Raw genomic sequence first — 137,516 nt, forward strand, 5'->3', positions numbered from 1 at the left:
CACGCGATGAGAGCGGCTGGCCAGCTGGGCAGCGAGGACGCTGCCGAGACCCGGGGCCGCGCAGGGCTTCAGGCAACTGTGGGCGATGGGCCTTCGCAAAGCTGCCCGAGGACGCCCTGCAGCACGGGGTCCTGGGAGCCGACCTCCAGGGAGAGAACCTTCCAATGCTGCCCCGGGTCTACGGTCGGTTGTCCCCGCCACACCCTCCTCCGACCTGCCCTCGCCCTCCCAGCCTTTGTCTGTCTGCCTGCCCGCCCCTACGCTCGCGTCGTTGAGAATGTACAGTAGCCACCTCTGAAGAGGTGACAGACGCAGGTGCAGTTAATCATGAAAATATATTTCATTTCAACCCAGCATATCTGACATATTACGTTTCACCGTGGAATCGTATGTCAGTTATTAGCACGTTTCCGCACATTCTTCTCTTCAGGCTGGGCCTTTGCACGCAGAGTACGGCTCCTGTCGGCCACGTTCCAGGAGCTCGGGGGGGGGGGGCCACGTGTGGCCGTGTGACCGTGTGTGGGGGGAGGGGCCTGGGAGCACAGGAAGCTCCTGCCACGTGCCCACTGGAGCCCGGGGTCATGCTCTGGGCCCTATCTGCCACGTCGAGGCCGCGGGCTCCAAGGACGCGCTCCTGACCGCCCCTCACATACCACATCAGGGTGCCGGGGGATGCCGAGAAGCAGGGCCCCCCGGAGGTCTGCTGCCCTCCCACCCTGGGCCCGGCCTTCTGCACCTCACCTGTGGGCCGACCTGGGCCCCGAGCCCTGGAAACACCCTCCATGGGCCTCAGTTACCCTGGTCTGAGAGCTGGTCTGAGAGCTGATGCCTCTGGCAGGCCCGGTGTCTTAGTCCGTTTGGGGTCTGCTGTGAGAAAACATCAACACCATAGATGGTGGCTATAAACAGCAGAAATTTTTCTCTCACAGCTCTGGAGGCTGGAAGTCTGAGATCAGGGTGGCAGCATGGTTGGGTTCTAGTGAGGGCCCACATCCAGGTTCTGTGTCCTCACACGGTGGGACACAGCTCTGTGCCGTCCCTTTTATGAGGGCACTGATCCCATTCACCAGGGCTGCATCCTGGTGACCCAATCACCTCCCAAAGGCCCCACCTCCCTAATTGGGGTTAGGCCTCAACATACAAATTTGGGGGCCACAAGCATTCAGGCCACAGCATCTGCGTGGCTCCCACGTGGTCCGTAGCCACGGCTCCCGGTGGGGGTAGGGCGCCCCCCGGTCCAGATGCTTTCATCACAGGCACCGTCTGGCGTGGGCCAGGAACAGGGGCCCCTGTGGATTCACTCACTGGCCTGTCTGCGGAAGATGGGTGATAGCTGATTTTCCTCCAGAGAAGCAAAGCAGGGAGAAAGAATTGGCGTGGGAGATCTCCTGTCGCAGAGACCCGGGTCCCCCTGCAGCCCTGCATGTCACAAGCAAACACACGCACTGGAGGGAAGCTCCTTACTCTGTCCAGGCTCCTTGCCAAGCCTGCAAGACGGGCCATGAATCCTAAAGCTCTGACAGAGACGCTGCTGTCCCGGCTGCTGTCAGGGCTGGGACTCTGATTCCCAAGAGGAAGTCCAAAATGAAACAGTTTCACTAGTGAAAGGAGAGCCGCGGAGCAGAGGGCAGTTACCAGAAGTGGGAAAGCTTCGCTCTGAGCTCTTCCACCAGATGGTGTGACTCGGTGAGGGTCCCCTCCCCCGGGCGAGGCGCCCCACTCCACCTGGTGCCAGGGTGCCCACCCAGCCAGCTTTGGTGGCCCGTCCTCTAGGGTGGGTGATACAGGGCCCCACCCCCCAAGGGCAGATGTTTTTGCCTGAGAGCAAATCAGGACAAACTACAAGGTCGGAGAGGGGTGCATTTTTCCCTGGGAAAATGCATGCTTGCGGAAAATAAATCATTTAACAACTTAGATTTGCTACATTCCAGAATAGAGGCGAGTCGGTGAAGGGTGGGTGCAGCTTCTCACCTGGCACCGTGGAGCCGAGCCCCAGGCTCAGGGGCTGCTGGCAGGGCCGGGTCCCAGTAGAGGAGGGTGGGCCCCACGTGGCATGGAGACCCGGGGTGACCTGTCCCCAAGGCAGGGGGAGCCGGGGCCTCTCCCCTTGGGCCTCTGGAGCGGGGCCCTCCCAAGGTCCGCTCAGCCTTCTTAGGTGTGGGCTGGGGACACCTGGAGCTGGGAGAGGCTGGCAGCCAGCAGAGGCTCCATGTTCCTGAATACCCTGGGGCGGCCGCTGCCCGGAAGTGGCCGCACTTCCCATGGAGGAGGGCACACTGGCTGGGGCCCTTCCCAGCTAGGCGCTGGGTGGGCAAGCCTGCGGGCACAGACCTCTGGGAGGGCCCTGGCCTGCCTGCTCTCTGCCCCGGCTTGCTCCTGCCCGGAGGGCTTTTCCATTCTTGTGCTGAAGACTCAGAGATGCAGGCAGGCCTTTCTGCTCACAACCTCGAGCTCTGTGTCTGTGTGTGTCTGTGTGTCTGTCTCTGTGTGTGTCTGTCTCTGTGTCTGTGTGTGTCTGTGTGTGTGTGTCTGTCTCTGTGTGCGTCTGTGTGTGTCTGTGTGTGTGTCTGTGTGTCTGTCTCTGTGTGTGTCTGTATGTGTCTGGGTCTCTGTGTGTGTGTGTGTGTGTGTGTCTGTCTCTGCTTGTGTCTGTGTGTGTATGGGTCTGTGTGTCTGTGTATCTGTCTCTGTATGTGTCTGTGTGTCTGTCTCTGTGTGTGTGTGTGTGTCTATCTCTGTGTGTGTCTGTGTCAGTGTGTGTGTGTCTGTGTGTCGGTCTCTGTGTCTGTGTGTGTCTGGGTCTCTGTGTCTGTGTGTGTCTGTGTGTCTGTCTCTGTGTGTGTCTGTGTGTCTGTCTCCGTGTGTGTGTGTCTGTGTGTGTCTGGGTCTCTGTGTGTCTGTGTGTCTGTCTCTGTGTGTGTCTGTCTCTGTGTGTGTCTATGTGTGTGTGTGTCTGTCTGTCTCCGTGTGTGTGTGTCTGTGTGTGTGTGTCTCTGTGTGTGTCTGTGTGTGTCTGGGTCTCTGTGTCTGTGTGTGTCTGTCTCTGTGTGTGTCTGTGTGTGTCTGGGTCTCTGTGTCTGTGTGTGTCTGTGTGTCTTTCTCTGTGTGTGTCTGTGTGTCTGTCTCTGTGTGTCTCTGTGTGTGTCTCTGTGTGTGTGTCTGTGTGTGTCTGTGTGTCTGTCTCCGTGTGTGTGTGTCTGTCTCCGTGTGTATCTGTCTCTGTGTGTGTCTGTGTCTCTGTGTCTGTGTGTGTCTGTGTGTCTGTCTCTGTGTGTGTCTGTGTGTCTGTCTCTGTGTGTCTCTGTGTGTGTGTCTGTGTGTGTCTGTGTGTGTGTCTCTGTGTGTGTGTGTCTGTCTCTGGGTCTCTGTGTGTCTGTGTGTGTGTCTCTGTGTGTGTCTGTGTGTGTCTGGGTCTCCGTGTGTGTGTGTCTGTCTCCGTGTGTGTGTATCTGTCTCTGTGTGTGTCTGTGTGTGTATGGATCTCTGTGTCTGTGTGTGTCTGTGTGTCTGTGTCTGTGTCTCTGTGTGTGTGTCTGTCTCCGTGTGTGTGTGCACACACGTCTTGTGTTCTCTGCCCCAGAGCTGAATCCTGAGGCTCCTCCTGACCGGGGTGTTTCCTGCCAGGAGGCCGAGGCTGGAGGGGCTGCCGGCTGTGCTGGGCGGTGCTGGGCCCCGTCCTTCGAGCTTCCCTGGGGTGCTGTCTCTCAGGCCCGCCTCCTGCCCTCCTTTCTTCCTCTCAACTTTGCCCTCCCTCCCTCCCCCTCTCCTTCCTGGCAAGCGGATCGAAATCCAAACTTGTTGTGAACTTCTCCCCTGCAGTTGTCCGCTGGCCCTTCCAAGTTAAATATTACTCACGGAGATGAGAGCCCGCTGGGCAGCGCTGGCCTGGAGGTGGACCGGTCTGGAGAAGGTGCTGGGCGGAGGCCAATGCCAGGCCTGCGGCGGCTGTGGGACTGGGGGTGGGGCTGGGGTGGCAGCCGGGAGCCCCACCCTTTGAAGTGGGCTGTTCCTTAACCCCTGCGCTGTGCCCAGAACAGCGGGCAGCGGGGCCCTGGGCGGGGTGGGGAGGGGCCGCCCAGGGGCTGAGAGGGGCTTGGCCTGGGCCTGGCAAGGGCCCTCCCATTGGCTGGTGGCTCCTGCCCTGTGCCAGGCTGGGGGCGGGACTGGGAACAAATGTTCCGAGAAGTAGCCTGTGTCTTTCGAATCGATTCCCCTTCTCTCGCTCTCAGTTTTCCCAGCAGCGAAGTGGAGGCACAGGGGTGCTGGGTACAGGACGTCCCTTCCTCCTCTGCTCACCCGGCAGCTGCTCCACCCCACCTGCCAGCGAGGGGCTGTGGCTCTGGGGGCCTCCCAGGCCGGCTCAGAGCAGGGTTCCCCAAACCCCCATCCCCCGGGGGCAGCAAAGCTGGGTTTGCCCACACTCCTCTCACTACCTTCTCCACCCCTCTGCGTGGACCCCAGTGGGACCCAAGCGTGCCCTTGCCTTAGGGCCTTTGCACCTACTGCGCACGCCCCTCTGCTTGGTATCCCACCCCCCTCACCCTAGTCTTTATTTATTTATTTATTTTTTGCTGCGCCAGGTCTTAGTTGCGGCACACGTGATCTCTTTAGTTGTGGCATGCGGACTCCTAGTTGCAGCACACGGACTCTTAGTTGCGGCACACGGACTCTTAGTTGCGGCACACGGACTCTTAGTTGCGGCACACGGACTCTTAGTTGCGGCGTGCATGCGGAATCTTGTTCCCCGACCAGGAATCAAACCTGGCCCCCCTGCATTGGGAGCACAAAGCCTTACCCACTGGACCACACCCTGGTCTATTCTTAAGAGCATATACTCCCGACTAACATAGAACATATGGAAATTTAATTTTTCATTGTCTCCCATGAAACTGTAAGCACTTGAGAACAGGAATTCTTTTCTGCTTGTCACAGTTTGGCCCTTGATAAACCTGGTGGAAGAAATCAATTTCACAGTCACGCCTGGCATGGGATCTCACCCATAAGCACTCACTGCCCCTCAGGGCCTGAGCCCCCGGCCTGCACTTGGGTCCTAGCCTGGGCAGGATGCGTCTGGCTGACCAGAGCTCAGACCAGGGCCCCCTGTGCGGGGGTCCAAAGGGTGCAAAGGCAAGGGCGGGGCAGTGGCTGTCTCAGGAGTCTGAGCCTTACATAAAAGCCCCGAGGGAGGAGTTCCCTGGTGGCCTCGTGGTTAGGATTGCGGCTCTCACCACTGTGGCCCGGGTTCAATCCCTGATCTGGGATCTGAGATCCCAGAAACCATGCAGCGCGGCCAAAAAAAGTTAAAATAAAATAAAATATTAAAAAAAAAAATCCAAGGGAGAAGGGGGGAAGGACAGAGGCACACAGAGTCCCGCGCGGTACCTGCGGTAACGGCGGGGCGGCCACCTGACCTCTTCTGGGGCCACAGGTCTTCCATCCTTCACCTTCACGCCCCTCAGTGTGAAGCCTGCCCCCTACCCCTCACTGTCCCACAGCTCCCAGACCCTGTGTCTCTGGTCCAGATGGAGCTTGTTGGGGTAGGTGCTTAACTGGACAGGCCACATGTGCATCCCTGCATCCCTGCCCTCCGCTCAGGGCCCGGGTCTGCTCCAGCCTGGGCCCTCTCTCTCAGGGCCTCCTCCAGGCCTGAGGACACAGCCTCAGGGTGGAGAGGCTCCTGGGGGAGCAGTGGAAAGGCCCACCTGTGGGCCCCAGGAAAGTGCTCTGCACAGCTTTTCGTGAACATGTCTGTGTGGGGCTCTGGAGACGGGGCCGCCCACCGGCCTGCCTCCTGTCCAGACCTGTGAGTGTGCCTGCCTGTGTCAGACGGAGGCGAGTTGGGACTTCGTACCTGAAATGCAGCCAGGAGGGCAGGAATGTGAGCCTTGAAACCACCTTCCTGCGATGTTGTTTCTGGGAGCAGGGATGGCAGCTAATGAGCTATCGAAGTGTCTTCTTTGCCCTTCTGGGTGCTGGCGGTGCAGAGTGTGGCCCCAACTCTCGGCCTGGCCCGTGCCAGTGGCTCTGACCCCCCACGACGCCCCCGCAGCCCTGCCTGCTCCCCTTCTCCTCGGCCCCAGACCCAGTGTCTGCTTTCTGGCTGGGGCTGGGGTTCATACCATCCGTCCCAGGCCCTGTGGGGCAATGGGGAGGCAGAGGCCCTGCTTAGGGGAGGGGACCCCGGCATCCCACCAGGCAAGGTAGCCTCTGCAGGCCCAGGGGCTGGGGGGCCTGGCTCTTTGGGACTCCTCCGCCGGAGGAAGAACTCCTTCTTCTGACCGTGGCAGGGACGCGGGGCTCTCCATGCCGAACTCGCCCGTCCTGCGAGGCCCGGCCAAGACTTCTCAGCCGTTTCGGCAAGCGTCTGGGTCCACGACAGGGCAAGTGCCCAGGAGTGGTGTGGACCTGCAGTCCTGAGTGTCCCTACCCTCGGTCTGGGCTGAGGGCAGCCCTCAGGCTGGGCATCGAAGGGACAGCTGGGTAAAGTGTAGCCCAGATAGAGACACAGCCTGGTCACCAACTGCAGGACACCCCAGCCCAGGAGGAGGGACCAAGGCCCCCCAGTCCTGCAGCCAGACCAGGACCAAGGTGTGGAGCCTGAGGCCCGTGGACCACACAGCCGGGAGGGCAGTAGCCCCGGGGCCGGGCAGTGTGACAGCCTCACCCAGGGGACCAACACCCACGGGCAGTTAGCACTTAAGAGACCAGGCCACAGGGCCTCCAGCGCTCCTGCTGCCGGCACGGCCCCAGCACGGTCACCACAGGGGCCACACAGGGGCCACCGGGGCCGAGGCAGCTCCCACAGGGCAGCGGCGTGGCAGGGAGCCCGGGGCGGAGGGGCCCGGGGAAGGGCCTGGCCAGCGGGCAGCGGGCACGGGGAGGCGGCGGGGCCCACGGGGTCTCAGCCGGGCGGCCCCGCGTGGCGGCAGCGGCGGGAGGCCTGGGCGGCAGGAAAGGGAAAGGTGACGTCATTGCCGCCTGGAATCTGCTGTTTGGAGGCGTCGCCATGGAGACCGGAAGGCTCAGGGTGGGTAAAAATAGCAAACCCAAGAGGGTGTAAGTTCCAAGAACGCGAGTCTCTGAAAAGAAAGGAAAACACGGTCTCGTTCGTTCTCCGTTTCTCGAGGAGGACAGAGGCCGGGGGCTGGGAGCCGGGGGAGGGGCCGCGGGGCTTCCGGCTTGGCCGCCACCCGCCGGCCCGCGGTCCCCAGGGTCCCTTCTGCCCGCCCGCCGGGAGCTTTGTCCCCAAGCAGGGCGTGGTGCACGCCGGACTCCCGGCGGGGGCGTCTGGAGTCCGCTTCCTCCGGGCGGGGCTGGCGGGAGGCGGCGCCGGGGCCACTTTCCCCCGAGGCGGGGCCCGAGCGCGGGCCACCGAGCGGCCTCGAGGGGCGGACAGCTCAGGGCCCCAAGCTTGGCCGCCGGGCCCAGAGGAGCAGGAAAGGGGCATCCCGTGGGAGAAGCTCGCGATGGGCCCGGCCCCGCCGGCTCCACGGCCGCCCCTCCCGGAGCTTCCTTCCAGGCAACGAGGGGGCCTGTCTTGCTCCTCTCCAGGCCAGGAGCCGGCTCGGCCCTCTGAAATGCCCAGCACACGCTGTCTGGACACCCCTTCAGCTGTGTCTTCTGGGGGCCCACTGCGTCCGCGTGGTACCCGGCCACAGAAATGAGGCAGGAGGTCTGAGGTCCCCGGGCCCTTCTGCCCCTGGGAGGACCCCTGCAGCCTCAAGGGGCTCCTGGGCCGGTGCCCCCTCTGGAAAGCAGGGCTGTCCTGCTGGGGCCTCCAGTGGCACTTAGCCAGGCATCCTCTGTCCTGACCTAAGGAAATGCTGCAGCTCCTCTGGAGACGCAAGTCCTGGCGGACATGTTGCTGGGATCGGGGCCCACGGATGACCCAGGTGCCCCAGACCCAGAGGGAGGCAAGCCCATCCCCATCCCTGGGACAGTGACTGGTGATGGCAGAGCCCTCGTGCCCTGGGGAAATCCCTTCCTTCCTCCCCCTCACGCCTGAGGCTGGGGGTGGGGCTGCGTCTCTGCCCACAGCCCTCCCAGGGAATCTGGAAGGAGCTGCCCTCTCTTCTCTCCCACCCTTGTTCTGCGGGGTGGGGGGAGCCCCCTCCCCGCGCAGGGTCGGGGGGGCGCCCTGGGAGCCTGGGGGTTTTGCCTCTCATGCCCAGATGCTCTTGGCTGGTGATGGCTGAGGGTTGGAGAGGGAAGGGGGGAATGGAGCCCCGCGTAGGGGGAGCTCAGTCCCCCAAGAAATAGCTCGGATGCCTTATGTAATGAGTGAGCTCACTGCAGCGCCTGCCAGGAGTGACGGCAGGAGGGCGGGAGGGGCCTGCTCTGGAACGGAGCACGGCTCCGACGTTTTACGAGGAGAGAGGGGCCCAGGGCCTGTGCAGCAGGAGGGGACTGCAGAGGCTGGGCCTGGGGTCTCCTGGGGCGGCAGGGGCCAGGGAGGGAGCAGGGCCCGGGTGCCGTGGACGGGCCTGGGGTCCGTAGGCCGAGACCCACCCTACTCCTCCTGAGCCCCCAAGTCTCTCTGGGAAGCCGCGTGGGGGGCCTTGGAGGGGTGGGCACCAGCTGCCCTCTGTCCTCCTTCCCTCTCCCCTTCCCGTGACGTTCACCCGGGGCGGACACTGCTCTGAGGACGGCCTCTCCATCCTTTCTTCCCTGCCGGAGGCCTGGGCCGCCGCCCCTTCGTGCCCCCTCCCCTCTGGGGTGTGCAGCGACCCCCGACCTCCTGTGCGACAGGCCGAAAGCCCAGAGCCAGCCCAGCTATCCTCTGTCTCCTGGAGACGCAGCCTCAGGCCCAGAGAGGGGAAGGGGCTCAGGGCGGCTGCAGCGGCCGTGTGTGGTGCCCCTCAGCCCGGGGATACGTGCCCCTGCGCCGGTGGCTAGGCCTGGCGTGAGGTGCCTCGTGTCAAGAGACCTCCCTCAGACCGTCCACCAAGATTTACTGAGAGTCTGCCCACCACTCACTGCCTGGGGTCCCTGATGGGGAAGCGACAGGTCCCAGGCAAAAGGAGGCAGACCCCAGGGCCTGGGCAGGGGCTCAGGGCGGGGCACACCCTGCTCCTAGAGAGTGTGTTTGGGGAGGCCGTGGGCCCAGGACAGGGGGATGGGGCCCGTCCTGGTGCTGTAGGGGCGAACATCCCCGGTGGGGCGGAGCAGGACGTGGGGGTCCCTCTGGATCTCAGAGTCACCGGGCTGCTGGGAGGTCGAGTGGGCGTGTTCCAAAGGCAGGCTCCCTTGTTGCTCCACCTCTCCACTGAGGTCTCTGGGGTCTGGCCCTCAGAGCCCTCACCTGTTCCCGGCCCCCCACCCCGACGGCTCATCACAGCCACCTGCCCACACCCTGCTGCAGGCAGCTGGGTCTCACCCGGGCTCCCACATCCTTACCGCACGGTGCGCTGGGCAGGTCCCGGGCCACCCCGGCCTTGGTGTGCCCTGCCGTGACACGGGATGGTGACCCCGTGCCCTCAGAGCCACCTGTGCACGTGAGTGTGTCTCATGGGCCCTGGGCCCCGAAGAGGTCCTACTGTCATTACCGGCAGCTTGGGCCCCTGGAGGACATCTTTGGAAGATGCTGGTGGGACCTTCCTGCAGGCGAGGACCTGCCTTTCCGCCCCCATCCTGTCCCTTGTGCCCAGCTGGTGCCTCTCAGCAGCGTCTGCTGGGCAAGGGCACGTTAGGGGGTCCCCGAAGGGGCCCAGCTCCCCCTCACACCCGGCTCGGCAGCCCTGCCCCTCATCCTGGGGCCCAGGGCCCAGCTCCCCCTCACACCCAGCTCGGCAGCCCCGCCCCTCGTCCCGGGGCCCAGGGCCACCCTATGATTGGCGGGTTGTGGCCAGCAAGGGGCACGTTCTGTCCGGAGCAGCACAGGACGCTTCGGGGCCAGGGTCCTGCGGGCAGGGGCGGGTCGCAGGGCAGGTGCCCACAGCACGCCCTCCAGGCTGAGGACGTGTCCCCAGAGGCAGGGGCTTGGAGCCCGTGGCGGGGGGGGGGGTGGGGGTGGGGGGGGGTGGGGGTGGGGGTGGGGGGGGGGTGGCTGGCGGTGGCGGCAGCCTACGAGTCCCTCCCTCATTCCTGCTCTTTCTTCCTGCTGCTTTTGGGCCTCCAGGGCTTGTGCTGAGTAGGGCCGGGTGGGGTCTCCCTCCCCCCAGGGGCAGGGGCTCCAGAGCCAGCCTTGTCTCCCCGGCCTGGGGTCAGGGCCTAGACGTGGGCCTGAGCAACCGCCTGGCTCCTGGGACTGCCCACTGCCCTGCTCGGGCCCCCAGAGGCCAGGCGGCCTCAGTGTTGCCCCACAGGGCTTCGTCCGCGGCTGAGGCTGGGCCTGCTGTGTCGGGGCGGGCGGGGTTCTGGCAGTGCCTCGGGGCCATGGGGTGGGCATCTGGGTGGCTCTGGTTGGCACAGGAAAGGGGCCCACTCTTCCCTTCCATCCAGGAAGACAAGGGCAGCTCCTGGACAGGGGCAGGACTTCGGGGCTGCTGCCCGCAGTGGGAGATGGGCAGGACTTGGGGGCCCTGGATGAGGCAGCCAGCCCACCCTCATGGCCAGTGGCGACTCCCACGCGCCATGGCCAGGTCCTCTGCTCAGCTCCCCAAGCACCAGCTCAGCTGACCCCCACGAGGCAGGTCTGGGCTGAGTGCTGGGTGCAGGAGCCACGTGTGACCCGGCCCAGGCCTGGGTCCCCAACCACCTCAGGGGAGGCACACACACACCCTTGGCCCCTGGATGAGTAGTCCTTATATGGGCCACGAGGCTGACCCCACAGAAGGTTCCATGAGGGAAGGGGGTCCCTCCCAGACAGAATGGTCCAGGGGAAACAACAGGGAAGGTCAACAAGACTGAAGCAGATTCTTTGGAAAACTAGAAAATGCAGGTCAGCACGAGGAAGAAACTAAAAATATTTGTAGTTCCCTCGCTTGGCAAAAACCACTTTCTTGTCTCTGATGTAGGAACTGAAGACCATAAATGTCTGAGCACCACGCTGGCTGTGCCGATGATTGACGGCGCTCCGTCATCATTCAGTTTAAAACTTTTTGGGGGCTTCCCTGGTGGCGCAGTGGTTGAGAGTCCGCCTGCCGATGCAGCGGACGCGGGTTCGTGCCCCGGTCCGGGAAGATCCCACATGCCGTGGAGCGGCTAGGTCCGTGAGCCATGGCCACTGAGCCTGTGCGTCCGGAGCCTGTGCTCTGCAACAGGAGAGGCCACAACGGTGAGAGGCCCATGTACCGGAAAAAAAACCCAACAACTTCTTGGGACTTCCCTGGCAGTCCAGCCGTTAAGACTCTGCACTTCCACTGCAGGGCCACGGGTTCGATCCCTGGTCCAGGAACTAAGATCCCACATGCCGTGCAGTGCGGCAAAATAAACTTTTTGTGATTCCCATTTTATTCCTTCTTTAACTAATGACTTATTCAAAGTGTGTTCTTTAATGTCCCAAACTGTGGCATTTGGGGGGGGCAGAATGTGAGTGCGTCTTTTTGTTGTTACTTATGTTTAGAGTTATGATTTGTTCGTTTTAATTCTTACCAAAGAAAGATACATAGATGAAAGGAACAAAAAGAACCCAAAGGGTTAAGACTCTTCGGACGAGTCTGGTGGTCACTAAGCCATCTCCGTCCGCCCCTGGGGCCGGTGGCCTGGCCTCAGCCTCTCCCAATTCTTTCAGCCGTTTCTTGTCTCATTTTTCTCCATTCTTCTAAATTGTGTTCTCTTGCTGCTTCTTTCTTCGTTTACGAGTTTTGGACATCGTGAGACGGAGCAGCGACGGCCCAGCACCTCTGCCCTCACCTGACTTTCTCTTTTCTCTTCCTAAATGACCTGAGTTGTTTACACTATTATAACCGTGTCAACACTGCTCACGGCTAGGCCAAGTGGTGAACTCTGCTGAGGTTTTCTCTTTGTCTTTCCTGGAGTTAATATTTGCTTTGCTTTCTTTTTCATCTGCTGAGTTTGTTCCTACAGCTAATATCTCCTACCTCATCCAGGAGGCTCTCCAGTTTTGAATCTAGTCAGATACATCCTATATTCCACCAGATCCTCGTTTCCCTGTCACCCTCTGCCCTCTTGTCCTATTCTGGGCTGGTTGCTTTCTGGGCTCCTCCTCCAGGCTGCTGGGCAGAGTCTCTATGTCCCCTTCATGGACCAGACAGCCCCTTCTCAGCCTGGATGGTCATGGCGGGAGCCTGGCTCCAGCTCCCATTTGAGAAATGGCCTGTGGCCTCAACTCCTTCCCACCGTGGCCTTAACTCCCTGACCTCAGTGGCGTGAGGCCAACTCCAAGCCCCGTGTAGGCTGCATGGTCTCCGCCCCGCTCACCCCGGGGCCTTGCCTTCCGCCTTGTCTCCAGCTCTGCGGAGCTCCCTCCCTTCTGAATTTTCTCATTTGTACATTTAAGGAGCGATCTATATTCCCTGGCTTGTGCCCGTGTTGGACCAGGAAGGGGGTCCAGCTCCTCCGCCATCTTGGCCGGAGTTGCAGCAGACACTCATGGGGTTCTGCTTGTACCCCCCAGGCCTGGCCTGCCTTGCCCAGCGGCAGGGCTTTCAGCGGCCCCAGGCCGGAGCCCGCTCCGCTGGCAGCTCAGGCTCAGGAGGCCGCACAAAGAATCCATGCCTCCTCCCCATGACATTCTTAAAGATAAACTTTGTGTTTTCTACAATCTCAAGCTTAGAGAGAAGGTAGAAGTTGCCAGAATGGTACAGGAACACCACCCCTCCCGCCCCACAAACCATTGGAGAGTGAATTGCTGACATGGGGCTCTATCCATCACACCCCACAGCACCAAGTCCCAGGTAGGGCTGCTGCCCTCTGAGCCTCGGGCCACATCCGAGGCTTTCTGGTCCCTCCAATAACATTGTTTCTAGTAACGAGATCCAGCCAGGGACCACATGTTGCCCTGAGCCGTCGTATCTTTCGTCTCCATCAGTCCGGAATATTCCTCAGCCTTTCCCTGACTGTCATGAGCCTGACACCTTTGAAGGTTCCAGGCCCATCTTTCTGTACAAAGTCCCTCTGTGTGGGTGTCGGAGGTTTCGTCACGGCCAGGTGCAGGTTATGCCTCTTTGGCAGGAGAGTCACAGACGTGAGCAAGCATCCCACCCTGTCAGGTGGTGCAGGGTTACGACTGATCTGATGACCGCTGGTGTCCACGGATGGCTCGGTTTGGGTGGTACTTCACAGGGTCCCCCGGGAACTCACTGTTCTTCCTTTCGCAGTTGACGGGAGCCTTGTGGGGAAGAGCTGTAAAACCATGCAAATAGCCCATTTCTCATCAAACTTTCCAGTTACGAATACATTTTATTTTAATAAATATTTAAATACGCATGGCCCTGTGGTCTAATACTTTACTTCACGGTTATAATCCACGGCCATCATGATGGTCTCCGACTTGCCGTTGGGGGCCCTTCGAGCCAGCTACGCGGCTTTCAGTGTGTCCCTGTTATGCTCTGGGCTCTCCTACTTCCCCACACAGTAAGATGTTCCGGCCTCGTCCTGTACTATTTCTGCCCAAGCCCTACGACTAGCCATTTCTCCAAAGGCCCCTGCTTCCTTTGAGTGGAAGATGGCATTTAGAAGCCAAGACACAGGTTCTCGGGGTGCCTGCTGCTGTTGGGGTGTCACTCCTCTAAGGGCCTCTCACTGCATTTATCTCTTTCCATTTTTTGTTTCTTTTTTTTTTAAACATCTTTATTGGAGTATAATTGCTTCACAATGGTGTGTTAGTTTCTGCATTACAACAGAGTGAATCAGCTATACATTCACTACATCAGCTACAGATATCCTCATACCTTTCCATTTTTTAATTCCCATCTCTAACAGCGAGAGACCTGAAGTGTCACCAGTAATTTGTTTCCTTATTTGCTCAATCCCATGTGTAATCAATCTCCCTGCTCCAGTGGATGTCCCCTCCCCTCCTTGGCCTCTGACCTCAATCAGGACGGCCCCCGGGGATGGCTCTGCACCCCAGGATCCAGTTCCAGGAGCCTGGGGTGACAGGCTGGTAACACACTCGGGTGTCCTGCCTTCCTTCCCTCCCTCCCTTCCTCCCACCCTGATTTGTATGTCCTGGAAACACCTCCCAAACACATATTTTCACTCAAATCTTTGTCTCAGGGTCTGCTTTTGGTGGAACTCAAAATAACATAAAAGTCTTTTCTAAATTTTTATCAAGCTCATGTTACTTGAGTAATTTTTTTTTTCAAACTTCAAGTTTTAAAACAGTATCTCAGCACTTTCCTGATGATGGTAGTTGGTGCTTGTCTGAGACCAGGTGTTTTCTTCCCATGGAGCAGGGAGGAGGGAACAGGTGGGACCAAGGAGGGCAGAGCTGTCTGTGGGGGTCGCTGTCAGGACCTGCTGATCTGAGCCTCCCGGTCCGCTTCCCCAGCTGGGCCTCTGAGCTGCCCCTGAGGCCAGGGGCAGCTCATCAGTGCCAGCACCCTCTTCTCTCAGGTCTCGGGGTGCTGCTGGCTGCAAAGCCCACCCCCAGGTCCTCAATAATCTTGATCCTTTACGAGCAGTTTGCCGATCCTTGGCCTCCTTGGCCCCAGGACACGGAAGCACACGGGGCAGAACTTGGTCTCCTTCGCCACTGGTCCCAGAGCCTGGCTTGTGCCCACGGGAAATGTGTATTTATCTCGCAGGTGAACACGCACACGACCAGCTGCCCATACCCGTCAGTGCGGCAAGGGCTGGAGAGTGAGCTGGGCGGGCCTGGCGCAGCAGGCTCCTGCCCCTGCCCTCCAACGTGCCTGTGCCCGTGGCCTGGACCCTCCACCTCACAGTGTGGTGCGTGGCCTGTGGCAGGGGTCAGTGGGGGGAGCAGGCCACTGGCCAGGGCAGCTGCTGCAATGAGTTGAAAGGAGGAAGGCCAGACACTGGGGGCCCCCACCTGGGCTCGTGGAGAAGACAGGGCCTGGCTGACTCTCTCTAGGTACAGCCGTCCTGGCCCTCGGTGGGTAGGACGGCCTCAGCTGCTCCAGAAACTCCAACATCTTTCGGGGAAGGAGACCTCAAGGTCCACCGAGGCAGAGAAGTTTTAGTGACCAGTCCAGGCCCTCCCTGAATCTCAGGGCCCTTCACCCCTCACCTGTCCCCCACCCTACACCCACCCACTTTGGCTTCAATCTGGGTTCTGAATCTCTGGGAGTGTTGGTCCTTCCACCTGGCCCCTTCCCAAGACCCCTTCCTGGAGCCCTGCAAAGCCAGAGGACAGGGGGTGGGCGGGGTGGGGGGACACTGGGAGGCAGGCACTACCTGTCCAGGGGGCCTCAGGCTCGGGGCTCTCCCGGGAGTGCCCACTTCGCCGAACGAGGAGGAATTGTGCGTTTGGCTGGAAACCCTCCCTGGCCAGCCCTCTGGTGCTCCAACATCTCCTGTCAACTACAGTTTGCCTGACTGTATGGGAGTCAAAGCCACGTGGAAGGAACGGACTCAGGTACAACAGAAATTTTTTTGGTCCAAATGGGACCAAGAAAACAGCCTCCGAAAGCAAAGAAGTCCCTTTTTTTTGTTTTGTAAGGACCCCTTTCCTAGTTTTCCTGTGCCAGCGTTGGGGGCACTGGAGTGAAGAGTGGAAGACACAGCCCCCAGGGCGCAGGCGAGGGTGGGAGAGGGTTCACGTCCCTGGCGGGGCGTGGTCAGGCCTTCAGACGTGCAGCACTGCACCCTGAATCTCAGGCCTCCCTTGAGACTCTGCAGCCATGCATGTGTGGGGTCACTGCGCATCCTAGCTGCATCTCCAGACACCTGCCCGTGCCTGAGGGGCGACAGAGGCCGGCAGAGACACCGGGTCGGCCCCCCCGGGGGCAGACACAACCCTGGGGAGTGCTGGTTTGGGGCCAGTTCCAGCTTCCACTGGGGAGGCAGGAGCAATAGGTAACAAGCTGAAGGTCACACAGGCTGAAGTGGGCATGGCCCTCTCGCCTCTGCCTAGCACTGTGCCCCCCCCAACGTGTCCCCCAGTGCCCAGAACAGCTTGGGTGCCCTTGTCCTGTGGAGGAAAAGATGCCACTGCCCAGCTTGGCTGGACTGTCCTTCTGCCCTTGGCTTGAGCACCACCAGAATCGTTCCCCTGATCTCAAGTCCCCACCCCCCAGGCCTCTGCCGGATGCTGATTCCTCTGGGGGCCGCCCGGCCAGCCTGTCCAACTTCAGGCCCCGTTCTTGTCCCACCCCGCACTTTCTGGTTTGTCTGGTTTGTCTCTCCCTCGTGATAGAGCCACGACAGACAGTGGGGTCTCCCACTGGCCATGCCCTGGGCGCCCTGCAGATGTATAAACGGCTCTCTGGGCCCGGGGGCTATAGGGTAAGGGTCGTGCCAGCTTGCCGGGGGCAGGAAGGAGCCAGGTTCCTGCAGACCCACCCTGGGCCTGGGCCTGGGCCTGGCGGCGACCTGGATGCAAGCCCTGCCCTGGAACTGGTGGGAGGCCCAGCCGCTGGCTGTGTGGGGGGACCACCTTGCAGGGTCATGGGGTGGCCGGCCCTGCGGCCAGTCATCCCTTGGGGGTGTTGTGTCGCGCCTGCATCGCTTGGGGGTCGCCAGAACAGGCTGCATGATGTCTGTGTCCCGTGTGGGGTCTCCAGGGCGCTGTAATCCCAACGTGTGTAGTAACCCACATCGTGCTGCTCGGTGTCCCTGTCCTATGTGGGACGTGGATCGTCTGGCCTGGCGTCCCCGTCGCCTATGTGGGGACCCCGGGGGCTGGGAGGTGGGCGGTGGAGGGTGTGCCGCCCCGTCCCGTCCGCCACTCAGCTGGTTTGCGGTTGTAGTGGGGACCTTGTGTGGGTTTCTGACGGCGATGCGGGGAGTGGTCATCGCTCTGGCGGCGATGCGGCGGCGGGCCGGGCGCCTTCGCAGCCTCGCAGGAAGCTGCCGCCACCGGATGGGGGACCCGGGGCGCAGCCGCCGCCACCGCCCCCGCCGAGTGGCCTTCCGGCGGGCGGGCCCGAACGGAGCCGAACGGGGCTGAGTCCCGGACGGGCGGGGCCGAGCGGAGCCGAGCGGAGCCGAGTAACGGCCGGGCGTGCCCGAGCACAGCCGAGCGGGCCCGAGTCCCGGGCCGGCGGGCGGGCCCAAGCACGGCCGAGTGCGGCGGAGCGCCGAGCGCGGGCGGGGGGAGCGCGCGTTCCTGGAAGAGCCGGACCGGGGGGCGGGCGCATTCCTGGCCGGCGCTCGGCTGAGGCGGGCGCGCGGCCCCAGACGACGCGCGGGGCGGGGCGGCGGCGCGGGGCGGGGCGGGGCGCGGGGCGGGGCGGCGGCGTGAGCTCAGCGCCCGGCGCTCAGTCCGAGCTGGAGCGAGCCGCCGGGAGGATGTACGCCGAGCCCCGCGCCGCCGCCGCCGCCGCGGTCTGAGGCCGCCCCACAGGCGCTCCGCCGTCCCGGAAGCCGCGCGCGCGCGCGCGGGCGGGCGGGCAGGCCGCGGAGCCGGGCGCGGGCGGCGGGGTGGGCGCGGGCCGGGCCGGGAGGCCGGCGGCGGGCGCGACGCGGCCGGCCAGCGCCGCCGGGACGAGCCGGGCGGGCGCCGCGCGGTGGGAGGAGCGGGGCGGCGGCGGCGGCGCGCCGCGCGAGGACGGCCCGGCGGGCCCCGCGCCCGCGCCCCCGCTCCTCCCGGGCCCCTCGGCCTCGGTCGCCGCGGAGATTCGCGCCTCGCGGCGCCGGCACCTGCCCGCGCGCCCCCCGCGAGCCCCGGGCCCGCGAGCGTTGGCGTTGGCGTTGGCGGCGCGCGCTGGGGCATGCCCCGCGCCTAGGGCCCGGGGGGCGCGCGGGGGGCGCGCGGGGGGCCCGGGCGGCGGCGGCGGCGGCGGCGGCGGCGGGCGCGGCGCGGGGCGCGTGGATGTGGCGCCGGGCCCGGGCGGCGGCGGGCTCCAGCGGCGGGACCCCTTCGCCCCGCCCGCCTTCCCCTTCGCTCCGCCGGGCGAGGCCGAGGCCGCGGCCGTGATCGGCCGGGAGCCGGCGGCGGGGGGAGGCCGGGGCCGGGGCCGGGGGCGCCGCCGGGGCGCGCGGGGCAGCGGCGGGGGCCGCGGGGGCCCGGGCGCGCGGGAGCGGGAGCGGCCTGGGGAGCCGGAGCGCACCATGGAGGCGGCGGCGGGCGGCCGCGGCGGCTTCCAGCCGCACCCGGGGCTGCAGAAGACGCTGGAGCAGTTCCACCTGAGCTCCATGAGCTCGCTGGGCGGCCCGGCCGCCTTCTCGGCGCGCTGGGCGCAGGAGGCCTACAAGAAGGAGAGCTCCAAGGAGGCGGGCGCGGCTGCGGTGCCGGCGCCGGTGCCTGCGGCTGCCGAGCCGCCGCCGGTGCTGCACCTGCCCGCCATCCAGCCGCCGCCGCCCGTCCTGCCCGGGCCCTTCTTCATGCCGTCCGACCGCTCCACAGAGCGCTGCGAGACCGTGCTGGAGGGCGAGACCATCTCGTGCTTCGTGGTGGGCGGCGAGAAGCGCCTCTGTCTGCCGCAGATCCTCAACTCGGTGCTGCGCGACTTCTCGCTGCAGCAGATCAACTCGGTGTGCGACGAGCTGCACATCTACTGTTCGCGCTGCACGGCCGACCAGCTGGAGATCCTCAAAGTCATGGGCATCCTGCCCTTCTCGGCGCCCTCGTGCGGGCTCATCACCAAGACGGACGCTGAGCGCCTGTGCAACGCGCTGCTGTACGGCGGCGCCTACCCGCCGCCCTGCAAGAAGGAGCTGGCGGCCAGCCTGGCGCTGGGCCTGGAGCTCAGCGAGCGCAGCGTGCGCGTGTACCACGAGTGCTTCGGCAAGTGCAAGGGGCTGCTGGTGCCCGAGCTCTACAACAGCCCGAGCGCCGCCTGCATCCAGTGCCTCGACTGCCGCCTCATGTACCCACCGCACAAGTTCGTGGTGCACTCGCACAAGGCCCTGGAGAACCGGACCTGCCACTGGGGCTTCGACTCGGCTAACTGGCGGGCCTACATCCTGCTCAGCCAGGACTACACGGGCAAGGAGGAGCAGGCGCGCCTCGGCCGCTGTCTGGACGACGTCAAGGAGAAGTTCGACTACGGCAACAAGTACAAGCGGCGGGTGCCCCGGGTGAGTGTCCCGCGCCACGGCCGGGCCCGGGGAGTGAGTAGGAGGGCGGGCTGCGGAGAGGGTGGGGGTTCCTCCTGGGTCAGGGGCTCTGCCTCCCCTACACGTCTCAGGGTTTGGTTTGGTTTTAAGGAAATTTGGGGTGGCGCTGGCGTCCCCGTAGATGGCCATGTATCTGGGAGGAAGGTCCTCCTGTCCGACTCCTAGGACAAGCCGCTTGCCTGGTTGGGGGCCTCGAGGGCTGGCCAGGGTGGGTGAAGCCTTCCTGAGGCCCATAGCCGGTGCCCAGCTGGGCCGGCAGGGGCAGGCTTCAGATCTCGGACTCTTCTGCCCTGAGTCCCGGGAAGTTTGATACCGGCCGCGTCCAGGCTGGAGCCGGGAGCCCAGGCCTTCCTGGGGCCCAAGGAGGTGTCCAGGTCGAGTTGGCGGAAGGGACCCGCCCTGGCCCTAACGCTCCCGGGCTGGCACACGGAGGGGCGCCTGCCCCTGTGTCCTAGCAGACAGAACTTGGCCGGGCAGGGCCTGTTTGTGCCTTGAAGGTTTGGGAGACACACTAAACCGAAGCCAGGTGTTCGGGCCGTGGTGGCAGGGGGCCGAGACTCGGCGACTCCAGCTCTGTGTGTCTGCCCTGGCCTGCCAGGGAGTGAATCCCAGAGTCCCCCGTGCGGGGGCGAGGGCCCCTTGGCACTGGGCTCGGGGACTGGTCAGTGGGCACCCGGGGCCCCGAGTGTCAGGGTAGACGCCGGCCTGCGATTTGTTTTGGATGTGCACGTTTCCTTCTCTCCTTCTCTCTGAAACGCCGAAGGGCGCCGCGGGGAAGGGCCGCTGGCCTAGTCCCTGTTGTTTGCCAGACGGAGGATCTGTGTGATCCAGCCTGGCAGCTCCCGGGCCACTCGACGCCGAAACCATTCAGTGGGGTCCACGCTAACTTTCTGTGACATCTCCCCCCTCTCCCCGAGTATTTGTAACTTTTCTTTTAAATATCCAGGCTCATTAAATTGCACACACAGAATGCTGCATTGGCTCAGCTATTCTTGGGAGGCCTAATTAATTCAGCTATTGCATCAAACTTTTTTTTTCCCAAATCTGTGAATAGATGCTCCCGCCCGGTTTTCTCTGGGCGCCCCTCCAGCGGAGTGTCAGAGTCTCAGGGAGCGGAGGAGGGGAGGGGAAGTGAGGGCCTGTCGCCTGCGCTCAGAGGGGCCACCGTGTGCGTTTGTGGATTTGTGGTGTTTCTGCCCTTGGCTAGGCTGGCGCCCAGGTGGCAGCTGTCTGCAGACTATGGGGCTGGGATTGGGCGGGAGGGACAGTCTGAGTGGGCAGCGCTGGTGGGGGAGTATGCTGTTGGGAACGGCCGGCTGGCCGGGCCCTTCGTTGTAGACTGGGAGCTGGCTCTGGGTGGCATGGTGGGCGCTCCCTGCACACTGGGGGCCTTTCTGTTTGGGGTGCCTGCCCCCTTGACAGCCATCGTGGCCCGAGGGAGCCCCGTGTGCAAGGTGGTGCTGGGTTCTGGCCGACAGGGGAAGCCCGTGGTGGGTTGCTTACCCCGGGGTGGAACGCAGAGGGGCTTGTCTCACAGGGTGTGTGTCTGTGTCTGTGTCCGAATCTGGGTCGTGTATGTTTGTGGCTGTCTTCCTGGGGTGGGCTCTTTGTTGCAGCTGCAGACCCGGGCCTCAGCCCTCTTGCAGCAGGCTCCGCTCTTCTGGACATGGGTGTCCGTAGGCTCAGCTTGTGGGCCCAGGGACTGCCAGGTGAGAAGGCAGGACCGTCCCCTGAGCCACAGTCCCAGAGAAGAGGTCAGAGGGGGCTTTCGTGCCTGGTGATTTCAACAGATGGTCAGCACCACCCTTTCTCTTTCTGTGCTCCCCCCAGCGCCGCTCAGAAAGCTCATTCACCCGTTAAAAAAATCTCCCCCGTGATGACGAAGATGTGGTCGCTGTAAGTGGTTGTTGGGGTCCCCAGGCCGAAGTGTCAGCGCGGCCTATCCTCGCAGTGGTGGTATGGGCCGGCGGTCCGGTGTCCCTCCTTCCGGGCCTCGGCCGTGTGGCTGGCTGGCCGCTCACACGCTCCTGTGCCTTCCTGCCACTCCTGTACCTCGGGGGGCACTCCTCCCGCCGGCCTCGCCGCCTATCCTGTTCCCGGGACTGTGCTCACTGCCTTCTCTCTGTGACTATGCGGTTGGGAATTCTGGGGTGCGTGGTCCTTTCCAGAAGTCACCAGCACAGCCTGTCTACATGCCAGGGACACCCCACCCGTGAGAAGGGGGGGTCTGAGCCTCAGGATCAGGGGGACCCATGGCTGCCCAGACCCTGCTTGTTCTGGAAGAAGCTGCCTGGGAAGACCCCCTCCCGGCGCCCTGCCCGCCTCTGTTCACCCCTCCCACTCCCTGCTCGACAAATTATTCACGGGTTGTGTTTTGATTTCTTCACTTTTCTCGTAGTTTAGTTTAATGTTTTTGGTCTCCCAAGGCTGAGGGCAGAGAGGAACAGAGTGTGCTGGCAGCGCTCTTTGTGGGGGCCTTGGGTGCCGGGGCCATGAAGTGAGCCGAAGTGTGTTCCAGGTGCCGGGGGCCTAGGGGTCGCCCGGGTCCTCTGCCGTCAGCAGTGGGCGGGGGCCAGGGACTCTCGTGGGGTCCTGGTGCCCAGTGGCCTTCTCTTGCCCTGCCGTGCCTGCGGCCTGACTGTGGTGGGGCGGCGATCCCAGCGTGGGACCGAGTGGGGGGGCGGGGCTCCAGCCTGAGCTGGAAACCCTTGAAGGTGGCGCGTCCATGTGTGCCAGCCGGGGCCCTTCTCAGTGATGCCCCCCACGCCACGGGGGCCCCAAGGATGTGCTCTCGGCCGTCCCACGGCTGTTGGGGCTGCCGGGGCCCCGGCTGCTGTCCTTGGTGTCCCGCGCTGGGCGGGTCTGAATGTGGAGCCCCACGGGGCTGCTCCCATGTCCTCGCCCTGTCCCTTGCTCCGTTCCTCACTAGCTGCCTGACCTTGAGCAAGTTTGCCTCAGTTTCCTCACTTGTGAAAGGGGGACTGTAGTAAGTAGCGGCCATTGGCAGTGTTTTTTGGGGGGTGTTTAAGTGATGAGGTCATAGGCGGGGCGAGGACGTGTCCTTTTGCTGCTGGGAACGTGTGGCGAGGAGATGGGGGCCTCAGAGCCTTCCCATGGCCCCCTCCCCTTTTCTTCTGCCCAGTCGGCTCTGTCCCTTATCTGATGGCGTTTGAACCAAACTGGACTGGTGTTTTAACGGTACGGCTGCTATCAGTCATGGCGGGACGTTGGTGCTGCCAGCCTGGCTGCTGCCTGGGACGCACCCCTCGTTCCGCGGGAGGGCTCCTCGCGGGCCGAGCAGGCGGCGGGGCGGGGGTGTGCTGTCTCCCCAGGGCTGGAGCCTGGCCGTTCCTTGTGTGGTTAAGAAACGGGCTCCTGGGAACTGCTGTGCCTTCGGAGGGTCCCGCTTCTCAGACCGGAGACCGGGGATGGTGTCGCTCGCTGGCCCCTGTCCTTCAGACGCTGAGTCCTCGCAGGAGTCGTCTTTGTAGAATTGCCTGCACACCAGGGGCTCGTGGGCCGATGGTCGCCGTGGTGTGTGGTGTGAGCGTCCACGGTGCGGTCTGTCTGAATTCCTAGCGCTGGAACGGTTTCCCTGCATCACCTGATGACGGCTCTCTAGTCAGAGAGCAGTGCTTCCTCAAGTAGAGACCCGGCCGGGCTGTTGGCGTGGAGGAGCGTTGAGTCTCTTGGTGTCTGTTGCGGATCGGCTGTGGCTGTGGTGGAGGGAGATCTGGGCCTCTAAGCGGGCTGCGTGTTGTGCGTTCAAGCCGAAATGGCCACGGGAGGGCATGGAGTCAGGAGCGTGCGACAGGCTGGAAGGGACTCTGGCCAGCATGCCTTTCCCGGCACTCCCCCTCTCATGGGGGGGTTGTGCTCACCGGATGCCGTCAGGTTTGGCCCTAGATGTGAGGTTTGGCTGTCCTGCTTTTTCTCTAAGATATTTATTTCTCTACCTGTGTATCTGTTTATCTATCTGTTTTTCTTGGCCGCGCCGGGTCTTAGTTGCGGCATGCGTGCGGGAGCTAGTTCCCCAACCAGGGATCGAACCTGGGCCACCTGCATTGGGAGCGGGTATCTTAGCCCCTGGGCTGCCGGGGAAGTCCCTCGGCTGTCCCTTTGTCCACTTGTTTTGCTCGAGGTTTTCATGGGGCTCCATGGTGATTCCCTGGCCTTGGACGCTCAGCTGAGAAGGCGGGGTGCCATCGGGCGATGATGCGAGGCCAGGCTCCTGGACGGGCCCCGCCCCTTGTGCAGGAGGACAGGGTCTGCGGGTCCGTCTGGTCCTCAGCGCGAAGGCCCCAGAGTGAGGCCGGGGCCTTGTCAGAAGGGAAACAGCAGCTTGAGGAGCTTCTGGTTGCTGCCCTGAGCCCTGTGGTCAGCCGTGTGTGAGGGAGGGAAGGCGTGGGGGGCTGGCCCTCAGTCTCTGTGCAGTGAGCGGGCCACGTCTGCCCGTCTTCAGCCATCCTGCCGATGTCCAGGACGTCTCCTTGGAGCTGGGCGGGGCCCTCGTCTCTCTGGGGGCAGCAGGGTCCTTGAGTGGCCCTCGCCTCCGACCCGCCTGCCCCCGGGACCCCTCAGTCGGCGCGGGGCTTCGAGAGTAGGGCCAGTGGCTCCCACGCTTCGTTGCAGCGCGTCTGGGTACCGTCTGTCTGAGATGCCAGGCGAGGCCCACGAGGAAGTCTGGGGAGGGTGACCGCCGGGCGCCGGGAGGGCCTGGGGGAGGCGGTGCTTCCGGGCCCTGCGCCCCGGCTGTCTGGCGGGAGGTGTCCGTGGCCGGCGGCCGGACTCTCTGTGGCCCGGAGACTGTTACACAAGCAGCAATAATGTGTCTCTTTCTAAGGATTGCGAAAGTTGGGGAGGATTTCTCCACTGGAAGAATTATGCAAGTTTCAACTGAAATGTTTTTTAGAAGTTTCTTTGTTTTGAGTTAAAATACAGAGGCTGAATTATTTCCTTAAGATCTGTGAGAGCTGCGGGAGAGGGAGAAGGCTCCATTCCTCCAAGGGCCCTTCCTTCCCTCCTGCCCACTGGTCATGGGGCGATGGGGCGAGTCCAGGGGGGCTGGGCCCTGAGATCGCGGGGCGGGGGCTCTGGGCCACACGCATCTCTGGGTTAATGAGGGCCGATCCGAGCCTCAGAGAAGGGACGGGAAGTCGTTTCCGGGAGTGTGGGGCCCACGCGGTGGGGTCTGAAGCTGGTTTTGGTCGGAGTTGGGTTAGCACTGCGAACGGTGTCCGTGTGTCCGTGTGAGTGGAGTGGGGCGGGCGGGGCCTTGGGCTGCATGTGTGTCCACGGTGTGACCTGTGCCAGCGTGGCCCGGGCCCCCATGCAGCCTCAGGGCAGGGGGGGAGCAGAGCACAGCTCTGATGCTGCCGTCTGTGAACGCAGGGCTGGCTTCCAGAAGCCCCTGCTTCAGTGCAGTGGGACGGCCGGGGGAGCAGACAGGACGCTGTCGGATATTTGGCGTTTGCGTCTCCTCTGATTTTACATTTTTGATTTAGAAAGACTCAAAGAACACTGCGACTTCTTGATTTTGCAGCTACAGATAATTCAGGAAGTTGGCGTGGCTCTGTGGGCCGCGCAGCCCGCAGCGGTCAGGCCTGCCCCGCGGTCTGGGCTCTCCGGGGAGCCCTTGTTGCGGCCGGCTCTGGGGTTGTGTGTTTGTGGTTGTGTTGTCGGCTTCATGGGGGGGGTGTTGGTCTCGGCTGGGTCCCCAGTTCCGGGCCTGGAATAAATACTCGTTGAATGACTCATAGAGGCATGAAATCACTAATCGTCAAGGTTTACTGGCAGCTTGGCTGTGGATGGCTAGAAAAGGAGAGAGCGGGGAGCTTTCCCGGGAGTGGACAGAGCTGTCCTGTAGGTGTCGGGCGTCCTCGCCCTGCTTCACATTTGCTTGGGTCTGCATGGGGGGTTCGAGGGACGCTCTCCCTGGACAGGTCTCGTGTGGCGTCGGCCCCGACGTGTCTTCCGCTGGGATGCTGGTGGGCTACTTCGAAAGGAACATCTCTTGTTGAAAGTAGGCTCCCCGCGACGTGGCCAGCAGTGTGGAACTGGGTTGAATGTCAGGACTGTAGGTGGGGGCGATGGATGCATTTTGGGGTCAGTCACTGGATGTCAGGTGGTCCTGTGTGCCCGCGCTGGCCTCCCTCAGCCCCCGAGGAGCTGTTGGCCACGTCGTCACAGGAGCCAGGTGGTTGTGATTGGTGCCTGGGGACCTGCCCAAAACCTGGGCCTGGCGGCACGGTCTTCTCCGCACCCCACTCTTCCCAGCTGGGCAGGGGCGCCCCCGTGCCTCTCTTGCGCCACGTAGCGTGTTCCGGGAGGGCCGAGGGTCTGTCCCGCTTCGTGTGCAGGAAACCACCCCAGCATGGGAGCCCACCTCCACATCATGGGCCGTCCCAGCCACACCCACTGCCAACAGCCCTGGGGAGGCCGGCAGCCCACCTGGCTCTGAGGCCGGGGGTATCTGGACAGCCTGTGGGGCTGTGACTGGGCCTGTGAGTGGCCTGCTTTCTGGGTCCACATCTGTTCTCTGACACCTCAGGGTTCTTTCATGTTGCCGTGGCCCTGGTTCGTGGCTCAGGCCTGGTGGGTGGGCGAGGCATCCACGTGGCAGCGGCAGTGACAGGCGAGCTGGCCAGTGGCCGCGTGTGCTGCCTTCACACCCGACCTCCTCGCTCTCCGGGGTCGCGGCCGTGCTCACGGTTCCTCTGGCCCGTCCTGGTGGACACGTTCCTGTTTGCCCGGCGTTCTCCTCTTGGATCAACTCACTGCTGCCCTTCCACCCTTGGAACAAGAGGGGCGGGCCGTTGGCCCTGCAGAGCCCCTCTCACCCTGCGTGCGGCTGGGGTGCCTCACATGGGGACCCACGGGTCCAGCCGTGGACGGCAAGGTGCACAGTCTTCATGTGGACCCGCTGGGCGCGGGCCGGGCCCTAGAGACGGTGGGGCCTTGGCACCCCGGTGCTTCGTGTTCCAGCCGCCGCGAGTGAGGCTGGGCTGGGAGGCGGGTGTGGGCGGGTGTGGTTGTCTGACTCCAAGACGTCGCCCCCTGTGGGGCGGGTGTGTCTCTGGAACCGTGGGCTGGTGCTCCGTGAGCCCCTGGCGGAGTTGGGGCAGATGGGGCGGGGGGCCGCTGTGCTGCCCCTGGAGGAGGGGCAGGTGCATGTGTCCCATGGGTAGTTCTGGAATCCCCTGGCCCCTCCCCGCCGGAGATCAAGGCAAGGTAGAGGTGCTGGGCTGCAAGGGGGAGCCTTGGGGGCGGGGGGTCTCTGCTGGCCTTGACTTCCTTCTGCACTTGGGGTGGGGACCCCAGGCCTGGCGTGAAGCCCCGGGGGTCCCAGCCCTGCCCTCCCTGGTCTCGCCTGGGGCTGCTGGCTCCCCTCACCTGCCGCCTCCCGCTTCCTGGCGTTCGAACCACGTTGCCCAAACCGTTAAAAAAATTATACTCCCAAGTTGAACGATATGCAAATGTAGTCAATTAAGCGAGGGGATTTTAATTAGCAGTTTAAGTTCATGTGTGAAGTGCCTAGCCTTAATTACTTGACAGTTTTGTTGTAAATTTGCTAAGTTTTTTTTTGCAGAACTATCAAAACTGTGATTTTTTTTTAACATCCTTGTATGTAATAAGTGTCGCCTAGCTTGCCTGACCCTAGTGGGTCTTTTCTGCATTTATAAAGCTCTTTAGGCTGTGAGACCAAGGTGGGCCCTGGGCTGGCCCCGCGTCACTCCAGGAGGTAAGCTGTGCTCCACGTGGCCTGAGCGGCCGTGCGGGGTCCTGGGCTCCCTGGTGGGGGACGCTCAGGACCCTCCTCCCAGCCGGGGTCCGGCCACCTGCAGTGGAGCTGGGGCTGGGCCATGTGCCGACGGGTGCGACTGCAGAGGACCGAGAACGCGGCGCCTGCCCTGCCCGGCGCTGGCACCCCTGCGGGCTGGATCCCCGGCATCCTTGTCTGCCGTGAGGGCCCGGGGATTCCGAATCACGCTCCTTCCCCACGGCGAGGAAGAAGGCCTCCACTCCTGCCGCCCCCCACCGAGCCGACAGTGCGGCCCGAGGCCGGCCCTGTGTCCAGTCTGCCGCGGGGCGGGTGTCCTGCAGGGGAGGTTGGAGTCTCCTGTTTGGGGAGAACTTGCTTTCATTTTCCTGTTGCTGCTGTTGAGGTGGTCTTGAGTCACTTGGGGGGGTCTCCCGTGGTTTTTAGTGCCCCTCGGGATTTACCTACCTGAGCTGGAGGCCTCTCACGCATCACGTACGTAATTAGGCTTTTAAACGTTCTGTTAAACACTTACATTTGTGTTGCGATTTCTCTCATGCGTCCCCGTGCCAGAGGCCCTGGGGTCCCCGGGACTGAGGAGTGTGGCCGGGATTCCACAAGGCAGCCCTGCAGCGTGGCCCCGCGGCGGCTGTAAGCGATTGGAGGGATGGGGGCGCAGGCCATGCCTGGGGCTCGCGAGAGTCGCAGACGCTCCGGAGCCGCCTGGGCCTGTGCCTTTGCTGCTACGGGGTGAGTGGAACAGAATCCTGCCCAGCAGAGCCCACCGCCTGAAGGGACCAGCGCTTGTCTCTCAGTGCCATGGTGACATGTCTGTGACTTATAAACTGGGAGATTCAAGAGTGCCCCGAAGTCGGGAGGTCAGTTCACGCAGCCACACACCGGTTCCACACGTGCCGTCGTGTTACTCGTTTCTTTTCATCTAGCTCCTTCCTCCTTTTTATTTGTTTTTGTTTTGTTTTTTTTTGGCGGTACGCCGGCCTCTCACTGTTGTGGCCTCTCCCGTTGCGGAGCACAGGCTCCGGACGCGCAGGCTCAGCGGCCATGGCTCATGGGCCCAGCCGCTCTGCGGCATGTGGGATCTTCCCGGACTGGGGCACGAACCCGCGTCCCCTGCATCGGCAGGCGGACCCTCAACCACTGCGCCACCAGGGAAGCCCTCCTTCCTCCTCTTTAAAAGCAGACCCCAGGCATTATCTCACTTCATGTTTAAGTGTTTCAAGATCCGTCTAACAGATACAGAATTGGAGAAAATCACCACCACTCTGCCATTAGCGCGTCTGACAAAATCGTCGAGAATGTCTTAGTGCCAGCCGGTCCCCGGCCTGTGTTTGGATCCCCGCCGTCTCAGACACAGTCCCCTGCGGGGGCCTTGTAGGATCCGCGGCCGCCGTTGCGAGTGGGTGACAGCCCTCCCTTGGGCACACGCCCCTGTGTGCACGTATCTCTGTGCACGTCTGTGCGTGTTTACAGCCACGTAGCATTTTTGCGAGTAATCTGTGGTATTGAGGGTCCTGGCGTTTATTCTGCATCCGAGGGTTGGGCCACGTTTTTGGTATTACAAGTGAGGCTTCAGGGAGCATCTTACCACGGATCCCTCGCAGAAACCTCAGCACAGCCGCGCGTGGTAGCACGGAAAGTCATGCACACCTGCCAGCTGCTTCCTGCCCCCCCCGGACACCATCCTGAACGTCCCCGTGTCTGGACCTGTGTCCAGCGAGGCTGCTGGCTCCCCCTGGGTCTTGTCGCGCGGTCTGCTGGCCTGGTTGCTGGGCGCACACCAGCCTGTCCCCACTCTTGTGTCGATGGACTTGGGAGTGCCTGCGAACAGGAGTGTGGAGCGTCCTTGGTGCAAGCGTGTGCACGTGTGTCTGGAGCATGGGCTGTGCTGGGTCAGAGGTCATGCTGAGCTGTTTTCTGAAATGGTTGTACTGGCTGACCGGCCCCTGCGGGGAGGGGAGGGGAGGGCCTGGGTCCTGAGGTGGCTCAGATCAGTGTCACCGCAAGTGCATCTCCTCAGACGCCTGGGACTTCCGGTGAGTTTCTCGTAGGAGATTTGGTGGCTCAGAGCGAGCTCCCTGGCCTGTTTCTTTCATTTAATTATTCACGCACACGATGTGTCTCTATACTTCTCTGGCATCTTTGGTCGCGTGGGGTGACTGTGTGCTTAAATCTGCGTGCACAGTCCTGGGCATCTCTCAGGAGGCTCTGACCCCCGCAGGGTGTAGGCCCTTTTTAAGGGCTCTAGATTTTGTTACCAGAATTCTTTCTCTAAACGGTGTGCCAGTTACACGCCCACGTTCCTACCTTCTCACAACGTTAGGTTACCGTCATTCAGAATAGCTTTGTTAATGTGAGAGCTGAATAGCTCTCGATTCCTTTTTTGCTAATGGAGTCGGCCATTTTGTTATTTTTAGTATTTTTTTCTGTAATTCTTCTTATACGTGGTTTTTTGGTGTGTGGGGTGAAATATATGTACCATAAAATTTCCCTTTTTTTTTTTAAGTGCACAGCTCAGTGGCATTAAAGCACGTTTACACTGTTGTGCAAACATCACCACCATCATCTCCAGAACTTTCTCATCTTCCCAAACCCACACACTGCCCCCATGAGACACTCACTGCCCACCCCTCCCCCAGCCCCGGGCCCCACCCTCCTACTTTCTGTCTCTGTGAGTGTGACTCCTCCAGGGACCTCACAGAAGCGGGATCACACAGAATTTGTCCTTTTATGTCTGGTTTATTTCACTCGACATCGTGTTCTCAGGGTCCATCCACGTTGAGCAGGTGTCAGAATCTCCTCCCTCTGTGAGGCAGAATAATACTCCGCTGGATGGACGGACCACATTTTGTTTATCTGTCATCAGACAGTGGACACCTGGGTTGCTTCCATGTTTTAGCCACGCTGAATCGTGCTGTTGTGAGTGGGTTTAGCCTTCCTTCAGTTCTGTCGGGCACGTTCTCACGTGTGGAATGGCTGGTCACACGGCAATTCTGTGTCTGCTTTTTGAGGGCCCTCCATACTGCCTTCCACAGCAGTGGTGCACCTGCGTCCCGGGTTCCCCATATCCTCGCCGACACTGGTTTCTGTTTTTTGATGGCGGCCACGGGTGTGAGGTGGTGTCTCGCTGTGCTGTGGCTCGCGCTCCCCGATGATCAGTGATGCTGAGCATCTTGTCGTGAGCCTGTTGGCCGTGCGTGTGTCTTCTTTGGAGAGAGGTCTGTTCGAGTCCTTTGCCCTTTTTGAACCGGGCTGTTTGTCTGGCCTTGTTCAGCTGTAGGAGCGCTCTGCCTTTTCTGGAGTCTGATGCTTTGTCGGCTGCTTCAGTCACCCCTCTGTTGTCACTGTGGCTGGACACCCATCTTTGTACAAGGAGACCCCACGTGCCTCAGAGACTCTGGTGCAGCCGGGCACAGTGGGAGGGGTAGTGACCTGCTGGAGGAGGGGCTGCCGGCAAGTCTCACGGTGGAGCGTGGCGGGCGGACCTGGATGCAGACGTCGTCCGTGATGGGGCGTCCGCGCTGTGCCCGGCTCGTGGGGGCTGGGAGGGAGCCTGCAGGGGCCGGGGGTGGCTCTGCCCACCACGCGCGGGCCGTCTTCTAGTCCTGGGGAGGCCTCTGCGAGGGCTGCTGCGCGTGTGCCCTGGTCGGGGCCAGGCTCTGGACAGATGGCCGGGCCTCGGCCCGGGGTGGGGAAGGGCAGGGCAGGAGCGTGTCAGGCTCCAAGGGGCGGCCCGGCGAGCCTGGCGTGAGGCTGTCTTCTCTCTGTGAAGTCTGCCTCCTGCCCCAGTTTCTGGAGAAAGTTCTGGTAAGAGGAAGTGATGGACTCTCTGAAACTGATGCTTCTCCCCACACAGAGAACCGCGTCTCCACCTTTTAAGCGTGTCACCAGATGTGGGTGGCGCGCCGGACCCAGAGCAGGCGGACACCCACCCCTGCCCTGGACAGCTTGGGGGCAGCTCGGGGCAGGAGTGCCCGCTGGCCGGACGCTGACTTTTCCCGGGAGACTGGGAGGAAGGTCAGAGCTGCTCCTGGGCAGCTGGGCGGCCGACGCCGAGCTCGGGGGCCAGCATGCGGACCTGCAGCCCCACCTGGCTCGGCTCCAGGACAGTTGGGAGGCCCAGGAGCCCGAGCCCAGGACCGCTGGCCCCTTGGTGTCCTCCCTCTACCTTCGGACACCGCTTTCCGCGTGGCTGGCGCTCGTGCCCCTCTCGTGGCCCTGGGCCCAGACCGGCCCCCAGCCGTGATTTCCACTAGTTTGGCATTGGTTTCAGGAGGCCACGGTAACAGGGGGCCCGGGAGACATGGGTCCTCCGGGTGGGCCACTCGCTGTTGTGCTCCGCCACCTTGTGGAGGTGTGGGTGGTGAGGGTGGGGGTGGGGGTGGCATCCCTTCCCTGGAGCCCCGAAGGGCCTTGAGGTCATGGGGTGGCTCCTGGGGCCTGGGTGGTGGCCTTGGCCGGGGCGGCCGTGCCCCGCTGCCCGCACCCCAGCCCCGGGGCTGCACTGCCTGAGCTGATGACCCGGACCATCCCCAATGTGTGCTTTCCAGACACCCGCATCTTGGCCTCCTGCAGGGGGCGGGCGCAGGCTTGGGCCTGGGGGGCCGAGGTCACCGTCTGCTCCTCCGTCCAGCTTTGTCTCAGCTGTTGACTGCGGATGAGAGGCAGGGTAGTGGGGCTGTGCGGCCGTTGCCTCTCCAAAGGGGGGTCCTTGATTGTTGTTTTGCAGATACCGCCCGGTCTGCCCACTGGGTGGGGTGACGCCACTGGCTGGACTCAAAGGGAAGACCCGGTGGTGGGAGCCTGGGCGTGGCCTGCAGTGACCGCAGCGAGGCTGGCTCTTTGTGCTTGGGTTAAAGAAAAGAAGGACTTGGAAATCTCTCAGCGGGCTCTCCCTGGCCTCTCCGCTGCCCACAGTGAAGCAGAAATCACTGTCTTTGGATCTGATTTTAACCTTTCCCCCCGCCCCCATCTTCTCTGTGCAAGTAGTAGTAAGTATAATTTTTTGGTATTTCTAGTCAAGTAGAAGTTTCTTGAAACTTAGAGAGGCAGTTTAGCTTAGTGGTTAGGGGCATGGATTCTTAAAACCTGACTCCTGGGACTTCCCTGGCGGTCCAGGGGTCAGGACTCTGCACTCTCACTGCCAAGGGCCCGGGTATCATCCCTGGGCGGGGAACTAAGGTCCCACAAGCTGTGTGCTGCGGCGAAAAATTAAAAAAATAAAACATTGGCTCTTTACCAAAAACAAAACCAGAAACAACAAAGAACCGAAAAACACTTGCTTCCCGGGCCCAGGTCCTGGCCTGGCCAGTCTCTCCCTCGGATCTGAGGCCCCGTTACTTCCTCGGGCCTCGGTGTCCCCACCTGCGAAGTGGGGTGGTGGGGTGCCCACCCCTGCGTCGGTCACGATGAAGGCCCAGCACCGTGTGTGAGCTTCCGGCTGCCCCAACCCTTCTCTGTTTCCGAAGCCGGGGCATCTGACAGGAGGCAGCGGGCCCGACAAGCCGTCCCGGGAGCCCAGCGGGGGCCGTGTGTGGGCTGGCACGGTGGCCTCCCTGCAGCTAGCCGGGCCAGTGGGGCGGGCGCCAGCAGGTGCTGTGGGCAGAGCACACGGTGAGCCAGGCGGCCACAGCTCTCTGTGCCAGCAGCGGGCTCATGGGTGGACCGGGGCCTGTGCAGTCTGTGGTCAGTGTGCCCCATGCTGGCCACCCCGGTGGACTTGCAAGTTCTCAGCCCACTGCCAGGGGGTGGGGTCCGAGGTGGGGCGGGTAGTGGTGCGTTTGGCCTGGGCCCCTGCGTGTGGTCCTGTTGGGAGGCTGGGAGCCACCCGTGTCCTGGGGGCCCCTGGGCTGTGTGCAGGCCGGGCGTGCGTGGGCCAGCTCAGCCGCCCACCTCAGCCATGCCAGCAGGTGGTGCCTGGTGACGGGCTGCGGGAGTCCCTTCTCTGCCGAGTTCAACCTTCACGTGGCCCCATGGCGGGAGGGAAGACCTGCATTCTGTTTCAGAGCAAGGCTCATGGGATGGGATTTCAAGTGGGACAACTTTGGGTGATTCTTCGAGTGGTGATTTGGGTAAACAAGCCAGCAGCGGTCCTCTCCGGTGGAAGCAAGGGAGTGTGTACCCGCTTAGGGAGGTTCCTTCCCTGTCCTGCTGCTGTTGGGCTGGGGGCTTGGGAGGGAGGAGCCCGTGGGGCGGGGTCACGGGCCAACATCTCCTGTCGGCAGGAGCCAGGGGCTTGGGTCTCGGAGGGGCCGGGGGTGTGGGGTGTGGGCGTCGCCATTCCCCTGCTCCTTGTTGGTCCAGGTCCTCATGTGCTGGATGCTGGATCATTGTACCAGAGAGTTGAACTGGAATTTGACATTTGTTTTTATAACCATGTTTGTTACTGTTCAGGAAATCTGGAATTTTGAGAGTTAGGTTTTTCATGCTGTTTGATTTCTGACGACGCCTTTGGGTCCGTCTTAGAAAAATCACTCAGCGCGGCCTAAATATCGCAGGCGGTCACTGCCCTGCGCGAGCTGGGCGTCCCCAGAGCGCCGGGCCCGTTCTTGGTGCGCGATCCCGTGTCCTCATTCAGTGGCGTGGCTGCTGCTGCCGTTGGTAAACCTGCTGCGTCTCCTTGGTTTGGGACTTTTTAAGAAATCTTCAAACCTGCAGTGAAGCTTTGAGAGCAGGTTCACCAAGGTTCACACCTGCTATGCTGGAGGGAGTGTCCGTCACTGTGGTCCTTGGGTGTGTGACCACCGGGGGGCCCAGCTGCTGCCCCGTCCTGAGCCCGTCATCTCTCTCGGCCCTTTCACAGTGGTTTGCTTCTGCCGGGGACCCGCCAGGATGCGCCCTGGGCCGTCTCTTCCGGGCCGTCTCCTGAGTTCCTCCCCACCTTTGGTCCTGCCTGACGCTGCATTTGGAGGGCGGGAGCCGTCCTGTGGATCTCCAGCCGGGGTGCCTTGGCGTGTCTCCTGGTCGGTGTCAGGTGGCGTTTGGGGCGGGATCGTGAAGCTGCAGGAGGCTCAGAGTCTGCCTCCCCTTGGGGACGGCAGCTTTTGATCACTGTCGTGAGTGGGGTCTGCCTTTTCCCTCCATGGTTAATAAGTAATCTGTGGGCAGACTTTAGACCCTGCCAGCATCCTGTCCCCGTGAACTTTCTCCTGGTGGGTTCATTGTCCCTCTGCGATGCTGCCTGACCCGCGACAGTGGCCGGCCGGTCTGCTTCTCACGGAGCTCTGCCCTCCCTCCCCCTCCTGCTGCTTGGTGTCACCAAATTCAGCCCATTTCAGTGTCCCAGTCGTCCTGCCATTATCTGATGCCTAAACTGTCCCTCTTTCGGCCACCTACTGGGACTCGGTCCCTCCTGATGGCTTTTCTCCCACCCCCCACCGCCATGCCCCACACCTCATGGCAGCGTGTGGCCCATCCTCTCCTGACGGCTCCCTTACAGGGAGCCGGGTCACCAGGTGGCTTAGTCTGAGATGCGGCCCCTTGCTGTGGACGCGCCTGCCCCCAGGCCAGAGCCCGGGGGGCGGGTACCAGTCTCGGTAGGGGTTGCCTCCCGTCGGGCAGCGGTAAGGTGACTGCTAACGGCAGATGATCTTTCTGCACGTGAACGTAGGGCCGTCTTCCATTTCTCATTGTTAGGGGTCATGGATGGAACCCAGCCGCTTCCTCCCCAGTGGCTCGTGTCTCGGGGGCCTCCCATGGGGCTGCGTCTGTTGACATTTCACTGTCCCTGAGCCCACAGGCCGTCTCTGTGCCTGTGTCCACTCCACCCTGGGCTGTGCCCAGGTGCGCCGTGCGCTGGGCTCGCTCACACTCTTCCCTGCCCAGAACGTCCTCTCGTTCCTGCGCCTGGATCTGTGTCCTTCTCTGGGCGAGTGGGGTCAGGAGGGCAGGGAGCCTGGTGCGCAGCGCGGCCTCCAGGTGCCTGTCACTTCGGTTTGAGGTGGAATGGAGAGAATTGAAAAACGTCCCTTTTTTCCCCATTTGGAAAGCAAACCTTTATCCTACCTCAAATCTCTGAAAGCCCTGTAAGATTAAAAAAAAAAAAGGGGTTGACTCATTTTAGCTACCCTAAGAAGGATGAGAGTGTTTTGAGAGCAGTAGTGGCTGATCGAGGATGAGCTCGCGCCCGTGGCGTGGCCCGATGTTCTGAAGCTCTTCTGGGCTCTGTAGGGGCGGCCAGGCTCCAGACAGGTGCCCCGTGGCTGTGTGGCTGGGGAGGCCCCCAGGTTCCAGGCCCTGTGCTGGGGATACAGCCTCCCAGGGAGCAGTTTGCAGGGTCCCTTAGGGCTACAGTGCTTTGTACCTGCCGAGGGCCTCCGTCCGTGTGAGCTCCTGACCACAGAGAGTTGCCAGAATGTTAATCCAAGGGCAGGCACGTCAGTGCTTTGTGCCCAAAAAGAAGACGGAGCTTAAAGACACGCCTGGCCCCTGGCCACGGGCACCTTGCCCCCGGCTTTCCGGCATGGTCCGCGTGCCTCCAGAGAGGACGAGGCCCGTGTTCCCACCGCCCCTCTGAGCTCGGGACGGGGTCCTTGGTTGAGGCCAGTGTCGGGCCGATGCCCAGCTCTGCCAGGAGAGCCTTCCAGTGGGTCCAGCCTATCAGCAGAAGGTTGTAAGTACTGAGCCTCACAGGAGAACAAGGAGGGCCTGACTGGAATGGATGTTCAGGGCCCGACTTGGTGCAAGTTGCTTTGGCTGTGCCGTGGGGCACCGTGCACCGTGGCGCACAGCCTCGCCCGTCCCGACCTACAACGCGTGGGTATGGGCCGAGCCCTGCCACCCTTTCCGGCCCCCGCAGTCAGCCAGCGTGGGCGTGCCGGGGCCGGGGCCCTCGCGTTCCCCCGTGAGGCCCCCGAGTCAGTGTGTGTGCTTGCTCTTGACGTATCCTTTGTGTATCCCTGGGGCCGGGCCTCCGGTGAGGGGAGAAGGACCCATCGCGGCTCTGTCCTCAGACGGCGATTTGAGGAGACAGCCTGTGAACCTCAATTCCCTCAAGCCCTCCTGCATTCACATCTTGTCCCGCCAGGGGTCTCGCTTTTATCCCTGGGGACGCGTTCCCACACGTGTGCGTTTCTCAGTAAACAAGCCACACGCTCCAAGCCCGACGGTGAGGCAGAGGCGGAGGCAGAAATGGGCCGCGTGAGAGCAGGAGCAGGTGGCCCTGCTGTGCGTCCCGCTGGCCGCCGGGCCCAGGGGGATGGCGTGTGCCTGAGCAGCGTGGTGCCGTTGGCCGGGCCGCACCAGTGCTTTCTGCTGCTCAAGGCCCTGGTGTCGTTAGTTGAGGCCCCTTCCGCGCCCCGCCTGGGTGTCGGATTCTGTGTGGCGCACAGGGAACCAAGGTGCCCTCATTTGGATGCTGGAGGGCATGTGGCCCCGGGGAGCCCAGCCAGAGTGGGAAGGAGCGCCACAGCTGCCAGGTGGCGTGAGGGGTGTGAGGGGCGGGGGCGACCCGTCGGCAAAGGCCTTGGCCGGGCTTAGCGCTGGTGGCGCCTGTCCGTCGTGGGCAGAGGTGGACCCTGCGGGCGGAGCGCTCGCTGCCGGGGCGGGAGGTGCTCCGTTCTCCTGGAAGCCTCACGCCCGCCCCGCTGATCCACGTCAGGGCTTGCTGTGACGGGGGGGAACCGTCCGGGCCCCGTGCATGCCCCGCCGCGACTGCCTGGCCGCGCAGCTTGCCCTTGCCACAGGAGGTGACTGCGCTCGCTGGTCCCCCCGCTCTGCAGTCAGGGAAGGGCCGCAGGTGCCACAAGTGGAGGCAGCCAGTCCTCTGTGGGCCGCGGTCCTGCAGTGTGTGTGCGCTGCCGGGCCTGGCGCCGTCCTGAGCTGTGCTGCGTTGTTTCAGGTGCCCCAGGTGCATTGCTAGGTGGTCTCTAGGTGGGTCCAGGGGGACCTCTCTCGAAAGTTCTTCCGAGACTTTCTGATCCACGTGGGAGCTTCTTGTCCATCTCGAGCTGTTGATTCTGAAGTGTCGGGAAGGTCCGCCGTATAGCCTGGGCCATCGACCAGCGTGATGCACCCGCTCGGAGTGCTGGCCGGCGGGCCTGTGTCCCTCCCCCCGGCCCCTTGCCGGCCCCTCTGCCCTTAGACGAGGCAGCATCAGGCTGTGGGCCCAGCGATGGATGGAGTTGTCTCCAGGATTGGTGCTGACGGAAGGAGCTAGCTGGCCCAGGCCCTCCAGCCCATCCTGGAGCACACAGGGGGCTGGGAAGCCCCACCCGCCGGGGGTCCTTCTCCTTGCTCCCTGTCCCTTGAGTAGCCCTGAAGCGGTGCTGCCTCCCCCAGGAGCCGCCACGTGGAAAGCTCGGGGTCTTTGTCTGCCTGTTGTCCATTTTGATTTCCTTGGTGCTCAGCGTAGACGTGCTGACGCGCACCCTCTGGCTGCCGGACAGTCCTGTGTGCACTTCTGGTTGTCACTGCCGCCCTGGGTGGGGCAGCTGAGTCGGGATCTTCTGTTTGCTTCCGACGTCCTCAAGGTCCAGGCCGGCTGACGCTGGCTGTGGCTCGGCCTTCGCAGGCAGGATCGGGATGTCGTGGGTGGACACGGCCGTGGGGGCTCTTTTTCCTCCAGATGCCCGTTCCCGCTGCGGGGCACAGGTGACCTTTAGCCACATGCTGCCCAGCAAGGCCCACTTTGTAATGTGGTGGAAGATGCGGGCTTGTGCCCCTGCTCCCCAGGTACGCGGACGTCACTTCTCCGTCTTTTTGGGGTTTGAGGGTTTGATGTTAGTTCTTATCACGATGTGGGCATCCTCTTACCTTTACTGCCACTTGGGGTCATGGCTAAAGAGCCGAAGGCACAAACCCAGTGACCCTGTCCTATACTCTCCTCTTGGCTTTGGGCAGGGGCTTCCTTTGGTTCACGGCTTATCCTCTGCTGACCCGTGTTTCTCAGTCACCTGTGCCTGCCCCCCGCCCAGGCCTGCCCGTGCCGTTGCGTCTCAGGGCTGGGTAAATCCACCCTTCGTGCTGACCGTTGTGACTGTGGGACGTGTTTACCCTGAGCCAGCGGATGTGTTCGGACCTCACTTCCTGTCTGCTCTGGGTCCCGCGTCCTGATCTCACTTCCTGTCTGCTCTGGGTCCCGCGTCCTGATCTCACTTCCTGTCTGCTCTGGGTCCCGCGTCCTGATCTCACTTCCTGTCTACTCTACGTCCTGCATCCTGATCTCACGTCCTGTTCTGCGTCCTGATCTCACTTCCTGTCTGCTCTACGTCCCGCGTCCTGATCTCATGTCCTGTCTGTTCTGCGTCCTGCATCCTGACCTCACTTCCTGTCTGCTCTGGGTTCTGCATCCTGACCTCACTTCCTGTCTGCTCTGGGTTCTGCATCCTGACCTCACTTCCTGTCTGCTCTGGGTCCTGAGTCCTGATCTCACTTCCTGTCTGCTCTGGGTCCCGCGTCCTGATCTCACTTCCTGTCTGCTCTACGTCCTGCGTCCTGATCTCATGTCCTGTCTGTTCTGCGTCCTGCATCCTGACCTCACTTCCTGTCTGCTCTGGGTTCTGCATCCTGACCTCACTTCCTGTCTGCTCTGGGTCCTGAGTCCTGATCTCACTTCCTGTCTGCTCTGGGTCCCGCGTCCTGATCTCACTTCCTGTCTGCTCTACGTCTTGCATCCTGATCTCACGTCCTGTTCTGCGTCCTGACCTCACTTCCTGTCTGCTCTGGGTTCTGCATCCTGACCTCACTTCCTGTCTGCTCTGGGTCCTGAGTCCTGATCTCACTTCCTGTCTGCTCTACGTCCTGCGTCGTGATCTCACGTCCTGTCTGTTCTGCGTCCTGCATCCTGATCTCACTTCCTGTCTGCTCTGGGTCCTGCGTCCTGATCTCACTTCCTGTCTGCTCTGGGTCTTGTATCCTGACCTCACTTCCTGTCTGCAGTAGCTCCTGCGTCCTGACCTCACTTCCTGTCCGTTCTGTGTCCTGGGCTTGGTCATTGTTTCCTGCTCCCCTGTGAGGTGCTGTCCCCCTCCTTGAGACTGAGGTGCCGGACCTGGCGTGTGCCCTACCTCTTCCCTCTGAGCCCGGCATCAGGCAGGTGACTGTGGCAGGCCTGGCGCGGGCCGTCTGCCCGGTTGCAGGTTCCTAGTGGCGAGTCCCGGCTGTTGGTCCGTTGCTCTCCTGTCCTCTGGAGCACCTTCCGGCTGGACGTCGGCCTCTCTCCGTGTCATTTCTGGGGATTTCTTCCACTTTCTCATCTAATACTTTTTTTTTTGCCTGTTGACTTTTGGGTTTTGTGATTTTAATTTTTAATATGTCTTTTTCTGTTCTTCGTTTCTTTTGTGAAAGCGCTCGCCTGTTCTCGTTTCATGGATGCAGTATCTTGTCTGTTATCCCCAGGAATGTTAACGGCGGTTTCCTTCGAAACCCTTTGGTTTTGGGGCCTCGGCTTTCCCCACGCTGGTGGTTCTTTGTCGTCTGCTCACGTCGTGGGGAAGCATGATGGGCAGCGGTGGGGTGGCATGGCTGGGCACTCAGGGTCCGCCGAACTGTCCCGCGGACACACTTGCAGATGAGCCCCTGATGTTGCTCCCGAGAAACGTCCTCTCTGCCCGCCGTGGTCGCTGGCGTCTTCGCACCCCGCGCTTGTCCACGTGGCCCGTGGCCCTTGGCCGCCGCTGCCGGCCCAGCCTCCTCCCGCCTGCGCAGGTGCTCCTTCGCTGGAGGGTGGGGGCTTTGGCGGGTTTTGAGAGGAGGGCGGAGTTGAAGCGTCTTTGTTCTTCCATCTTGAAACTGGTTTTCTTTCGTTCCGCATTTTAATTATTCCATCTTCTTGATGAGTTTCACTGAATTTGCAAAAGGTTTTGGCATTTTAAGCATTCGGGAAGGAAGAGCATAAAGAGCTGCTTTAAAAAGGACGGTGCGGTACTGCCAGTGATCTGTGACTTAACCAGAGCAACCCTCGGATAACCAGGGTTTGTTTTCTCGCAGTGTTTTGTTTCTTGCTAGTGTGTGTGCACACGTGTCTACACAGGGTTCACCGCCCTTGAAGGTCTTGCATTCAGCGTCTCCGGCTGAGTGTGGTCTTGACTGATGTTTGGAGGAATGACTCAGACCCCTCGTTCTGAGGTTTAATCATCCCCGAGTGTCGAGTGGAGGCAGTCAAGGGAGAATGTGAACCAAGACAATTTTGGAATTGCCTTTTAAAAGTGGGTTGAAAACTCCTTGTCAAGAAGTGAAAAGAACCAGCAGGAGCTGTTCAGTAATAGAGGTTTGTCAGGACACGTCTCGCTTTCCTTTCTCCTTTTTTGAGATCTTCTCCTGTGGCGAAGTCAGCAGACACGTTTCATCACCGGCCGCCCAAGGCCCAGGGCCTCCTGCGGAGTGTGGGCTGCAGCTTTCTGTTAGTGCTCACTCTTGCCTCTGGTTCAGTCCATCGTTCTTGCCGGTTTTCCAGACCAGTGGTTCTAGAGCTTGGGCTTCAGAATTCTTCAGTGACGAGCTTGTGAGTCCCACCCCCGGAGTTTCAGATTCCTAGATCTGAGGTGGGCCCTGAGAATTTGCATTTCTTACAAGTTCCCAGGTGACGCTGCCCCTGGGCCCCCCTGGGAGAAGCCCTGGGCTGAGGCCAGAGCCCACTCGTCTATGTAAATAAAGCTGTATCTGCTCACGGCCTTGCCCGTGGCATCCACTTGGCCTGTGGCTGCTTTTGTGGGAGCCTGGAGCAGCTGGAGTGAGAACGCAGGCCCCAAAAAGCCAAAAAAAAAAAAAAAAAAAAAAACCAAAAATACGGTTTGTCCTTTATAGGAAGTGCTTGCAGGTTCCTGATCTGGACAAAGAAATGACTTGAATGCATGGCCACGGCAGTTCTGCGAGTCTTTTGGGGATGGAAAAGGACGTGCTTGGGATCGACCGCAGACGAAATGGTGGCCTCTGCTGCTCAGTTACACTTGTCGTTGACCTTTGGGAATTGTTTCAAGCCGTGGAACAAATGAGTCCTGGAATATAAAAGCTCCAGTTGGGATAATTGCTGTATAGTTTTTTTAAAGGCAGCTTTTTAAAGGTATAATTAACATAATAAGCTGTGCATATTTAAAACGTACAGTTTGATAACGTTGACAAATGTGTACAGACGTGAAACCATTGCTCCAGTCAAGGTGAAGAAACCGTCCCTTACCGCGAAGTGTCCCGTGCCCCTTGGCGGTCCCTCTGGCCTGTCCCCCGATCCGCACCCCGGGCAGCACCGAGCAGCTTCCTTCACTCTAGATGGATTTGCCTCTTTTTCGGTCTGGTTTCTTCCACTCAGCATAATTGTCTCGCGATTCTTCTGTGTGGTCGTGTCGGTAGTTGGGTTTTTTGTTTGTTTTTGCTCCATTATACGGATTTGCCGCAGTTTGTTTCTTCCCTCACCTGCGGACGCTCGGGATCCTTTCCAGTTCCTGGCCGTTACTTATAAAGCTGCCGGGAACGTTCCTTTACAAGTTGCGCCGGGACGTTCACGTCTCCTTTGTGTAGACACCTAGGTGTGAATGGCTGGGTCGTGTATTTGTGTGCAGGTTTGCCCTTCTAGAAACACCGAGCTGGTCCAGAGCACCCACACCACTCCCCATCCCCGCCAGCATCCCTGCCAGCATCCCCGCCAGCATCCCCGCCAGCATCCCCGCCAGCACTTGCTGTGGTTGCTCTCGTTTCAGCCCTTCTAACAGGTGTGGAGGGGTATCTCATTGTGGTTTTAATTTGCGTTTCCCTAATGACGTTGGGCATCTTTTTGTGGGCTTATTTGCCGTCTGTGTGTCTTCTATGGTGAAGTGTCTGTTCAAGATTTGTTGGTTATTTCAGTGGAGTTGTTGTCTTATTGGTGAATTTTGAGAGTTCTTTATGTATTCCGAGTGCAAGTCCCTTTTCACGTTTATGCTTTGCAAAGCTTTCTCCCTGTCTGTGGCTTTCTTTTTTCTTCATAGTGTGGCTTTCTTTTTTCTTCCTTTTTTTCTTCTCAAGAGTAGAATTTTAACATTTTGATCAACTCCAGTGTACCAGTTGATTCTTTTGGACGGGGCTTTTGATGTTTTAGCTGAGAAATCTTCCCTAATGCAAGGTCACAAAGATCATCTCTTTTGTTTTCTTCCACAGATTTTGTAGCGTTCAGGTTTACATTTAGGTCTGTGATCTATTTTGAGTTAATTTTGGGGAATGATGCAAGGTCCACATCCAAGTTCATATTTTTGCATGTGGATGACCAGTTGTTGCAGTGCCAGTTGTTATAAAGACTATACTTTCTTTACTGAATTATCTTTGCACTTTTGTCAAAAATCAGTTGTCCATATGTGTGTGGATTGATTTCTGGACTCTCTTATGTTCAACTGGTCGAGTTGTCTATCTTTATATCAATGTTGTGCTGTTTTTGATTATTATAGCTGTATAATTCTTGAAATCAGGTGATATTCACTCTCTAGCTGTGTTCCTTTTCAGAGTTGTTATGACTATTTCAGGTCCTCTGCATTTCCATATGAATCTTAGAATCAGTTTGTCAATTTCTGTGAAAAACAATCTCGCTGAAATTTTGGTTGGGATTGAATTAGATTATAGGTCAATTTGGGAAGAACTGATATTTTAACAGTTTTGAGTTTCCAACCCACGGTCAAGGTATATTGCTGCATTTGTTTAAGTTATGCTTAGTTTCTCTCAGCAATATTTTATAGTCTTCAGGGCACAGGTCTTTGATGCCTTTTTTCAGATTTATTGATTTATCAACAAGTTTTTTCCTTTTCTTTTTTGGTGTTATTGTAAGTACTCTTTTTTTTTTTTTTTGTGGTATGCGGGCCTCTCACTGTTGTGGCCTCTCCCGTTGCGGAGCACAGGCTCCAGACGCACAGGCTCAGCGGCCATGGCTCACGGGCCCAGCTGCTCCGCGGCATGTGGGATCCTCCCGGACCGGGGCACGAACCCATGTCCCCTGCATCGGCAGGCGGACTCTCAGCCACTGTGCCACCAGGGAAGCCCTGTAAGTACTCTTGTTTTTTAAATTTCAGCTCCTGATTATAAGTTGCTAGTACAATTTATTTTGCATCTTGCAACCTTGCAAATCATTCTAGTAGATTTTTGGAGATCCTGTCAGGTTTTACATCTGTGAATAAAGGCAGTTTTGCTTCCTCTCTGATCTGGATGCCTTTTCTTTGTCTTGTGTGATTGCACTGGCTGGAGCCTCCTGTGGCTGAGTAGACATCGTGAGAGCAGACAGCCTTCCTCCTGGTCTAGGGGAAGCGTGCAGTATCTCACCATTGGGTATGTCGTTCACAAGTTACTGGGTTTGCAGATGCTCTTTATTCGACTGAAGGAGTCCCTACAGTTCTGTCCTTGATTGCTTTGATCAGGAATGGGTTGGAGTTTGTCAGATGCTTTTTTTGCATTTATTGAGATTATTTATATGGTGCATATCTTTTTTAGTTCATTAATATAGTGAGTTACATTGACTGATTTTGAATTCAGCTAACCTTTCGTTTTCTGGGATAAACCTCCCCTGGTCACGGTGTCTCATCCTTTTAGAATATTGTTGAGTTTGACTTGATAAAATTTTGTTTATAAGTTTTTTTTTTAATAAATTTATTTGTTTTATTTATTTTTGGTTGCGTTGGGTCTTCGTTGCTACGCGCGGGCTTTCTCTAGTTGTGGCGAGCGGGGCCTACTCTTCATTGTGGTGTGCGGGCTTCTCATTGCAGTGGCTTCTCTTGTTGCGGAGCACAGGCTCTAGGCACGTGGGCGCAGTAGTTGTGGTTCGCGGGCTCTAGAGCGCAGGCTCAGTAGTTGTGGCTCACGGGCTTAGTTGCTCCGCGGCACGTGGGATCTTCCCAGACCAGGGCTCGAATCTGCGTCCCCTGCATTGGCAGGCGGATTCTTAACCACTGCGCCACCAGGGAAGACTTGTTTATAAGCTTTTGCATTTATATTCGTGGGGGATATTGGGCTATAGTTTCTGTTTTGTTTTTTCCTTCTTGTAATATCTTTGTCTGGTTTTGGTATCAGAGTAATGTTGGATTCATAGAATTATTTGGGAAGTATTCCGTCCTTAAACTTTTTGAAATAATTATTTATTTCTTTTCAAAATATTTGGTAGCGCTTACATTGAAGCCCATTTTGGTCTGGAGGTTTTTTGTGGGAAGGTTTTTAGCTATTCAGGTTATCTGTTCTAGGTTGAGAGTTGCTTTTTACACGTAACTGCCCAATTCATTTAAATTGTCAAATTTACTGGCGTGGGTTGTTGACAGCGTTTTCCTGTTCGCTGTAGAAATCAGGGCAGTGGCGCCTCTCACGTTCCTGATGCTGGTCATTTTTCTTTTTTTGTTTTCCTGATCAATCTGGGTAAAGGTTTATCGATTTTAGTGGTCTCCTCAAAGAACCAGTTTGGGTTAACTGATTTGTTTCTGTTTTCTATTTCATTGATTTCTGTTTTGATCTTTATATTTCCGTTTCTTTGGTTTACTTTGGGTTGAATTTGTCCTTTTTCTAGTTTCATATGTTGGACGCTCATTGTGGTTTTAATTTGCGTTTCCCTAATGACGTTGGGCATCTTTTTGTGGGCTTATTTGCCGTCTGTGTGTCTTCTATGGTGAAGTGTCTGTTCAAGATTTGTTGGTTATTTCAGTGGAGTTGTTGTCTTATTGGTGAATTTTGAGAGTTCTTTATGTATTCCGAGTGCAAGTCCCTTTTCACGTTTATGCTTTGCAAAGCTTTCTCCCTGTCTGTGGCTTTCTTTTTTCTTCATAGTGTGGCTTTCTTTTTTCTTCCTTTTTTTCTTCTCAAGAGTAGAATTTTAACATTTTGATCAACTCCAGTGTACCAGTTGATTCTTTTGGACGGGGCTTTTGATGTTTTAGCTGAGAAATCTTCCCTGCAATCAGGGGTATTGCACATATCCTGGTGCATTGTTTCCATTTCCATTCACTTTAAAACTTTAATTACCATTTGATTTTCTCTTTGATGCACGGTTTATTTAGAAGTGAATTAGTTTCCAAACATTTGGGAATTCTCCAGAGGTCTTTCTGTTACTGATTGCGCATCGAATCCCACCTGGTAAGAGCACCCACCTGTGTGACGTGGCTCCTTTTGAAGGGACCGAGGCTGGTTCCAGCCCAGAGTACGGTCCGTCTCGGTAAACCCTCTGTGCACGTCGGGGGAGCTGAGCTGGGGGCTGCTCCGAACCCTCAGGTCCAGTGTTGGCAGCCTTGCTCACAGCTGCCGTCCTGGCTGGTCCTCTGTGTCCTCTGTGTCCTGCTCTCTGTCTTTGCGAGAAGCGGACTGGGATTTTCTGTCGTGACTGTAGATCCGTCTCTGCAGTCAGGTCGGGTTTGGGCTTCACGTATGTTGTAGCTTTGTTATTAGGGGCATCCGTGTTTATGATTTTTTTTAAAGATCACTTGACCCTTTTTATCAGTTATGAAATGTCCCTCGTCCCTGGTGAATACTCTTTGCCCTGAAACATACGTTGCCTGATGTTAATGTAGTCGTTTCAGCTTTTGTTTACTTTCTTTACTCCTGTGAATTTGCGTCTCCCTTCCCACGCCTTTGCTTTAACCTATCTTTACGTTTGATTTACGTTTGAAATGTGTCTCTTGTAGGCTGCATATGGCTTTCTTATCCAGTCTTACAATCTCTGCCTTTTAGTTGAGGGTGTTCAACCCACTGAGGTTTACTTTCATTATTGACAGGATCAGGTTTGAGTCTTTCATCTTGTTCGTTTTCTGTTTTTCCATCTATTTGTTTCATTTTTTGTGGGTTTCTGCATTCCTTTGGTTTAATCAAATACTGTTTATGATTCCATAGTATTTCCTTGTTGCCTCCTTTGCTGTGCTCATTTTGGGATTTTAAGGATCTGCCCGGGGCTTCAGCCTTTATCCTCGTCACCTTGGACCTGTCACCGTTCAGCGGCACCCAGCACAGCACCTGCAGCGCGAGAACTTCACTGCAGCCTGCCCATCGTTCCGCTCCTGGCTTTTTGTTTCACGCACTGCACTTTTACACGTGTCATAATCCCTGCAGTACGTCATTACAGCTTATGATTAAACAATTTCTTTTTGTAATAAATCCCTTTCTTTTATTTCTTTTCGGCTGCGTTGGGTCTTCGCTGCTGCGCGGGCTTTCACTAGTTGAGGTGAGCGGGGGCTACTCTTCGTTACAGTGCGCGGGCTTCTCATGGCAGTGGTTTCTCATTGCGGAGCACAGGCTCTAGGCATGTGGGTTTCCGTAGTTGTGGCTCACGGGCTCAGTAGTGGTGGCTCGCGGGCTCTAGAGCCCAGGCTCAGTAGCTGTGGCACACGGGCTTAGTTGCTCCGCGGCATGTGGGATCTTCCTGGACCAGGGCCCGAACCTGTGTCCCGTGCATTGGCAGGCAGTTTCTTAACTACTGCGTCACCAGGGAAGCCCCTAAACAATTGCTTTTTAAAGGCGCTTAAATAAAAAGAGAGAAATTGATACATTTACTTACGTAGTAATCGTTTCTAGCACTGCTTATTCTTTTGTAAAGCTACAGATTTCCATCTGGTGGTGTTTTTCTTCTGCCTGAAGCATGTCCTTTAATATTCCTTATTAGTATCGGTCCACTGGTGGTGAGTTTTTTGGTGTCAAAGCGTATTTACTTCCCCTTTGTTTTTGAAAGGTATTTGCAGTGGGTATAGAATTCCAGGTTGATAGTTTTTTTTTTTCCTTTCAGTACTTTAAAGATGCTGATCTGATGTGGTCCTTTGTTCCTCTTTCTGGGATGTCTTTATGATTTTCATTTTATCACTGGTTTTGAGCATCTTGATTTTGATGTACTTTGCTGTAGCTTCCTTTATGTTTTTTAAAAAAAAATTTTTTTAATTAATTTATTTGGTTGCACCAGGTCTTAGTTGCGGCAGGCAGGCACCTTAGGTGTGGCAGGCGGTCTCCTTAGTTGCAGCTCATGGGCTCCTTAGTTGCGGCCCGCCAGCTCCTTAGTTATGACACGTGGGCTCATTAGTTGTGGCAGGCGAACTCTTAGTTGCAGTATGCATGTGGGATCTAGTTCCCTGACCAGGGATCAAACCCAGACCCCCTGCATTGGGAGTGTGGAGTCTTATCCACTGCGCCACCAGGGAAGTCCCTGTAGCTTTCTTTATTTTTATTTTTAAAATTTTATTTATTTTTATTTTATTTATTTATTTTAGGCCGCGTTGGGTCTTTGTTGCTGCATGTGGGCTTTCTCTAGTTGGGGCGAGTGGGCGCTACTCTTCGTTGCGGCGCGCGGGCTTCTCATTGCGGTGGTTTCTCTTGCTGCAGAGCACGGGCTCTAGGCACGTGAGATTCAGTAGTTGTGGCACGCGGTCTCAGTAGTTGTGGCTTGTGGGCTCTAGAGCGCAGGCTCAGTAGCTGTGGCGCACGGACTTAGTTGCTCTGCGGCATGTGGGATCTTCCTGGACCAGGGCTCGAACCCGTGTCCCCTGCATTGGCAGGCGGATTCTTAACTGCTGTGCCACCAGGGAAGCCCTGTGGCTTTCTTTAGATTGCGTGTGTTTGGGGTTTATTGAGCTTTTGGAGTTCACAGTGTTTTTCAAGTTTGGAGAGTTTTTGGCTGGTGTTCTGAAGACTTTTCCTGCTCCCTGTGCCTCGTGCGGGAGCTCCAGTTACCTGTTGATTCACCGTTTGAAGTTGCCGCCCCCCACCCCCCATGCTCTTCCCCTCTCTTGGGTTCTTTCTCTCTGTTCCATTGTGATCAGTTTGTCACAAGCATCTGCGCTGCACATACGCTCTGCCAGCCCATCCAGCATCGTCTTCCTCTTGTGGACGTTTGACTTCACAGACCTTCCGTGTCTCTGTTTAGCTTCTTGAGCACGTAGAGTCTGGCCTTAGTGATGGTTTTAACGTTCTACGTGAATTCCAGGTTTTGGTCCGTTTCAGTGGGTTTGTGACTCTGCATTGTGGTTCGTGTTCTCCTGCTTCCTGGGCTATAGACGTTTTGATGCTGAATGTTCTGAATTCCTGTAAATCTTCTCAAGCTTTGTCCTGGGGCACAGTTAGGTTACTTGCAGACAGTCTGATCCTCACAGGTCTTGCTTTTACGATTTCTTGGGTGGGTCCAGAGGAATGCTCCTTCTAGGGGTAATTATCCCCCACACTGTGGCAAAACCATCCTGAGTAGCCAGGACTGCAAGGACTCGGGTACCCCAGCCTCTTGGGTGGAGCAGAGCTGCTCCCAGCCGCGCGTGGGCCCCGGGCGCCATTCCCTTGACCTCTGGCTGGGTCTTTCCCGGCCTCTGGCAGTGTCCTCACACGCGTGTGCCAGCCTGCGCTCTGCCCACCCTGCCCACACCCTGTGGCTGTGTCCTGGGCACTCCAGCCGCACTGGCCCCTCTGGACCATCAGCTCTGTCTCCTCAACTCGGGGTGCCCTGGGTGCTGCCATCTGAGAGCTCAAGGCAGTGAGCTGGGTGGCCGAGAGCTTCCGCATCTGTGGGGGGGGTCACTGTCCTTGGTCACTATGTCCAGTGCCTTGAGGGCGGTCGTCTCCTGGATCTTGTCTGGGTTTTAACTGGCTGGGGGAGGGGGTGATCGGTCCCTGTGACGCCATCTGGGCTGCAGGCGGGTCCTCTCCCCGCGGTGTGGTTACTGCCCCCAAGTCGGCTTCCAGCTTGTCTAATCAGGCACTCTTTTCATAAACGACATTAGAAAAACGAGATCAAAAGTTAAAAAATTGCTGTCATCTTGCGGGATGCAGACATCTGGGGAGGCTTCTCTGCACGGGGGCGTGTGGGGGGTGCTCTGCGCTGCTGGAATCCCATGAAAAGCAAAAATAGCTGGAGACTTGAGTGGCAGACCCCAGGGGTGCTGTCGGCCCTAGGAAGGAAGGTGAGCGAGTCAGACCCTGAGGTGGAAGGCTTCAAAAACACCTCTGCGTTGTGCTGACTGGCACGGCAGTCGTGAGCAGATATGTTTTCCTTTTTGCAGTAATCTTGGCTACATTAAATTCGTTTTTGTTAACATCTTCATTACTGCCTTTTCAATTTTAGTCAGAATTGATTATGAACAAAGTGCTGTGATTTTGACTATTCAGAGTAGCAGCTGCGTCGAGCCAGCGCTTAACCAGTCTAGCGACAGGCTTGGTGTCCACGCGCTCTACGTGGCACCTGCGAGAATGGGCTTGTGTCCACGCGCTCTTCGTGGCACCTGCGAGAACGGACAGTGCTCCGAGTTGAGGACTCGGCTGTCGGGGAAGGGGGATTACCAGGTGCCACTCATTTCAGGTTGAGCAGGGACAGAGTTGTGTATTTTGCTTTTCAGAAATTTCCAGGCAGTGTGATGCCTTTCAGAGTGAGGAGGTGGCACATCGGTTATGCCGTCGGGGTGTAGCAGAGCGGTGACAGTGGCCTATACGCCCTCGTGTCCTCACGCTTAAGTACCACATCTGCCTAGAGCCTTCCTTTAGGTCTGGAGGTATGGTCAGTGGCTTTGGGGCTCGGCCAGGCCGAGGGTGGGGCTGCATTCTCCTAGACACTGTGGGGAGGAGCTCAGGGCCCAGCAGGTCAGGGCTGTGCTGTGGTCCCGCCCAGGAGGGGCGCGCACGTCTGTGCCACGGTGAGCCTGGGCACCAGGGCACAGGTGGGGCCGTGGGCCTCCTACTTCCAGATCGTCCCTGGTCACAGGTTGCAGTGCCACCCCGCTGTCTGCCCAGAGCTGCATCAGAACGGTTTCACCAGGTGGCCGGAGATCTTCCTGAGTGGCCCGGGTGGCCCGAGCCCTGGAGTCAGGGGGACAGGGCTGCCGTGGAACAGGCCTGGGCGCCGGGCGGGGAGCCCCTCGGTGGGCGTCACTCACCCTGGAAGCCCCTGCCCCAGGGGTGCCTGACTGGCCCCAGCCCTGGACTGGCGGCCTCCCGGACGCAGGGCTCCAGCTCAGGGAACTAGTCGCGTGGCAGGACCTCAGCCCCGGGGAGCTGATCCACGTTGTCTTTGCTGTTGTTCTGGGCCTTTCTGGCGGCTGGCAGATGCCCCCGTGTGTGCCCCTCACCCCGATTCCTCCGTCCCAGCTTCTGGACAGGCGTAGCCTCGAGTAAGCACACGCGGGTGTTGGGCGAGGGGCCGGGCTCCTGCCGGGGGTTGCGGTGGCTGAGCCACGGGGCGGAGTGCCAGCACGTGGGGCGGAGGAGGTGCCGGCCACGGCTTGGCTGCCTGAGTCGGGAGGGGCCCTCGGGGGCACATGGCCGCCTGGGAAGTTGCATCCAGGGCACAGGGCCTCGTCAGGCCCCCCCAGTGGTGCCGAGCTGACCACAGGGCAGCGACGGGCCAGGAGGCTGTGAATGCTGGGTGACGGGGAAGGCGGGCAGGGCCGGCCCAGACCCCTGCCCGGTGTCCTCCGGCCCGGTCGTCACCGCGGGCCTCTGAGTCACTCCAGAGGACTGTCCGGAACCATATTTGATTTGGTTTCTGGCGGTGCGGCAGAGTTTCCCTGCCCGGCGTTAGAGCACAGTCCTTTCCCTGGCCGAGGGGGTGACTGACCTGACTTGCTGGTGGAGGGCTGCAGAGCAAAGGGGCTGAGGGGCAGTGGGCGCGCACGGTGTGGTGAGGCCTGGCGCTCCTGAGGAAGCTGCGGGTCGCCTGGCCAGGTCCCCGGGCGCTTGTGGGGTGCCAGCCTACGTTCAGTGGTACTGGGGGTCCACCCGCCACTCGGGACCCACTGGGCTCTGGCTCAGGCGTCCCTGCCACGCTGGGCCCTCGGTGTGGCCATGCTGCTGGGGATTCTGGACGAGCCCACACCTGGCTCCTCACGGCCCTGTCTGGGACCTGCTGTGACGTCCGTCGTGTACCCCTGGGCAGCACGTCCTGCCGTGATGTCCGTCGTGTACCCCTGGGCAGCACGTCCCATGAGAGGCGCTGCCAGCAGGTTCTGCGGAGGCCGCAGAGCGGCGGGGCCGCGTCCTAGCGGGTCTTTCTTCCTCTGGCTCTGCTCATCACGCCCGGCGTGGCAGTTTAGGACGACAGGCCTCACGGGGACAGGCGATGACCTGGAGGGAGGTCAGCGGGTGGGCAGGCGGGCGGGCTGTGCGCTGTGTCGTGCGGTGGCTCTGGCTGGTCCTTAGGGACGGCGAGGCTCGGTAGTGTCTGGTCTCGGGGTGTGACGATGCGCTGCTGTCAACGCCTAGGAGAGACCGGGGTCACTTGCTGATGGAGCCTGGCCCCGGGTGCAGCCTGGTCGATGGCCGTGGCCGGCAGGTCCCTGCTTCTCCCGGCCTGTCGTCGTGACGCGTGTTGGGGGGGATGGGGCGTGCGGGTCGGTCTCTGCGCCCAGAGTCTCAGCCATCCCCACGTGTCCCCTGCTCGTCGTGGCCGTGCCCTGCACCGTCGGGCAGGTTCTGGGCAGCGCCTGCGGTGTCCTGTGCCGCGATTCCTCCACCGCTTCTGCCCCATCCCCACTGGCGGGTTGGGTCCTCTTTGGTTCTCACACAGGAGCGTCTGGGAGGTGTAGGCATTGGCTCACCTCGCGAGGCCGGGGGATGGACGCAGCCCTGGTGACCTTCGCCGGCCCCTCCAGGGTGTGGGGGTGTGGCCGCAGGTCCCAGTTCTGTCCCTGTTAACGAGAGGTCAGGCGGTCACAGAGGGTGAGGAGGCCTGCGGGCCCTGGGCCGCCATCTGGCCATTGTAAAAGGGGCCATACACGTTTCTGGAGGGGGGCGGTGGGTGTTGGCCGCCCTCCCCTCCCCCGCCCGCGGGCAGACACCCCTGCGCCCTCCTTTCCTGGTGTCTGTGCCGAGGGTGAAAAGTTCAGGCCACCAGCCCCAGAGGGAGCTGGGGGTGGGGCGGAGCCACTGCGTGCTTTCCTCCCGGGCCCTGGATTCAGCAAAGGGCCCTGGATGCAGCAAACCGGCCTGTTCCTCGCGGGGCGGGGCTGGGCTCCAGACAGACGGACGCGGTCCCGCCTGTGGCATCCCAGGGACTGGCACGGTTCACTGTGGGTGGCGGGAGCATGGGCACCCCGGGATGCGCCCTCGCCTGTGGTCAGGCCCTCAGGCTGCCCCGGCAGCCCCAGGTGGAGGGCACCTGCCCCCGAAGGTGCTGTGGCCTCTGCCCGACGGCCACGCCGGGGGCGGTGCGGCTCGTCCCTTTGGAGCTTAATTAGGAGGGCCCTGTCCGGCGTCCTGTCGCCCAGTTCCCACCGGGGATGAAGGGCCAGCCGGGGACTTGCAGCAGCGGGACCCTCGGCACAAAGGCTCGATGCTGCCCTGCGCCGACCCAAACGCTCCTTTATGCCGAGCTGCTCCCGCCCCACGGAAGCCTTTGTCTGTCTGGGCCTGCCAGCACCCAGACCCCTCTCCGCCCCCTGCAGGACCTCCAGGGCTGAGATTCGGCCCTTGTCCCTGAGGGTCTCCTGTGTGGCTGCCCGACTCACGGGGACTTGGGGGGCCCCTGGGGTGCCCCCTCCTCCCATCCGGACCACTGCTGAAGGCCAGGAGGTGCTGATGACCTTTGTGCAGATGGCCTGAGAGGATGATGCCCGGGGAAGAGTTACCCAGTTGACAGAAGTGGCTTCTTGGAAAGGGGACCTGATCCCCAAAACAGGCAGCATCCTCAGGACAGGGAGGATGTGTCCGGCCTCTTTGCTCGTTTCCTTTTCCCCAGGGGGCACTGGCCCCTGTGGGCAGGTGCAGGGCCAGCCTGGCCGAGGGGCCTGGGGAGAGACGCCCCGCCCCCGGCCCCTCACTGGCGCGGCAGGCCTGGGCCCTGCAGAGAGGCTGGGTCGAAAGGTCACTGCCCTGATCTTTACGCCACGTCGTGTGTTCTCACGACCCCTCGCCCTCCGCACAGACGGGCAGGGCTGGGGCTTGACACGGCCTTTCAGGGGATGAAACAGGCTGAAAGGTCTGAATTGCAGCCCTGAGGTGACATGTTTCAGTAGCTGAAAAATGGTGGTAAAGCGCGCGCGGACGCGCGCACACACACACACACACGCACACACGCACACGCACACGCGCACACACACACACACACACACGTGTCGGTTTAGGACAAAGAGAAACCAGGACTGGTTGGGACGACACCACCTGCTAAAGCAAAGTGAGGTGGGAAGCCCCGGTGGGAGGCCGCACCAGGAGCCCCCTGTTGGCGGCCGGCCCGGCGTGGGGAGGGCCTTCGGGACCTTCCTGGCAATGACGGGGGTCGACGAGTCGGTGTCCCTGTTTGCTGACCCTTCGGCGCTGCCGTCTTGTCCACATCGTCCTTGATGTCGTCTGTGTTGCCCCAAACCCGAGTCTCCCTGTCGCTGCCCTGGCTTGTGTCTGTCTGCAGTGTTGGGACCTCATTCCCCCCCACCTCCTCTGGCCCGCACCGGCCCTGCTTCTCTGGACCCTGGAGCAGGTGAGGTGTTTCTGCTCCCAGGATGACCCTGGTACCTTTTTAAACAAAGCCGTCCCTCTCGAGGCTCTGAGGTGCTCTGCTTGTAGCCGGCCTCAGATGTGCTCCTTCCCGAGGGCGGCAGGTGGCAGGAGCCCGGCTCTTAGGTCCAGGGAAACACGGGTTATGTTGCCGCTGCCCGTGCCTGCGGCCAGTGGCCCAGAGTGTGCCAGGCCACTCAGGCTCCAACGACAGGGCTGCAGGAGCTGGAGCTGCAGGGGCAGGTGGCTGTGGAGATGGGCGTGGCGCGGGGGCCCTCTCCCCTCCTCCCCTCCCGCTGCCCCGCCCGGCTCCCAGCTCTGTCCTTCCGTTTTCTGTGTCACTGGGAGTACGTGAGTGGTTCACAGGCTGGAAGGGCTCACGTATTTGGGGAAACCTCCCTCACACGTTGTTCTGGTTCCTTCTGTGACTTTCCAGAACACTTGTGCTGTGAATCCTGTGCGTCTTCCCCGCGCTTCGGTGGACGGCACCCTCCACACGCTCAGGCCTGCCTGGGGCTCCACGTCCACACCCTGGCCACGTGCGTCCCCGCACTGTTTCTAGAAGCGGGAGTCAGGTTGGGGCGTGGGGCGCGAGGGACGGCGAGGTGGACGCTGTGCCAGCCCCGTGCTGGTCCCGGGAGGACAGCGGCGGTGACAGGGACTGCGGATGCGCACCCCCCCCCCCCATCATCTGTCGTCGCTCCTTGTGGCCAGCACGGGGCGGCGTCTGCGGCCTCTCTGCTCTTCCGGGGACAGGCGCCGCGGTCGTGTCTGGGCTTTGCTGTCCTTTGCCCACTGGTCCTTCAAGGTCCCTCCCACCCGGGGCCTCCCACTCTCCGGGGCTTTGGTTTTTCCACTCTACCGTATCCTTCAATGTTTGCCGGCAGCTGAGGAGGGGCCTCTAGAGGGGTCTGGCCGGGTGGGAGAGCCCCGAGCACAGTCTCAGTCCTTGCTGCCCAGGCGTGGGGGCCTGGGGCCTCTTCTCTGCTGCGGAGACGCTGGGGTCATGCGTGCCTTTGCTCTCTGGCCTTTACCCTCCGGGGTGGAGATTGCTGTGTGTGGAAGAACTGGTGTCGGCGTTGCTGCGGCTCGAGCCTCCTTCGCCCGCTGTGCCCGCAGCCGGCCCGGTTCCAGTCCACGCCGCCCAGCATCCTGGAGGGAGGTGGTCCTGGCCCTGCGTCTGCCTCTCTGGGGGCGGTGGGCAGGGCACACCCCCAGGGGCACCAGGACCCGTTCTTCGAGCTCTCAGGTCACTTTCTACGCTCAGAAGTTGTTTTCTTGGTGCTCAGTATTTGTCTCCAAAAGAAGGGTGAGGCCCTGCGGTGAGAGGAGCTGCCTGGGCGCTGGGCCCCCGGGGCGGAGGTCGGCCTGCCTGGCTCTGCTGCTCCCCCCGCTGGGCACGAAGGGTGGGCCCTCAGCGTCCCTGTGCTTCCCGGGGTCCCCCTGGCCCACCCCTGGGGTTGTGCTCCCGCCTCGATGCTACAGCCTCGCCTGTCAGAGGGTTGGCTGCTCTCCGGTGACGCTCCCTCGTTAGCGCTGTGGCTTCTCCCTGGGAAAGGTGAACAGCCTCCCCAGTGCCTCGGTCCTGATGTATGCAGGACCCCTAGCCTTGAGGTGTTTGCCTTTTGTTCCAAAACGTGGGGGGTTCTTGGGCCCCTGTGTCCACGTGTGCGTTTGCAGTGAGTGTTGTGTGTGTGTCCTGGCCTCCGGCTGCTCCCGGCAAGGGCGGGTGTGGGGCTGTTGACGCAGCCGGGCTCCGCCCGGGGGGCGAGGAAGTGGGTGTTCACAACTGCCAAGCCTGGCTCTGGGGGAAGGTCTCTGGCTGACCGGCGGACGCTCGTTCTGTTTAAAAAGAAAGACTGATTTAAAGGTAGGGTCAACTAGATTTTCTGATTAGATGCCTTGTCTGAGGAAGTGAAGTCAAGAACAACTCAAGCTTTGGTTTGGTGATTGACAGAGAGCTTGTGCTGTTTACTGTAAACCTTCCAAACAAAACTTGAGGCTTGTGACCTTTTGCTTTCTGGGTGCAGGTCAGCAAGGGCTCGCTCCACCCTTGGCAGCCCTGCTTCGTGGTCGCCCCCAGCCGGGGTGGGGCCTGGCCAGCGTGCAGAGGACACACAGCGCGCACACCCCCCGTGGCGAGTGCAGCCTGGAGGCAGGAGCCCCGTCCTCACTGGCTCTCTGAGTCACTCTTGCTTGCTGCCTCCTGGCCCAAAGTGGCTGCTCAGGCCGAGCCTTCACATCCATGCACAGGAGAGGCCGGCACCCTGGGCCGGATGGAGTCACGTGGCCTCGCGTCGTTGCAGAGAGTCCTTTCAGCTGAGCAGGGCGTGCTGGCTGCAGGTCTGGCCACGTGGGCTCAGGCCTGGCCCCAGCCTCACCTCCTCTGTCCTTGCTGGGAGGCCGTGTGGGGCAGCAGCTAAGATGGGCCCTGGGGCCAGACAAGCGGCTTTTCTGGGGCCATTCTTGCAACATGCAGATGCCTAAACTTGCTTTGAAGACGACTCCCAGTGGAGAAGTCCCCACCTGGTCACTCACTCCCCAGGCAGAATCACGTGGTCCTCACGTGTCCCTCTCCCTCAGCCCCTTAGAGCAGGGGCCTGACCTTCCTGTTCTGAAGACAGAGGCCTCTCCGTGGGTCCTGGAATGTTGCGGGGAGATGGGGCTGCTCCGAGGCTGAACACAGATGGGGTGTCTGTCGGGGCTGTGCACGGTTAGCGGGCACGCGGCCCTGAGGCCCGGGCTGTCAGCCACCACCGTGGCGTTCTCATTTCTGATAGGTGCGCAGCTGGGTCCCATGCGGACCTGCAGGGCTTTGCCCTTTCCTGTGCCTGCTGCCAGGGTTGGGCGGAAGGCCAGGAGCGCCACTGAGCCCCAGGGCGTCTGTGGAGATCAGTCCTGGCCTTGGGTGGGGACCCCGAGCGTCCGGCTTCCTTGTTACGGCCAGAAGCGTCCCTAACCCTGCAGGAGGAAGAGACCACCTGCTGGAGGGCTGGTGCTGGCCAGACTCCAGAGCTCCCAGCATGCGGGACTGCGGGCCCAGGGTCTCCATCCCAGCCATTGCCTCAACCCCCAGGAAGCTCCAACACCTTGTGTCCCCGAGACACCCAGGGCCTTGGGACGGCCGTGGATCCCCTGGGCTTCCGTGCACCCACAGGGCTGCATGGCGTGTGTGGACCCCAGGGTGACCCCACGCTGGTCCTTGTGACTTGGCCCCGGGGCACCGCTCCACCATCCGGGTCCCTCCCTTAGCCCTTGACTGCAGCCTTAGACTCTGACCTCCTGTCCTGCTGGGCGTGCGGGGAGGGCGTTTCCACAGCCTGTGGGAGAAGCAGCCGCCCCGTCTCCTGGGCTCCTGGGCTCCGGTCGCTCTGGGCCCACACGCAGCGCTGGCGTTTCTGGCCCAGTTGTCATGGGCCTGGTGTCTGGAGGCCCCAGGCTGCGCCGGTGAGCAGTGCAGGGCTTTCCCTCCCAGTCCAACGGGGGCAGCTGAATGCCAGGTGGGGCCGCAGAGCACTTCTGAGGCTTAGTGGCCAAGGACTGGACAGTCACCCCAACTCCCAGCCGCCGGGCATCTCCGTGTCCTGAAGGCCCGGGTCCCTGGCCCCCTGCGTCTCTGTGGGTGCTGCAGGCCTGGCGGACACCCCACGGGGGATGCCCTGATGGAGAGCCCCTTCCTGCCCGCCGGCCTTCTCCGGGCGCCGCGTCCTCCCGCCCCGCCACTTCCAAGCCCCTTCCCGTCCTTGTCACCTCCTCTCCTCTGGGCTTGCCAAGAATGTCGGGAAATTGGGAGGGGGGGGCACAGGAAATGCCTCCTTCCCTCTAAGGACTGCTCCAGCTGCAAGTGCAGGGGGCTGGGGGAGGGTCACGGACGTGGAAAGCTGTCCCCGGCCAAGGCCACCCCACGCCCCAGCCCTGCAGATAGAGGCGCTGTCTGCCTCACTCTGGCCCCATGTGCACACCCTGCTAGGGGGAGACCGAGGCCGGAGGTCGGCGGGCTCCTTGAGGGAAGTGAGGTGTTTCTCCTTTAGTTGTTTCAAGTGGGATTTTTCAAAAAGCAGATTCAGTGGTGACACCCCTTCTCCCGCCATCTGTGTCATTAGCGTTTAGGAGACACGTTAGCCATTGGGGTGGAACCCGTTCCTGTGTGGGCAGACGGCGGCCCCTTCTCCAGGAGGCCGCCTGGGTCACCATTGCAGAGGGAGGACCCGGTGTTCCCAATGTCACTGCCAGAGCCCGGCCTGCTGTAACCGCATGTGATTGAACCCCTGAACAACCCCGACATGACACCCAGTCTCCTGGCCTGCAGAGAGGAGGCCGTGTCACCTGACACCTCACACGTGCACCTTTTAAGAATGTACACCTGGCCTAGAAAACAGCAGCGAACACAGGCTATAGTGTGGGTATTAAAAAATGAAACCGGAGACCCCAGTCTTCCTATTAGATCATGTGAACTCGGGTCTTAGGGTCAGTGAGGGTCAGAGAGAGCGCGGGTGGGCCGTGGGCTCCGGTCCCTGCTGTGGCCTTGGCCACAGTGGGCAGAGCAGGCCCAGACCTGGGGCGAGGGGCCGGCCGCTGATTCTAATGGTGGCCCCAGCCCTCCTCCCCCCAAGGAGAAGGCACAGGAAGCCCCTGTCTCTGCTCCCTCCCCCAGGGCTGCTGAGACACCCTTCCCTTCCCTGTGGGGTCCTTGGCTTTGTGCAGTGAGAGAAGGGGGCCCGGGGGCTGGTATGGGCGGGGGTGGGGGTGGGGTCAGGTCCTGGGCTGGGCAGGTCCCCTGGTGCAGCCATGTCACCCAGAGTCTGGCCTGGCAGCACTGGGAGAGCCTTGGTGCCTGGGCCCCTGGCCTCCTGCCCCTGCCAGGCCCTGCCCCCACCTGCCTCTTGATGGGGGGGTGTCCTGGGATGCTCCGCAGGAGGGGAGCTTCAGGGGTCTCAGGGCCCGTTGCCCGGCTCACCAGTGGTGGGGATTCTGCAGCTACGGGGCTGTCATGTGACCGGCGTGGTTCCTGCCGTAGGCGAGACGTGTTAGGGCTAGACGTTCGAGAAACCCCATGTCCTCTGCTCTGAGGTAGCAGAGCCTGTGTCGCCCCATTTTTCAGATGAAAAACTGGTGTGGATTCTTCAGCCGCGTCCCCCGCTCACCCCTGTTGCCCGCGTCCTGGCTCTCCTGGGCCCAGTGTGGCCCACATAGCCTCCTCCCCGGTGCTGGTCACCCTCGTCCCCCTCCCCACCCCAGCCCACCCCACTGGCAGGGATGAGCCTCAGACGGGAGGGGCTGGGCCCCCTTGGAGACCCTCATCCGAGTGTGAGGGTGACGCGGTGCGCTTCACGCCGTGTGTTCTTCATTTTACTAGGAACCCACTCTGGTGGCCCTGCCGCCTTGTGCCCTGGTCAGTGCTGGCGACAGGCCCGTGGACTCTCGGCTCTGTGTCTCCAGGGTCACGTCTTTGGGACCCACGAGCAGCTGTCTTTCAGCCTGGGCTTGGGGACTCACCGGGGATACACCAGCGGTGACTTCGCTGGCCCCTTGCCGGCCTCGGTGCCTCCGCCTGGAAGCAGAGGCGGCCACCGCGCCAGCTCTGAGTAGCCCCGCGGCCGGGCAGCGCCACCGTCCACCCGCGCCGGCTCAAGCGCTGGGCTCAGTGTTGTGTCGGTTTCTATGGCGAGAGAACAAGCAGGGCGGCTGCCGGGAGGGGGAGGGGAAGGGAGGGAGGAGGTGCAGGCGCTGAGGAAGCCGAGCAGACCGGCGGCGTGGGCGGGGCCGGCCGGGGCTACTTCCTGGCGGGGAAGCGGGCGAAAGTGCCGTCCCTCCAGCTGCCCGCTGAGGCCGGGGTGCCTGCAAGAGCGGGGCTGGGCCTCGTCGGCCGTCGGCACGTGCGGTGCCTGGGGGAGGGGACCTGCCTGGGGAGGATCTTTAGGTTGCTGAGGAGTGGAGGGCAGCTCCCCTGGGACCCCGCCTGCTGGCGGAGGAGGCTGCACGGGGTCTGGCCCAGCGGTGCGGCGGCGGTGGCCAGGTCCGGTGTGTCTTGCCTTCGGCCTGCGCCGCCCGCTGGTCCTGCCGCCCACGCCTGGCTCGCCGCAGCCTCCTTTTGGCCCCGGGTCACCCTGATTTCTCTCGGGGCTGCTTGCAGGTCTGGGTGAGGGGCCAGGCTGCCTCCCCCTGCTGCTGCGCCCCTCCTGAGAGCCCCTCCAGGGGAACCCAAGGTCTCCAGCTGACCGGGGAGCCGTTGCCAGTGCCGCTGCGAGAGCGCCCTGGGTCGGGCTCCCTTCCCTTCCCCCCCAGGAGGCCTGCACCTGGAGGAGGAGAGGTGGAGGCAGATGGGCTTTCAGCCACCCTCCTCTGGGTCACCTGCCCACCCGGCCGCACCCACCCGGGGTTCTGCTGTGGCCCCCGTGGCTGGAGGGCGGGGTGGGCGCTCCACGCACGGTCCTGCGGCTCCATCCCTGTCACATTCCCGTCAGTGGCCGGTGTGGACAGGGGAGTTTAGGGGCCCACGTGTGTGCTTCCTGGACAGATGCACCCCCAACGATAAAAAGAAGTGACCTTTTCCTGTAATTAGAATTGGGAGCACAGAAAACCCTTTGGCTTTGAAGTGTGTTTGGACCCCAGTGGGCAGCCTGTGTGCTGCCTTGAGCTCTGGTTCAGATGCATGGTGGTTTTCGCGGAGCTGTGGGGAGCTGGGCGGCAGCTCACGGCAGCCTCCCCAGTGAATTTCTGTCTTCCCCGCCATCACCAGCTCCGTGTGCACTTGGGAGGTGTTGACAAATGGGCTTAAAAGTCTTCTTTTGCAGGATCTTATCCTTAACAGTTAGAGAGTGGTTTCCAAGTTCCCTCGCTCTGGCGTGAGCCGACGGGTGGCGCTCACACGCGCCCTGGGGCTCCACGTGGGTGACACTGGACCGCAGGGCCGGCTTCTGTGGGCAGCCCTTTGCGTCCCCAAGGACGGCGAGTGGCCGCTGCTGAGCCTGTGCAGCTGGGCACCTTGCGGGTCCACGGTGACCGAACGCGTTGAGGGTCTGGGCTGGCTTCGTAACCCGGCTTTTGTCTGGGAAGCAGGAGGAAAGGGCCTGAAATGCCTACACTTCATCTCTCTTTTGAAGTCTCTCAACTTGTCGCAGTGGGGGGGGGGGGTATTGTTTTTTAATGCCATTTCAGATAAAGAAAAAATTAAAAATTTAAGTTATCACCCTGAGTTTTACTGTTCCTCCTGCCGTCGTGTGATGCCACTTTTAAATGCAAAGATGAGAGCGTCTGAGGTGTGTGCAGGGTCGCTGCAGCCTGCATGTGTGTTTCGTCCTTGTCTGGCTGACAGCGCTGCCCCCCACCCCCAGCTGCCTCTGCCTCCCTCTGAGGTGTGGAAGGCGGGAGAGACGAGAACCCGGGTCCCCAGCTCCCGTTCTGGCCGCGTCTCTGACTCTAGCGTGGGTACCGAGAGGCCAGGACGGCCTCCTGGGCTGGGGTGGGAGGCGGATGGCCCCCTCTGCCTGAAGGGAAGCCCTGGCCCGTTGGGGTCACACGCCATCTCTCTGGCTCTGCACACACCCCTGTCCCGTTGGATTTCATTTACAAAATAACATTTGATCGAAGGTGAAGAGGTGACCCCAGCAGAGCCTTGACCCCAGTGTGCGGTCGTGGGCCTGCAAAGCCAGCCCTGGTGTCTTACCTTCAGGTTAAAAAGCCCTCGTGGGAGGGGCCTCCTAGGACCCCCTTCCCGGCCCTCCTCCTGCCCCCGGGGGTGTGTGGGAGTTGGTGTCAGGCTCTGGAGGGCCGGGAGACCCCCATGCTGTGCAGAGATTGGCCGCCTGTCCCCTTTGGGTGGGTACATCTTGGGGATGTTTTTACTTAGATTCTGAAGACGGGGACAGTGCTCCCTGGACAGGAAAAATCCTGATGTGGAGAGAAACGGGGAGCTCCTGACATGGGCGGTTTGGACCCCAAGAACGTCGTGAGCGGCCTCCTCTACCCCCGAGGATGGTTCAGGCTCTGTGGCCCCCTGCGAGGTGGGCTGCTGGGAGGGTCTGCTCCCGTGGACTGAGCACGGGGCTCCCCTAAGTGGGATGGGGCGTGTGGGCGGTGGACCTCGTCCTCCGAGGGCCTCCCGGGGCCCAGGGAGCTGGGTGCCAGCCAGGGGGAGGAGTCGTTTGAGAGCAGAGAGTCCTCGTCTCTCCCCCCCGCCTGCCTCTTTGGAAGCCCCCATCCTGCACGGTCAGCACTGGAATTTGGGTCTGGTGGGCGGAGTGCTGAGAGCAGCACCGATTCCCTCCTGCCTCTCAGGATGCATGGATTGGGGGCGCTCGGGGTCCATCACGTGCCCTCGCCTGGGGCTGGGCCTCTTTACTGGCGTCGTGTCTGTGTGTCAGTGAAGTCCACTCTGAGGTTGGGCTGTGGTTGACCCGTGGGTGTCATGGCAGTGCCCTCGGGACGCTGATGGTGGCCGGGATCCGGGCCTTTCTTCTGGGCATGGAGCTCCTGGGCCTTCGAGTCCCTCCACAGAACTGACCAGCCCGCAGCACCTGTGTCACCTTCTCTAGGACCCCGGCCCCCAGGTTCCCGGTCCTCCTTCCGTCCTGGCTCACGCACCCACCCCCAAGGCTCCCGCTCAGGCGAGCTGGGATGCGTAGCTCGCGGCAGGGCCTGGCGCGTGGCAAGCAGGCTTTCTGTGCACAGAGACCTGGGGTCTCGGGCTCCCAGCCCGCGGGAGTGGGGGGCGGGTGAGATGGCGGAGCCAAATCTGGGGACGCGTTCCCGCCTCGGCCTCCTGTAGTGTGTCCTCCAGGGTGGGACACTGAGCAGCCCGAGGCCTCAGCTGCCCTGGGCCCCCAGGTGCTCCGCCATCTGCCGCCCCCTCCGCTCGCAGCCGAGGCCTAGGGTCCCGAGACCTCAGGAGACCCTCGGCCGGCATCACGTCGGCGTTTGGAGGAGCGGAAGGCCCTTCACTGGAAGGACGTGGGAGGCTGCTGTGTCCCGGCAGCCTCTGATCCTGGCTCAGCGCCCCCGGCCAGCGTCCGCATCGGTGCCCTGACTGATGGGACCAGGCGGGGCTGGGGGCTCTCTCCCCAGGGCCTGTCCCAGGGCCACCTGGGAGCCACCCCACCAGCCTGCCAGGTCTAGGGCTCTGCTCAGTGAAAGGCCTGCCAGGTCCCCGCTGACTCCCGGCTGCCCCGGGCCCGGGCTTCTCTCTGAGGCTCTCACCTGGAGCAGGTAACAGATCACACACGAGAGTGCCGTGTTATGCGTGTGTGCAGGCCACACGCTCCTACACGCCCGTCCGCTCGCGTGTGCCCCGATCTTGTCCTGGTCCGAGCACGGCAGGTGTCAGCTGTGAGTCCGGGGGCGTGTGGGGGGGTGCCCTGGAGGTTTAAGCAGCAGAGGGTGGCCCTGGCCCCCACCCGGCATGGCGTGCAGCTCGGAGGAGGAGGCCAGTGGAGGGGACCTGGGGCCCGCAAGGCACGGGGGCTGTGTCCCCAGGGGTGGTGAGGGAGACGCCGTGGGTGTGGTGAGGCGCCCACGGAACCCCTGGCGGCAGTTGTGGGTGTGAGCAGAGGGGCCAGGGACAGGCTGGCATCTGGGCACGGACGTGGGGCGGGGGGCAGAACAGGAGAAGGTAGGGGCGGCGGGGCGGCTGGTGACCCGGCAGAGCTGCTGCCCGGCCCGTGTGCCCGCTGCTGCATCAGGGCCCTTGTCTGGGGACAGCGCCCATGCGTCCTGGTGGTTCCTGCGTCAGAGGCTTGTTGGGGGTCGAGGGTGAGGCCGACCTTCCCGAGGGGCCTTGGTGGGGTGAGGGCCACATGGGGCATGGTGGTGTCCAGCCCCGCCCCTCCTGCTGCCCCGTAAACTGTCCTCTTCCTCTCAGGCTGGTTCTTAGTCACCCTCCAGAAGGGCGGCCCCAGTGCCCTGTGTTGCCTGCTGGCTTTCTCTCTTGTTCTGGATGGCGAGGCCTGTTGGCCCTCCTCCCTCTCTGCCCAGGGGCTGGAGGCCTGGCGACCACTATGCCCCCCCCACCCCCCCCGGCCGGTCAGGGCGCTGGGAAAGACGCTGTCCCTCACCACCCCTCAAGGACATTGTCCTAAGAGTAGAATGAGCCCCAAAACAGCTTCATTGTTCCTGGGGTTCTGGTGTTTGGGGTTTTTTTTGTAAAGTCCTTTTAACAGTTACTTTCCAGTGACCGCTAAGGAAAAGAAAAGGTTCCGTTCCACCCTGCCTGGTCCAGCGGGGGACTTCCCCTGATTTTCTGATGCTAAAAGGGAGGTTTTGCAGGGGTGTGGGAGGCCTTGTGCAGCAGGGCTGGTGGCGGGTCCGTGACGTGGCGAGGACTGTAGGGCCACCGGAGGCCTCCCCGTGTCGGGGCTGATGTCCAGGGTCTTCAGGGACACCCCTTCCCAGAGCCCCGCCCTGCCCCTCCCGTCCCCTCCCTGCATTCTCCTCCACAGGAGGGTTGGTGGGGGGTGGGTGGGAGGACCTCCCTCTGGGAGCCAGGCCAAAGGTCCCTCCTTGCGGAGGGAATGCGGACCCCTCCATTGAGAGCCGCTGAGGTCTGGTTCCCAGGGGAGGGGCAGCGACTGTTTCCTTAGAAAAGTCTTAACTTATTCTTGTCGACGGTGTGGAAATAACAGAAAAGGTGACCCATTTAAGTTTAAAAAAAATCAAAGCAAATCTGTAAAACTGCTATTTTCACTTCATTTTGGGGTTTGGGGTTGTCTTGCAAAGTTAATCCGCTTCCTCTGTACCACAGTAATCAGAAAATAGGTTAATTTAAGCATAATATGAAACATGAATTATCACGTGGAAAATATTAATGGTACTTACAAAAATAGCTCTGCAGTTTCTAGAACTGTGAGATCTGCAGGACCGTCCATGACGCAGCCCTTGGGCTGATTTAGAGGTAGTGGTCCCAAGCGTGGGGGCTGAGAGCTGCGCTGTAGGAGACGTGGGTGCTGTTGGCAGGACTTTTGTCACAAAGCCTAGGTGGGATGCGGTGGCCCGGAGCCCCACCATCGCCCCGGGGAGCCACACTCTCTCCTCTGCGGCCTCCCTCAGAGGCGAGGCGGGCATCCCTGCAGGAAGGAGCCTGCGATTCCCTGCTGCGCCCACCCCGGGCAGGGGTTCAGGGGCCCAGCAGGGCTGGCCCCGGTCTTGGCGGTGGGTCCACGTGGCTGCAGGAGCGGGGCTGACTGCCCGCCCCTCGAGCTGCTGCGGTCCCTGTGGGCAACAGGCTCACCCCGGGCGGGAGAGTCCAGCAGAGCGGGGGGGGGGGGGGTCGCTCTGCGGGGTGCCATGTGCCTGCCCGGCGCTGGTGCTCACCCACATGCACAGCTTCTCTCTGTGTCTGCTCCGCTCCGGCTGCGTCTCTTTGGGTGTTCCCACTCTGTGCTCCTCATGTGTAGGGTCTGTGGGTGTCTGCCCCTCTTAGGGGTCCGTGCAGGTCCATGGTTATGGGTTCTTGAGGGACTTTCCCCTGCATGGTGGGCGGGGGCCCCAGGCCCTTGTTGGTCGTGGTGGGCCTCCTGGGCCAGCACGTGACATGGGCGTGTCCTCCTGGGCTCAGCTCCACACTGCCACGGGGACGCTCGCTTGTCTTCTCCGGTGTCAGAGTGTGCGGACCGGGGTTCCGGGGCTGAGAAGCGGGGCTGGAGGCTGCTGCCCCCACCGATCTCCGGGAATCCCAGCCTGACGGCTGTGACAGCTCCACCTCCACCGGGGTTCAGAGAGGTGGGGTGGGTTGCTTTGAAGGCCCCATACTGCCCAGCAGGAACTTTTCATCTCTGTCTGTGGTCCTGGCTGTTTTTCTGCTGATCCGCTAAATGACAGGAAAATTGCAGAATGAGCAGCTGGACCGTGGGGCGCTCTGAATGTCATGGAGAGACCCCAGGCTCCCTGGCCGGCCCCTGCCCCACGGGGGTCTCCCCGGGACCCCCGCCTCGAGCCCCCGCCGGGCTGCGGTCATTGACACTCACCTGTCCCTGCTCTGGGGGACAAATCACCTTGGGTCCTGTCCTGGGGCTTGGAAGTCTCAGGAATGCTTCCAGTGTGTTTCTTGCTCCTCACCTAGAATCCGGGTGACAGACCCTCAGTGCTGCCTCAACTCCAGACCAGCAGTGACTTTCTAATTCAGAAATATCAGTTAGGAGTGGAATTCCGTGTTAAGATTCAGTTAGAAATAGATGTGTTGTATTAAGATTCCTAGACTTTTTCTTTTCTTTTTTTTGTAAGATTGCTATGTTTTTTTTTAAACGTGGTTTTCGTATGCCGTCTGTAACGTTTAAAAAATGCTCCTTAGACACGTTTTTGCCGATTTGTGCATTTGTAAGAACGTCTCTCACCGCTTTTCTGAGGCCTCAGTCTGGGGGGTGCAGGCTCGTTCTTGCGGGTGGAAGGCCCCTGAGGTTGGGGGCCGGGGTGGGGGGACTGCTTTGCCTTCCGAGTGGCTTGTAAGATGGTGATGGGGCCACAGGTGATGCCGAGTTGATCCCCCAGAGGGTGCTGCCCCTGGGTGCCGACCTGGGCGTGCCCACGTGCCCATGTCTTGCCAGGGGACCTAGGTCTTCAGCTGCTGAGGGTCGGGGCACAGAGCGGGGAGGGCCAGAGGGCGGGTGCTGGTGGGGGGAGCGGGTGGATGCCGGCCAGCGCGCTGAAGGTTCTCCTGCCCCCTGCTGTGTGAGGTGGTGGCCTGAGCAGCGCCCTCTGGCCCTACCTGTGAAGTGGCACCAGGCTTGAGAGAGCCAGCCGGGGTGGGGCTTCCGGGGTGCCCACTGCCAGGACGCCAGGCCACAGGGTTTGGGAGGCGGGGGCCGGGGTGGGCCTCAGGACCTCGGGGCCGCCCTCCGTGTCGAGCCTCTGCACTTGTGTGCAGCCCCACACCCACCCACCATGGGACCCTGGCCAGGGCCACGTTGTCACCCTGGACATGCCCTGGCTGCCCGGCCAGGTGCCCAGTGGATGCCAGCCCCGCCGGGACCTTGCCTGACCCCTGACGCCGTCTCGGTGCCATGGACCTTGAGCGGCTCCCCGGGCTCCTTAGTCAGGAACCCTCGATCCTCAGTGGTTGGGTTTTTCAACCAACAGTTCCTCTTATTTTTCTAATAGATATTTTTAGTAATAGCTTTGTTGAGATGTGATTCGCGTGCCAGAAAATGCGCCCTTTCTAGGAGTACGAGCCAGGGAGTTTTAGTGTATGCCGCCCATCGCCGTCGTCTACTTTAGGACGCTTCCATCACCCTGAAAGAAACCCGTGCCCCGTGGGCCCCCCATCACCCAGCACCCACCAATGCACTTCCTGTCTGCGGAATCTCCCGTTCTGGACGTTTCACGGGAATGGGACCATGTGGCCTCTCACGTCTGCTCCTCTCACCGGGCGCTGTGTCCTCACGGCTCCACCGTGTCGCGTGTCTGTGCCTCACTCCTCGTCAAGGCCGAGCGATACTCGGTGTGTGGATGGACGGGACCACGTTTTGTTTTTTCATTCACCCACTGACGGACATTTGGCTGTTACGAATAATGCTGCTTTGAATACTCGTGTCTGATGTTTTTGCGGGTGTGTTTTCAGTAATCTTGAGTACAGGCCCAGGAGTGGAGTTGCTGGACTGTACGGCGGTTCTGTAGACTGTTCCACGGCGACGGCAGCTCTGTTCCTCCACCAGCAGCACACAGTGTTCCGGTTTCTCCACATCCTCACCGCCGCTTTTTTTTTTTTTTTTTTTGCGGTACGTGGGCCTCTCACTGCTGTGGCCTCTCCCGTTGCGGAGCACAGGCTCCGGACGCGCAGGCTTAGCGGCCACGGCTCACGGGCCCAGCCACTCCGCGGCATGTGGGATCTTCCCGGACCGGGGCACGAACCCGCGTCCCCTGCATCGGCAGGCGGACTCTCGACCACTGCGCCACCAGGGAAGCCCCCTCTCACCGACGCTTTGTAGCGTCCATCCTTTCAACAATTACAGCCGTCCTAGTGAGTGTGAAGGGGCACCTCACGGTGTTTTTTTAAATTCTACGGTTTTTTTGAGGTGGTTGTAGGTTCACCTGCAGGCGTACGAGGTGACAGGTATTCCCGTGCACTTGGTCTAGATTCTGGTACCAGGTGTGAGTCCCTCTTTCTAGTCCTCTCGGGTGTTTACTGGGGGTCACGGGGTGGTTGTACACCAGCTTTCCTGGCAGCTGCCCCGGGTCACATCCCTGCCAGCGGCGCGCAGGCTCCCGATTTCCCTGAATCCTCACGACACTTGCTTTCTGGTTGTGATCGTCGCCGTCCTGACGGGTGTGAGGTGCGTTTCCCTGATGGTCAGTGACACTGAGCATGTCTTCGCGTGCTTGCGCTTGCTGGCCGTGTGTGTGCCGCCTTGGGAGCAATGCCTGTCCAGGGCCTTCGCCCTTGAGATGGCTTGTTTTTGTCTCGAGTTTCCGTTCTCATGTGTTCTGGATCCAGGTCCCTTATCAGAGGTGATTGCAGAGGTTTTTTTCCGTTGTGCGTGCTGTCTTCTCGCCTTCTCGATGGCGTCCTTTGAAGCACAAATGTCTGAGGCTGCTGAATTCCCCCTCCGCTGTTTCATCTTTGGTTCCTTGTGCTTTGGTGTCATCTAAGCGGCTCACTGGGGGTGGGGCTCACACCGTCGGAGCCCTCATGGTTCCTCCAGACGCTTCACCTTCAAGTTTTCTCTGAGATGGTTTGAGGAAGCAGTTTATCGTAGGGGAGCTGCACAGAAACAGTCTCGGCCTTAGGGAGCCGGGAGGGCCCTCCCCTGGCCGCCCTCACCCCGAGAGCCCGGTGAGGACGTGAGGAGCAGAGGGGAGGTTTGGCTTGTGTCCTTTCAAGGACCCGCTTTCCAGCCGTGTGGAAAATGAGCTCATAACGGTGGCAGCGCAGGTCCAGCAGCCCCTGACGCCCAGGCCGGGCTGTGCTCGGCCGCCTTCATCCTGACCGGTGGCCCGTGGGCGGGGCCTCGCCGCGGTGGCTCTCTCCGATCTCGGTCTCCTGGGCTTTTGGGTGATCCTGCTGCTTCCCCCCCCCCCCCCCCCCCCCCCCGCCGCACTGGCCTGGGGGGAGGTGCCGTGGGCTCTGGACCATCGTCACAGCTTCCTGGAGCAGTTGGTGTTGCAGGTTGGCGGCCAGTGGTCTCGCCCCTCCGCTTCTGCCTTCTGCACGGGACCGGCAGCAGTCACTCTCCCCACGCCCACCCGGTCCTCCTGGCGCGTCCCAAAGCCCTTCCCTGAAATCCCTGAAGTGAGAGCCGCCTTGGACGGTGGGTGAGGCGCTCTCGCGGCCCCTAGCACAGCCTGCCTGGGCCTTTGGTGCAGAATCTGTCGGACTGTGAGCTGGCAAAGGGGAGCTGCTGCCTGCAGGTCGGCTCTGAGGCTGGCTGCTCTCCCAGCACACTCGCCGCCGCCTGGTGAAGAGGTGGAGGGGGGGTGGGTGGGGAGGGGATGATATAGGGGGTGCAGGCAGGTGTGTTGCACAGCAGGGCACGTGCCTCTGGAGGACACCCCCAGCTCTGTGCGAGCTTCCCCTGGAAGGTGTGCGCTCACAGCCGAGAGGTGGGGACGTGGCCCCTCGTGTTGATCTGTGGGGGCTGCTCGCTGCCTCCGGGGAGAGGCTGGCGCTCTTCCTGTATCTGCTGGCTGGGCTGGGTCAGCCTGGGGTCCGGGGGGCAGGGGGTGACACCGAGGCTGATGTCCTTCTAACAAGTTGACGACCAGGGTCTGGCGGCTGAACAGTGCGTGTCGCCTCCTGGCCGAGCACAGTGCCTGGCCGGACCCTCATCTGGGCCTGGTCCCCGAGGTGGCAGAACTCCCGCCCCCAGCAAAGAGTTGGGGGAGCCAAGTGTCGTTTCCTCCGTGGGGCAGGTCTTCTGTCCAGGCCGTGCTCCTTGGCCAGCGGCGCAGGTCTCACTGGGTGGACGCGCCCACCTGGCCCCCCAGACACATTGTCTAGTGCTGTTGGACCAGAGGGCATGTGGGGACCAGCCGCCCTCAGCCCTGCAGAGCGCCCAGGGCAGCGGGCATCCTGGCCTTAGGCCCCGAGGCCAGAGGGGACGCCTCTGTGCTGCGAGAAAACAGACCGATCCAGCCCGGGGAGGGGGGTGGTTACCGCTCTCCTCTGGCTGCCAGTGCGCGGCCTGCACAGCTGAGCTTCGCATGTGCACGACCCTGAGCAGGTGTGTGTGCCCCCTGGGGGTGCAGGGAGGCCCCTCATCCTGACGGCCCGGGGCGCCCTGGACGCCTGCCTCCATGCAGGTGGCGGATCTCAGGGCAGCGCGGCGCCTGTCTGGGCGGGTGGAGCCCTGTCACCTGCACGTCCCACAAGGGCTCACGGCTGCAGTCGTGGGCCTGAGCCGGGAGGTGACCGAGTGGCCGCTTGCTGCAGCCGGGCAGCCGCCTGGGTGGCATGCATTCCCACGTGCTCCGTGCTGGGCCCAGCCCGGGCAGCCCCGCCGCGCCGTGTTCAGGCGGCATCTCCCTCAGCCCTGCCTGCGTGTCTGTGTTCGAGGCCTGAGTCTGAGCCTTCCTCTCTGAGCCCCGGGCCCTTTGGGGCTGGTCCTGCCCTTGCTGCTGGGCTTCTCTTGCTGTGTCCCGTGCAGGTTAGCGCTGGGCGGCTCTGTGCCCTGCTGGTCCCCGGCTCTGCATTGCGGTTAGTGGGATCCGCCCTTCTGTACTGCTAGGGTCGCCCCAGAGCTGGGAACATGGGGGGTGGTATGCCCCAGCGCTCTGTGTGTGCGGACGTCACGCCGTGCGCTCAGGCCTCAGCCCGGTGCCACGAGCTGCATCTGGAACGTTCTTTCTCCTTTCTTTCCTCCCCCACGTACGTTGTCGCTTTCTGTTTTAAGATGTCCAAGGTGTAGGACATAAGAAACAGAGCGCGGCACGGCAGGGCAGGCCCATGGGGTGGGGACTGCCAGCATCCGGGGGCTCCTGAGGTCCCCAGATGTGCAGGCCAGGGCCCAGCGTCCAGGCCCTCGTGCTGCCAGGCCCTGGGGCTCTCAGTGCAGCACTGGGGGTGGGGACTCAGAAACCCAGGGTGAGCTTCGTCTTCGATGGCCCAAAGCCCTCCTTCCGCCCCTTCCCCACCTCTGGGCCTTAGCACAGGGTGTAGGCTGCTCCGCCAGTGGGTCCAGGGCCTGCTGCCTGCAGGGAGGAGCCCCCCAGGTTTGCCTGGCTGGGCTGGCCTGCAGGGCCTTTGGGGCTCAGGCACTAAGTATGGCCCTTGGGAGCACGAGGTGGGGGACGCTGGAAGCCCCCCCGGCCCGGTCTGCCTGCTGCTGTTGCACTGGTCTCTGGCGGTGGCCACAGTCCCAGCAGCCGTCCACACTCCACTCCACACATACCCAGCGGGCCCCACGGTTTGGTGCCTCTGACTTGGCTGACGCTCCTGGCCTGGCCGGACATGAAAGTCACAGGAGTGACAGCACTCCCAAGTCGTACCCCCAAATCCTTGCAGACGTACACAGGTCCCTGGGTGACACACAGACCCCACAGTGGGGAGCGCCCTATGGGCAGACGCGTGTCCTGTCCTCCGTGGTGACGGACGCGCATGGCCGCTGAGCAGTCCTGCGTGGCGGCACCCTGTGGTGGTGGGGTGTCTCCTGGGACCCACGTCTTGGCGCTGTCCCTACAGGCTTCTCAGTCAGGCAGCACCCCCACCCCCCGCGCTGGGGCATGTGCACGGGGCACGTGCTCCCACCCGGGTCCTCGTTTGTGGGGAAGTGGCCATGGGCGCCCAGCCCCACTGCCGGGGAGCGTCCTGGGCTTCGAGGCGCCCAGCGGGGTCAGGAGCCGGAGGCCACAGGCTCACCTCCTCGCACGGGGGGACTTGCGGCCATGGCCGCGCACAGCTCTGTCCCCGACTGCCTGCTGTCGCTGGCCCGTCCTTCCCAGGGCTTTGAGGAGGCCGCACTCCCTCGGGGCCCTGGCAGCCCGGTGCCCGCCCAGCCTCGCTCCACAAGCCCCTCTTCCGCTGCTTCCTCGTTTTCGTAACCGGTCGGCTGCGCTTCCTGGAGGGCGCACCGGGGTCCGGAGTCTCAGGGGCTGCTCGGCTTCCCGAGTTGCCTCCCCGCGTCCTGGGTGGACCAGGGCTCGGGGTGAGGCGGGGGCAGGAGGCTCCGGCCCTTCTCCGAAGTGGGAAGCCGGCTCTGCCGCGCGGCTCATCTGACACCCGCCACGAGGCTCCCTGAGGTTTCTCGGAATCGGAGGAGCCGGCGGGGCCGCTGTGGCTTCTCTCCCTTGAGAACTGGGCTCAGACAGGAAACCCCACCCTTGTGGGTGTCGCCCGGTCTAGGCATCACCACGACTCCTTTCCCCTGAAAAGCAGCACCAAGTGGGTCTCTCTTTCCTGAGTGTTTTCAGGTCTGAGCAGACGGTCCCTGCTGTCTGTGGGACCCCCGAACCGTCTCCTGGGGCTGGGTGGGCAGGCTGTTTGTTGGGACAGCTGCCCTGTGCGGGGACCGACCCACAGGTCTGGGGCCCGAGGGCTACACGTTGCCTGGAGCAGAGTTAGGGAGCCTGGCTCCCTGCGCACACACCCACGTGTGCCGGCTCCTTCACCCTGGGGGGCCTGGCCCAGCCTGGCCCCCTGTCTCTTGAGTTCTGTGGTGATGGCTCTGCTGACCCCTCGGGTCAGTTCTGGGGTTCAGTATTTTCTCCAAGTGCCCCCTGGGGCAGAAGGAGCCCCTCCCCCATCCACCCCACCCCTCTTGAGGTCTGGCCTGGGGGTGATGGGCACTGTCCCCCAGCCCCTCGCCCTCAGTGGCCTCCCGGATACGCCCAGGCTCCGGCCGGGGCGGGGTGGGGGAGGCACCGTCCGTCCTCCAAAGACTGTTCTGTTTTCTTGGGGAGGGACCCTGTGTCCTCAGGACTCTGGTGCCAGCAGACTGGGGGGAAGTTTGACACCAGCCCAGGAGGCCACTTGGGCCACAGCATCCAGCAGACACAACGCTCGGCTGCTGGGCCCGGGGTCGCTGTCCCAAGCTTCCTTCCCTGACAGCAAGACTTGGGAAAGTCGAGGGGGCTTCCTTGCCAAACTGAACACAGTTCATTTTGGGAATGTTCTTTCAGGCGGGGAGGGGGCACGGCCCAGGGCTGCCCTGCCAGCCTAGCGTGCAGCTGCCCCAGGCCCCATGTGGTGAAGTCCAGAACTCTGGGGGTGCTGCGTGGCGCCCCAGGAAAGCTCTGCGTGGTGCCGACAGGGCCCTATACTCGGCCAGCGAGCCTGCCTGCCGGGCTGCCTCTTCCAGACCGGCGGTGGCCTGAGGGTAGGGGCAGGGGTCCCTCCTGCTGTCTTGCACCAGTGCCCGGTGGGCGTGTGTGCAGCACTGCTGTGGGGCCGGGCCTGCCCTGGGTGATGAGTCGGGCAGGGTGTACGCGTCCCTGGACACGACTCATACTCAGCTGCGTCTGAGACTGGGCCCTGGGGGACCCCTCGCAACCTGCCAACGGGAACTTCTGTGTTGCTCACAGGTCTCCGAGCCCCCGGCCTCCGTAAGAAAAGCAGACGACGCCCCCTCCCAGCACCCCACACCCTCCGAGAAGGACAAGCAGTCTGGCTGGCTGCGGACTCTGGCCGGCTCCTCCAGCAAGGTGCCGTGTGGCCCGGGCGTGCGGGGCGGGCGCGCGGGGCGGCCTGGGGCCCAGCCTCTGACGGCGCCTCTCTCCCGACAGAGCCTGGGCTGCATCCACCCTCGCCAGCGCCTCTCTGCCTTCCGACCCTGGTCCCCTGCGGTTTCTGCGAGTGACAAAGAGCTCTCCCCACACCTCCCAGCCCTGATTCGAGACAGGTGAGTACCCGCCAGCTCTGATGGGCGTGTCTGCGTCCCAGCTCAGCCTGACCCTGCTGTGGGGCCCCGAAGCAGTCGGGGAAGCAGGTTCCCGCTTTAATCATCACTGAGCTCGACGGGCACATGGTCTGGAGGCTGTGTGTCAGATCCCCAGCCCCCCGGTTGAGGCAGCTGCAGAAGTGCTGGTTCTTTGATGGCATGGGGGGTGGGGGGGGAACGCTAGGATTTTCTGTGGCGTCTGGAGTTGGCCGCGCGCTCTACGTTGGCTGTGGCCTGTCCCACGTATGGTGGCTGGTCGCGGTGTTGCAGCTCCCCCAGGGCCCCGGGCTGTAGTGTCTGCTCCCTTGCACGGTCCATGGGAGCCGGGGCCGCGATGGGGGGTGGTGTGCAGCGGAGGTGCGGAGACGTGCAGGGGCACAGGGGCGGGGTGAGGGGCTGCGAGGGGCAGATGCCGAGGCCCCGATGCCCGCCACACCCCTGCAGCTTTTACTCCTACAAGAGTTTTGAGACGGGCGTGGCCCCCAACGTGGCCCTAGCACCGCCAGCCCAGCACAAGGTGGCGAGCAGCCCGCCCTGCGCCACGGTCGTCTCCCGGGCCCCCGAGCCCGTCACCAGCTGCGTCCAGCCTCGGAAGCGGAAGCTGACAGTGGACACCCCTGGAGCCCCAGAGACGCCGGCACCCGGGCCTGCCCCCGAGGAGGAGAAGGACTCGGAGGCCGAGGTGGAGGTGGAGGGAAGAGAGGAGTGTGAGTGCGGCCGCAAACCTGCCCCGGGGCGGCGGGGGCGCCCGCCCGTTCTTCCGGGGGCGGCCCCTGCTGACCCGCGCCCCCGCCGCCTGCCTTGCAGTCACCTCCTCGCTGTCCTCGCTGTCCTCCCCGTCCTTTACCTCATCCGGCTCCGCCAAGGACCTGAGCTCCCCGGGCCTGCTCGCCCTGCCTGCGGCGCCCGGCGCCCCCGATGCCGCGGCCCCCGCCGACGCCCCGAGCAGCGGGCTGGAGGCCGAGCTGGAGCATCTGCGGCAGGCCCTGGAGGGCGGCCTGGACACCAAGGAAGCCAAAGAGAAGTTCCTGCACGAGGTGGTGAAGATGCGCGTGAAGCAGGAGGAGAAGCTGAGCGCCGCGCTGCAGGCCAAGCGCAGCCTCCACCAGGTGGGGCGGGCGGGGGCCGGCGGGGGCACGAGTGTGCGGGGAAGGAGCGGGCGCTGCCCCGCCGGCCCCTTGCGCGCCGGTTCCGGGCCGCCCCACCCGGGACTGCTTCCTTTCCCGGCGGGGGCTGGAGGCCCTGCGGTTGTGCCATCGGCCCCCTGGTCGCCTTGTGCGCCACCTTGTGGGGGGCGGGGCTGTCACCCCAGGGCTCAGCTGCATTCACACCTCAGCCGGCGTCTGACACGTGGCCCCAGCACAGCACAGCCCTGCCAGCCCCGAGAGCCCCATTTCCACCACTCTCTCAGAAACCCGCACCAGTTCCCTGGTTCTGGTTGGAGGTGTGGCTCCCCACATGCATCTTCATGAGCGTGTTGGGGGCCGGGGCTGAGACCCCGAAAAGGGCCGCCGCCTCTCCTTCTGGCTGCGTAGGGTCCCCGGGGCCCCCAGATGGCACCGTGCCTGGGGGAGCCCCCTCCCCCGGCCGCAGGGACTCCCCCCGGGCTGTGCACGGTGGGCACCGGAGGGCCGGGGCCGGAGAGGCCTGGCGTGAGGGCGCCCCTGAGCCGGCGCCCTCGCCCCAGGAGCTGGAGTTCCTGCGCGTGGCCAAGAAGGAGAAGCTGCGGGAGGCCACGGAGGCCAAGCGCAGCCTTCGGAAGGAGATCGAGCGGCTCCGGGCTGAGAATGAGAAGAAGATGAAGGAGGCCAACGAGGCGCGGCTCCGCCTGAAGCGGGAACTGGAGCAGGCGCGGCAGGCGCGCGTGTGCGACAAGGGCTGTGAGGCCGGCCGCCTGCGGGCCAAGTACTCGGCCCAGGTATGTGGGCTGTCCGGCCGGGGAGGACACGTGCACCGTCCATCAGCATCTCAGGGTCCCTCCCCTCCTCGCGGGGCCGCCCCGGGCGTGGGGAGCCTGCAGGCCGACCTGGCCCTGCTGGGCTTTGGGGTCCTCCTTCCACGGGGGTGTCCTGGCCCCAGGCTCTCCTCACCTCCTGTCCTGGGGGGAGGGCCGCACCCATACCCGCACCCTCACCCTCACGCACTGTTAAAAGTCTCAGCCTGTCCCAGTTGGCCACCCTGCCTGGCCTGGGGTCGGGAGACGGGGTCCCGTCTCACGGCCATCTCCGGGGCCCGGGCCGGGGCCCAGGAGGCTGAGAGGTGCCCCGAGGCCTCCGCACTCGGGGCTCGGGTAGTTCCCCAACTCGGGGTCTCCGCGGGCAGGGTTGGTGCTGCCCGGGAAGCTCCCCCAGGCCCTGCCAGGCTCACCAGCCCGGGTCCAGTGGGCGGCGGGCGGGGCGAGCCTGTGATGGGCCGGAGGGTCAGGCCGGGGCCGGGGCGGCGGCCAGGTGGGGAGCGGGCCCGGCTAACGCGGGGCGTCCCCTTCCAGATCGAGGACCTGCAGGTGAAGCTGCAGCACGCGGAGGCCGATCGCGAGCAGCTGCGGGCTGACCTCCTGCGGGAGCGGGAGGCCCGGGAGCACCTGGAGAAGGTGGTGAAGGGGCTGCAGGAGCAGCTGTGGCCACGGCCCCGCTCTGAGGCCACGGGCGGCGAGAGCACGGCCGAGCTGGAGCCCTAGCCGGACCCACTGTCTGCTGCGCGGGGCGGACGCCGCAGGGTGGGCGGGCGGGCGGGCAGGTGGGCGGCGGGGCTGGGGGCTCCGTGCCGGCGGGGCCGCTCCCCACCCCCCACCCCGGCCCCCCCAGCCCCGGTCCATATAGCACAACGTCTTACTGTGCCTAGAACCAAGCAAGTGTTTGGAACCACATACTTTTGGAATCCACTGCAAAATTTTCTACTGGCCAAGGTCAAGCAAGCACGCCGGTCCCCACCTGCAGCCGGCGTCGAGGCCAGCTCGGTAGCTGCAGCTGGCGCTCCGCTTGCCGGATCGTTCTAACATTTACACTTTTGTGATAAGCTATTTAAAACCCATAAGGAGACTTGATATTCAAAGAAATCAACATGTTTTTTAATGACTAACTTTTAAAAGCCCCACCCACACGTGACGCCACCTGAGGACCCGCAAGGGAGCCAGGGTGGCAGCCGCCCTGCCCCTCGAAGCCATCACAGCTCATCCCGCGCCCGCGGCCGCGTGACAACACAAAGGGTTTTTCTCCAGAGTCTATTTTTTCAGCCACAAGGAACCCCGTCTCCTGTGCTGCCACCGGGAAGGGCACGGAGAGCACCGCGCAGGCACGATGAGCTGGAACACTGCCGCCTTACCCGCCCGCCGCTCCGGCCCGCCTGCCACAGGTGTGTCCGCAGGTGTGCTTGGAGGCGACGGGAGATGGGTCCGCGCTGGCTGGGCACACGCGCCCTCGACCAGGCAACCCTCTCAATTCGGCAAACGTTGCTCCTTCTGTTTGGGGACTGAGGCTGCAGCATTGGAACAAAACACAGCATTATTTCACTTCTTGTTTGTTCGTTCATTTAAACGTATATTTAGAACTGCACTTTGTCAAAAATCTTCCCTTCTCTTTTTATTCCCCAGTTAACTGAGGTTTTTACTTTCAAATACTGCAAACCGATTTATAGAGCATTCACATCCTAAGTGCTCAAGTGTTTAGAAACCCCTCTGGTGCTTGGTTGAACAAGGGAATCACACGAAAACGAAAATGCAAAAACTGAACTTCGGGGGGTAGTTCTGTGCCTTCCAGCATCTTGTACAGCAAACCCTGACTTGTCTTTTTACCCCCAAAATATGTCTTCAGTAGCTATTGAATCTGCCACTATCACAATGAGTTACTTGCATTTATTCCAAATAATCTCGTTTACTCTCAACTGTATGCGAATTGTATAAGGTTTCTTATGCCCAAGCTTGAAAAATGATTTCCCAGTAGACGAGGTGGCTGCCCGTCCTAAAATCATGGTATTTATTTACATGGAGAGATCTTACCAGAACCCTCTGCCCGAGTCCGTTCCAGCACCCCGGCAGCTGCGAGCGTGGCCGGGGGTGGTGCCGCAACCGCCGAGTGGAGCGGAGACCGGGTGACGGCATCGTCGGTGGGGTTTCGCCCTTGGTTTACTGGGTGGGGGCCGGGTGCTGCCGGCCTCCCTTCTAAAGTGCAATGCAAAAGGGACATCGTGTATATGCAGCGTTTGTTTGGTTGTTGTTGTTTGTTTTTTGTTTCTTTTTTGTTTTTTAATTTTTTTGCTTCTGTTTTTCTTTGCAGTTATTAAATCTGTATGCATGGAATTTAAAACCTCTGCCATACGTATATCCACCGATGGGCATTATTACCGTGTCGTGTAGAGGGTCGGTTGTGTCACGCAACACTCAGAATGCTGTGTTTAGCTTTGTTTTTCCAGAGTTGTGTTTTTGCGGTCATTTCTTCAAGGGAAAGTAAATGATGTAGTTGGAGCAAAGCGTGACGCGTGTGTCAGTGTGCTTCTGTGCGGCTGTGCTCTGTTGCCAAGTCTGAAAATCCGTAGTGAGACCGCAGGGCCCCCGGGACCCGCCCGAGGCCACCTGCTTTGCTCCGTTTACTTTCTGAGTTTTTAGGCTCCAGAGGGAGATACATTTTTCCAAGTTGCGAGTGGGGGCCGCTGCGCCTCCTTGCCCGCGCTCTGTCCCCTCCGGTCACCCGCACGTCTCGGCCATCGGGTCTACGCCGCCACTGTCCGGCTTGGTCCCCAGATGTCGGGAAGAGCTGGAGGTGGGGTGGTGGACTCAGGCCCGCCCCGAGGTCCCTTGGCCTGCCAGCGCCGTTGGCGGCCCCTGGGCGAGGCCGGCCATGGGGCTGTCCACGCTTGTCCTCGGGGGCAGGGTCCCCGGGCTCCTGCCGTGCGGCTGCAGTTGGAGTTTCTTTGCTGAAGAGGCACTCTCCCGTAGGCTGTTGACTCTCCCCGTGTGTAATACCCATTATCGAAATGATCGTGTATTCAGTTTAATCACTCATTATTTCTATGCTGAAAGAAGACTTTTAACGAAGGGAAAAAACAACAGCAATAACATTCATATCTGTGGAGCAGCTAACTCACTCACATGATATCTTGCTTTTCGTACAGAACTCGCAGATGTACAAAGCGACCATGTAAATACTTTTTCCTCTGATACTCGTGTATCATACGTATACGTGGTAGGTCCTTTGCCGGATCTCTCTTCTTACCTGGTAGCTGTCTTGTTTTCTGGGTTATTTCTACCTGAGGCAGAACATGCCCACCGGCTCGAGCCGGTTTTCTGGGCGACACCGCCCGCCGCGCCCACCAGGCTCGGGGAGGCCATCTTGTTCTTGCTTTAAGTCGGGAGTCACAAATGACACTTTTTTTTTCAATTAAGGAAAAAAACCACAGCTCCACCCTCGTACCCGCCAGGAGCGTCTGCATCACCGTCCCCTTCTCTCCTTTGCTGCTGCTAATGACAATATGATGACTTACTCACTATTCGAAAACTATTTTTATGTAATTAATGTATGCTTTCTTGTTTATAAATGCCTGATTTAAAAAGAAAAAAACAGCTTGGCATATTTCTCTATTTCTCTGTGTACCCGTTAGTCCTTTGGCGCCCCTCCCCAAACGGACGACATCGTAAGATAAAGGACTCGCTCGCCTGGCCACCCCAGAACCCCTCCTCTCCAGCCACCATCTAGGCCTGAGCCCAGGAAGGGGGCGCCTGTCTTCCGGTCGATCAGACCCTGGGGCCTTTCAGTCTCCACTGAACCCAAGTGGACACGGGGCACAAGCGGGCAGGTCCCAGCTGGGGCGCCCTCCATCCCTCTCCCTCCAGGTCACGCCAAGCTGCGGCTCCTCCTTGTACTGTGGGCGTCGGCTGGGGGCCCTTCCTGGCCTGTCCCCCATGGGGCCTGGAGGCCTGCCCCCCCCACCCCGGGGTAGACGGCCAGCTCCCTGCAGAGTTGCCCCATGTCTTTAACGGGGAGGGGGCCAGGTGGTATCAGAACCGCAGACCCCAATGTGCTGCCCTGAAGGATGAGCAGAGGGCCACCACCCGCCTGTCCGACTACCTAGGGGCTTCCCCAGGACCGCCGCGCCCCCGGTTCTGGGCCCCAGAGTGCCACCTCACTAAGGCTTCCTTTGGCCACCCAGGTCCGGCCTCCCAGCCCAGGCCGTGGGGCCTCCCAGGTCACCTGGAGAAAACGCACCGCAGCCTGGGAGGGCTCCCGGGTCCCTACTCCTCCCCCCAGCCTTGGGAAGCCCCCCAGACTTGGGCCCAGAAGTGCTCCCCTGGAGCCCCCAGGGAGGGGGGACACGAAGGGCTGCAGTGTGGAAGCAGAAGCCCACTCCGCGCAGGCCAGGCTGGGGCGGGGACAGCTGGGCCCAGGAGAAAGCAGCCCCGAGGTCCGGGGTCATGGGGTGCCACCTAGGGGCGGGGACAGGTCAGGGGAAGGGAGGTGGGCGGGGCCCTAAGCTGTAGCCCCGCCCCTCCCGCCCGCGCATTGGACCCGAGAGCGCTGCCTGGGGCCCTGGGCCCGATGCCCTCTGCCCCCCTCGCTGCAGGTGTCACCTGGGCTTGACTCCTGTCCCTCTCAGGAGTGGCCTTCCACTGAGCTGTAGGGCCATCAGTCAGAATCTGAGGGCCCCCTTCCCCGGGCAGGGCTGGACCCTGGGGCACTGCCCTGCAAGAGATGAGGCAGGCACGGCCCCCAGGGAGCGCTCCTGGCCCACGCACCCAGAGCGGGGAGGAGAGAGGGAGAAAGGCCGGTGGCCAGACACTGTGTCCACGTTACTGGGCCGTGCGGTCCCTCGTCCACCTGACCGCTGCCTCTGCCTGGACGTCCAGGGTGCCACGCAGCACTATCTTCTGGGGTCTCCTGAGTGGTCAGCCGTCCACTGCGGCCCGTCGGGGGTCCTGCAGGCATGGACGCCAGTTGAGGGCAGCTGAGGCCCTGCCACTCCCAATGCTGGACACGGACGTCGTCCTCACGACCTCCACTGAGCCCAGCAGGGTTGGGTGGTGTGACTGGGGGTGATGTCCGGTGTCCAGATCTGCCGCCCCTGCGGGGCATTGTCACCACTGAGTGGGCGCCATGTGCTTCCCAGTCTGCACTTGTCCCCAGAGCTGACGTGAGGCCTCATTCTGGGCTCCGCCTGGCGACGCCCTCTCCTCACCCTCCCCCAGAGCATCTCTGACCGCCAGCGCCCAGCCCCTCGGCCCCTGGCTCTACCCTGGCTCCCCGCTCGGGCGGTCCACGTAACACCCATGGTCCTGACGGCCAGGGAAATGGGTGGGGGGAGGTGTTCCCGAGGGAGACTGGGGGCCCTCTGGGGCTGGGGGAGTGCAGTGGGTGTGCAGTCTGGGGGTGTCCTCACGGCCAGCGTGGTGCTCAGCCCGTCGGGGGCCTGGAGCTGGGCCGGTGGCAGCTCCCGGGGGCTCCGGGCTCAGCCGTCTTCCTGCGCTGCCCTGGGCTTCCCTCTGGGTTCACCTCTGGGTGGGACCTGATGGCATTAAAGGGCTCTGGGCACCCCCGGCCCAGAGAAGACAGGATGGGAGCCGTCTGAGCTCAGAACCCCCTTCCCGAGCCCATGCTGAAGGGGTCAGGGCACCCCGAGGGCTCAGAGAGAGGAGATCAGACCCTCGGGGAGGGAGGGACCCCTCCTCGGGAATTCCTGGCAGCCCCATGCCCCACCCCCCCACCTCTGAGTCCCCAGGCTCGGGACTGTCACACCAGCAAGGGCCTCTGTAGGGACCCACGGGGCCATCCCCCAGCCTGGCCTTTGCCCAGGGCCCTGGGCTGGAGAAAGTGTCCCTGCACCGGCAGCTCTCGGCGGGCCCCCCGCCCACGTTGGGGCCAGTTCCCAAGTCCCCCCGAGGCCTGGGGTGACGTGAGCCCAGGGCGGGGTGCTCCTGAGAACCTCCTCGGCTCCCCAGCTTCTGTCCCTGCCCCGTGGCTCCCACCCCCCGGCTTTCACTTCTGCTCCGTCACTGGCAGCTGCGGGCCCCACCCCGGCCCCCTGGGCTCTCAGCTGTGCCTGCCTGTGTCTTGGGGTCCTCACCCCTCTAGTCTGCCGGTCCCAGAGCCACAGTCTGGCCCCCCCAGCCCCTACCCAGCGTCCTGTGGTCAAAGGGGCCAACCGCAGGCCGAGCGCTGGGGAGGCGGATGCCAGGCGCGCCCTCGTGGAAAGAGGAAGCCGCCTGCCCTTTACAGCAACAGCTGGCACAGCCCATCCTCCCTTCCCCGAGCCCCTGGCCCTCGGTGTGGCCCCCACCCAGCTTCCACCCCACCCACACCTCCAGCAGAGCGCAGCTGTGGCCAGCAGCCGCCTCCCTGGCCCACCTGGCCCCAGACCCCAACCTGCCCCTGCCCCCTCGTCTCTGCCTGTCCTGTCGCAGGGTCACCCCTTCTTGCTGGCCAGGAAGAGAACTGTGGGAGGGCTCCACGAGCGGGTCTAAGATTAGGGCGGTTCACGAGACCCCTGAGGCCTCCTTCCCACACTGTGCTCACCAGGCCGCTGGGCAGCTGGTGGCCCACCGGGGCTGGCCAGGAGCCCTGGCCGCACTCTGGGTGACCTGGGTAGTCCCCCCTCTCCCCGCAGGGAGGTGGAATCCCCTAGGGAACAGGGACGCTGGCTCATCCCCCAGGAAAGTCTGTGTGCCCTCAGGAAAGGGTGGGGCTGTCAGCAGAATGTGAAACCAGGGCCTCGGAAGTGACCCTGAACCCCTCCCCACAGAAACCCACTGTGCTCTGGGGGGCAGCAGCCCTGCACCCTCCTGTCTGCCCACCCACTGACGGGCGACCCTGGGAAGGATACGGGGACAGAACTTTGGGGACCTGGATGCCTGCCGGCCCCTGCCCCCAAGGATTGAGGACGTGCGCCTGCAGGGCCATCTGTGCCCAGGCCTGTGCCAGAGGCCAGGGCCGCTGGGGCTCCTAGCCCGGGAGCAGGTGGCCGCACAGCAGGGGGGTGGGCAGGCAGGTGGAGTCAGCCCGACCTGGCTTGTCGTGGAGCGTCCTGTGCCAGGCAGGTGTCCGGCCGGGCTGGGGTCGGGCCTTCCTGCTCTGTGCCCGGCCTGGCAGCCCCTGCAGGCAGGAAGCTCGGCCCAAGCTCTCTCCCAGGTCACTCCTGCTGCCGTGGAGGCCTGTTCCGGAAACCTCCAGGGATAGGGCACCTTGTGTGGGAGGGAGCCTGAGGTTGCCTTCTCTGCAAGGCCCCCATCACAGCACTCATGTCCAAGGCCACCTGAGTCCTGCAAAACCCAAGCAGAGAGGGGAGGCAGGTACCTGGCAGCGCCCCGTCACCGGTGCCCCCTGCAGCCCCAGAGAGGCAGGTGGCATCGGGTACCCCCTGCACCCAGGCAGGCCGTGGGCGCGGCTCTGCGGTCTACAACCTGGCGTGTAGGGAAAGCCCTGGCAGCGCGCGCTTAGTGTCGGGGTGCCCACCCTCCCCCTCCTCAGCCCCTCATGTTTCCTCCCCCCACCCCTCCCCCACGCTCAGAACCCTCTGGTCCCTCCACCGAGTCAGGAGAAGCAGGTGCCGCTGGGCGGCAAGTGCGCACCGACTTGCATCAGGGCCCACCCCACAGGCCTTCCTGGGCTCCATCCTCTGCGGCCCTGGGGTCCCCAGGCCCACGGCGAGGGTGCGGGTGGGGGCCTGCCTGGAAGGAAGCCCTGCATCCTGAAACCCTCCAAAACCAAACCTCCCTGTTCTGGCCGGGCGGGTGGGGCGGGGCCACCTGGTGTCCCTGGCCGGGCCTAGCGCACGGCCAGGCTGGGCGCGCTGCGTCAGGCATCCAGGGCTGTGCTCACGGTGCCCTCCGCGGGGCTCCCAGCCAGAGCGGCTGGCAGTGGGACCACCGGACAGATGCTCACCTGTGAGCACGAGAAAGCGTCAGACACGGGTCAGCGGTGGAGAAGACCCCCCACCCTGCCCAGTGAGCAGGACACAGGGCCCAGGAGCTCCGCTGGAGAAGAGGAAGGGGCTGAGCCACCAGGGCTGGGGTCAGAGACCCAGGTCCTCAGGCCCAGGACGGCTGCGGCACCTCGTCCGGGGCAGGGGTCTCCTGGCCTTGGGGGGCAGGTTCTGCTCGGGCGAGCGGCTGCGGGGCTGGGGCCGGGAGGAGAGCACCGGTGCGCCTGCTCTACACGCCCGGGGCCGGACTCGTGGAGGCGCCACCGAGAGGCCCAAGTGACCCAGTGCTGCGGCTGGCGCCGAGTGGGCAGCAGAGCCCAGGCAGCCAGGCCGGGTCATCCTGTTTCCCTCCCCTCGCCTGTTCTGCGTACACCTGGGGTTCCATCGGGCGCCAGAGGGCTGCAAGAGCCGGGCAGGATGGCGAGTTCCCATGAGTCCAAACCCCCACCCTGCTCTGCCCTCGGCGGGGCCTTGACCTGGGGGACGTGTGGCCCACACCCCAACTTCCTGTTTCTAAGAAAAAACAGTCCCAGAAAAGGCTCTGGTGGTTTGTGGAGGAGGTTCCCTGCCAAGGCCGGGCCGGGGAAGGGTGGTGTTGCGTCCAGAGGGCTGCAGCCGGCGCAGCCAGGCAGGTGTCACTGGCCGCGTCACTGGGGCGTCTGCCGTTCCCCACAACTGCTTCCCCGGCGGGAAGGCAGCGGCTGCTCCAACACGCCCGGTGTTCGGAGGCCCAGCTGGTCGGGGCTCCTCCGCCCAGTGCGGCCTCCCTGCAGGCACCCCTGCCAGGACACGGGCCTCGCCCCCGCCTTCCTGCGCCCCCGTGCCTGAGGTTGGCGCTGGGCCGGGTGCCCGGGCCTTCCCCCAGCCCCGGTTTACGCGGCACCCGCGAGACCGCGTCTCGGCCAGACGCCAGGGTGGCCCCCGGCCCTGGAGGTACCACCCCGCCTTGTCGGAGGCAGACTAGGCTCCTCCCCTTGCCCCGCCCACCCTGGGGGGAAGGGCGGGGGCGGAGAAGCCCCTGGAGAATTATAATGCTGGTTCCCAACATTCCAAATTCCTGCTCCTTCCGGCTTGGCCGGAAGCCGGGCTGGGGTGGGGGGGGGCGTTGGCGCGCGGGCTGGGTGCGGAGGCCTGTGGTAGGCCCTTTTGGGGTGAACCTAAGCCCCTTTGCCGCCTGCTTTGCACGCGGCTCCGGGTTCCCGGTCCGGAGTCTAGGGGTGCGGGTCGGGGGCCACGCCCTGCTGGGCCAAGGCTGCGCGCCACCCCAGGAGGCCTCTCCCAAGTCACGCGGGTCTCGGACGCCCAGCAAACGTGCCGATGGGGGTGCAGAGCGCGAACCCGAGATGCACCCCCAGCACGGGGTGTCCGTGTGGGGCCCGGCACCCAGTGAATCAGGCAGCGAGTAGGTGTCTCCGCCGGAGTGAGTCACCCGGAGGGTGTGCGCCCCTCGTGGGCGGTGCTAGGAGCCTGGGGGGCGGGCTGCGGGGACAGGGGCGGTGGGTTACGCCCTGCCCAGGAAGGCCCTGCTCCAGTCGGGACAGGGCAGATCCCCCCCACTTCCTTCCCCGGAGCTGCCTCCTGAGATCCAGCGAGGCTGGAGAGGGGAGGCTGCTGCGCCCCATCTCCGCAGTCGAGGGGGCTTCCCCAGCAGAGCCGGGGCGGCGGGAACGCAGGCGGCCGGGGTCGGGAATGGCCGCGCAGCTGCCGCGCCCCCGCCCCGTGGCCTCAGTTTCCGATTACGCGTCTACAGAAACCCCGACGCGGCCCCCGGGCCCCGCCGCTCGGTTTCACTTCCCCTCCCCCTTCCCGGCGGGGGGCGCGGGGCTCAGTCCGCCTCCGATTCCGACGGGGGTGGGCACGGCGGCGCTTCCGGCCGTGGGGCGGGGTCGGAGATGGGGTTACGACGGGGCGGCCCGCCCCCCCCCCAGGCCCCTCCTCTCCACGCCTGCGCCGGGCGCGGGGGTGGGGCCGCGCGTTCCCCCGCCGCCGCGAGGTCGACCCCTCCACCCACCGCGAGGGGCGGGATCAGGTTCAGGCCCGGGGTGGGGGTGGGGGCGGAGGGGGCCGGGGCAACCCACACGCCGCAGCCCGGGCACTCGGGCCCGGGGCCCGGGGGTGGCGCGCGCTCGGGAAGGAGGGAGCGGGCGGCAGGAAGTGCCCCCCCTCCCGCCCTGCGCGCTGGGGAGAGGCGGGATGGGGGGGAGACAGAGGTGTACCCTGTGGGGGGAGGGGCCTTGGGGGCACGTTGGGCTGGAGCCCCCGCGCCCTCGCTCCGGGGTAAGATAGGGGCTCCCCACGCGCTCCGAGCGTCTCCCCTGCGGGGGCGGGCGGGCGCTGACGTGTCCACGCATCCGAGCGCCGCGCGGCCTAGGGGGGCCGGGGTGTCGGCGCGACCCCCGGCGGCGGAGGCGGGAACTGCACCTTCGGGCCGAGCTCGGGGAGGGGCTTGCTCCGGGGTCGGCACACGAGCCCGCCCTCCCCAGGAGGTTTCCGCTCAGCCTGCTTGGGTGTCCTTATCTTTGGGGGGCCGCCTGCCTTTTATGCCAGATCCGAAGCAAAACGGATCCTTTAAGACCCCTCGAACTTTGGGCAGCGCGTTCCCACCGGTGTGGAAAAGCATCCCTGTGAGAACCCTGCGCGGGCTCCCTGGAGGCCTTGGGCCCCGTCCCTCCCCACTGCCCTCCATGCAGGCGCAGAGTTGAGTCTAGTCACTGCTGGGGGGGGTGGGGGTGGGGAAGCCCCAGGGCACCCCAGCCCCCAGGGTGGGAGGTGGGATGGGCCTTGAAGGATGTGACCAGAGACGGCTTCGCATGACCTGCTCCCCTGTAGAAGTGCTCTCCCCGCCTCTCTCTCTGTCCCTGTCTTCTCTAGGCCTCGCCTCCTCTGTCCCCAGCCCTCACTGTCATCAGGATGATAACCCCCTCGTCTACACACCCTTCCTCTCCCTGGCACTGGCTGGTACTTGGGGCCCCCTCCCCAGGCCCTGCCTTGCCTCTGGGACCTCACCTCCCCACCCCCACCAGCTCACAGCAGGTCTGGACTGTCCACTGGCCAGCTCTCCAGTGCACCCGTTGGCCAGCAGGTTCTTTCCAGATCGGGGCCTTTGTGGTGCTCCAGGTGCACCCCCAGCCCTGACCCAGGCATCTGCCTGAAGGCTCCCCTTCATCTCTGCTCCACCTTTGCCCTCTTTTCTAGTGGGGTCCTCGAGAGGGGCTCACCAAGGATTAGCCCACAGGATGAGAACCCCTGGAGGGCCAGCCCGGCCTCGATCTGGTGCAGAGGCCCCCGGTGGCTGACGCGGCCAGGCTGGCATCTGTGCTGCGTGGAGGGCCAAGGAGTGTTGAGGGCGCGGGGGTGCGGGGGGGTGGACAGCACTCCTCCCGCGCCCCTCCCCAGGTGGTCCCACCCACTGGGCTCTGGAGCCGCATCTGTGGGAGGGAGCTGTTCTGGTTCCTGTTGCCGGGTGTCCAGGGGGCAGGGTCGGGGGCGGCTGACAGTGCTCTGAGCCCCTGTGGACGGGAGGGTTACCAGGAGGACGGGTGTCCGTGTTCGGGGGAGCAGTCCCGCTCAGGGACCGTGTGGGGCGGGAGGGCTGGCCTGCCAGCTGAGCCCGCACATCTGGTGTCCCCATGACAGTCCTATTTATAGTCTCCCTCGGAGAACGTCCCCGGCCGTGGCAGTGGGGCGCCCGCCCGCGCCTCAAGACCCAGGGACTCGCGCCAAGAGGAGCCCGGGCTGGGGCAGCTGTGGCCAGTGTGGGTCACCGCCTGGCTCGCTTGCTCCCGGGACGCCCCCAGGCTTGCTGAGGGCCAGAGGCGGTCCCGGGCCTGAGGAGGGGGGGCCCGCGGCAGCCGCTCCCCACCTGCCTCCCAAGGTCCCCTGTGCCCACCCCAGCCCGGCTTTTCCATCAGAGAGGCCCCGGGCTGGCCCTCAGTGGCTGTCCCTGCCCTGAAGGGAGGGGGCAGGAAGGGGGGCGCCGCGGGCAGCTGTCTATGTGCCCTGGTAGTGCTGAAACAGGCCTGGAGACCTTCGCCGACTCCGCCAGGACCGAGGGCTCCCAGGGCACCTCGGGCTAGCGGTGAGCTCACCGAGCGGGCCAGGCTGCCCCGGAGCCTGGCTGGCAGGCTGGCCCCCCTGCGCCCTCCAGGAAGCCCTCCCTGGGGGTGGCGGGGGGGTGCTCTGCACAGCTGACCTCGCCACCCGACTGACACCGAGACCAGGCGGCCTGCCCGGGCTGCGGAGAAGGGAGGCCTCCGCCGGGGGCATCCTGGGCGACCCGCCGGCCAGCGGGAGGGGAGGCTGGGGGGAGAGGCCTGGAGTGCTCTGAGGGGCTGTGCCTGCCGAGGCCCTGCTGGGAAGTGGGCTGGGCAGAGGGCAGGCGCCCCCAGCTCTCCCGGCTCTTCCCATCTCTGTGTGCGTCCCTTGTCTCTGGCTCAGTCTCCAGTCGGGGAACGAAGTTGCCAGGACTCAGGCGCGTGGCTGTCACTCGGTAAATGGCCCTTCCGTGAGTGGACCATCTGGAGTCAGTCCCCAGCCCCAGAAGTCAGAGGCAGGAGGAGGGTCCACCGGGGGCGCCGAGGCCCGGGGGAGAAAGGAGCCCCCTCCCAGAGCCTGCTGGAGCCCGTGTAGCCTCCTGGGGTGTAAGGCAGCCTCAAGGCAGCCCCCCATCAGCCTCTGTCCATCTGCCCGCCCCACCCCGGTGTGGAGGAGGGTGACTTGGAGGCCCCACCTGGCCCACTGGTGCTGCTCTCCTGGGAGACTCCCAAGAGGCCTGCCTGCCTCTGAGGAGAAGGCCCCAGGCGGGGGGCTCTCCAGGCCAGAGGCAGACGCATAGCCGCCCCCGAGAGGCAGGCCCGCCGGAGCCCCCGCCTGCCTGGGGGGCACCGTCTGCCGGTAGGGCCCTGCCTGCGGCCGCCTTGCCGCTCTGGCCTTTCGTGGTCCAGGCTGGATGCTGCCCCTCCCAGGACCCCCTCTTCCCCCCCAGCTCCTCCTCCAGAGCTGGTGTAATGGCCGGGCCGGCACCTCTGGCTTCTGCTGACCCTCCCTCTTTTTTTTTTTTTTTTTTGTTGAGAATTCAGATTTTCTACAGATTTGTCTGTGGGACACAGTGTGAGGACTGGGGGTCCTAACGGGCTGGGGGCGGTGCCTCTGGTGTCTGAACCCCCCCCCCAGCACCCCCTGACCTTCAGCTGAAGTCCTGGTGGGTCCCTGGGGCCGTGGCTCAGGCGCGCGGCCAGGAGCGGTGCCCGCCCCCCACCCAGGACTCCTGGCAGCGGGTGGGCACGAGGGGAGGGGCAGGGGACAGCGCCTTTCACCTGGGACTGTCCTGCCCCCACCCCGCCTCCTGGGTTCCAAGCAGCCCCTGCCCTCGGGCCTTCGGAAAGTAGGAGGTTTCGTGGGCCCTGTGTTTGCAGAGGCTGCCGACTGAACAGCCAGCTTCGCTCCAAGTCTGCGGGGGCACCCACGGTGGGCAGCCCCCGCCCCACGTCCCGGGAGGCCCGCATCGTCCTTGTGGGGCGGCGACCTTGAACTTGCTGCCCTGGGTTTGGGGACTGAAAACCGTGATTCTGCTTTGGAATTCAACCCCAGAAGATGCCTCCTGACCCGGGCGTGTGGGAAACACAGCAACTGCTTCTGTTTCCAGCATTTTTGTTTTTTAAATTGAAACATCATTTTCATTGTTTTTCTTTTGACAGAAGTGTGGTTTTATCTTGAAGCAAAGAAGGAGCTGCAGAGCGACTTGCCGAGTCTTGGGGTGGAGCCGGTGGATGACGGGGCCTGGAGGAAGCTGTCTTAGGGGATTTTCAAGGGCATGGGGTCCTGGCCAGGGCTCTGCCCCCGAGATTCACGCAGCCCTGTGTGGACACCGCCCCCGGCAGCTCACCTGCCACACCCTCCGGAGGGGGCGCTGTCCTGCACCCCCTCCGTCTGCCTCCACCACTTTGGGTGGGGTAGAGCCCCCAGGAGCCCAGGCATGATGCAGGAGTCAGGGGTTCCCGAGGACGGGCCCCTTCTGGGAACTCACTGCTGGGACACCTGCAGCCTGTCCTCTCCTGACAGACATTCAGAGGCGGAGGCCCTGCTAGACCAGGCTGGCAGCGTCTGTGGCTCCTGGAGCTCGTCGAACCAGAAGGAGGCTGACAGATGCCGCTTGCTCCAGGCTCCCCAGCTGCCACCCCACGTCTCGGGCTCAGAACTCCATCAGCTCCCTCATCGTGGAGGTCCTGGAACCCCCTTTCCCTCACTGGCTGTCATTCCTCTCTGTTCCTCATGCTGAAGCTGGCCCTTGGCGGGGCTCACGGCCCAGCCGCTCCCCCTGCCCTGGGAGCCGGACCGAGCAGAGGTGGAGGGTCGCCTGGGGCCGGGGCTCAGCTCCCCCGTCCTGCAGGGGATCAGCTCCACCCCGCTGCCCCATCTGCCAGCTGTCGACCGTGTATTGGGGCAGGTGTGTTGAGGGAAATTGGGTGGGAAACCTACTGAGAGAAAAGCAGGAAGGGTGCAGGGCTCTCGTGCTCTGGATTGGTTTTGGTCGTTAGCCTCCTCCTGCCTTTCACGTTAGAACATAATTATTCCACATCGACCTACGTCCTAAAGACACATGGACCTCTGCTTCCTCCATCCCTCATTACATCCATCCCCATCCACCCACCCACCATCCATCTATCCATCCCTCTGTTTATTCATACTTCCATCAGTCTGTCCACCTACCCACCCACCATCCGTCCGTCTGTCCTTCCAGCTGTCCCCCCACCAAAGCCCCGCTCTGCACACTTCCTCTGCCTGTTTGTCTCCAGTGCCTGCACGCTGCCCGGCTTGGAGTAGCGGCTGCACCAACTGGGTTCTCCGCATTCACCCATTCCTTACAAATACCCGCTGGGTGCCTTGTGTAGGCCACATGCTGCTCCGGGTGCCGAGGTGTGCTGGTGTACAGAAATGAAGAAATGCCCACCCTCTGGGAGATTCGTTTGTGAAACGCACGGCGTCCTAGCCCGTGGCACGTGCAGAAGACGGAAGAGGAAGCAGGGAGCTGGAGGCCGTGTTGCTGGAGCTGGGGTGGGGAAGGCCTCGTGAGGAGGTAAAGAGCGAGTGCAAAGGCCCTGAGGCAGAAGCATGCCCAGCTTAGCTGAAGGAGCAGCGAGCCGTGGGGTCACCTGGTGGAGGAGAGACGTCGGGGCAGGGCGAGTGCTGGGTGGAGTGAGATGGGGTCAGCTGGGGATGCACCTTGAAGACCTGCAGGATTGCTGGGGTTGAGGTGGGGGCGTGGACCACAGAGCAAGAGAGAACAAAGGCGGACGTGGAGGATTTGGGCCTTAACGACAGAAGACTGTGTAGCTGTCAGCCCAGCAGGAGGAGCGGGTGTGGGGCACGTCAGGTCTACGGTGCCCTGGACGCCCGAGGGGGCTGCCGCACCACCGCTGCTGAAGCCAGGGGAGACCAGGAGACAGCGAGCTCCCCGGGAGGTGGGGGGGCGGCCCAAGCCCCAGGCCCCAGGGCTGAGTCAAGGGGATGGGGGGCCTTGCCAGGGCCACGTCTGGTGCCTGGAGCCCCTTGGGGCAGGTGGCCCTGCTCTGAGCGCTGAAATGGGGGTGGGGTGCTCACGGGGACGGGGGGGTGCAGATGGCGAGCGTAGCAGGGAAATGGGTGCGGGATGAGGGGCGGGGGGTCAGCAGGGCGTTTCGGATGGGAAGCAGCAGCTTCATCCTCATGGCTGGGGGCTCAGGGGCCCGTCCACTCGGGTCCAGGGGTGACTGTGCCGGTGAGGGAGGGGCTGAGGGCTCTGGGCGTCCCCTCCTCCTTCCTCCCACTCTGCGAGGGCAGCAGGTGGCCAGGGAGAGGAGGAGGTCGTGGGCTTCGAGGCAGGGGGTGAGCCCAGCCCTGTGTGGATGCGGGGAGATCTGGGGGCCCTGGGCGGAGGCTTTGGATCCGGGGTCTGGAGTGTGGTCGCACCCCGAGTAGGAGGTTGGCAGGTGCGGGCCCCTCCGCCGGCTCCTCCACGTGGCTGCCCGTCCAGCTGCCCCCAGGCCTCCCGGCGTGTCCCCTGCTCTATCCCCCGAGCCCCAGACCTGGCTGATTGGTTGGGGGTGCATTTCAGAGGCAGCTGTGAAATCTGACAAGCGGTCCCTGCAGACACGGCCTCTGGTTTCTGGAAAACCGATCACCTGCCTACGGCCTCTTGATTCTCGTTTGGGAGCCGTCCTGACCCTCAGGCTGCCAGCGGGGCCCCGGAGCCACCCTCCAGGGCAGGGACGGCGGGGAGGCAGGCGCTGGCCGGCCGGCCTCCGGGCAGTGCTGGCCCGAGGGGTCTGCTGGGCCGGCTTTGCTGCAGGGCTCTGTGGCCAGGGGACTGGGACCGCCAGGCCTGGGCTCACCCCGGGGAGAGCGCGGGTGGTGCAGACGTGCCAGCCGAGAAGGGCACCAGCCACCACCGGCCGCCCCGCCTTGGGACGCCCAGATGAGCCGCCACGTGTGTCCGGGGGTCGGGGGAGGAGCCCCCCCTCGGAAGTCGGTGTTGCGCGTTCTATTAAAGTCAGTGGTGGGTCCCCCGGGCAGCGCCCTAGCTCGGCGCTGCAGGGCCGCTCCAGGGGCGTGGGGCTGCTGGCCCGAGCCCTGCGCCGAGACCCGAAGGTGTTCGAAGGCAGCGGGCAGCGTGTGGCCCGGGAACGGAGGGGTGGCCACGTCACGGATCACGACGACACACCCCCTGCGAGAGGCGGGCACTTGGACCAGGCTGCCGCCGCCCTCAGATCCCCCGCACCCCCCAACCCCCACCCAGGGACCCCGCCTCAGTGCCCTGCCCGGGGCTCCAGGCCCTTCTCCTGGGGAACTGGGTGTGCAACGCAGGTGAATAAGTGCATTTGGGGTGAGGGAAGTCACCTCCCACCCCGTGTCCTGGGGCAGAGCTGGGGCCGGACCCAAGGACACATGCCAGCTCTGCAAGGTGGGCCGGGCTCAGGGCCTCCCCACCCCCCCGATGGGGCAGCGTGGCTGAGGGCAGGGGTTCTTCTGAAAATACTTTCCTATCTTTTTAGAAGAAAAATAATTCACTTCCTCTAGGATGCTTTTAAAAATAATTAGCCTCTGAAGACACGGCTGTCTGGCTTGTCTTGTGGGAAGGGGCGGCTCTGGGGGTGGGATTGCTGCCCGCTGGGGGACATGGGAGAGAAGGAAACGCTTTTCTTCCTTGCAGTCTGTAAACTGTCTGGAGAGCTTCAAAGTTGGAGAAACCATAAAAAAGAAAATAAGAAATAACAGAAAGTGAGGTTGCCATGGAAACCGTCCTCTCCCGCCCTAGCCCGCCAGTGCTGGCACCAGAGCGTGGAAAAAGCTCGCAGGGCTGGCCGGGGCTCCCACCAGGAATGCGGCCGCAGCTGAGGGGGGCGCGGGAGTCGGCTCCCACCGTCAGGGAACATTCCAGCACCCGGGGTGGAAAACAGGCCACCTCCCTGGCTGCGCTCTACCCTCCGGCTCGGGCCAGCCTGGGGGCCGCGGACGCCCCGCGTTCCTGGGGCGGGACGAGAAAGGGCCTCTGGGGCTGGCAGGAATTTGCTTGACCTTGAGTCAGTTCCTTCAGAAGAAGCCACGGTTCTGGGGGTCCTGGGGGCCGGCTTGGGCCGCTGGGAGGGGGCCCACATTCCGCAGCCGGGCACCGGGCCTCCCTGGCCGGCCTGGAGGAAAACGGCGCATGGCAACGCCGCAGTGTTTCCAAGCAGCCCGGTTTCTAGGTGTTCCCGGGAACACGCAGCCACACCAGCCGCGGCCAAGGGCGCCGGCGGGGGAGCCGGCGAGAGCTCAGTGGGCAGCGGCCGCAGAGCCGGGCCCCAGCCCTCATCTGACCTTGTTCCTGAGGCCCTTCTCCCAGCAGATGGGAGAGGGCCTGGCCAGGGGCCCCCTTGCCGGCCTCGGAAACCACCCAAGGCCCAGCCCAACCGCCACGTGGTCCCACCGTGGGCCCGGCGCCCGGCCGAGCCTGGCCTGGCTTGACCCACATCTCAGAGACTCGACCGTCCACCTGGCTTTGCCCCTCACAGCCTGGCAGTCCATTCGGTCCCCTGCTGGCTTCTCCCAGCTGGTGCAGAGGGGCACACTGTCTGCCTAGGCTCGCCACCTCCTCCTTGGGCGCACGCGAGGGTTCCGGGGTCCTGTTGGGGGTGACCTCGGGGCTGGTCCTGTTGGCCAGTTGGCAGGAGTGTGTAGCTGTTGTTAGGACGGCCAGTGCCAGCTCAGAGAGCCAGGCGGGGGCACTGCCTGGAACCCCAGCGCTGCCCGTGCACGGGGGCCTTTCCGGCTGAGGCCACCAGCAGGGCTCGCTAACACTCCCAGCTGCACGAGGGGTCGGGGGGGCCACACCCGGAGGCCTGCCTGCCCTCTGACCAGGACCCCAGACGGACCCAGGGACTTTCGCCTTGGCCGAGGGGACAGGGAGGCGCCCTGCTGGCACGCACAGTCCTTGCAAGGGACTGAGCCTTGGGAGGGGCTTGGTGAGGACCCTCGGCCGGTTGCCCCTCCACCTGCCCAGGCCCCTCTTGGTGTGGCCTTGGGGGGGCCCAGAGACCCTTGTTGGGGGCACCCTCGTGCAACCCGAGGCCCATCCGGAGCCCTGGGAGCTGCCCTTTCTGATGAGGCGTTTGGAGGTCGACACAAATGACTCATTCGGATCGTGGAGTGACAGCCGGAGATGCCCCACCTGGCCGTGTCCGCCGCTGCCCGCCTACCTGGGAAGGCCGCTGCTGCCAGCTGTGCCGTGACCACCCTGTCAGGCCTGCGGGGAGAAGAGGAGAAGGCCCTTGAAGGCACTGCCCGGGTCCCCCGCATCCGGGCCTGAGGACAGCGGAAGCCTCAGGCCCGCCCTCGTGTGACCATCCTGTCCTCCCAGGCCCATTGCTGCCTTTGAGGGGGAGTGTGCGCCAGCCCCTCTCCGCTCTGCCTGCACCTGGAGGGGGGTCCCTGCGAGCCCTGGGACCTGGGTCTCCGGCCCTCAGCCCCCGAACCTTGCCGTCCGATCCCAAACGTGCCCACAGACGGATGGAGCCAGAGCTGGAGCCAGACAAACCCAGTCCCAGCCCCACTGCGGGCGCTGCCCTGTAGAATCCCGGGGCTGCTCTGAAAAGTGGGCGTCAGCTGCACTGAGGCCTCACGGAGGTGCGGAGTCTGTTTGGGGAGGACACAGGAGCTGCGTTTATTTCCCAGCGAGAAGTGACAAGCGGCAGCTGGGACTCGGGGGGTCTGGGGCCATGGGCGCTGGTGTCCCCTCGTGAGGCAGGAGAGAAAAGGCAGCGGGTGAAGACAGGAGGTCGCGGGGCTCCCAGGGGCCCAGCTGTTCAGCCCCGAGGCCCAGTCCAACGTTTCCGGCTCGACCATGCGGGCTTCTGCTCTGCAGTGAGTGACGGGCTCACCCCGCCTGCCCGCAGGGGAGGGTCACCTGCCCAGGAGGACCACACCCTCCGTTTCTGCCCAGCCTCGTCCACGCATCCTCGGGGGACAAGGGAGCCGGTGCCGTGTGGACGGCAACCCTGAATCCTTGGGCTGCTGGAGCTACAGAGTCCCAGGTGCCACAGGCTGGGCTTTGCCCTGACTTAGCCTCCAAAGGGACTTAGGGGAGTGGGCGGGCTCCCCCCACCCCTGCCCTCTGTGGCTGGTGGTTTCCTGTCATCAGAGCCTGGGGGTGCCTGGCACAGGCTTGGTGACCCACCAGGTTCTGACCCCTTGCCAAGCTTCCACACCTCAAGCGTGGTTTGGGTGATAAAAAATTAAAGACAAAAGATTTTAAAATTCCTTCATTTCCAGTGGGGGAGATGGGCCTTGGCTCGGACCCAGGAGCCGCGTTAAAGATTCTGAAGTGCGGGTATTCAGCTCTAAGAATAACCGGAGCCTGTCAGGCTGCCAGCTTTAAGAGAAATAAACGGGGTTACAAGAACCCTGAGAGTTTTTACAGAGCCCTCAGGGCTTTGAGAAAACAGAGGCAGAGCCGGGAGGGAGCCAGCGGATTAGCTGACGGTTCTGGTAGTCCCGAGGGCTCGGGGGCTGGCCCTGTGGGGACCGGTGCAGCTGCAGCCCGGGCGGTGTGTGAGGTGGAGGTTCTGTCTGAGCCCAGACATGCTGACTGGGCGCCCACTGTGTGCACAGCGCTGGAATCAGGAGGGCTCAGGGCTGGGATGCTAACGGACTTCCTCTCGGAATCCACCTGGACTCCAGGTCAGTGGGGAAGCGTGCGTGGGGTCAGTGGGGAGACCCGAGACCCAGGTTTGGGGGGGCTGGGGATGGGGCAGGATGTGGGAGGGGCCGAGTGCACCCGAGGTCCTGCAGTCCCCCATCCAAGACCTTCCTTCTGTCTGTGGCTGGTGTCCTTGTCTTCATGTTTCTTGTGCTCAGGGTTCTTGAGTGTCTGAGATCTGTGGGTTCATAGTTGTCATCAAATTTGAAAACATTTTGTTTGTTTGTTTGTTTTTGTTTTTTTGCCATACGCGGGCCTCTCACTGTTGTGGCCTCTCCCGTTGCGGAGCACAGGCTCCGGATGCGCAGGCTCAGCGGCCATGGCTCACGGGCCCAGCCGCTCCGTGGCATGTGGGATCTTCCCGGACTGGGGCACGAACCCGTGTCCCCTGCATCGGCAGGCGGACTCTCAACCACTGCGCCACCAGGGAAGCCCAGATTTGAAAACATTTTGGCCATAATTTCTTCAAATATGTTTTCCACCTCCTCCTCGCCCCATCACTTTGGAAGCTCCGATTCTGTGTACGCGTTTGGCCTCTTGAAGTCGTCTCAGGGTTTAATGAGCAAGATCTGCTTACCGTGTCCGGTCTTATCTTGCTTTGGGTTTCATCCGGGATGGCCGTGTCTTCAAGCCCACTCGCCCACTGCGTGGCCATTACCCCTCCGTCAGACATCGCAGTTTCAATCTCCAGACGTTTGATTCAGTCTTCTCAACCTTCCATGTTCCATCAGTTGTCACCGGTCCAGCGTATGTGCCCATGAATTCTTCCACTTGTGTCGTCCAGGGTCAGTTTTGATGGACTGATTTTTCTCCCCGTTACGGGTTCTGCTTTCCTGCATTCTCTGTGTGCCCGGTAATCTTTGGTGAGAAGCTAGACATTGTGGGTTTTACCTTCTTGGCTGCCGGATACTTTCGTATTCTTGTAAATATCCTTGGTGCTGTTACATTACTTAGAAACAGTGCGATCCTCTTGGGTCTTGCTTTTAAGGTTCGTTCGGTGGGGTTTAAGGTAGGACCCTTGTGAGTACCAACGCCCCGTGAATTTGGAGGTCTTCTGGCCCGGCTGTTGGAATGAGCCCGCACTTTTCACAGCCCGTGTGAGCTCTGGACCCGACTCCCTTTAACCTTCTTGGTGGGTCTCTCCTGGCCTCTGGCACGATCCTCACATGCACGGGCTGATCCGTGCTCTGCAGACTCTGGGGCTCTCTCCTCTCTGTGCTGCGAACTCTTGCCGCCTCGGCTTTCCGGGCCTCCCAGCTCCGTGTCTCCCCGCCGGGGCATCCCTGAGCCCGCCTGGGTCCCCTGCCTGTGCCACAGCTGGAGACCCCGGAGGCAGCGCGCTGGGGGACCCGAGAGCTCACCCCGATGGTTCACCCCGAGGGCTCACCCCGACGGTTCAGCGTCATGGTTCCCCATTCCTCGACATCAGATGTACAATGTCTCAAGGACTGTTGTGTCCTGGATCTTGTCCAGTGTCTTACTTGTTTACTTGCGGGAGGGCAAATCCAGCCCCTTGCATTCCATCTTGGCTGGAAGCAGAAGTCCGTTTCTGCATTTACAGACCAAACTGAGGCCTGGTGCCCAGACAGCACCAACTTGTCTTCCAGGGACCCTGCCTGAAGGGTGGGGCTCCTCAGGGGGAGGGCGACCTCGAGCTCCTGCTGCGTGGGGCTGTCCGTCCAGGGCCTTTGTCAGGCGTCTTGACCTGACAGATGTGTCCCTGTGACACGAGGCCTGTAGTGAAGCCCCCCTGGTGGGTCCCCCCGAGTCCTCCACGAGGCCCAGGGGCCTCACCCTCTGCCTGCTCCAGTGGGACACGTGGTCCAGCTGGGCCTCCTGCGAGGGTCCCTGTCGGGCACTCAGCTACCCAAGGGACCCGCCAGTCCGTTGGCTGCCCTCTTGGCACAGGTGGCCCCACGGCCGTGCCTCTCCTTTCCGGAGGCCCTGAGAGTGTCCTGCCAGAGCTGGTGCGTCGCAGCACTGCACTGGGGTCACAGAGGCCCTAGGAATCTGCCCTGGACTTTCTCTGCTGAAATTACCGGGAGCACGTCTGATCCTGAGCGGAGCTGTTGCCAAGGCGACGCCCACGGAGCCTAGGCTGGGTGTGGGGCTACAGCTGAGCTCCGTGGCCCGTGGCTTCTCACTGCTTTTCCACGTGGCCCAGGTCAGGAGAGCCAATGGGCAGAGGTGAGAAAAGGGCCATGATTGGATGAGAAGCTTGAGGCTGGTCGGCCAGACCCCGGCGAGCAGAGCGCCTGCACACAGCCGGCTCTTCTGCAGGCAGCTGGCTGCAGGAGGCGCTGGGCATTGGGAGCCGCTGGCCAGGTGCCCAGTGACCACGGGAGAAAGGGGCTCACGCTCTGGAGAGACCGGTTCCCTACTGGGCCCGGCGTCTCCAGCAGCCCACGTGAGCCGGGCCTGTCCACCCACAGACCCGCCGGGGACGGGCTGGGGTGCGGGCTCTGGGCGCGGTCAGACCTGCGCCTGACCCTTGAGGTCATCTGTTTTCCAGTCTCTGGAGTGTGGCGTGGGGTGTGGATCCCCCGAGGCCTATCTGGGCATGGGGACCAGTCTTTGAGGCTGACCCGCTGCGAGAGCGTGGGGACCCCTTCCCGCGGCCTGGTCAGGGGACAGCCCCGGGCAGTCTGGGTCGAGGCCCAGGATCCTGGGGGTGGGCGGGAGCGTCACGCCAGCACTCGTGGGATGTGCCGGCTGACAGGGCCCAGTCAAGGCCCCAGTTCGGGAAAACTGTCGCCCTGAGGGTCTGCAGCCTGCAGAGAAGCCCGCCCAGGCTCCCCCAACCTGCTGCTCATGTGGGGCGTGGGCCCCGGGGCTTCTCTGGCCCCCGCGGAGAGCCCATACGAAAGTTCCAAAATTAAAAGTCAGCTCGTCGCAGCACTGCGGCTGGCCCTGACGTGGGGCCTAGCCGGGAACTGTCACTGCCTCCCTAGGACCCCGAGAGACGGGGGGTCTCACGCAGTGCCATGGGCTCTGGAGCAACAGCCCCAGGTTGGCGCGGGCCTCCGGGCGGCTCCTCTCCCAGAGCCTCCTGTGCCCCGCACGGCACCGCTGGGCAGTCAGCTCCAGGCCCTGGAAAGCCTGCAGGGTGTTTTGTGTTTGGGGGTGCCTGCTGAGGGGGTCCCTCGGCCGGGGGATCGTGGGTGGTGCCCTGGGGGTCGGCGTGTGAAGGGTTAAGGGCTCTGTCGGGCCTCCAGCCTCCGCATCTGCCGTCGGGGTGATTCTTCCAGCCCTGCGTCAGGGGGGAAGCATCCCGCTCTGCTGTGGGGCAGAGCGGTCAGGGTGCCAGAGCCGCGCTTCCCGGCCAGCTGTTCCCGCCTGGCCCACACCTGCTCTGGCTTGTTATTCCTGCGGACAAGACGGGCTCACTTCTCAGTCTTTGAAAGTCTCTAAAGAAGTAAAGAACCTTCCGTTTCTCTTGTTCTCCATGAATGCCCACCCCGAGGAGCTCCCTGCTGAGGGCCGGGAAGGCAGAGGGCCCGTGGGCTTTGCCTCGGTCCTCACGTGGGGAGCCTTCGGGTCATTCGAGATTCAGTTCTAAAGCATCTGCCTGTGGGCCCCTGGGCTGAGCCCCGTGTAGGACACGGAGTCGGGGGAGGGCTCCCAGAATTGGCCCCCAAAGGCCAGAGGGTACGGTGGGAGGCCTGGGGTCCCGGGAGAGGCAGGCAGCCCCTGGCCTGTGGCCGTGGAGTTGCCCGTTTACTCCATCACGGGGGCCGAGGGGGCCCCGTCCCTGCCCTGCGGCTGCAGGTGTGCTTCCCTCTTGTCTGCCTACTGTGGCCTCACCAAGCCGGGCCTGCCTGACTGGGCCCAGCACATTCAGGGTGCGGGGACCAGCGCTCGAGACAGGAACTGCTGACCCCGGTGGTTCCTGGACTGCGCCCCACCTCCCTCCAGTCCAGTCCAGGGCTGTCCTGGACTCGGCAGAGGCGGGGGGCCGGCGGGCGGAGGGGAGCCCAGGATGCAGGCTCAGGGAGGACGCGAGCCTGTCTTAGGGGCTCGGCGGTCACCGCGACCCTCTGCGGAGGTGGGGGGCTCTTGGACCGCGGGCTTCAACTGTCTATTCAAGTAGAAAATTGTCTCCATCTGCGTTGGCCTAATGACTGATTAAATGACTAATCACGGAAGCCTTAATGAAGCGCGTTTTTCTCTGAGCGAGCAGGGCGTGTCGCTGTGTGTCAGGCTCCGGCTGGTCCTCCGCTGAGCGGTTTCGGGCAAGGTCAAGTGCAGCCACCAGGCTGATGGGGCTGCGGGCGCGTCTTCCTGTCACAGAGCCGGCATCCAGGATTTCTGGGGAAGATGCAACCAGAGCCACGTGCTCCCCAGTTCGGTGGAATCCTCCCGTGTGGCCGGGCAGGCTCACGGCCACGGTTCTGAAATGGAGAATGTCTCGTGCAGCTGACACAGTCTCACATCATTCAGGAACTGACAGGGCTCTGTGTCATGCTGTGAAATTCCGTAATACGCCAGGAATGTCTCCGCAGGAATGCAGCGAGGCCTGCGGTGGAGACCACACTCTCCCGGGAAGCAGCACGGCACAGGGCCGCCCTCCAGCCTCCCTGGGTCCTGGGGCCGCAGGGAGGGGCCACCCTGTCCGCACGCCGTCTCCCCTGGTCTGGCACTGCGGGGACTGGGGACCAGGGCAGGCTCCCCTGACCGTGGTGGGGCAGCAACCAGACTCTGAGACGCAAAGAAGCCACGTATGCGATGGCCGGAAAGAGCCAGAGCCCCGTGGACGCAGGCCATTCATTCCCAGGGGAAGGGGAGTTCAAGGCGGCCACACCCCCTGTACGGCCCCCAGAACTCGGGCCCTCCCTTGTCGTCCACACGCAGGGCCCTTCCAGGCCGGAACCCTGCCGGGTGGGCGCGAACCCTGCCTGCTCCCTCCACAGGGCGGGGTTTGTGTGGTGAGGGGCCCCGGTGGGCTGGGCGCCCCTTCCCTGGGTGGGCGTGCACCTCCAGGAGCAAATGGTCAGAGCGTGTCTGCGGCGGGGCCGGGGCCTGGTGGGCTGCCGGCTAGGCTCTGGGGAGGCCGCGACCCCCAGGCCGAGGGTGCCGGTCTGCCCCAGCGGGACCCCTTCCCTCCACGGAAAGGCTTACTTTAGGGGGCACAAAGGTAATTTAATTAAACCTGAACATTGTGACCAACAGCAGGTGGTTCCCCTTGAACTTGCCCCTGTGTTACGTGAAATAAAGACCCTCTCGGCTCTGAGGCTGCAGGGCCCGCGTCACCCAGCCCTCGTGGGGGTGGAGAGGCACCCTTGCAACCCCGGCTACTGTTGGAACCCTCTAGATGGTGACGATGGGTGCAGCTAGCAAGTGACGACGTGAGGTGTCCTGCGGCTCTGAGGGGTTACCAGGGGAGGACACGCAGGGGCCCTGGGGCAGGAGGGCAGGCAGGTAGTGGCTGAGTGGGGGGCCATGCGGGCTGTGGGCATGGCCGGGGCTGCTCTGAGGGTCAAGTGGCCCTGGGGCCGCAAGGTCAGCTCGCCCTGGGCCCAGCCCCACAGTCGGCCGCCTGGACCACTTCCGCGGGCCCCGGAAGCTGAGCAGCGCCGGCCTACCCTTGGTCTCCTCCTGGGTCACCCTGGGTTGGGGGGTGGCGGCCACCTGAATTCAGCGGCTCCTTCCACCCTTCCTGGACCTTGGGGTCCGACACCTCAAGGCCAAAGCCTACAGGCCAGCCTGGAGGCTCCACGGTCACGGCCAGGTGTCGGATGGCCCCAAACTCAGGGCCCCGTGGACGGGGTTTTGGGGGAAACGGAAAGGGTTTCCAGCGTTGCCTGCTGCGCGCTTGCCAACCAGAGGGGAGGGCGAGGGCTGGGCTGCACCCGCCGGGCATCCACGTACGCCGTCTCGCTCCCGTGAAGACTGTGGGTACCTCAAGGAACCTCGTCTGCAGGCAGGTGTTTGCCAGTTGGCCCGAGATTCGGAACAAGCAGGAGACAGTTGTGGCAGTTTGCAGTCAGCTTCTGTCAATATCTGCGTCTTTAGCAAGAGTGACGGACAGGTCTGAGAGAGCAACCACCCCGGCGGGGGGGTACGGCGACTCTGGGGTTTGCTGCCGGGGGGAAGAGCGAGCGGGGAGAGCCTCGTCTGGGGTGGCCCTGGCAGGGCCTCGGCAGCCTTGGGCTGTACCAGGAGTGACCGATGGTCTGTGCCCCCCGGGGTTGCCACAGGGTGAGACCCGCGGGCGGCCCCCATGCTGGCCTCTCCCAGGCTTTGCCTCCTTCTGCCCCCCCCAGCCCTCCCCCCGCCCCCAGGGCTGGGAGGCAGACTGTCAAGAAACAAATGCGGAAATGCGGATGGTGACACAGGACGGGCTTGGCTTTGCTGGACGGGGACGGCCCTGTGGCCTCTGCGTTTGCCTGAGCCAGCCCGGGGGGGTGGGGGGCCAGCGGGAGACCCGACTGGCCCTGCACTCCGTCTTGGTGTCTGGGTCAGGCCCTGCAGGCTAGCTGCCCATTACAGAAAGAGGGGTCCCCCAGCCGACCGTGGGGGAGGGAACCGCCGTGTGTTGCTGGTGAGACCGTTCGGGGCAGGAGGCACTAAGGACTCAGGAGGCCCCGCCGGCTGCAGGGGCCCACGTGCCCCTTCTCCCCCCACCCCCGCCCCCTGTGGGTCTGTCATTCACAAACCAGAGCCCCAGCCTGGGACCTGGCCGCCGGGTGGGGCCTCGAAAGGCGTCAGGAGGAAGTGTCACTGTGCCCCGGTCGTGTAGCGGGGAGCCCTGTGCAAACGCTGTGCCTCCTGGCAGGGGTGGGGACAGTGGGCCCAGCGGGAACCGAATGTCCACGGCTCTGCGGGAATTCTCAGTGCAAACCCGGAGGCCCAGGTGCTTCTGACTTGCCAGAGCCGGCTGCTGGAGAGGATGGGTTTCTTAGAAGTCCCAAAGGTGGGCTTTTGGGTCCAGAGGCAGGTGTGGAGGCTGGCACAGGGCACTGACGCCTGAACAAGCGCGAGGAAGTTGTGGTGGGCAGGGACCAGGACGGCCCGCGCCCCATAACGCAGAGCAGGAGGTGCTGGGGACCTCCGGCCGGTCCCCGCCTCTTCCCTGTATGGGGCCGGGGACCACACAGACCCAGAGCAGGTCGGGGACTCGGGGGCACAGAGCTGGGGCCCTGGAGGAAGCCTTGAGGCCAATGCCCGTCAGCACAGGGCATCTGGGCAGTGGGAGTGTTGGGATCTGTGGGGGGAAAGGACCTCACGGCTGCAGGAACTGGCCCCGGGGCCTGGGAGGTGGATGCAGGCCAGGCAGGTGGGCTCGGGCCGGGGCGCTGGGGCCAGGTCGGGGTTTGCCTGTCCACACTGGCACGTGTCCTTAACCGCGGCAGCTCCAGGCCCCGTGGGGAGCTCTGCATACGGGGCCCTGCCCCTCCACAGCTGGCCCGGCTGAGGGGGTGGCCCAGGAGCTGTGGGAGAATTCAGGATTAAAAATATCTCTCCGGGGTTTCTATATTCGGAGAACGAGCTCAGATGGGGCTCCCCAGGGAGAATGGGCCAGGCCTCACACTCGGGCCAACACGTGGGCACGGAGCAGTATAAGACGCAGACGTGCCCTCCTGGGGTGGTACCCACGCTAGCAGAGGACATGTCATTTCAAGAGCTTGGAAAGCCCTCAGCAGGGCCGGCCTGCGGGAGGAGGTGGCTGCTCCCCCGTCTTCTCAGAAGAATTGGACGGTGAGAAGCTTCTTTTTGCTGAAATCAGACGTTTCCACATCAACCTCAGCTGCCGGGTTGCCACAGTTACCAAATCAAGCACCAGTTCTGCCCTGAGCATCTGGGTGTGTGCACAGTTATGTGAGTTATTCCTGGGGTGTTTCAGCCTTTGGCTTGCACGTGTGTTCCCGAGATCGAAACACTGGGCAACGTGGGGTCTCGTGTCTCACAGGACCTTGCCTGTTTGTTTTGTTCTGTTTTGAGTCTGTGCTTCTCCGGTTATCAGTGAGCTTCATATTTAATTCACAAACCGTGACTCAGAACGACACAGAAGGATGGCCCCTTCTGCTGGAAACGGCGCACCCCCGCTCCCCCCTGGCGAGTGGGATCAAAGGCCTGTCAGCTTGCCGACCCCGTGCCAGCCTCCAAGTGTCCCGGCCCGTCCCACTCCCGCTGGCGTCACGGATGAGCAAGCCGATCGCTGGGAGTGTCGGCGGCTGCAGCATCTCAGGGCGGCGCTGCAGACCCCCTGCCCATCTGTCCTGCGTTTCTCCTTTTCCTAGAGTTTTGTGGCTGCGTCTGTGCCCACGGGCCTCTGCTCTTGTGTGGCTGTTTCAACGTGTGCCGCGGGCTGGCGGCGAGAGGCTTCCACGGCACTCCGACCTTGGCTCCCGTGGCTGGCAAGCCTCACGCTCGGGTCAGAGGCCGGGCCTTGGGGGCAGGCGAGTGTCTCGGAGGGCCTGGCACCCCTCCCCGGCCCCTCAGGGGCCATGTCCTCCCTCCCCGCCCACCCAGGGCCCGGCTGCCTGTCTCGGGAAGGAGGGCTCGTATCTTTCAGGAGTGGTGATTGGATTCTCCGGGTCTCACGGCCCAGTTGCCAGCCCAGCTGGGCTCCGCGTGGCCACACCTCATAGGTTCCACCCGTGAAGGGGACCCCAGGTGGCGGGGCGCTGGCGGCTCCGTGGAGGGCCGCCCCGTGCTCAGGACTCCCAGGCACTCGGGTCTAGAGCGGGGCTGAGGGTCAGTCCCACCCGAGCCTCTGGGGCTGGTCTGTTTGGCTTGGCGGGGGCGGGTGAGGGGTCCCAGGAAGTTCCTCTGGAATCCAGCCTCCCGCCTGCGGGGCAGGGTCAGCGCTGCAGGGAGCGTGTGTCTGAGAAGGAACAGCAGAGGGTGTCCCCTCGCCTCCCCACACAGCCCTGCCCACTGTGTCAGACAGAAACCCCAACTAGCCTGGGCGCACCGCGGTCTCCGGGCCTGTAGGATGGGCGTGTGGCGGCCTGAGCGGCCGTGCGGGGCGGGGGGGGACGTGGGGAGACGAAGCGCCCGCCCACCTGAGGCCTGGCTCCCCGCCCAGTGGCCCCTGGCCTCTGTCCACTGGCTGGAGCGGCCCGCAGGCCCCGTGAGGAAGGTGTCCCCTGTGACCGCTCTGCTCCACCCCCACTGCCCCATCCCAGGCGAGGGCTTCGGTGCTGCAGGGACATCGCCGTCCTGGCCCAGGCCCCGGGCTCCCCTCGCCCCAGGCCACGGAAGCATGTGTGATTCCAGGGCAGACAGAGGTCTCGCTCGCGGCCTCCATGCCCAGGCCTGGGGACACCGGGCAGGCGGGTGGAGAAGGGCCCCCCGTCCCCGAATGCACACGCCGGCGAGGCCCTGCCTGTGGCCCAGCTGACGGGGAGGCCAGACCGAGCCCCCAGGCGCCCGTGAGCGGGGTCAGCCTCTCCTACCTGCTGTCTCCTGGCGGGGCCCGCACTGTGGGCGTCGTTCTCCTGCAGCCCAGGCCTCGGGGCCTGCTGCCCGCCTTATAGAAGGAGCGGGTGGGGCTCCGAGGGCCCCCCCGCGCTGGCCTCAGTGTCTGAGCCACGTGGGGCTCTCCCGCCTCGCCTCCCGGAGGCTGTCCAGGAACAGGATGGGGTGGTACCCGGGGGGAGGGGGCCCGCGGCGGACGCCGGAGAGCGGGGTGCAGCTTCTCCCTGCTCGCCGGCGGTCCTCAGGGCAGCGGGGCTTGTGTCCCCCAGCAGAGGGGAAAGAGCTTTTCCAGAAAAATGAAGAACGAAAAGGCCCTTTAAGTGCCACAAAGCAAAAGTTTGAAGCGTGACTTGTGTGGCTGCGGTGGTCGGGCCACGGTGGCCACGTGGGCCCTGGGGGCCTGGCCCTACTGCCCGGCGTGGGGCCACGCGGCCCTCCCTAGGCAGGGCCAGGCCGGGTCCAGTGAGACAGAGCAGGCTCCGTGGCTGGTACGCTTTGGGGGCCACAGCCCTTTGACGCCCCTTCATCTGGGGTCCGCTACCAGGCCTGGCAGGCTGTGCTCTGGGGCTGGGAGGGTCTCCTGTCGCGAGGCCCCTGCCGGCTGAGGCCCGGGCTGCCTGGGGCAGGCCTGGGCAGGCCACAGGCCAGAGGCCTCGTGCTTGGCCAGGCAGAGCCCAGCTCCCGCTTCTGAACAGTGTGGCCAGAGGACATTCCTGCTTGCTGACGGCTGCCCAGTGCGGGTGACGTCAGACTGCACCCGTGATGGCGAGGGGCATGGGTGGGGCTGCAGCCGCCCCTCCAGGAGACCCTGGAGCCCTCCTGTGCTGGGGAGTGTCAGCGAGCTGGGCTCGGCCTGCCTGTCCTGCAGCGGGTGCCCCCCGGACTGCTGCTCCCCCCGGCTTCCTCCATCCCTCCTCCGCCTGGGGCCCCAAGGGGCGAGGGCGACAGGGAGCGTTTCCCCTAGCAGGCCCGCCCCCATGCTCCGGCGGCTCACAGACAGGGGTGCAGCCTCAGCCCCGCACCTCCGCACTCGGCCTTTTCTGCACAGAGGCCGACAGCTGAGCTTCCAGGGGACTCTGCGATGTGCAGGGTCACCCCAGGACCGTCCCCAAAACAGGCCCATCAGGCCCGCTGTCCTATGGGGGCTGGACTCAGGACTCTGCTGCCCACCCTCTGTCCATGCACACCAGTGGGGAGGAGCCTCAGGGAGGTGGCTGGATGCTCCTGCCAGCGGAGTCTGCAGGGTGGACCCCTCCTCGGCCCCCCTTGGTGGGGGGCCTCCGGGTGAGTGGAGGGGTGTTTCTCATCCGTATGCTCGGGATGGGGCCCCGGGGCTGCAGGCATTAACGCGCCTTCCCCGGAGCCCCAGCTTCTGCAGGGAGAGGTGGAGACGGGTCCCAGAAGAATTTCCAAATTACAGGTGGGGAATTATTTCTCCCGGAGGCGTCTTCACCTCATCATTATGGTACATTATAAAAAGGAAAGTCTCCCTCCACAAGGACGTTCTCTGCTAACGTCCTCTCCTCAGCAGCTTCTGCTGCCCTCACGCTATTTACGTCCTGGGCAACGACAGGAACTGTGCTGCTGACGGCACTGTTTCCATTTCTTAACGCACCACCGGCTTCCACGTGACTTCACGAGGGGCTGACTTCTCCTGCCTCTTTTATCAACACCTCTGGACAATAGAGACCCTGCGCTGTGCTCTGACAAGGTGACCATGCTAGTGGCGCCAGGCGGAGCTGGGCTGGCCGGGGCCGCCGTCCCTCCCGGAGAAGTAACCTCGGACCTGGGCCCGCAAGACGCCACTGCCAGGGGCTGGGGGCCGGGGCCCGGGGTGTGGGCTGGGGGCCGGTCCACACCCAGCCTGAGCTGCCGCCCCCCGGCTCTGGGCTGTTGGAAGAGGCCCGTCCTCCCGACCATCACAGGCAGCCTCGGAGCCCAGGTCTCGGAAACCAACGGGGTGGACAAGGCAGGGAGAGGGCATGGTGAACCCGATGGCGGCTCAGGACCGCCTCCATCTCGGCCACGAGGGCGGGCATTCCCGACCCCCGGGACGCGCCGTGCGCCGTCCAGGGACAGAAGAGCAGGGTGCTCCGAGACCTGGCACGAAATGGCTGAAACCCCAGAGGCAGCTGTGTCTGCAGTCCTGGGAGGGAATCTTCCCAGATTCAGGTGCATTTGGACCCTGGCCTGGGACTGGGGGCTGGGAAGTGCATCTGACCCCAGTGGACGGCCCCACAGGGAAGGAGGGGCAGGCGGTGGGGCAGCCTTTGGAATTCGGATCCTGGACACAGGAGACTGAGGGGTGCCCATCCCCACAAACACGTGCTGCCCGTGCTGGACACCAGGCCACTTCCTGCCGCCTGCACTCGCCGGCCTCATCTGCTCAGGGGGAACCGCCTTCTGGGGATGGGCACCCACTCCAGGCGCTTGAGCCAGAAGCCGGAGCAGCCTCCGTGCCCCCACCCCGCACCCTCTCCGCGCCTCGTCTGCTCTCAGCAGCCCCGGCGACGCCAGCTCTGCCGCAAATACTTTCAACTCTGAACCACCATGCTCTCCGCGCCCACCACGACCTCGCGGGCCCCAGCACTGCCCGGCTGCTGCCAGCTCTGCCCTTGGTGGGACTCCAGGGTCCTTCTCACCCTTCGACCTGCTCTCCATGGAGCCAGGCCGCTGCCCCAGCTGCCCCCAGAGCACAGTCCGGCCGGGCCCCGCTCAGCCCCGCTCACTGACCCCCGTCTCGGACATGCTCCCTGCCACCTCCTCTGAATTGGCTGGATGGTGGCTTCCTGGCCCGTCCACTGGGTCACTCAGCTTCTGTTGGCTCTGCTGTGTGATGTCCAAGCCTGCAGAGCCTCCCTGGGGACAGGTCAGCCAGCCGTTCTCCTGGCCGAGTTTGCACGGACTCCGTGGGCCCTGAGGATGCCACATAAGAGGAAGAAACGCCCTCACCCCCTTATGCTCCAAAGGGGACAGTGTTCCTGGGGGGAGGGGTCCCGCCTCGGCCTCCAGGGCCCTTGGCGCTGCTCCTGGCGCGTTGCTGGGTCCTCCCCAGCCAGGCGGCCCTGTGGGCAGATGCGAGACTCCAGATGTGGGGAGTGACTTCTGAAGCCTTTGTGTCGATTTTAATTACAACAATTATGGCTTTATCAGCAAGATAAAGGTCACTGCCGGCCAGGGAGATCAGGCAGCTTGACCTCTCCGGGAGGGAAATGCCAATTAATTATCTTTTTACAGCCAACTCAATTAGACTCCCTAATCACCTGTGTAGGACGCAGAGGCGAGAGGCGCAGAGACCTCGTGCAGGCCCGGCTGTTCCCCGGGGGAGAGCCGGCTCTAGGCCGGATGTTTCCTCCGTTTGCGACACTCAAACCCCTAAGAGGTTATCAGGCCGAAGCGGACAAGCCGTCCTGTCTGCTGGTGACTAGACACACCGCGCAAGCCTTCAGGGCAGCCTCCATCAGCGAGGGGCTGGCGGGTTGCAGAGACAGGGACACACGAGCACCGGGGCAGCCAGTGAAGCAGGGAGGCCATGCAGGGAGGACACGTGGGCCCTGGGTCTCGATGACCGGGGGTCGGGGGAGGCATCCTTTAGGGCTGTGCACGGCCAGGCGGGCACCCTCGGGCCCCTTCTCCAGCCTCCCAGGCCCCTGGCGAGGGCCCCCTCTGGGCTGCGTGCCAGCCCCCCGACCCCCGTTTGTCCAGTGGGTACACACAGCTCTGCTGTGGCCTGGGGTCTGGCCTGGAGGGTCTCTCATCAGCCGGGCACGGGCAGAGAGGGCATGGGGGCATCTGTACTGGGCTCCCCTCGGGCAGAGAGGGCATGGGGGCATCTGTACCGGGCTCCCCTGCCACCAGGCCTGCAGACCTCTGTCCAGAGTCCCCGATGCTGTCTCCCCACGTGGCACGCGTGTGCACACACAGGCACACGTGCGCACGTGTCCCGACTCTCACACTCCCCTGCCCAGGGAGGTCTCCAGCCCCAGGGCCACTGCCCGTGCACCCCAGACGGAGCCACCCCTCACGGACCAGGCCTTGGTCCCGTTGGTGGTGTCTGCCTCGGAGGGCTTCCTAACATCTGGCAAAAACCTCTGAGGGACGGCTCCCCAGCCCTGCCACGGTTCCTGGAGGCTGGAGACGGGAGGAAAAAGAGGAGGTGCCCCTCCCCACTCACTGGATCCTGTCTGGGGCTCCTCCACGTGCATTTGGCGAACCAGCCAGAAGGCGTGCTCTGCGTGTCTGGACGGGCTCCCCCTACACTCGTTCTGCCGTCCGCGTCCTGCGGAGCTGTCCCAGCGGCACTTCCCACGCAGCGGACCCCATGGGCAGGGGTTCCCCTCAGCAGTGGATGCGTGTGTCCTGCCCAGGGAGATGAGAGTGACAGAAACGCCTGCAGCGGGGTAAGTGCAGCTCCGAGCTGCTGACATCTAACGGGTCAGCCTATCCTATTGGCCGATGGGGTGAGCGGTGTGGCTGGGAGACCCGAGTGCGCCCTGAGCCCCACAGGTGACCAGAGGCAGAGCAAGGACCCCTTGACCCTCCCACTCCTGCCCTCCTGACCCTGGAGCCGGGAATCAAGTCTGGCGCCCGTGAACCATTTGGTACCAGGAGATGGTCCAGGCCAGGAGGAGGTAAGAAAGGCCATGGCTGCCTGTTCAAAACCCTGCAGGTGGGTCCGTTTGGAGCCCGCAGGGACCAGAGTGGACGGGCTACTGTCCCCCAGGCGTGGCCGGACATCCTCCAGGAGTCCTGCCTTCTCACCCCACCTGGCACCCTCTGGACAGCTCAACCCATCTAAGATCCGGCTGCGAGCATCCTACACCAAGTGGGGATTGTTTCTGTTACAGAAAAACGAAGCCAGGCTCCTCGAGAAAGAACACAGGAAGCGAGTGCTAGGTCTGCAGCCGAGTTATGCCCCGGCTTCCCTGCTCCAGCCCTTCATGCTGCCTCTGCCCCCAGGGGCTCAGGGCCCTCACACCCACCTTCCTGCCCAGTTCCCATTCCCCCTTTCATCCACGCTGCCACACAAGAGTCCCTCCCAACCTGCGCCAGACTCAGGGGCCTCTTCCATCTCCTCCTGGCTCCTCCCCACCTCCCAGGGCCCCATCTGCCTGTGCTTCTCTGCAGCTTTCCTGCTGCCCACCTCCACTGGCTCCTCCATCCCCAAACACACTCCTCCTGGGCCTCCTTCCATGGCTTGTTTGGCTGCTGACATCCCAAGGATTGAAGCCTGCTTCTCCTGGACAGTCCCTCCTGGCTCTTATGGCCTCAGTCCTTAGGTGTCCTTAGGACCAGGTCTGCCTGCTGTATTGTCCTCACCACCCTGACTACCACCATCATCCCCATCACCATCATCATCATCACCACCATCACCATCATTATCATCATCACCATCATCACCATCACCATCATCATCATCACCACCATCACCATCATCATCACCACCATCACCATCACCATCATCACCATCACCATCATCACCATCATCATCATCACCACCATCACCATCATTATCATCATCACCATCATCACCATCATCACCATCACCATCATCATCATCACCATCATCACCACCATCACCATCACCACCATCACCATCATCACCATCATCATCACCATCATCACCATCACCATCATCACCATCACCATCACCTCCATCACCACCATCATCATCACCATCATCACCATCATCACCATCACCATCATCACCATCCTCATCATCACCATCATTATCATCACCATCACCACCACCACCATCATCACCATCATCACCATCATCACCATCACCATCATCACCATCATCATCATCACCTCCATCACCACCATCATCACCATCATCACCGTCACCATCATCACCATCACCATCACCATCATCATCATCACCATCACCATCATCATCACCATCACCATCATCACCACCATCATCACCACCACCATCACCATCATCACCGTCACACCATCATCACCATCACCACCATCACCATCATCACCGTCACCATCATCATCACCATCATCACCACCATCACCATCACCACCATCACCATCATCATCACCATCCTCACCATCATCACCATCAGCACCATCATCACCATCATCATCATCACTGTCACCACCATCATTCTCACCATCATCACCACCATCATCATCATCACCACTGTCCCCACCATCACTAACAACACCATCACCATCATCATCACCATCACTGATGTCACCACCAGGATTGTACTCACAGCCACATTATGGTCACTCTACACCCTCCAGGGGCCAGATCCTTTGATAAGCTCTTCCCATGTGCTTAACACGCATTGAACCCTCACCTCAGCCTAGAGGAGGAGTCATTGTCTCCCTATTTATGGAGGGGGAAACTGAGGACAGCCAGCTCCAGCCAAGGGGCCCTGCTGCTCTGCAGGTACCACTGTGGTGGAGGCAGGTGCACGGATCTTGTCTTGAAGAGATCCCAGGGCTGGACCCGCAGGTCCCTCAGGAGCCCCTGCAAGGGCACCCTCCTCCACCTCAGCCTCGTCTGTCCAGGCTGCCTGCACCTGGGGTGGAGATACGTGCCTGAGAATCAGCCCCAGAAGCAGAAATTCACCGTGTGGGGAACATAGTGCCTCATCTGTAACTGGACCCTCTTACCCACCCGGGGGCGAGGCTTTGCTTTTTTTTTTATTAAGAGATTTTCAAACTTAAGAATTTCCAGGCGAGCAAGGGGACCGTGACCTGGCCTGGCCTGGCCTGGGAGGGATGGGCATGGTGGGCATTTGGAATCTCCAGTCCCTGTGGTGGGCGGCTGTGGATCAGGACCCCCGGCAGACCGAGGTCCCGGGCCCCGGCAGCCACCCCGGGCTGAGCTCAGCAGATCCTGCCTCTGGGGCCACGGCACCGGCTACTGAGGGGAAGCCCGACCCTGGTGTTGCCCGTCCTTTTGTGAAGCAAAGCCATCGTCCCCACTGGACGCTCAGAAGGGACAGGATGCACGTTCCTACAGCCTGAGCTTTCTGTCTGCCACGTTCCTGCTGCCAGTCGTGTTTCCCTCTGAAAGGAGCTGCACGCTCTGTACGCATCGAAGCTCGGCTGAAAACGCCCCCTTTTCAGAGACGTTGCACTGGGGCGTCCTGCCCCCCTGAGGGCACGCTGCCCTGCCCCCTGAGGGCACGCTGCTGGCACTCTGAGGAACACGAGGGGCCATGTTTCAGCTGGCAAGCCAGCAGGGCTGGGGAACGAATCTGGGGTCCTCTCCGAGCCTGTTTCTGACACCCCCACCCACTCCCCGCCTCCACGAGGCTCCCCCAGCCGAGCCTTTTGCACGCAGCTTGGCAGAGCAAGGCTGGGCAGGCCCCACGGGCCCGGGGGAGAGCTACGCTGCCGGCCACCCACACGGGGGCCCCTGGAGGTGCCCACTAAGCCACGGGTCCCCGTCCGTCCCCGCAGTCCTTGGCCAGAGACTGGAAGGCAGCCAGCGGCCCCTGTGCTCCCCGTGTGCTCTGTCTCCTGCACGTGGCTTCACTAAGCAGCAGCCTCGTCCTGGGTGGAGGAGTGGGGGTGGGGAGGGGCCCGAGGACGCTGCGTCCAAGGTCTCTCTTGCGGTGATGTGTCCTTTCACTCGCTGGGAAGTTGCAGTTTCTAAAGCTGCCACTTTGACGACATCCATCCCGGGGGTCTCGGACAGCCCTGGTTAGAGGCCGCAGGGGCCATGAAGTGGCCTGAAGTGGGGCAGCCGGCGGTTGCCTTCCAATGTGAGGGCCCCTGCAGGGGGCGGTCAGCACGCAGAGGAGGCCTGGACTGCGGCGCGGGGCCCTCGCTGGGCCCTGGAGGTCCGGGGTCTCCAGGGGCGGGAGCTTGTCTTCCGGAGGGGACGGGGTCAGCCTCAGGCTGGGGGCTTGCGCTTCTCAACGACAAAGCACTCATGTGCTTCTGTTCTTCCAGGAAAGGGTGGAGGGGTATTTGTCACTGTGTCTAGGACACTGTCCGGCTGCGGAGCTTGTGGCTGGCGTGCGGGCACGGCCCAGGTCACACCGCACAGGGCAGGGCTGGCATGAGGCCCGAGGCCCGGCGGGAAGGAGGGAACACAGCTGAAAACTGCCTTTAAAAAGAAAACGTGCTGATTCTGAGGCTTCGAGAAACGGCTTGCGGGGGCTCCAGCTGCCAGGCACCTGGGAGCAGGTGGGCCGGGGGGCGGGATCCGGGGAGGCCGCGTGACGCGCCCTCTTCCCCGCACTGCTCTCCGGGAACCAGGCCCTGACGGAGCGGTGCGAGCACACACTTGCACACACACACACGAGCGTGCACACAACTCACACGGCCTCATTCGCACACAGGACTCAGCCACACGGGAAACACTCTCACCCGTGCGCAGGCCCTCCACGCTCTGGTGCACACGCACACTCACACCCGTGTGCAGACGCTCACCTGGGGTCTGCACTGACACGCGCATTCACAGGCCCACGAGGGTAGCCCCTCAGGCCCGGGGCGACCCCTCCTGGTGGCGCCCTGCCAGTCCAGCCCCCTCCTCCGCATCACGCTGTCCTGACTCTGCCCCGCCCGTGGGGGCCCCAGGCCAGGCCTCCAGGACAGCAGCGACCCCCCAAGCAAGCCCCTCCCCGGTGCCTTCGGAACGAGCTTCCTGACGGTGGCCGGGTCCTGGCCCCTCGCCCAGGGACCCTGGACAAGTCAGGGGGCCTGACTCACCTCCCACCCTCAACAGTCTCCAGGCTAGAGCTGCTCCTGACCCGTAGAGGCGAGACCCCAGTGCCCTGCCAGCTGGGCCGTGGCCGCACCGACCAACGCCTCAGCCGATGCGGGAGCCTGACCCCAGCGTGGTGCCCTGGGCTGTCCCCCTGGACGGAAGCCCGCAGGCAGCGTTGGGGCTGACACGGGAAGGCCACAGGCTCGGTGACGTGTGAGGTGACACGGGGGCAGAAACTGTGCCCAGGAGAGCCCCTGGGGCAAGGCTGCAGACAGGCGCGGGCTCTGACCACAGAAGACGGGGAGCCCCGTGGGCGGCGCCCACGTGGGCGGCAGAAGGGCTGACGCGGGGTCCCGGGCGCGGGGCGAGGCAGGAGCTGCCCCCACTGATGCTGGAAGCTGCCAGCAGCCACTGGTCAGATTTGCTTCTTGGTCCCCTGTCAGAACGTAAAGTTAAAATCAATAAGCCACCGTCCCTGGCTGGTCTGGTGGCTCTAAGGGGTCTGGGGCCCAGCCAGCAGACGGCCTGGACCCCCAAGGTCATAGGGAAAGAGCTCACCTGGCCCGCCCGGCAGGATGTCCTTACCTCGAGGCCACGACGGGGGCTGAAGGGGGTGGGCCGGGCCGGTTGCCCGCCATGCGGTCCCCCCTAAGGACACGTGTGCACCCAGTGCGAGCGTCCACGGGGGTGCAGATCTGCCGCCATGCCAGACCTCGGCTGCACTGGGAGCCTGGGTGCCACCCTGCCTCCCTCTGCTCTCCACCCTGTGGGTCCCACCAAATGGCTCCAGAGATCCGCTGTTGGGCCAAAGGGCGTGGGGCATCCGAGGCAGCGCAGGGGCTCTCCCGCTGGTTGTGCCCTGGGGGTCGCGGGACACTGGGAGGGGCTGGTGTCCTCTTGCCCGGCCCCAGACCCACAGCCATCCATGGGAAGGAGGAGCCAGCGGGGGCTCCCACTGGACCCACCCTGGGGGTCAGGCCCCCACCACCCTGCTGACCGGCCCCTCCTCCTCCCTGGGGCTCCCAGGCCACAGGGCCACCACAGGGCCAGAGGGCCCAGTGTCCAGGAGAGCCACCAGGGAGGGCACCCCCTGAGGCCCCGGCTCCCAGGAGCTGTGGTCTCGGGGTCCTGCGGATCCCGACCCCTCACCCTCCTGACGCTTGGTTCCGGGCAGACATCCCCCCTCACATCTGAGCTCACCTCCATCATTACCCACGGCGTTGGCCCTGGCAGCAACGCGGTATCTTTTTATATTTCTCTGGGACGTTTCCTCTAGCTGGGATGGTTCCTAGACAAGAAGTTTTTAGCACAAATTTTCCTTTAAAAGTACGGCTCTTTCATACTATTCTGCCATGATTAACCGCAGACAATATTAAAACGTGTTATCACCCCAAGAGGCAATGAAATTTCCGGAAGTTCTGCCACACATCCTGTCACCTCTACTGGCAAGACTGGGTCAGCAGCAAAGGGCACCTTGATTTTTAAAATCATCTTATAATTACGATGATTCCTCCTAGAGCCCATCTGATGAATACTCAAAACGATTGTTCAACAGTGAAAAAGAGGAACCACTCAGACCAATTGGAAACATTTCCTGGGAGGGTTTTGTGCATTAAAAAAAAAAAAGCAAGCAATCCGAGGTTCTCCCTCACTGCGACGGCTTTTTTAGGTTCCCAAATCCAATTTACAGGCTCAGCCAGGCTGACAATGTCCGACTCGCAATTACCAGCACCTGCATTAGGATTCAATGGGTTTAAATTACCGGGGTGGGGGGGGGGCAAGGCAGACACCCCACTGACAACAATTAACATAAAAGGGTTCTATCGTTTAAAGCTGTGGGTGGGAATTACAAAAGGTTAAGAGACTAAATATAAAAAATTTTTTGAATATAAAATCAGTGTGCTTTGTTACTAAAATCTGGGTGCTGTAATTTAACCAAAATAGGGTTTAGAAGATCAGGCGATAGCCACGTCGATGAAATCCTCTTTTCCTCTCAACGGAAAGCAAATCGTCTATTCAAAAGTTAAAAACAATGGAACAACTGAGATATTTCCTATCAACAAAATAATAAAATAGAGTTTGAATTACATGTTACTGACATTAGGCCTTGGGAAAGAGAAGGCATTTTCTCGCCTCCTTTTACTTATTTGTATAATTAGAAGCCAAGTTTTTAGAGGGTCCACTTTCTTAATTGCCCACCAGATGCGGGAGGGAAGATGCTGACCTGCCGTCCTTGAGAACCTGGCCCCGGCTGGGGGCGGGGTGAGGGCCGAGCCCCCGGGTAGGTGCTCGGGAGGCCTGGGTGAGGCCGGGCGGAGGGGGGCTGAGAGCCCTGAGTGGGGGTGACTTCCAGGGGCCCGTCCTTTGTGCACAGGCCTCGGCTCCAGGCGCCCAAGGTTCTGAACCTGTGACTGAGAGGCCGCATCCCCTCTGTCCAGGAAAGTCTGGGGGCGGAGCGTGGGGCACGGGGTGCCAGGCGCCTGTAGCTGCTGCCGCCTGCTGGGGCCCGTGTTCACGCACCCCAGGCTGTCGGCACGATTCTCAGAACAGGCTGGAACTGGAAAATTGCTTCAAAATGTAAGACGACTCGGGCTCTGCTCTAACTTCAAGTCGGCCTCAGCCGCGATGCTTCTGCTCCGAGCCTCCTTCCCTCCCTCCTGTCCTGGGGCAGCCCGACCTCCAACCTCCGGGAGACCCCTAACTGCTCCGAGGTTTGAACCCGACTTCGTGCTCCAGCGGCGGGGGTGGGGTGGCCTCCCCCACTCGCAGCGGCTCCCCACCTGCCACACCCAGCGCTACCTCTAGGAGCAGGCCTGCAGGCGCCACGTGCCAGGTCCCGCTGGCCCGACCCGTGGCCGGGCCCCCAGCTCTGCCTTCACCCACCGGGGCCTCGGCTCAGGGCCCGGGGCACTGCCTCCTGTCAGTGAGTGAACCCCATGGCAGGAGGGCAGGGCAGGGCCAGGGGGGGCAGCTCCGGACCCCCAGCCCTCAGCCCCAGCCAGCCTGCCTCATCTGGCGGGCCGCCCACTCCCTGGGGGGCCTCATTAGCTCCCGAGGCTGCGACACCCTCACGGCGCCCGTTGGTCTAAAAGAATCAGCATCTTCACTACCAGCCTGTTTTACCAAACCCATTAATCACGACCTTACAGTCCTGTCGCGGGGCTGCAGGGTGAGGTCACAGGGTGGGCAGGGGTCACGGACGGGGCCTGCTTCCTAAAAGGAGACGGGAGGGGGGGCACCGGCACGGAGGTGGCAGGAGGCCAGGATCCTTGCCCGCAGGCTGCTTCCCGCTCAGCTGGTGCCCAGCAGGGGCCGGCAGTGCAGCGTGATGACACGGTGTCTGACTCGGGCTTCCAAACCGCTTGGCAGACGGCTGGGTGACCACCCTCCCCTCCTTCTCCGATGGCAGAGCCGGGTCTGAGCTGGCAAATCGCGTTGCTTGTCTCCGTATGGCCTGGTGTGGACACGTAACCAAGCTCTGGCCAATGAGGTGTAAGCGGCAGTGGGAGTGATTCCCCCCGGAAGCTGCTTAGAAGCGAAGGGCCCGTCGCTCCGTATGCTGCCCCCTTCCTGCTAGCTGGAATAGGGGCATGATGCCTGGCGCTTGTGCGCCCCTCGAGGACCACGAGGGGTGCACAGAGTAGCAGAACAGGAAACAGACGTGCGAGTCCCTGGCAATCAGGGATGTCGCCCCTGCCTCTGAACTTACGTGAGCAGCGAACGTCGATGGAGTTGGAGCCACGGCTGTGTTGAGAGAAGCAGCGAAGCCTCGCTGTTAGCGTGTGGTCTGCCCAGGAAGAAGCCAAACGCAGCAGGCACGCGGTGAGCTCCGTGCCCTGAGTCAGCTGGAGAGACGGGCGACCACGGTGGAGCTGCCCGGTGAGGGCAAGGGGCCCAGGGACAAGGCCTCGGCGAGAGCCGTCCTGTGTCTGGCTCTGTGGCACGCGTCGGTCATGGCAGGCATTCAATAGCGCCCGCGACTCTGGGCCAAGAGGGAAGCCGGACGTTTCACTGGACTCCTCTGCGCGGGGGTCCCTGTAATTCGCTTCAGTAGAAACTGTCACCTCAGAGATTTCCTGGCCCAAGTTTATCTCAGGACTTGTGCTGAATTATCTTTCAATCTGAAACCCTCTGGGTCTCTTCGAGACCTGTCCGCGTGGGGATCCTGGCTGAGGCTGGTGCCCCGAGGGCGCGTTCCCCAGGCTTCCCAGGGCCCACGGCGATGCCCCCGCCCTTGGACTCAGCAGGGGCCGCCTTCTGCCTCCGCGTCCTGCCCCTCACGGCCCTCGTGCAAGTTAGCGCACAGGCAGAGCCAGCCACCCGAGCCCCTCAGGCCCCGTGCTGGCTGGAGAAAGGGCCACAGCCGTGCTGGGGTGAGCATGAGAGGGACGGGTTTATCTCTCTGGTTCTGAGAATACAGAAGTTCACTCTTATGAGGAAAGGACCCCTGGTTTTTGATCCCGGTACATGTGGGCCTGCCCCAGAACTCCGCACTCTGCTTTCCTTTAGGATGAGGGATAAATAAAACTTAAAGAAAAGATATCTGTCCCCATATAGTCATAGAATAAGCCATTGTATTAGAATTAGAAAAGGCTTGGGACTTCCTTGGTGTTCCAGTGGTTAAGACTCTGTGCTCGCAGTACAGGGGGCCAGGGTTCGATCCCTGGTCAGAGAACTAGACCCTGTGTGCCAAAACTAAGACCCGGTGCAGCCGAATAAATACATAAATATTAAAAAAAGAAAAAAGAGGGCTTCCCTGGTGGCGCAGTGGTTGAGACGCCACCTGCCGATGCAGGGGACACGGGTTCGTGCCCCGGTCCGGGAAGATCCCACATGCCGCGGAGCGGCTGGGCCCGTGAGCCATGGCCGCTGAGCCTGCGCGTCCGGAGCCTGTGCTCCGCAACGGGAGAGGCCACAACAGTGAGAGGCCCGCGTACCGAAAAAAAAAAAAAAAAAAAAGAAAATGCTTGCTCCTTCCCTAGCCCAGCAGCCCCGTGTCCCCCTCTGGCCACTTCGAGGCTTTGCTCTGCCCACCAGGGTCCCAGGTCCGACTGGGTGCCCCGCAGGCCTGCAGCCCAGGGTCTGCCTTCCTGCTGACGGGGTGCGGGGCCCCCGAGTTGAAGCCGTTTCCTCACTGGCGGCTGACCGCTCACCTCCTCACGGCAGGGCTGGAGCGTGCACCACAGGACAGACGGAGGACAGACAGACACAGCGTGTTCACCACCCTGGGCCGACCTGGGCTCCCCGCAACACGTCCGAGAGGCTCGGGGGCAAGGCGAGTGTCATCGTGGGGGAGATGCTCTGCTGCAGCTGTGTCCGTGGGGGGAGACTTTCACCGGGAACGGTCCTGCGTGAACCCGCTCGCACGACGGGAAGCATCAGTGCTATAGGAGGAGCAAAAGCAGAAGGGAGCCCACCTCCCTGAGCTCTGGGCGGCGGGCCCTCTCCCTTCTCGGGGGCACTTTCCGGGTCAGACCCGAGACGGGGACGGAGTGGGGCGCAGGGGCTCGGTCAGCCGTCCTGGAGGTGGACGCTGTGACCACCTCATCTGGCAGAAGAGCAAACTGAAGCCCAGGGAGGGTCAGCTGGAAAATGATGGAGACTCTCCGGCCGGTCCCCAGATGCTCCTGCCGGGGACCCAGGGCCCTCCGACTGGGCGCCGAACACAGAAGGGTGACGGACGGAACCCAGCGGGTCTGTGCCCCTCGGCTTCCCTATGGGGCACTTTCTACAGCTCAGTGCCCGTGCTGAGCTGCGCTGAGTCCAGCCCGCAGGCCCGCACTCGGCGACGCGGGGCTCGCATTCCGCATTCCACCGAGACCTCCTAGCGGCTCTGAAAGCCCTCCCAGCGGAGGGCCTGGCGCCCAGTGAGCCTTTTTACACAGAAATACAAGCACGTTCCCCGACGACAATGCAGCCAAATTTGCTTCCATAAACTGAGGCGGAAGCAGAGATGGGGTCTCTGGCCAGGCCGGCCCCGCCTGCCCCATGAGGGGGGCGCCCGGGGCTCAGTCTGGACGTGCCTCACCTCAGCACCGCACGGCCACCCTGTCTGGCTCGGCCCCGGACACGGCACATCTGTGCCCCACACCCACCTGGCGGCGCCCAGGGCTGGAATCCTAACTGGAGGGATGGGGGCCCCTTCAAGAGGCTGAGGAGAGGGACTTCCCTGGTGGCGCAGCGGTTAAGAATCTGCCTGCCAATGCAGGGGACACGGGTTCGAGCCCTGGTCCAGGAAGATCCCACATGCTGCGGAGCAACTCAGCCCGTGCACCACAACTACGGAGCCTGTGCTCTAGAGCCCGCGAGCCACAACTACTGAGCCTGCGTGCCACAACTACTGAAGCCTGTGTGCCTAGACCCCGTGCTCCACAACAAGCGAAGCCACTGCAATGAGAAGCCCACGCACCGCGACGGAGACCCAGCGCAGCCAAAAGTAAGTAAATAAATAAAAATTTATTTAAAAATAAAAAAAGAGGCTGAGGAGAGCATGAAGGCCCTAAACCGAAGTGTGCATGAGTCTGCCCGTCAGGGACCCCAGGATGGGTGTCTCTCTGTGACCATCGTCCACTTTGAAAAAGCTGACCTCCAAGTAGGCTGGGAGCTGCGTGTATCGGATGCCCGCAGAGATCTCCACCACCCGGCCGTCCTCACCTTCCCGAAGGAGAGAGAGGGGCTGCCGAGGGCTGCAGGGGCGAGGTCCCCCCAGCCCCCACTCCAGCCTCCGTGAGGAATGTCTGCGGCAGAGTGTCCAGGAGGAGCAGGGCGCTGCCAGGGGCCAAGAGCACGGGCACCTCGCCCTCCGCTCACCTTCCTGGGCCCACCACTCCTCTTGGCCCTCAGCCGACTGTCCACCCTCTGCCTACCCACTCCACCCCGTCCTGGGAGTCCCGACCTGAGTCCAGCTCCGGGCCGCAGGGCACCTCTGTGCCTCTGGCCCTGACCGGTCCCTACTCCCTGGGAGGGCCTCTCCTTGCTGGCTGGCCTCAGGGCTTCACCGGCTACAGGCTCAGGGCCGTGGGGGACCGACTGAGCACACGGCCACCCAGCTCCCACCTCGGCCTGGGGGATGGGCTCCACCCACTCGCCGACATCCCCGAGGCACCCAGCACAGGCCTGGTCACACGCACGCGGGGGCTCGGGGTCAACAACGAGCGCTGACCAGCGCCAGTGAGGGCCCTGTGCAGCCTCGAGTTGCTGAGATCGTAAAAGGAGACACGCAGGGCAAACACCAGCACGTCGTGGACTTGGGGAGACAAGGAGCCAAGTGTAGAGACAACTGTGGTTTGATCGGCTTCCGGTTCTGGTCCAGAGGGCGTAACTGGGACCCACGGACCCTCCTACTCGGAGCAACCAAAGAGCAGATGAAACTGAATGAGACTGTGGTTTTCAAGACCTTGGACGTCAGGCAAGGACAGCGGTTCCCGAAGGATGGGAAACACACGACGGACTCCACAGTTGCCCAGTTCCTGCCCTGAGAGGACGTGCGGGGCTGGTACAGAGCGGGTCGGGTAGAGGCTGGTAGACAGGCCCACGCAGGAGCGGAGCAGAGGGGCACCTCAGGGTCAGTGCAGCACAGATCAGAGCATGAGTGAGGGAGAACGAGAGGCCCCAGCAGGATGGGAGGCCTGCTCGTCCTGTCAGCCAGGCTGGAGAACTCAGAAGTCAGGGCAGGTCGAGCAGAATTCTCAGTAATGGGGGGGTGACTGGTCTTAGACTGAGGCCCCCTGCAGACCCAACAAATCCCAAAACCAAGATCTGAGAGGATTAAACTGTCTCCAAGCAACTTAACTGCGCCCCAGAACATAGTTCAAGAATGTTTACAGGGACACAGGTGTCTCTAGCCCCCAAGGTAAAATTCACAAGGTCCGACATCCAATCAAAGATTACCAGGCAGAGAAGGCAGGAAAGTATGGCCCATAACAAGGAGGAAACTCAATCAAACTGACCCAGAACTGACACAGTGGAAAAGGACATCATTTTTTTTTAAGTAGGTTTTTGGGTTTTTTTTGAATTAATTAATTTATTTATTTTTGGCTGCGTTGCGTCTTCGTTGCTGTGCAGGTTTCTCTGTTGCGGTGAGCGGGGGCTGCTCTTCGTTGTGGTGCGTGGGCTTCTCGTTGCGGTGGCTTCTCTTGTTGTGGAGCATGGGCCCTAGGCGTGTGGGCTTCGGTAGTTGTGGATGTGAGCTCAGTAGTTGTGGCTTGTGGGCTCTAGAGCGCAGGCTCAGTAGTTGTGGTGCATGGGCTTAGGTGCTCTGCGGCATGTGGGATCTTCCCGGACCAGGGCTCGAACCCATGTCCCCTGCATTAGCAGGCAGATTCTTAACCACCGCGCCACCAGGGAAGTCCCGAAAAGGACGTTTTTGAAAGTTATTATTATAACTGTATTCGTGTGTTCAAAAGTTAAGTAGAGACATAGAAGATATAAAAGAGAACAAAGGTGGGGCTTCCCTGGCGGTCCAGTGGTCAGGACTCCGTGCTTCCACTGCAGGGGGGTGCGGGTTCGATCCCTGGTGGGGGAACTAACATCCTGCTTGCCACACGGCCAAGAAAATGAATAAATAAATAAATAAAAATAAAAAAGAACAAAGTTGATTCTAGAGGTGAAAACCATGAGATGAAAAAACACACCGGATGTGATCAACAATAGATTAGATACTGCAGAAAAAAAGATTCATGAACTTGAAAACACAGCTATGGAAATGATCCAGAATGAGACACTGTGAGAAAAAAGAAAAAAAGGAAGGGAGGGAGGGTGGGAAAGAGAATCCATGGACGGGGGGGCAGCCTGATACATGGAAAATTGGGGTCCCCAAAGTGGGGGCAGAGGCTACCCACTGCTTTGGGTCCCCCAGATGGGGGCAGAAAAATTATCAGAAGAAATAATGGCTGGAAAATTCCCAAATTTGATGAAAATTATAAACCCACAGATCCAAGAAGCTCAACAGGTTCCAAGCACAAGAACCACGAAGACAACTACGCCATGTCGCATCACAATCAAATTATTCAAACCAGTGAAAAAGAGAAAACCTGAAAAACAGCCAGAGGAAAAGGACATTTGTACAGGGACATGAAAGCAGATCTCTCAGAGAAAACAACGCAGACAAGGTGACACCACAAAGCTCACCTGGAAGATGAGGCAGAATCCTGCATGCGCTAACAATGTCTATCAAAGAAAGCAAAATCAAGATGTACGAAAGCTGAGAGAATTCATCACCAGCAGACACATATGACAAGAAATGTTAAAAGTTAAGTCCTTTGGGCAGAAGGAAAATGGTAGCAGATGGAAATCTGGATCCATGGGAAGGAATGAGGACCAGGAATGGTAACTCAGCAGATGAGACGAACAGGTGAGACTTCCTTTTCTGTTTGTTAAATACTCTTTAAAAGATAAATGACTGTTTAAACAAAAATAATAACAATGTATCATAAAGTTTATTAGATACATGAATGTAAAATGTACTAAAACAATAGCATAAAGATTGGGATTGCAGAAGTCAGTTAATTAAATGACATAAAAATCCTAAATGTTTATGCTTCTAATAATAGAGCTTCAAAATACATGAAGCTAAAACTGATAGAAATGAAAGCAGAAATAGACAAAAACACAAGTATAATCAGAGATTTCAACATACCACTGTCAATAACTGATGGAACAAGCAGACAGAAAATCAGCAAGGATATAGCAAACTCGACAGCAGGGTCAACAAAATTCACCTGATTGACATTTATAGAAAATGCCACCCAATTCCACTCAGAAGCAGAATTCACACTCTTCTGAGCCATATTCTGAGCCATAAAACAAGTCTCAAAAAACTTAAAAGAATTCAAGACACACAAAGTATGACTCTAACCACATGGAATTAAGTTAGAATCAATAACAGAAAGATTTCTGGAAAATTCCCAAACACTTGGAAATGAAACAACACACTTCTAAATAACTCTTGGGTCCAAAAAGAACTCAAAAGGAAAATCAGGACGTATTTTGAATTGAATGAAAATGAAAGCACACCATGTCAAAAGCTGTAGGATGCAGCTAAAGCAGTGTGAAGGGGGAAATGTCTAGCAATGAGCTTCTATATGAGAAAAGAAAGGTCTGAAATAACGTCAGAAACTTTCCACCTTAGGAAACTAAAAAAGGAGAGCAAATTAAACCCAAACTAAGCAGAAGCAAGGAAATAATGAGATCAAAATAGGAATTAATGGGACTTCCCTGGTGGCGCAGCGGTTAAGAATACACCTGCCAATGCAGGGGACACAGGTTCGAGCCCTTGTCCAGGAAGATCCCACATGCCGTGGAGCAACTAAGCCTGTGTGCCACGACTATGGAGCCTGTGCTCTAGAGCCTGCAAGCCACAACTACTGAGCCTGCGTGCCACAACTACTGAAGCCCGTGAGCCTAGAGCCCACGCTCTGCAAGAGAAGCCACCGCAATGAGGATCCTGCGCACCGCAATGAAGAGTAGCTCACACTCGCTGCAACTAGAGAAAGCTCGCGCGCAGCAACGAAGACCCAACGCAGCCAAAAATAAATTTAAACAAAATAGGAATTAATGAAATAGAAAACAGAAAACAGAGAAATCAATGAAACCAAAAGTTGGTTGTTTATCAATGAAACTGATAACCTCTCACTAGACTAGTCAGGAAAAAAAGAAAGAAGACCCCAATAATCAATATTAAGAACAAGAGAGATGGTATCAATTCATTAACTGGGGAGCAAGGGAGTGTTATGAACAAGCTTATGCCAAGAAATCTGAAACCTTGGAAGACACAAAACACCACACTCACTCAAGAAGAAATAGATAAACTGAACAGCTCTATATCCAAAGGAAACGGAATTAGCAGTTAAATATCCTCCCACAGAAGCAGCCGCACAGCACAGGGAGATCAGCTCGGTGCTTTGTGACTGCCTGGAGGGGTGGGATAGGGAGGGTGGGAGGGAGGGAGACGCAAGAGGGAAGAGATATGGGAACATATGTATATGTATAACTGATTCACTTTGTTATAAAGCAGAAACTAACACACATTGTAAAGCAAGTATACTCCAATAAAGATGTAAAACAAAACAAAACAAAAAAATCCTCTCACAAAGAAAACTCCAGGCCCAGATGGGCTTCATATTGAATTCTACCAAACATATACAAAGATTAACTCCAAATAGATAATAGGCCTAACTGTAAGAGCTAAAAATATAAAATTCTTAGAAGAAAACATAGGAATAAGTCTTCATGACTCTGGGCTAGGCAGTCTTCTTAGATATGGCACCAAAAACACAAGCAACAAAAGAAAAAAATAGGTAAATTGGACTTCATCAAAACTTAAACGTATGGGCTTCCCTGGTGGCGCAGTGGTTAAGAGTCCGCCTGCCGATGCAGGGGATGCGGGTTCGTGCCCCGGACCGGGAAGATCCCACACGCCGCGGAGCGGCTGGGCCCGTGAGCCATGGCCGCTGAGCCTGCGCGTCCGGAGCCTGTGCTTCGCAACGGGAGAGGCCACAAGAGTGAGAGGCCCGCGTACCGCAAAAAAAAAAAAAAAAATTTAAAATTGTGCCCTTCAAAAGACAACATTAAGATTAAAAGATAAGCCACAAACTGAAAGAAAATATCTGCAAATATATATTTGCTAAAGGACTTGTATCCAGAATACATAAAGAACTTGTATAACTAAAAACTAAGACAAGCAACCCAATCCAAAAAAAAAAAAAAAAAGAGGTGAAATATATGAATAAACATTTCTCTGTAGAAGACGTACAAATGGCCAATGAGCACATGAGAAGCTGCTCAACGTCGTTAGTTTTAGGGAAACGCAAATCAAAACCATGAGGAGGGACTTCTCTGGCGGTCCAGTGGTTAAGACTCTGTGCTTTCATTGCAGGGGGTGCAGGTTTGATCCCTGGTCAGGGAACTAGGATCCTGCATGCCGCGCGGTGCGGCCAAAAAATTTTTTAAAAACCCAAAGAACAACCAAAAGAAAACAACAAAGAAAACAAAAATCCGTGAGGAGATGCCCCCTGACATCCTCAGGATGGCTACGCCCTGGCAAGGACGTGGAGAAATCGGAACCTTCGTACGTTGCTAACGGGATGGTAAAATGGCGCAGCCGCTTTGGAAAAGAGTTTGGCCATTGCTTGAAAAATTTAAACACGAACCTACCCAACCACTGACCCAACAATTCTACTCATAAATATATACCTGAGAGAAATGAAACAGGTTTGCACAAAAACCTGCACAGGAATGTTCACAGCAGCCAAGTGCCAAGGACTGGACTGTCGCCCACGGACGCAGGTGAGCAAAGTGCTGGGCGGGCAGGATGGGAGGCTAGTGGTCCACAAAGAGGAGAGCAGCACCGCGCACTGGGCGGGAGGGAGGAGCAGAGCGCGACCACAAGTGAGATTCCATCCACACTCAGTGTCCAGGAAAAGGCATTTGTGGTGCCTGGGATGGCGGGTGGGAACAGGGCAGGAAGGAGGGGTCTTTCTGGGGTGGAGGAAATGTTCTGAAATGGAACTGGTGTAGCAATGGTCGCCCAACCCTGCAAGTGTACTAAGAATCATTAAATCACTGAATATAGATGAATTTTATGGTATGTAAATTATGCTGCAATAAAGTTGTTAAAATAAGCCAATTGTGACTAAATATACTCGGTTTATGCTGCACGTCATGCTTCCTACGCGGAGCCGTGGAACCGAGCTGGACCACTGTGCAGGAACGTCTGTCTCCGGTGGTCCCGCCCCGTCCCTCTGGGTCTTCTCTGCTCATGGGGCGGGAAGCCCGGTCGTCCCTCTGCTTGGCCGCAGGGCTGACTGAGCATCTAGACGCAGCCCAGACGGATGGGCGTCTGTCCACCTTGGTCACCCCACGAGGAGCTTGAGAAACCCTCCCCTTGCCAGGCTGAGCGGCTGGCCCGGCGCCCACGTGGCCTCCTCTGTCCTCTGACTCTGAGTGTGTGACCGCCGGGAGGGCCGCCTGTGTGCTCACGCACATGCACACAGATGCACACACAGAGCCCATGTGCTCACACACGCACATGCACCGCACAGCGGCCTCCCACCGGCTGGAGGGCTCGCACGCCCACTGCCCTTTCTGCCGAGGCTCCGGCAGCGAGGACTTGGGAACGGGGTGACCTGGGCGCAGCTGGGAGGCCAGAAGCCACCTGTGGCATCTTGTCTGCGTTTTTGCTACTTCAGAACCCGACAGCTGCTTATCCTTCTGAAAAGAATACATAACCCGGCCGCCTTCCTGGAGACACTGACTCGTGGCAACTTCCCCACCGTCCCGCTGCAGCTGGATGGTCAATGTGAAGGAAGATCCCTGGGCCACTTCCATCCCCTCCGGACCCAAAATCACGATCCCTGTGGCTTGTGCTGGGGAGAGCAGAGCGCATCTGTCGTGGGGTCAGGGCGGTGAGTGCCACGGGTCTGCATCCCGCATCCTGAATGCGCTGTGCAGCCGCTCAGGCCTGACCGTGTCCCAGCGGGGGTGGGGGGCGCATGGATGGCACAGCTGTCAGGGCTGGGGGACCATCACTGACGCCGTGACCTTAACCTCGTCCTGAGGGCCGGCTACAGTGATTTGAAGTGGGTCATCTCAGAACTGACCTGATCACGGTAGGGGGACGGCAGAGCTGAGGTGACGGCCCAGCAGTGCCCAGTGCACCCGGGGCATGTTCCCGCACGGCCTCCCGCCCACTGCTCGGACCCGGGCCCTGCATTGCGTGCGTCTGAGTCAGCGACCTGATGTGTGCTGGACGAGGCTGTGGCTGTCTGCCCGGGAGCTGGCCTGGTGAGCAGGGTCCACCCGCAGCTCTGAGTGAGCAGCTGCACCCGTGGACCCGGCACCAAGGTTCTGATTGGTGACCCGAGTCCCTGGAGTCTAACAGAAGCCCCCATGCCCGGAGGCAACACGGGGAGGGTGAGGCGCCAGCAGAGGACCCTGCAGGCCACAGGCCACCTGTGCGCACACTGCAGAGCAGAGAGCTCAGGGTGGGGGGCTGGATGGAGGCTGTGCAGGGAGGCCAGACGCCCAGAGCCCCGTGGGTGGGAGACCCCGAGGCTGGGAGCCCTGCTTGAAGCAGGACCACTTGGGTTCAGGGTCTGACGGGGGCCTCTGCGTGTCACGAGCCCCGTGAAACCACAGCAGAGCATGTTTCTCCCAAAAGGGGATTCTAGGTTCCACTCCATCCAGCCCCGCTTGGTCCACACCTCCCGCGAGACTGCCCAGGGCCACTTGAGAAAGGACACGGCCAGACCCAGACGTGACCCCACAAGAGGACCCCACGGGGCCAGCGGCAAGGCCGGGGGCACCTAATCATGGGGTGGCCATTGATCCACACCCCTCGGTAGACGCCCCCGGAGCAGTGGGCCACGCTGCCCTGTCCACTGAACACGTCACCGTGCCACTGTCCCCGTGGAGAGAACCATGGGCTCAGACGGGCTGGTCTCCCTGCCGCACAGCCCGGCGGCCCCCCAGGCTCCGAAGGCCCCTGGGGACCTCCGCAGAAGGCGCTGCCCTTTGAACTTTAAGAAGCCAGGAAGTTTGGAGACAATGGCCCGAATACAAAATGCAAAGAAAATATGGCTCCAAAGGGCACACTTTTTAGCACGAAACCCTTTTAACACAAAGATACTGCATTTGTGCAGAGTCACGGGGGGGCCGACTGTGCAGGCGAGCGAGCGGAGGCTCGCGGGGTCGAGGGGCTGAGCGTTCCGACACGCTCCTTGATAACAGAAAGGCCAATTAAAATCACACTGGGAACCCGCACAGCCGCACCCTGGGGGCAGTGCCAACTCGCTGCACACCCCAACTCTGCCACCCCCATAATAAGCCTGCTTTGTAAACGATACGCACGACCGAGCGGAAGAACAGTGCCGAAGAGCAGAAAGACTGCTTTCCTGGAAAAGTTCGAGATCTTAATGGGGTTTTATTCAGCTATGAATTACTCCTATTGGAGGAAGCATTAGCCACAGGCGCGTTTTGGTTCGATTCACTCTGGCAGAAGGTGACTGGGCTCCTGCTTTCCTGCCCAGCCCTCCGAGTGGCCCGAGGCCGCCCAGCAGCTGGGGCCGGACTCCGGTTGGCGGGAGCCCCTCAGGCCCTCGGGAGGGGCCGTCTGGCAGGTGAGGCCTGTGGGAACGGCCCCTGAAGAGCTCAGACACCCCAAGATCTGGGGGAACAGGTTCCACGGCTGCTTGGAACACACGGTCGCTGTGTTCACATTACACGGTGACAGGGAAGGGGCCTGGCCGCGGCTCCCCCTCCAGCCGGGGCACCAGACAACTGCGGCGCCCTGTGGGTGCACGGCAGTAGCGGCAAGGCAACAGCTCGCGGCTGCAGGAGGGGCCGGCTGCCGGCTGGGGGTGGCAGTTGGGCAGAGGCGTGGCTGTGCCCCCCACGGGAGGCCTGGAGCCGCAGGGCAGCCTCGTCCCTCCAGCCCCCAGGCCCAGGGAGCTGAGCCCTCTGGGCCCACAGTCGGGCTGCGTTCCCGGAAAGCTCGGTGCCAGCACGGCTGACATCGCAGACGGTCTATCGACGTCCCCTAAGACGTGGCTCGCGTCTGCAGGCAGCGTGCCAGGCCAAAGAGGGGGCGAGGCCGCAGGTATCACGCCAGAGCAGGGACCCCGTGCTGCCATCCTGGGCGGGGCTGGGGAGCCCCAGAGTCACTAGCTGACCATCCCTGGAGCCAGTGCGGACTCCAAGCAGCAGCATCTGCTGGGCTTGCTGCCTGGTCCCAGGAAGGGGTCCTGTGCACAGGTGTGCATGCATGCGGGCGTGTGCACCTGCGTCTGCTGTGTGGTGGAGGCAGCAATGCTCAGTGATCGCGATGGGCAGGGTGACCTGCGGGGGAGCAGAGCGGGAGGGTCCTGGCCGAGCTGGGCCATTGTCTCTGAGTCTGGGTGGGGCCAGCCCTAGGGGGCAGGGAGCCGCCCCCCACCCCCAGCTGTGTACAGCACACTGACGTCAGAGCTTCTCCCAGCTCGAGCCCCGTAGTCGGTTTGCTGGGGTCAGTGGTGCTCCTCAGAGGTGAACGAGTCGCCGGAACCCCTCGCTTCCCTCACGCCGCCGTCCCCAGGCCGGAGAAGTGACCGGTTTCAACTGGGGAAGCAGGTCTCACGGCCAATCGAACGCACCTCTCAGGAGCCAAATCAACTCATCACTCCGCCCCCCCCCCACCCCCGCCCTTTTACGTAGAGGTTCATGCCCTCGTCTGAGGCTCTGTGCTGTGGTGCCTGGGCAGTGGGCCGGTAGCCCCGGGGAAGGGTGGTCGCCTCCAGAGACAAACACCCCCCTGTGGGGCCCGGCTGCCTCCCCCGCACACCGCCCCCAGCTGGAGCTGCGCCCGCTCTGTGCCCGGGGCCATTGTGCTGCCCGCCCGCACAAGCGCAGGCCTCACCCCTGTCCTGGGCACCGGTGCTGGGGTCACCGCCCCTGCGGGGTGGACGGGGGAGGACGCCCAGAGGCAGGTGGGAGACGGGGCTTCCAGCCACGGGGAAGTGGCAGGAGCTCAGTGCGCGCGCACGCCCGACCCTGTGACACGGCCTCGGCCTCTGTTCGAGCTTCTCCATCACGTGACTCTGAGCGCTCCCGCCAAAGAGGGCCGAGCTCTGTGGCGCTCCGCGGGCCCCTCCCAGCGGCCTCTCCCTTCCCTCTCAGTCGTGGTCCCCTCTTGTCTGTCTGTCTGCTCCGGGGCATGAGCTTCCCAGGGCAGGGCTCCATGGGGACAACTAGGGCTCGAATGAGCGCGGGCTCCTCTCCAAACAGCACGATGGCCACTGGGGCCCTCGACCGTGTCGGGGTCCACGTCTTTGCACGCCCTGCCCGGCCCCTTGGCCCTCTGCGAAGGTGCAGCGTGGGTTTTCAGGAAGAAGGCAGGCAGGGCCTAGGGTCGCCTGGGAGCCAGGAGCAGACTCAGGAGGGTCCAGCACACAGAGCCTTGGAGCATGGCCTGCGGGCGCACGGGCTGCCGCGTGCAGACAGGCAGTGAACGTGCCCCTCAGACCACGAAGCCCCGGCCCACTCCGCCCCACTGGTGTGAGCAGGGTCAGGCTCCCCGCCAAGTCACTGTCCAGTCCTCGCCATCCAAGCATTGACAGACCGCTTAATCGCTGACCGACCGCTTAATCGCGCTCCCGTAATCTGAGACCCCCCACCCCAGCTCAGGCTGCAACACAGCACTTTCCCAGGACAGATACACGATACACTCCAGCCTGGCGGCTCTTCCTTCTCCTCCCCGTGCAGGTGAGGACCTGTGTGTGCTGCCGCAGTGCAGGAAGATGGGAGGACGGCCGGGCCACCCTGCACGCGAAGCACGGGTGCGCGGGGTCCCTGTTAGGAGAGGCCCCGTGGGGTGAGTGGGGCACACCTTGTGGCCGGCGGTGGCTGAGGCAACCCCAGGGCCTCTCAGCTCCAGGATAGGGACCTATGTGCTCAGAACTCCTTACCTGGTCCTTTCTTTGAAGAGCACGGAGTCGGGGGTGGGACGAGGGGCCGCTTGGGTGCCTTCCCCACCACACACGAGTTTGAATAAATTGTGAGAAATACACACCTGACTCTTCTCATTTCGGGAAGCACTTTCTAGTTAACAGACGCTGTTTTTCTTTCCCGGGAAAAGTGACGGTGCTTTCCCTGGAATTGCTTCTACGGCTGCGTTGTCCTGTTGCGTTTTCAGGCGCTCCCAGGCACACTCTGAATCTCCGCCCCGGTCAGAAGCCCACCTTCCCAGCTCACCCATCTCTTCCCCACCTCCAGTCCTCTCCAGGGCACCGGGCTTTGACCGACCACACCAGGAGGGGCCGGGGCCCGGCTCTCCACAGCATCTTCTTTGATGGCATCCAGTCTGGAGAAGGTGACTTCCCACTGTCACCAAACTCCCTCCTGGAGCAGGTGAGGACTTTCCTGAGGCCACGGCTCCTAGACCAGGGAGGGGCGTGGCCCCGGGTCACCTGCCTGGGCCTGCGGCTGCAGGGGCCCGGGGTCTCCAGCTTTCGGGGTGGCCTGCTGGGGCAGCAGTGGCCACACAGGCCAGAGTGTTGGTGGCCCCTGCCCATCATTCTCTGCAGACACAATGCCCCTCACTTCCCAGCTAACAGCAGGGTCCCTAAGGTGTCTTTGATCTCCACGATCCTGGCCCTAAGTTCCCTGGATTCCAAAGTGTGACAAGCTCTGCTGATGCAAATGCAAGCTGCCTTCACACTCCGGGTCCTGATATCCGTCTGCGTAGAACCCCACCAGGAACGTGGGGCAGCGCTGGTTCTGCTCTGGCAGCCCAGGCCCCTCCTCCCACGATGTGCCAATGGGCCCAGATGCTTCTCACGGTCAGGCCCCCATTCCTGGACTGTGACCTCCCGGCCAGGACAGTGGCACAGGGGCACGGAGCCCCTGGCATTCCTACAGATGCACAAGTGAGGAGAGGGGAGGCTGCGAGCCACCAGCAGGTGAAGATGCGCATGAGGCCGACCACCTGCTCTGTGTGGTGAGCAGGTGCGCCGCCCAGCAGGCCTCCCTTCGAGAAATGCAGAGAAACGCCAACACGAGAAATGCAGCCAATGCACACGGAGGTGCCCCGGGACGCGCAGAAGCGCAGCTGCTGGCGGCACCACGGCACAGCCGCACAGGTAGGAACATTCCATGTGCACAGAGGCTGAGGCTCACTGGAGAGCACCCCTCTGTCCCCTCCGCCAGGTGTGCGCTCGCCTCCACAGCCCACAGTCTGTCCCCAGGCTCCACGGAGGTGGCCCCGGAGGACGCTGCTCTCCGAGGGGCTGCCTGATGCCTGTCTCTTAATCACTTCATTGGCACCGCGGTTATTTAAAAAGCAGGAAACATGGGACTTCCCTGCCGGTGCAGTGGTTAATCCACCTGCCAACGCAGGGGACACAGGTTCGAGCCCTGGAAGCCCAGGAAGATCCCACATGCCGCGGAGCAACCAAGCCCGTGCGCTACAACTACTGAGCCTGCGCTCTAGAGTCCACAAGCCACAACTTCTGAGGCTCGCGCGCCTAGAGCCCGTGCTCTGCAACGAGAAGCCACCGCAATAAGAAGCCTGCGCGCCGCAACTAGAGAAAGCCTGCGTGCAATGAAGACCCAATGCAGCCAAAAATAAATAAATAAAAAAACAAACACAAAACCCCCAGAGAACACAAGCGTTGGGGGAGGATGTGGAGAAATTGGAACGCTGGTGCGCTGCTGGTGGGAATGGAAAATGGAAAATGGTGTGGAGGTTCCTCAGAAAGTTAAAAATAGAATCGCCACGTGACCCAGCAGTTGCGCCGTTCCCAGAATTGGGAGCAGGATGGTGCTCACAGCAGCGTCACTCACAGGCGCCAAGAGGTGGAGACAGACCGAGTGTCTATCGATGGACGAGCAGCCGGACGCAGCGCGCAGCGCGGAAGGAACATCCGCACGGCAGAGCAGGAGCCAGCCTTAAAGAGGAAGGAGGTCCCGACACCTGCCCCAACGTGGATGGACCTAGAGGACACGATGCCGAGTCAAATGAACTAGACACGAAAGGACACATCCTACATGACCCCACTTCTATGAGGTCCCGGGAGGAGATCCATAGAGACAGACAGTAGGAGGGCGGGGCCGGGGGCTGGGGGAGGGGTGGGGAGTGAGTGTCTAATGGGGACAGAGCTTCAGTTTGGGGAAAAGAGAAAGTTCTGGAAATGACGGTGGTGATGGCTCACAACAATGTGAATGTGCTTAATGCCACCAGGCTGTGCACTTACAAATGGATGAGACGGCAAATTTTATGTTATGTGTATTTTGCAATAAAGTTAAACAGAGAAAGCTCTTTGCCTAGTGAAAGCTTGGGGACAGCTGTACCCTCATGGGAGACATGCCAACTCCCTCTGGCGGCTCCATCTCTCCCAGGTGACCCTTCATGCCCAGAGGTCACAGCTTAGAGGTCAGGCGCAGGAGGCATCCCCACAGCACAGAGAGGCGGGCCCTGAGAGCTGGGAGCTCCTGTGCCCACACCGTCGGGAAGCTGTTTGGGGCGCGGGGATTCAGGGCCTGGCTGTCCTCCCGGGGCCCTCAGGACATGGTCGTGGCTGCGACTGTGGGTGGGGGCAGTGCTTCCCGACCGCGGGGCTGCGTGGCCCGGTGCTCAGGGTCTGGGTCGCGCGGCCCTGAGAGGCTGGGGCATCGCTGAGCAGCGGGAACGCAGGCGGACGGCCTGAACCCCGGGGAAGGACCCTCGTTCACCTGCAAAGCGCCGGGGGGACGAAGCCGCCAGCCCCTCGCACTCTGCCGGCTCCCGCCTGACATCCAAGCCGGCGTCCACGGGGCATCCGCTTGGAGGGACGCGGCTCTAGCTCCGCAGCCAGCGGAGGAGCCCCCTGCAGGGCCGGGCGGTCGGCAGGGCCGGGCTGCCCCCTGGTGGATGGCGGCGGGGAACCCCCAGCCCCCCGGCTGAGCAGCGACTTGCTGGGGAGGCCCGAGCACGGCCCCCAGTGCCCAGGCCGCTGATGCGGAGGCCCTGGAGGAGCCCAAACTGCCTCTGGGGGAAGGGCATGCGGGGTGGAGGGTGGGGGCGGAGGCTTTCGGGATTCTCTGGAAGAAGGCGAGGGCTCGGCCACCCCCTGGTTTGGGAGGCCGCCTCGTCTTTGGAACGGTGGTCAAGAGAGTCGGGGAGCCAGAGGGCAGCTGAGGGCAGTGCCAGCACTAGAACTGCGACCCCACACCCCCAGCCCGCGAGCTGTGGACGCCGTTGGGGGTTCCGAGCGAGGAAGATCCTCCCAGGTCCCCCCGCATTTCCCTCTTCCGTGGCAGCTCTGGAGAATTCAGGCCAGTGACTGTGGCTGCCCAGGATGAGCCCTAAAGCCTGGCCCCATGAGGATGGACAGACGTCCCCCTTGGGGAGAAGAAGCAGAGCTCTGGCCGGGGCACAGCGGCATCTGCAAATGGGCTCTGGCGCAAACTGCCAACCGCAGCGGCCCAGGCGGCACCCCGGGAGTGGCTGGCTACCCAGACCAGGACTTGCGGTCCCAGGAGGGGCCCGGGAGGTGGTGTCACCTAAGCAGAGCTCTGCGTTTTACAAGCAGGCAAGGTGAGCATGCCGGGGGGAGCCTCGCAGCCAGGGCAGGACTCCACACTCCCCAGCAGGCCACTCCATCTCAGGAAGTGCCCTGGCCAGTTACCAGTTTACTGCCCCTCAGCCCCCAAACGACCCTTCCTGCCCGACTCTGTGCTCCGGGAGCTGGACCCTGAAACGTGTCGCTTTGCCAGCTGGTGCCGTGCTGGGCGCTGCAAGGACCCTCCGGGGAAGAGGCTTCCCTCGGGCTCCAGGGTGCCCACTCCTAACCCCTCAGGCACAGGGGTTTGTCCTGGGCGAGTTCCTCTGTGTCCCAGGGTCTCCTGCACACGCGGCCCCGGCGGCTGGCAGCAGACGCCCAGGGAAGCTCCTCCAACCCAGCGGGCTGTGGCCACACCCCCTGTCTGCAAGGTCTGAGTCTCCGGAGGGGCTGGGCTTTCCCTCATCTCCTGGGACTTCTTTCCCAATCTCCACTCTAACTTTCACATGAGAAACTTGGCAAAGATATGAATTCAGCTGACAACCTAATTCTGCAACCCACACAATCAAATTGTTTCAGCCCTGAGGCTGTGAGAAGTGAGAGACTCTCAGGACCGTGGCTGGAGCTGAGTGCAGACCTGAGCTCCTGTCCAGGACACCAAGGGCCTCGCGCCGCCGTCACTACATCCACAGCCACGTGCAACCCTCGGCTCCCGAGGCCCAGATTCAGCTGGCGCATCACAGCCGAGCTCGGTGGCAGCTCAGTCACTCCCAAAGCTACCACGTGCCACAAGTCACATCTCCCATGGCCTCAGCCCCACGCGGTCAGGCCCGAGGATGCAACCAGGCCGGTCCCCACCCCATCTTTGGGGGCACCTCCTGGGGCCACTTTCGCATTTGCTTTTGCCATATTCCTGCTTTTACTCCTTTGAGTATTTTGCTGTCTTTCACTAGTTGATACTTTCACGTTCAATTACTGGTGTGACTTGTCTTCCGGTGGATTCTGGCTCAGGCATCACCACCATCCACCCGACGCTGGGCCAGAAATGCAGGACATCTTCGCTTCTGCTCTTGTCAACCAGTCCAGTGTCTGTACCTCCAAACCCCCCCAAATTTGGTTCCACACCCCGTGCAGGCCGCCATCACCTCTCTCCATGAGTGAGAGCAAGAGAAGCCTTCCAAACACAGGGATCAGGTCACCAACTCCTTCCAGCACTTTCTGTGATGTGTAGGATAAAACTCCAAGCCCTCGTGGCTCCAGGGCCTACGCGTGGGACTGCCTGGACCTCCTGCCTTGCCTCCCCTGACCCCTGCTCTGGCTACGCAGGCTTCTTCCTGCCTTGGAGCCCAGCCTCGCCCTTCCGCTGCCTGCAATGCCCTTCCCTGTGGTCTCCATGCGGCGGCCCCTTCCCATCCTTCAGACCTGGCTCACGCGGCATTCTCTGGCCCCTGGCTGCATCTCTGCAGGGCCGGCCAGGCCCACAGGCCGGCGTGCGGGAAGCACAAGGATGGCGGAGTCTGGGGGCCCGAGAAGGTCTTCCCACGTGCCTGAATCTCTTGGCCTCGTGGCACCTAAAACCCCCCATCAACCCGAGACTAGCAGCTGCCACATGATGGGGGGTGGGGCGCAGAGCCCTGCTCATGAGGAGCAGGGAGGGGTCCTCGCCTGCTTCCCCAGGTTATTGAGGGCACTGGGACCCCACGGGTATCTCCTCTCAAAAAGGCTTCACCAGGCCATTCCCACAGGAGAGAGTGTTGGGTCATGGGGTGTTTCAGGAACCAGACGGGACGGAAAGGTGTTAGCGGGTGGCCCTTAAGCTCTCTGAACCGCATCTTCTCATCAGCGAAAAGGGAACGGTGGCCGACCCTACCTCGCAGGGTCAGAAGGGCAGCACCTGGGCTGCACCCCGGGCGGCACTGGGAGCAGAGGACGCCCGGCCGGTGGGTCCAGTACCTCATAGATGGAGCCGTCCGCATGGCGCAGTGTCCCATGGCCCTGGCGCTGGTCCCGGACCCAGTCGCCCTCGTACTCATCTCCGTTCCTGAGGGACAAACGCGGAGGCTGCTCTCAGGCTGGCAAGGGCCAGGTGGCTGTGTGACGCACACCGGCTCCTCCGACTGGGGCTCAGCACGCACCCCCGGGACCAAGGCAAAAATAGGCCCAGAACAGATGGCACAAGCTGTGGCCTTGCCAGGGCCCGGCCAGAGGGGCAGGTGGCCTTGGCGCCCGGTGGCGTGCAGTGACGGGAGGCCCCGCTTGCTGGGCCCCAGGTGTGAAGGTTTGGAGAGGAAAACGGGAAGGAAATGGGGGGGGGCCTGCAAATCCCAAGGGCAGGATTTTGCACGAAAACTGCCTGGAGCGTGAAAGACGCCCAGCACTGGGCCCAAAGCTGAGAGCCTGCCGGTGTCACCCGACTCGGCCCCACTCCACCCTCGCGCCCACCCGACCTTCTCACCTGGTGTTTCACTGGAGGAGGGGGATAGATGTTCTTTCTACTAAATACACACAGAACCAATGTCAGTAACTGAGGGAGAAATTGCAGGATCATGTGAAAAAATCACAGACCGTACTTTCAGGGCTGGGTGTTCGATGGGGGTACGGCCCACAGGACGGCGGACTCACCGGAAGACCATCCGCCCTTGGCCGTGCCGCTTGTTGTCGTGAAATGACCCCCAGTACACTTGTCCATCTGCGTCCACCAGGTGTCCCTGTCTTGGAGGTGGGCAAGAGTCGAGGGTCACCTCGTACCTCCGTTGGGGGAGGCGGGTGTCTAGAAGAAGGATGGGGTCGGCACCCCCTGTAGCCGGGCCCCATGGGGGTCCCCCGGCCCCGCAATCCGATCTGGGGCGGCCTGGCAGCCACACGCAGCGGGAGCGGCTCTGAGTCCAGCTCTCAAGGTCCCGAGGGAGGGTGGGGGCGCCCGGGGCCCCCAGCATCGGAGACTGAAACGCTCTGCTGTCCGGCTGGGGTGGTGCTGCCGCGCGGTCAAGGCCAGCTCGCAGGTGCGAGTTCACGCTGAGGACCGACAGTTGTGCAGGGCCTCTACCACCTACTCAAAGGGCCCAAAGGCCAGAGGAAGTGCTCGTGAAGACACGGAGTCTCAGGGCCTGGACACTCGGGAAGGGGGGCGTCCTGACCCCTCACGGGAGGCCTTGGAGGGGTCAGAGCTGCGCCCGCGCCGGGCATGCTGTCGGGGGCTGGGACTGCTCCGCTCGCTCCGGCGACCCCGGGGCTCTTCCTGCTGCTCCCCGGAATGTGGCCTCCTGACTGGCTGGGTCCCACAGGATGTGGAGGAGGTGACCAAGCCGAGGGTCAA

General features: G+C 61.9%; 1 protein-coding gene and 1 long non-coding RNA gene across 3 annotated transcripts; one reads left to right on the top strand and one right to left on the bottom strand.

The window, feature by feature from the left end:
- Positions 1–669: 669 nt before the first annotated feature.
- Positions 670–3,910, bottom strand: LOC132434435 (uncharacterized). Of its 2 annotated transcripts, none has more exons than XR_009521307.1 (3): positions 3,856–3,910; positions 1,142–1,313; positions 670–867 (listed from the first exon to the last, which is right to left on the bottom strand). It is a non-coding gene; the product is annotated as an uncharacterized lncRNA (long non-coding RNA). The 2 variants fall into 2 exon arrangements; XR_009521312.1 differs by lacking the exon at positions 3,856–3,910 and adding an exon at positions 1,465–1,482.
- Positions 3,911–17,809: 13,899 nt separating this feature from the next.
- On the top strand, positions 17,810–75,676 carry SKI (SKI proto-oncogene). Its single transcript, XM_060013156.1, has 7 exons — positions 17,810–19,047; positions 72,611–72,730; positions 72,812–72,927; positions 73,411–73,673; positions 73,774–74,075; positions 74,654–74,884; positions 75,455–75,676. Exons 1-7 carry the CDS (start codon positions 18,079–18,081, stop codon positions 75,641–75,643), a joined length of 2,190 nt encoding a protein of 729 aa, XP_059869139.1. The 5' UTR covers positions 17,810–18,078; the 3' UTR covers positions 75,644–75,676.
- The last annotated feature ends 61,840 nt before the right edge of the window (positions 75,677–137,516 follow it).

Source organism: Delphinus delphis, chromosome 1 (genome assembly GCF_949987515.2).
Source record: "Delphinus delphis chromosome 1, mDelDel1.2, whole genome shotgun sequence".
Classification (NCBI taxonomy): domain Eukaryota; kingdom Metazoa; phylum Chordata; class Mammalia; order Artiodactyla; family Delphinidae; genus Delphinus; species Delphinus delphis.

Coding starts and splice junctions, on each gene's coding strand:
- SKI (XM_060013156.1), top strand. CDS start 18,079: ATGGAGGCGGCGGCGGGCGGCCGCGGCGGCTTCCAGCCGCACCCGGGG. Junction 72,928..73,410: donor CCAGCCCTGATTCGAGACAG/GTGAGTACCCGC, acceptor ACACCCCTGCAG/CTTTTACTCCTACAAGAGTT. Junction 73,674..73,773: donor GGTGGAGGGAAGAGAGGAGT/GTGAGTGCGGCC, acceptor CCTGCCTTGCAG/TCACCTCCTCGCTGTCCTCG.